Here is a 144179-nt window from a genome sequence, read left to right on the forward strand (position 1 = left end):
GATTAGGAACACAGCTGTGGTAATGGCTTCAAGCCAAAAACCAATAGGAAGATTAGCCTGTTGAAGAAGAGCAATGGCCGTTTCCACAATGTGACCATGCTTTCTTTCAACCAGACCATTCTGTTGAGGGGTGTGAGGACAAGTGGTTTCATGACAAATGCCAAACTGAGCAAAGAAAAATGTCATTACTTTGTTAAGAAACTCACCCCCTCTATCAGATCTAAAAGTCTTGATAGAGGAGTGAAAATGATTAGACACAAATACGTTAAAAGCTTTAACATGAGTTGAAACTTCAGCTTTAGACTTCAGAGGAAATAACCAGCAATATCTAGTAAAATCATCTACTAAGAGCAAGTAGTATTTATAGCCAAAGAAAGATAATACAGGAGAGGGTCCCCAGACATCAACATGTAAGAGATCAAAAGGAGCAGAGGTGTGGCTAGAGGAAACCGGAAAAGGAAGTTTATGACTTTTGGCTTTATTACAAGCATAACAGTCTACGCTAGGAAAAGAAGAAACAGACAAGTTGTATTTATTTGACAAATGCTGAAGCAAAGCACCATGAGGATGACCTAACTGCCTATGCCATAATTCTGCAGTAGAAGAATTGCTGAGAAGTGCAGTAGCTTGGGTAGGGGCTCTAGAAGAAGGCAGAAGGGGATAGAGACCCTGGTGGCAGGGGCCCTGATGTAACACTTGGTGGGTATGTTTGTCCAGAATGAGATAGCCAGAGGAGTCAAAAATGATTCTACAATGATTGTCCAAGGCAAAATGATATACAGAGAGTAAATTGTGTGATATTTGAGGAACATGAAGAATATGATTAAGATGAAAAGAGTGAGATGGAGTCGGAAGCAAACCTTTACCTGAATTAGTAACAGAGATTGTCTGACCATTGCCTACTGCCACAGTAGGAGGTGGTGGCGTAGTAGATGGGGCTGTGATATAAGTCCCATTATTAGTCACATGAGCAGTAGCACCTGAATCAAAAAACCAAGGACCAGAAGAAGAAGAACCCTGATCACCATAGATGTTTGGACCAGCTCCTATCTGTCCAAAAGAAGACATTGAAGTATATTCTGAACCAAAACCAGAAGGATAGCCTGAACCAAAATAAGGAGCTGCAGAATAACTTGTTCCAGAGTGAGAAGATGGAGCTGTACTGCCAGTGAGCATAAGTGCATGAGGTCTAGGTGATGAAAATCCCTGGGCATGAGAAGATGGATAACCGTGGCCTTGTGGAGATGGATAACCTTGGCCATGAGGGAAAGAATAACCTTGACCAGGTGATGATCCAAATTGACCAAATCCCTGTCCATGAGGTAAAAACTGAGAGTTGTATCCAAAAGAAGGTGGTCTATACCCCAAATTTTGTCTATAGTAACAGGTGGAAGCTTGATGATTAAATCTCCCACAAATTTGACAGCTACCAGTTGGGAATGGAAAATCCGTAGGTAAACTATTTTTGGAGAAATAAGGACCTCTTGGTCTATTCTGATTTCTGTTAAACCCAAAACTGTTCCTATGTCCACCAAAATTGTTTGGACCAAAACTGGAATTAAAGTTAGGCATCTGCATCTGTGAAGAAGAAGGTCCAAACTGTGGTGCCTGTGGTCCAAACTGCATAGGATATTGAAAAGAACTAGCAGATGATGCTATTGTAGGATTATGAGTCCCAGACGTGTGAACTGCAGTAGTAGAACCTTGACTAACAGATCCTTGATGTTGAGTAAGCAAGATAATAGATGAAGAGGATGCATCTAAAGAATGATCTAGGTATAAATCTTCTGACATAAGCATAGCAGAAACTGCACTAAACGATAAAGGTGTGGTAGCACATTGTGTTCTAATCGTTTGTTTGAGAGACAAGTAGTCCTCAGGCAACCCATTCACAGTATGAAAGACAATCTCTCCATCATCCATAGTAGATCCAGATGCTTCTAGTTTCTGGACAATTTCTTTAACAGAATCCAAGTATTTCTCCATAGTCGTTGTTTTCTTAAGGCTATATAGACGTTTTTTGAGATCAAGAAGATGTGTTTGTGAAAGAACATTGAACTTTACTTCCAGTTTAGTCCAAAGTTGAAATGTGTGATGAGAGCCGACAACATGAGGTAAAATTGAAGGTGAAAGAGTAGCCATAAGACAAGACAAAAGCATTCTATCAATGGTTTGCCAACGCTCAAAGCTAGGGTTAGGGATCTTGTTCCCAGTAGCATCTTGAGTTTCAGGTGTTGGTATGACAGAAGATCCATCGGCAAATTCAAAGAGTGAATTTGCCTTCAAGGCGTTTTCCACTTGTGACTTCCAGGCGAAGTAATTTGAGGAATCGAGTCGAATTGTGATGAAAGATTGAAAATTGGCAATGAGGAAAGTAAGAGAAGCAGGTAGATACTCATCTGATTGAGACGATGCTGAAGCTGAAGCTGTCATGATGGAGAATTGAAGAAGACGATGATCAATTGGAAGAAGAATCGAAGAGAGATCTGGATCGGACTTTCGCCTTTTATGGCTCTGATACCATAACAACTTTTACAGAAATGAAAAGCTTTTACTGAATTGGAACAAACGTTACAATACAATGAAAGGGGTCCCAGCTATTTATACCAAAAACCTTAATCAATCTCAACAGAAACTTACTTAGCGTAACAAACTTTCTAACTACTTTCCTAACAGAATTAGTGGAGCATTAGTGGAGCGGGGAAATGAGCTGTAACAGTTGGCTCATCTATTGACTCAGCTTGGACCTCAGCTTGAGCTGTGTTGAACTGAGTTGGTTATCAGAAGTAACCATGTTATTACAACGAATCCACTGGTTGAAAAGTGCATCTGTCATGGCTGGTTTGAGAATGGATCCATCGATGAGACCCACCTTATTTTTGGCACTTAATGCCATGACTATAGCACGACTCCATGTGGTATAGTTGTCGCCTGTCAATGGTTGGGATACCAACATGACCCTAGGTTGATCAGAAGGATGGAGATACAAAGGATGAGAGGGGCTCCCATACTCTTTGGGAACCAGAGGACGGGAGCCAGTGACTAGAGTTGTATCTCCCATCTTAATGCTATCGGAATGAAAAGAAACCTATCAGAATGGACAGCTTTTGATTTGAGCAGAAAATGGTCTGCAGGAGCGTTATTGCTCTGATACCATGACAAATATTGAATTGGTTTTGAATATCATCAGTTATGTATTGCCTTCACTGACTTATATACACAATAGTACATCAAGATCTCCTTCAATCAAGGAAGTTACAATCAAATCTCCTAATCCTAGAATACAATCAAAGTTACAATCAAATCTCCTAATTATAGGATACAATCAAGGAGAGATATGCAAGATTTATAGAGAGATATATGGTTCTTATCATTTTTGGTCCCCAACGTATTAGCGAGCTGCCAATTTCGTCATCAATGTGCACATTTAACCAATTTGGTCCCCAACATTTAAAATGTGTGTCTAAATGATCCCTAACACTAACGTTGTTTAGTTCAGCTCCTCGAACCTGGCCCGAGTAATAGTCGCGCAATAGTCAATCCCCTCGTATAACGCATCGATCTTGATCGTAGTTTCAGTTGTCGACAAAAGATTCCTCTCAACTCTTTCACAACTAGTCCTCAACCTTCTTAAAGTTCTTGGGTTTCCACTTATATCCTTTTTATTCTTCCTCGATCTTGAATTCCTAAACGAAATGGTACACCATCCTGTTATCAAAATCTTCACCCCCCAAATGCGTATCCCCACTAGTGGCTTTAACCTTGATTTTACCATCTTCAATGGTTAGTAGAGAGACGTCGAATGTTCCACCCCTGAGATCGAATACGAGCACGTTTTTCCAACCGGTGCTATCAGCTTTGTTGTCAAGACCATAAGCAATGGCGGCAGCCGTTGGCTCGTTGATTATCTGCACGACGTTGAGACCGGCAATGACTCTGGTGTCTTCGGTGGCTTGTCTCTATGAATTGTTGGAGTAGGCGGGGAAAGTGATGACAGCATTTTTTATTGTGGTGCCGAGGTGGCCTCTGCTATTTCTCTCATTTTTACGAGGACCATGGAGGAGATTTCTTCGGCAGAGAATTGTTTCTCTTTGTTCTTGTATACTACTCCTATCATGGGTTTGTCGTCTGAGCAGGGTGTGACCTTGAACGGTCATAGCATCATGCCGCTCTGAACAAGAGCGTCACTGTATCTTCTTCTGAATAGACGCTTAGCATCTGTTAAAGATCTAAAAAGGGTATAACAATGTAATATGCTTATATAGGACATGTATGAATCTATGCCGCTAGATTGGACATTGTTTCAAAAGGAATCACATTACCCTCTTCCTAAAAAACAAGCAGTAGTGTGATCTACGAAGGGTCTTCTGAGGCAACTCAGGCAAGGCAAGCAAGTTTGAGCTTTGAACGTCCAAATTTTACTTAAAATTAGGGGCTCCCAATTACTATCTACTATTAGCAGGAATAAAAAATAAAGTGGGAGTAAAATTGCTCCATCTATTTCCATATCCATATGATCAAAAAACTTTGATATTTCTTGAGTAAGGGATAAAATTGCAAAAGGGTATCAACCAGTTTTTTTTGGTGGGCCACTCAATACTTCTGCCTGGTAAAACGACATGCATAATTAATATGTGGTGGGTATTAAAGCGCGCGAGGCTCTGTTCGGCACACTGTAAAATAGAAGGCACTACAAGAAATTAAAGTTTAAGAGAGTTATTTGGGACTCCTAAAGTGTCTTTAGGAACAAAAATATCATGCTCTCTTTTCCAACCAAAATGTAATTTTAGTTTCTAAAGTTTTGTCCCAAGCAGCTCCTGTTTCTTATTTGATTATGCAGGCCCTTTAGAGAATACAACTAGAGAAACGTGTTATGTACATTTTAAGATTTAAAACGTGTTTATTTCGATTGGCAATTTTTCCTTTAGTTTTGAAGTATCAAGAGTCTGGAAAAGTACTTCTCTCCAACCTAAGCAAAACTCTTTCCTTGAGACCTCAAAAGCACTAGGCAATCGTCTCTAGACGACCACTTCTGAAGACGAATCCAAAATTTTGTTGCTAAAAGCCTCTTTTTAACTTTTACGGACAGGACTTTCTACACGACCTCATTAACGGTGGAATGTGGTCTCCAAATGTTTTCAGCCGCATAATTTTTACTTTTATGGACGAATAAATTTAGTCTCCAAAGGTGTTAATAATTAACCATTGCAGTGAGGCATGAAGCGTGCAGTAGAAGCATTGAAAGAGTATGCATGTGATTGGATAAAAATAGCTTGAATTTTTAGAGCTCAAAACATACCAAAAACAATGTTGGTAGGGTTTACGGCAACTTGATTCTTCGCAGCACCACTGATCAAACGCTGCGTATCGGTGAATGCAACATACGATGGCGTTTTCCTGTTTCCTTGATCATTCGGTATAATCTCAAAGCGATTGTGCTGCCAAACCCCCACGCATGAGTAAGTCGTTCCCAGATCGATCCCGATCGCCGGCCCTTCTCCTTTTCCGGCCATTTTTTCCTCGATAAACTAGCAGAAAAATCACAGAAATACAGTAGCTGATTAACAAATACCAGAATGCGATGGAGAGGAACTAGTTGCCTTTCAGCTTTATCTAAAGGGTATAGTACTGTAAAACGAGGGGTGTGTTACCAAAATTCTTGTTTTCTTTCCAATCGACGGAGAATCGACGGGAAACCGTATCGTAAAGCTTGCTGGAATGTGGGTGTGAAAAGTAGAGTTTGGTTCCTTGCCGTATTTCAGGACTTCTTTGGAAACAAACAATGAAGTGGATGAAGTATGGGAGAAGATTAACAAAATGGACTTTATTAACCCTCAAAGTAGAAGAACATCCAATCGAGATGATTGAGTGAACAATTACAAGTTAATTCTACTCCTAGAAAAGAAAAGATAAAGGCCTGATTGGCGTTGTTTGTGTGTCCTTGAAACTGCTACTAACTTGTACTTAAATAGGCCTCCTCACATTACATTTGAATTCAAAACTTTCCCCCCAGAGTGGCAGTTGAAAACTTCTTGAATTCTGATTATGAACTTCCTTCAACTGCCGATCATGCCCACGTTGAGAAAATTATCTCGTTGATTGCGGTTTCCATCCTCTTCAATCGTGGAATCATGGGATCCACGCTCATGTGACACCTGTCACTCGATCGACGGTCCAAAGTGCCATCAGGATACGCCACGTGTAGGTCAATCGATGGACCAGACTGTTTATAATTTCACCATCGATTCACCTCTATTCCGAATCATTAAGTCAAGTCCATTCTATCCTCACATTTGTTCATATTTACCCTTGCCACGTGTCACCTAATCGACGGGTAAAAATAGAAATCTTAATTGTGGTACAAACAATGCCCCCCTTATTTGTTTGAGTTAAAAAGACATCATTTAACTCGAATAAATAATTCCTTCGCCTCTTCCAAAAGGCGTGGTTAACACACGAGGCTCGTCCAACGTATACATATTCTCTCGTTTATAAAAATTAGGGCATCGTTTGAAACCATCAACTCCCGAATCGATGGCGCGTAAGAAAGCTCCTCAAGGCAAAGCCATGGCTTCCAAAGCTTTCTCCAAATCGTCGTTTCCTCAGACGACTCAGAAGAAAACACCGAGTTCTCAGAAAACGGAAACCCCAACAGAGTCATATCCCCCAAGGTATCCTCAATGTTTACGGGAGGCACCACAGTTTCCTCTTTATTTTATTTCTGTAGTTGGTTGCCCCTCTAAATTCATTCTGGGCCCTATTTATTCTCCAACCCCTCCTGATTCACTACCAACCTACTATCCGGTGAATTTTGATGAGCCCTTGCTCCTCTCGCTCCCAGGTCTCCATCGCACTGGCTGGAATACCAGAGGGACAATCCGATCATGGCCCTCTGTATTTCCATCTTGGACCAAGTGGGTAGACCGTATGAGGGGATACTTACACCTCTCGTGGCGTGCCATGGGAATTTACGAAACCATAGACCTATCCACACAGGCCTTTGAATTTAACCCTAATTTGATTGCTGCTGCCGCCTGTTTTTGGTCTGTTTCATCCAACACCTTTGTTTTTCCGTACGGCCCCATGAGTCCCACAGTTCTAGACATTGCTCATTTGACTGGCCTACCGTGTATAGGTGCAGAAGTTAACGCTGCTTTGGATCATCGTCCTTGTGATCCACCGTTTGAGGCCTCTACTGATAATTCGTGGAGTTATTCACACTTTATATCCCTTTTTTGCACTTCTGATCTCAGAGAACCATCATTTACTGAGAAAGTGGCCTTCTATTTGTATTGGCTCAACAAATACGTGCTGTGTGTGTCTGGCTTAAAGATCACCAAAGAATATGTCCGTTTGGCCATTTGCTTAGCTCAAGATGCACAGCTTGCTTTAGCTCCCTTTGTACTAGGGACATTATATAAAGGGTTATGGACATTCACAAATAATAAGATCACCAGTAACTGTGGTGGCCCTTTTTGGATTCTCCAGGCATGGTTGTATGCCTATTTTTCATTTCTTAAACCTCTAAGTTATTTTCCAAGAAGGAAAGATGGGGGTAAGTGTTTGAGCTATGCAGAATATTTTTTAGCTCATGATCCCAAGCATGAAGATTCATCTTTCAAAAGGTACTTCACAGCTTTCCATAGTCCTCCTCTCGAGGACTCTCCTACCTGGCTGCCTTTTAAGGACTGTCGGTACTCGTCATCACAAAGGATTGAACCTATCCTCAAATTTTTGGTGCCAGCCCAAACAGTTAATGAATTTTGGGCTAGCGTTTTGATATCAAGATTCCTGTCGATAGGATTCTCCCCCTCGACCACACGCTTTTCCAATTGCAGTTTTGAAGTCTACATGCCAAATCAGTGTGCTCGGCAATTTGGTCTGTCACAAGGGATCCCTGTCCCTCATACACATCCACGGATTAAGGACTTGGCCAAAACGAGGCCAATTGTGACCCAGACCTCTCTAATTACAGAACTGATTGGACAATTTCAAGGCATCAAGGCCAGCTTCCAACTAGCAAGTTTTGTAGCCGAACCCTCTCTTACTTCAGAATTTGAATTGTTTTGGGACTGCATCAAACCCACTATCTTCAATAAAGATTTGAGCAACTGCCTTTTGAGACTTGATCCTGAAGAATCCTCATCAGGTATCTTTCATAAAATCATCCCTCTTTATTTTGTAGACATAGAGTCCTAAACCTTATTAACTATTTCTCATTGTTTTAGTTCCTGAAGAAACTTATGTCCCAAGAGGCCCAAAAGGCCAAGACAAAGGGAAGCAACCCGAGGTTTCACTTCCTTCCAGGAAAAGAAGCAAGACTTCACAAGCTCGAAGTGCTTTGCAAGATCCCCCACTGATGGCGGATGCAATGAAAGGTCTTGATTTGCCAGCTCGACAAGCCAGTTCTCCAGAAATTGCTGAAGATTCTGAGACACTGGTGACATTTAAAAGGGTAATAATTTCATCCTTCTGTCAATTTGGACTATAGATATCATCTGTTACTCCTCCATTGATTTATTTCTTTCACATTTAGAAAACAAGAAGGAGACTGCAATTGGCACCTCCATCAGAGGATGAGAGCAGTAAAGATGAAGGTTTGACTACAAACCAATTAATTCCTGTCAATTTCTTCTTCTATTATTCAATTTGACCTTCCATTTAATATCCCTTTACCTTTAACATGTCCAGCACCAATTCCGGATGAACATGTCAAAATTTCTGAAATGGATCACGAATCAACCTTTCCAGAGGTTCAAACATTTGATCCAATTACTGAGCTTATCTTAAGCTCAATACCTAATTCCCCTGTGACTCTGGGAGTTGATTCCCCTGTGGAACAAGGAACCATTAGTGCTGAGCAACCAGGAATTCATTCTCCAAGTCAGGGAGACAGAGTACGGGAATCTCCTTTTAATCAATCAAAAATTCGTTCTCCTATCCAAGGAGAATGTATGTCAGAGCCCGTAGAACTATTGGTTGAGGCTACTGAACCCTCAGGGCAACAGCAAGTAGAAAGGGGAACCCTCACTCCAGAGTTGATCCTCATCCCTACTACTCCAATAACTTTTTCTCCACCTGCCCATGGGGCTGATGCTGAGTTACCAACTAATTCATCAAACTCTGACTTGGACCTCATGCTGACTAAGACCAAGCAATACTCTGAGTTTTATTCCAAGTCCATTTCTGAGTTTTCTGAATCTCTGACTTCTCCACCACCATCTGAACTTAGTGAGGAAACAAAAGATGAGATAAAAACTTTTTTCGGGCTACTTGAACTTCCACTGTTGGAACTTGCCACTAAACATTCTGTAGCTTTTTCTAGCTGTATCACTTGTTTGATATCCAAGAAAGTTTTCCCACTGTCTGAGCAAATCAAACTTGAAGAATTTGGCTCAATTGTAAAGGAGAGTTTGACAGTAGCGGCCTACTGTCAGAAAGAAATGAAGAGCAAACAAGATACCCTTAATCAATTTGCAGCCATCTCAGCTAATTTGGACACAATGGGGAGCAATATACATCAATTGAAAGATGAGTTGCAACAGATCGAGGATGAAAAGGCAGCCCTTCTTGTTCGTTTGAGTCAGCTTGACAATCAACAAAAGATCTTATTATCACGCAAAGAGTTGATCAGTCAAGAATTGTCCAAGATCTCCTGTGATGAGCAAAGCACTAAGGCCATCATTGCTATGGCCAACACTGATCTTCTGAAATATCAGGAAAAATACAATGCAACCAACAGCAAGTGGAGCTATTTCTCCCAATTGCTCTTAGAAACCAAACTCAGGAATCCATGATTAATTTGTATATTATAACTTATCATTTTGGCCTCTAATGTTTCAGGCATCTCATTAGTTGGACTCTGCATTTTCTTGCAATGTTTAGCCTTGTTTGCAGGCTTTTTACACTTCTTTTCTTGAAATATTGATATTAATTTCGAAGTTGGTTTGTCTTATTCCTGTATTTATCCAAAGTACCAGAATCTTTTAGCAACCCGTGTCCCTAATCGATAGAGGAAATCAACTATTCTTACTCATTTCTTTTGGAATTTGAAATAAACCCATCGAAAGGGTCAATTCATAGGAAATCACGAAACCAACTAACCAAAGTTACTCCTTTCCTTGGTAATTGATGTAAATTGTGGCTAACCATTTCCTTCTTAACCAATGGGATAAACCAATGACAAATCATGGAAAATACCAACCGTCACTTCCTCCATTTCCTGTTAGTGGGGCTGATCATGGGTAATAACTGCTTTTAATTAACTGCTTGGAAACTGAACCATTGTTCACATTTTCCTTATAAATTGGATCTTTGTGGAATGATTACACATCGATCCCTTTCTTTTCAATTGACTTCTCATCTTCATAGTCAAATTAGCACCATGGACATCGATCTAAACACTCCCTCGCCTTCTTTTGATACCATCGATCGGCCACTTTCTCCTACTACAGCCATTTCAGGCTGGGATGATCCTTTGCCTTCTAACCCCCCATCCATTTGGGGTAACAATCTACCCACTGAAAGGGTTGTCGTCAGAATGGAGGATCCTCCTCTATATCCTAATTCGAGTGTTCGACGTTCACACGTCAAAGTCAGTTATCAATTTCCCTGGGTCAGAGACGAACCTCAGGCAATGTTACTGGATTCACTACTTTCTATGCCATATAGGCCAATGCCATTTCAGCTGGCAGAGGCAGGTGGCAAACCTAGCTTGGAAAATCATGAATCCCTTTTCAAGAGGGCCAAAAATCAACAAGCTTATTGGAAGGAAATGGTTAGAAAGCCACTTTTCCCTGTTGGCTTTTCTGATGACCAACCTGACATCTCCCCCTTACCTGAGAACCCTGATTGGTTTCAAGAGTTGGAGAATCTGAGGTATAATCCTCCACTATCTCAAGCCCACGTTGGGTATTCGATTTATAGAGATTCTGATGAAACTACAGCCAAAGAGCTATTGGCTGCTTTTGCTTTTTTGGATATTCACATTCTGGAGGAACATGTCCCCTATTTGAACTTCTTATGGGCATGTGAAACTCTTCAATTTTATGAGAGTAGCCTCATTACTACCCATCTTCATGGGTTCAAATCTGCACTGCCTCTTATAAGGCTTTGGATGAAGACCAGCACTGCCGCTTTCTATGATCCCTTTTGGGTTGATTATGAAGTTCAACATGACAAAGTAGTTAAGCTTCATAACAAAGTGTTAGATTTAAATCACTCCAACTGGGAACTGCCACCAAACTCCTCAAAAGCTCTGTTCAAAAAGCATCAAAACTGGCTTCGGAAGAAAAACCACAAGAGAGCTCACCTCTTGGCTCAAGCTGAAAAGAGTGTAATGGCCATGAGGCCATTAGTAGATAAGAAGATAAAGATGGATGCAGAGGCAATGGCTAGGGACAAAGAGCATTCGTTCCTGACTTATGCTTGGGAAAAATTCCATGTTTTTGTTACTTGGAGTTTCCCACATTATTTTGAGATTATTCGGATTGATGCTGATGGAAATCCTATCAATGCCTGAATTTCCTTTCTAAAATAGGACATTTATGTTTATTTCCTTTTATGAGCAGGAAATGTGACTTGTTTTATTCTAATGAAAAGTTTAGCCTAAATTTATAGGCTTTCAGTGATGGTCTGTTCAAGTCTGAATCATTTGTCCATCCGTCGATTTCATGTTTTCATTCGTCAATTAACTCCCAAGGGGATGGAAAATATGCCTTTAAATACTTTCCATTGATTGTTCTTTCATGGACACTTCCAAGAATAGATTCTAACTGATAAGCACCACCTCTTAGAACTTTTAACACACGAAATGGTCCCTCCCAATTTGGAGACCATTTACCAAAGTACCCTTTCTTTTTCTTATCTAAAGGCAAAATTGCTTTCCAAACCAAATCACCTTCTGCAAATGATTTCTCATGGACTCTTTTATTGTAGACTCTTTCTAAATTCCTTTTCTGTGCTTGTATGTTGTTTAAAGCATCCATTCTGGATTCTTCCAGTCCATCTAATTCTTGATACATTGCTTCCTCAAAATCCATATTGTTTGGGCTATAATGCTTAGCCACTCTGTGAGATATAATATTAACTTCGACGGGTAAAACTGCGGCTTGGCCATATACTAGCTCATATGGTGTAGCCCTGGTGCTCTCCCTTTTTGAAGTCCTATAGGCCCACAACACTCTTTGCAGTAGATCATGCCAATCCCTTGGATTGTCAATTATCATTTTAGATAAAGTATTCTTAATAATTTTATTTGTAGATTCTACTTGCCCATTTGCTTGGGCATAATAAGGAGAAGAATTCAAGATCTTAACTCCATATGAGTTAACATAAGTCATTACTTCATGACCATTGAACACAGATGCTTGGTCAACTGTTATTGTCTCAGGAATACCAAATCGACAGAAAATATGCTCCTCAATGAAATCAATTACTTGTTTCTGTGCTACATTCTTCAATGGGATAGCTTCTGTCCATTTTGTAAAATAATCCGTCGCCACCATTACATACTCATGCTGTTGAGAAGAATGAGGAACTATTTCTCCAATCATATCAATTGCCCATCCCCTGAAAGGCCATGGTTTGACAATTGACTGTAAAGGAAAAGCTGGAACCCTTTGAATAGGTCCATATTGCTGACACTTTTGACACCCCTTAGCATATGAGATACAATCTTTTCTTATTGTTGGCCAATAATAGCCATATCTTTTGAGTAACCATTTCATTTTCTCTCCAGACTGGTGAGAACCACAAGTTCCCTCATGAACTTCACCCATAACTGTCATTGCTTGGGATTTACCAATGCACAGCAATAATACTTCATCTGAAGATTTTCTGAATAAATCATTGCCTACTATAACATAGTTTATGGCTCTTTGCTTTATATTTCTGTCTATTTTCTCCTTTGGGTTCTCTAGAAATTTCCTTATTGGAACCCTCCAATCATCAACCAGATTTATTTCCATAATATCAAAATCATTACTATCTCTTTCAATAGAGAAAGGCAAGAATCTCTTTTGGACCTTTATTAATTTTTCACTTTGCCCTTCTGGAATCCTAATCCCAGAAGCAATTTGTGCCATTTGATTAGCATCACTATTCTCCAATCTATAAACATGTTGTAAATGCACTTCATCAAAATATGTTATTAGAATTTTAACTTTCTGTAGTTGAAATTCTAATAAAGGATGATTGCACTTATATTCGCCTGTTATCTGTCGAATTACCAATTGCGAATCTCCTGCAACATTTAAATACCTAATATTCAATTCTTTTGCAATCTCTAATCCAATAATCAAAGCTTCATACTCAGCTTGATTGTTGGTTAAAATCCTGTTTTCATCTAACTGAAAAGAGAACTGCAAGAATTCTCCTTTTGGGGATGTAAAAACTACACCTGCTCCAACTCCTCTGTCAGTCTTGGAGCCATCAAATGACAACTTCCATGGTTTTATTTCAACCAAATGTATCTCAAATTCATCCTTTTCTATTAATATGTTAGGATGATTCGTTATGAAGTCAGCTAAAGCTTGCCCTTTTACTGCCTTTTGAGGCATGTACTGTAAATCATACTCTATTAAGGATAACAACCATTTCCCTTGTTTACCTCTTAATATGGGCCTTGTTAACATATATTTGATGATGTCCGTTTGTGCAATCACATATACCGTCGATGGTAACATGTAACATCTTAGCTTGGTGGCAGAAAAGTATAATGTCAAGCATAGCTTCTCAATAGGCTTGTATTTTATCTCACATTCATTTAATCTCCTACTAAGATAATATATGGCTTGTTCATGGCCATTTTCATTATCTTGAGCCAAAAGACAACCAATCGACTGGTGTCCTGCTGAGATGTATAATTTTAAAGGCTTTCCATTTATTGGTGGCATCAAAACAGGAGGCCTTACCAATGATTGCTTTAAAAACTCAAATGCCTTCTGATGTTCTCCCTCCCATTTAAAATCTTTCTGAGATTTTAACTTTAAGAGTGGGGAAAAAGCAAGAGTTTTTCCAGACAGATTAGAGATAAATCGCCTAAGAAAATTTACCTGTCCTAGAAACTGTTGGAGTTCCTGTTTATTTGTTGGAGGCTGTGCTTCTATTATAGCTTTTGCTTTATCTTTATCAACCTCAATCCCTTTTTTATGAACCAGAAATCCCAAAAAATTTCCAGCAGTAACCCCAAAAGCACATTTCATTGCATTCATTTTCAGCTTATATAGTCTCATTCTTACCAAGACTTGTCTTAAATAGTCTATATGCTCATCAAATGTATTTGATTTTACCACTATATCATCAATATAAACTTCCATAAACCTTCCAATTAGGTCATGAAAAATCACATTCATTGTTCTTTGATAAGTTGCTCCTGCATTCTTTAATCCAAACGCCATAACAATCCATTCGAATAGTCCAATATATCCTGGACATCTAAATGCAGTTTTGTGTGTATCTTCCTCTGCAATGAATATTTGGTTATATCCAGAATAACCATCCATAAAGGAAAGAAATCGATGGCCTGCGGTTGCATCCACTAGATGGTCTACAACAGGCATATGATACTCATCTTTTGGTGATGCCGTATTCAAATTCCTAAAATCAATGCATATTCTAACCTTGCCATTTTTCTTGATTACAGGAACAATATTTGAAATCCATTCAACATACTTAACAGGCCTAATAAATTTGGCCTTAAATAATCATTCCATTTCTTTCTTTACTTCTTTTTGAACTTCAGGTGTCATCTGTCTTGGAATCTGTTGATATGGGACAAAATCCTCTTTAATAGGAATTTTATGTTCAACTAGTGATCTATTCAAACCAGGCATATCAGGATAATCCCAAGCAAAGCAATCCTTGAATTCTAATAACAAGTACTTCAAACGATCCTTCATTTCATCAGGTAAAGCAGCACATACATGAAGAATTCTAGGATCTTCCTCTGTTCCTACATTAAAATCCTCTAATGGATCTTTTACTTCTGCTTTATAATCATCAAGTTTAGCAGGAGCAGCTTTAAGATCTTCCATAGCTAATTCCTTAACAGACAAAGGACTATCATCAACTACGCAGTCTGCCCAATTACAAGAAATAGGCTCATCAGCCTCTAATTTCCTAGATACAATGAAAGAAAATAATTTCTTAAAAGTAGCTTTTAAAGTAGCTAACTCTTCATTCACATGACTTAGATTGTCACTGATCATGGGAAACCTTTGATGTAAAACCACTAGACCTTAGTATCATGTTAGGTCTAACAAAATCTCCACTTATTTCTTTAAAACCATCAGTAATGTATTTAAGGAATTGGCTTTCAGTAACACTTATTCCCATCGATTTCACTTCTGAACCTTCCACCTTGATTGGCCATAAGTCTTCATCATAAAGACCTGCTTCCACATTGTTAGTATCTGCTTTAAATGGATGTTTGTCTGCCCAGAAAATTTCCATACCGTCGATATCTTTATCCTCTCCTTGTTTCAGAAATATTAATGCCTGATGTAAAGAAGAGGGAACACACCCATTTATATGAATCCAATCTCTGCCTAACAAGGCATTATAATTGGAAGAAGAATCAATAACAAAGAAAGTAGTATTCATCTTTCTGTTTCCAATCTGTAATTGTAAAGAAATCACACCTTTAGCAGGTGAACATCCTCCTGCAAAGTTTCCAACTGTCACTTCTGTTGGAATCAAGTCTGACTCATTTTTATTCAACATCTTCATCATTTTCGAAGGCAAAATGTTTACTATAGCTCCATTGTCAATCAAAACCTTATTAATAGGTTGCCCATTAATGTGAACCATAATATATAATGGCCTTAAATGCCTGACCAAGGCATTTTCGGGAGCCCTCAAGACAACCACGTCTTTTCCTTTTGTGTCTTTCTCAATTTGAATAGACTTCTTTTTTAAGTCTTCCTCTTGGTCACTTATTTTTACTATGGCATCTGCTTTGTCTTCAACATCCCCTTCTAAGCTTGTGGGTTGATTAGGTTTTGCCTGAAAAGTTTTAGGCAAAACTAAAATCATGTTGCAATGAATTCTAGTAGGGGAAACTGACCCGAATTGGATTGTATCCAATGCTTGACCAAAAGAGGTAGATTTTTGAGAATCTGCTTCATTCTTATCATCTTTGAAATCTTCTTTCATCATGTCTGAACTGTTAACTGACAGAAGATCATCATCTTCATCATCTTCTAACAATACTTGTTGAAATTCTGTCATTTTCTTTTTTAAACTCTTCTTGCATTCTGCCTTTTGCTCCTTAATTGATAGAACAGGAGAAGCACTTGAGCTTTGCCCCCCAAGCCTTTGGGTGACAGCTGGTTTGATTGTTTGCCCCCCAGGTTTTTCAGTTTCCTTTACCTGTTGTTTAGGCACTGTTCCAGTTGGTGCATTAGACTCTCTAGTCCATACCATGGGAGCTGCCCGATTTAGAACTGTTCTAGCCTTCATTTCAGGCCACTGTGTTGAGTCCATCATCACCTGTTGATCTCTCCTTTCTCTTTCTGAAATCTTCCTTTGTAACCTTCTTTTCTGAGTATTAGTAATGGGCTCAAATTCCCTTACACTTGGGAATTTAGGATGTCTTACTGTATCCCATCCATGATGCTCCATATTTGGTGGAATTACCATTCTCCCTTGATATCCACCTCTGACAAAAGGCATTCTTCCCCTTGATTTCATACCTCTTGGGTAGAAGCCTCTTCCCCTTCCATTCATAAATGAAGGTGGATATATTAGGTCTGTATCTGGTTTCCCTGGTAATGCTGGAATCACAGGATATCCTTTAAATAGGAATGGTCCATCATCTTCCCCATACCATTTGATTGATTCAGAGGGTATAAAAATTCCAGGGTCTTCACCTTCAAAAATTAACTTTGGTCCCACATAGATCTGCAAATCACTACTTCCCATGGTATTGAATCTAATGGAACCTTTAGCATAGGTACCATTGTACTCTTTTTCTGCAATAACCTCTTCCCCTTTCTTGATTTCCTCATCACATCTTAGGCAAAAATAATTCTCAAACTTCTGCCTCATCTGAACTTCCTCTTCTCCTTCCATAATTTATTTTTCTTCTTGAATCCTTCTTTCAATATGAGATGCCATTTTTCCTTTCTTCATCCTGGCAGTCACCATGTTGACCTCTACCAAGGGAAAAGGGTCAATATCGATCCCCATTACTTCTTTATTTCCCTTAGCGTATTGTAACAGACCTTTCTGGATCAGATCCTGCACACAATTCCGAAATGTAACACAGTTGTTAGTATTGTGTCTGAAAGAGCTATGCCACTTACAATAATCCTTTCCTTTTCTATCCTTTTCAGGAGGGATCATATGCCCTGGTGACAAAGTTAAGAACTTTTGATTAATTAGTTCATCAAATAATTGATCAGCTTTGGACAAATCAAATGAGTATTGTCTAAAATTAGCTTGATTTCTCCTGTTAGGATGAGATGAGGGCATATTTACAGGCTTCTCAGCCTTTGTCAAAGTATCACAAACAATTGGCGTTTTGCCAATTACTTGGGCGACATCAATTTCCACATCACCCTCTATATCTTGATAATAAGTTCCAAGTGATTTGCTTTTCCTGTACTCTCCTTCCATCAGAATAGCCTCATATCCAATGGCTTTGGAAGTAAAATCAAATAAATCTCTAAATTCAGTTCCAGTAAAATGTTTCTAAAAATCATAATCTAACCCTTCCTGGGCTATCTTTACTATTTCAGATTCAGGGATATAAAACTGACACTGATTCCTAATCTTTTTGAATCTGTTCATATATTGTTCGACAGACTCTGAAGGCTTTTGTTTGATTTTAGCCAAGTCTGCTACTGAAATTTCTGGTGCATGCCTAAAGAATTGAGTATGGAACTGTTCTTCCATTTCCCTCCATGAATGAACAGAATTTGGAGGCAAGTTAATAAACCAAGAAAAAGCAGTTCTAGTAAGAGAATGAGGAAACAATTTTAATTTCAGAGCCTCATCTAAATCCGCTTCGCCTATTTGCAGGCAAAATCTTCCAACATGCTCAATTGTTGATTGATTTTCTTCTCCATTAAAAAGAACTAAATCTGGGATTCTATAATGCCTAGGAAAAGGCACATTATCAACCCAATTTGGATATGGTTTTCTAAACATAGGTTTTTCGATTCTTCGTAATCCAAGGCCATACATGTCTTGCATAATATTCGTGAGCTGAGCCCTTAAATAAGGCTCTTGAATTCTTCCAATTTGATTTGGAGGAACAAGAGTTTCAGGCCTAATATCATATCCATATGGATAATCTTGTCTTCTTACGTTTGGTGGATCATACCCATAAAGATTTGGATCACCATTAGCCATACCTGGAATATTCCTATTATCATTCCTAAAAGCATGCGCACTTTGCCCTCCATGGGCATTATTTCCAATGTTCCCAGTCTCTATTCCCATAGGGACAGTAGTTGGTAAATTTTGATAAAAACTCTGGTTTTGACCATTGCTAACATTATTTGGAACTCTATTCATGCCGGAAAAAACAGTTTCAAAAGTTGGATTTTCCAATACCTGTGTAGTAGGTATTTCAGCACTACGGTTAGCATATCCACTGGTCTGTCCAGGGTTAACATTTACGTTAACTGGGACTTCCACCATTGGTTGATTTTGAACCACTGCTGCCTTAAACATAGCCATCAGAGTTTTGGCTACTTCACTTTCTGGATCATTTAAAATCCTCGCAAATTTTTGAACCAAATCACGTGACTCACTTTCTAGGCCAATTGGTTGGCCTACTTCTGGACTTCTCTGGTCTGGATTTCCAGTATTAACTCCATTTGCCTCACTTCCACCATTAATGTTGGCAGAATTATTGTCATGGTTGCCATCTGTTGGCAATTGATTCCTAGTCTTTGGTGCCATTACTCACTTCCAAATTAGTAAGTGCCCTCCTTCTAGCGCCAAAATTGTTACCAAAATTCTTGTTTTCTTTCCAATCGACGGAGAATCGACGGGAAACCGTATCGTAAAGCTTGCTGGAATGTGGGTGTGAAAAGTGGAGTTTGGTTCCTTGCCGTATTTCAGGACTTCTTTGGAAACAAACAATGAAGTGGATGAAGTATGGGAGAAGATTAACAAAATGGACTTTATTAACCCTCAAAGTAGAAGAACATCCAATCGAGATGATTGAGTGAACAATTACAAGTTAATTCTACTCCTAGAAAAGAAAAGATAAAGGCCTGATTGGCGTTGTTTGTGTGTCCTTGAAACTGCTACTAACTTGTACTTAAATAGGCCTCCTCACATTACATTTGAATTCAAAACTTTCCCCCCAGAGTGGCAGTTGAAAACTTCTTGAATTCTGATTATGAACTTCCTTCAACTGCCGATCATGCCCACGTTGAGAAAATTATCTCGTTGATTGCGGTTTCCATCCTCTTCAATCGTGGAATCATGGGATCCACGCTCATGTGACACCTGTCACTCGATCGACGGTCCAAAGTGCCATCAGGATACGCCACGTGTAGGTCAATCGATGGACCAGACTGTTTATAATTTCACCATCGATTCACCTCTATTCCGAATCATTAAGTCAAGTCCATTCTATCCTCACATTTGTTCATATTTACCCTTGCCACGTGTCACCTAATCGACGAGTAAAAATAGAAATCTTAATTGTGGTACAAACAGGGTGGAATAGGACGACTTTTTAAAGGAAGCCATTATTTCAAGAATGTTAGAAACGTGTTTAATTTGTAGCTGTTTTTGAAAATACTTTTGATAGTGAGAGATGGTTTCTGAGATTAATGTGTGTTTTAAGTTTTAACTCCCTCAAGTCGATGTCATTAATCATTGAAGTTTGTAGGTTCTGGGCGGGTACCACACACGTGGTACCCCGTCGGTGATCCCATCCGTCGGGTGAGGGCAGAGAGATTGAGGAATTAAACTTGGGCAAGATGGTTGGAATCATTAACGGGTACCACCACGTTGTACCTGCTCGCACGAAAACCAGTTTCACCAACATACACAATGTTGTTGCTGAAAACAAAAATTCGTCGACGGCGGCGCTGATGTCGAGAAATGTTTTTACCAACGCTAAATGAATGGCGTTGGCAAATGCATGAGGGTTTAGCGACTACCAAAAGTGTTGGCAAAAGAATTCTAGCCAACTTTTTTTACATACTTTTGCCTACCGGTAATTGCATTGGCAAAAAGAATTTTGGTTCTGCAAATTTATTACTGTATTATAATTAGAGAATAAATTCTTTACACCGCCGGTGTAAACATTTGTTTGTGTAAACATTTGTTTCCTCCAAATCAGTTGTATTGCGCCACGTTGCCATGTTTTATTAATTGGGACCACTATTTTGACACGTGTCGCAATGCAATTGATTTGGAGGAAACAAATGTTTACACCGCCGGTGTAAAGAATTTATTCTCTTATAATTACAAGGTCAGAGATAGTGGATTTCCACTAAAAAAAAAAGAAAAGGGACAGAGTTGGTGCAAGAAAAAAACAGACCAGAAACCTAAGCAACGTAGGAAACACAGAGCATACTCCACACCAAACAAAACACCTGCAGCTAACGAGAAAAAAATACAAGGAGCCTATGTTTCCATTAGAACCAGGGACGGATTCAAAAATGTTGTTTAGTGGGGGCACCTTGTTAATCATAGTGGCGAAAATTTACTTTTCAAGTTAACCACAATAAGATCGTTACATAATTAAGGTATACAATGCAAACTACAAAAATATATAACACATACTTTCACTTAAATTATGTAAAAATAAGCACAAAATCTCAGAAAAAATTTGAGAGTATGTTTTACATGTACATCGACAAGTTTTAGAATGATCGATATAGTTTTATTAATGATATTATTTTAAAATATTACTCTTAGACGGTTAAAAATAAGTACAATTAAGAAAGAATCAATCTAAGTATACAAATAGTTCGAAAATCAACAAGTATAAATGCACCGTATGACGAAATTGAAACATAAAACTAGTTTTATATGTATATTTTCAAGATATATGCACTTGTTTATGTATAATAGCACACTTAATTTCATAATTATGCAAAATATACGAAAATATAACAAAATTATTTTAGTTTCGAGCGGGGGCACGTGCCCCCCTTTCCCTCCGTCCTTGATTGGAACACAGAATCTGGTTTCTACAACTCCTTTTACTTAAATACCCAAAAAAAAAAAGTAAAACAAAAAAACAGAGCACCTTTTATTAATTTGACTGAGTTTTGTAGGGAGTAGCACGAAATTATTCTTATGGATATGTAAAATCATTTGTCATTAACCATCCTAGTTTTTTTTCCTAACGAGAGAGAGAGAGAGCAAACCGGTGGAGTTATCCGGGGATGAGCGGCGCGTTGAGCAAAGGAGAGCGCCGAACAAACCCAATCGATTGGGTTTGGGTTTATATGTGTTGTGTTGTGTTGTGTTACCCAATATGAGTCTCTCTAGAGTGGAAATTCACCCTTTGAATCTAGGGACCTCTTCTTTCCTTTTGAAGTAATGACCAGCCATATTTCATATACTCCATACATAAATGTTTCCTAATCAAAATCAAATTCTAGTTAGTCTTAATCTCCGAGTTCTACCCAATCAAATTGCCGACCCAAATAACTTGGGCTCCACCCGATATTGATCCACCCGATATTGATCTCCCTACATTGTCTGACTGCCTTTATTACACTTCTTTCCAAAAACCCAACACCTCTAGGATCGATCTCCCCAACTAGCTACTTAGCTCTATCTTACTTTGCACTTCTTAAATCAGATGGGCGCCAAAACATATCTGATTATGGTCCTGTCTTGCAAAGTCAATAATATTACGTAAAAAAATTATAGTAGAACCTAATAATAAGAACCAATTAAGCTCAACTAAGAACTAACAACATAAGATATTGACATTTCTATGTATCAATATTTTGTGCTTATCACCTTTTCTACAGCATAAGTCTTCGTATTTATGTCCGGTTATTTTTCTTCTACAGATAGAAGATTCAAGTTATCCAACTGGAGCCGACCAAAAAGCAATTGACCCGTTTCATTTGGTTGTAAAGTATAATTATCGAAGTCATGAATTGCGTAATCAATTACATAAATGTAGTAGAATCATTGGGTAATACGTTTTCTTGTGATAGAATAGGCATTGTACTATTGGAGCATTCACAATGTACTAACCAAAATTGGATAATCAAAAGTTTTCACATCACCTTTTGGTTAAAAATATGCATGTAATTTGATAAAATAGCAGTGTTCATGGGATTGAGCTTGTTCCATCACCCAATCTCATGGGTCTTGATGAGGAAGAGCAGAGCAAGTGGGTGGAACTTACGGGCAGGGATTTGAATTTCTCTCTCCCACCGGAAGCAAGGGACTATAGTTCTTGGAGGAACCTTTCCAACACTGATTTTGAGCTTGAGAAAGAGAGACTACTTCCTACATTGAAGAGGAATCCACACCCCCAGCCCAAGAAATTACTAAACAGGTCCGGATTAAACTTGTCAACTCAGCCATCGAACCATGTGAATGGTAATGGAATAGACATATTACCAGTTTATAACAAGAGTAGGATCGAAGGAGATGTTTCCACATGCTAATGACGATGATTACCGTTTGACCATAAATCTGCATTCCAATTGACATTAGTGGAGTAATGAGGAATATTGTGTACGAGCCTGTTATGGCTGCTAAAACTATCTATGAGGATGACGAAGGATATTTGATCGTCATCACCTTGCCCTTTGCGGACCCCGAAAGCGTGAAAGTTCACTGGTGGAACAATCTCACTCATGGTAATGTGAAAATATCTTCTGCGAGTACAGCTTGCATGCCTTTCGTCCACAGGAATGATAGAACATTCAAACTCACTGATCCATCTCCTGAACAATGTCCTCCGGGGGAATCCAAAAGGGAAATTCCTCTTGCTACTCGAATTCCAGATGATGCCAAGCTAGAAGCGTACTTTGACAAAAGTGGAACAGTGCCAAAACACCGGGTGGGACCTGAGGAACACGAGATTCCCGTTTGCCTTCGCCCTCCCAACGATTTTTTGTTGTCTTGATCGAGGCATTTGGTGGGAGAATTGTACGGATATATATTGTTGTCAAATTCTTTTTACTTACTATATCCCAAAAAACAAAACTCGGAAAAAAGTTTTATCCTCGCTAATTTAGGTAGTCCTTTTCAGTTTCTGGATAATAACTTATTGTTATGGTTTTGTATTTTGGCAATTGGATAGAGTAGTCTGGGATTGTACCCGAGCTTAGAAGTTTTAGTGCGAAGGTCAATGGTAAGGATTGCGTTACTTTGTTGCTAATCTTATACTACTATTTGCCAGTTTCTGGAAACAGCTTGATACCAAATTATCTTCTGGTGCTCCAGGTTTCTGGAAACATACAGTGCATGAATGTTGCCATGGCCTTCATATTTTGTGATGCATGAGGGAATTACGTAATAGATACTGGTGGGTTTGTATATCAATTTGCAGAGTTTGATTCCGTTAATTTATTTTCTCCCATGACAACAGTTGTGGATTTGGGAATGTTAATTTATACTGTACTTTTTTGACATAATTGGCAGCGTAAAAAGAATGGATGTCTGGTGTACAACACTGCTGGTATGAGTTATTTGCTCATGAATATATGATATCTAAGCATATTTTGTGCTCATGCTTCTACTATTGTGTTTGAGTACCGTACTCGTCAATCAACCGTCACCTACCACAAATAATTCATCTTGTACAGTAATCTTACTTCTGGGTTCACTCTTTTTTTTCTTCTGATTTGAGATGGCTTACAAGCATGAGTGATGGATCTTGACTAAAAATTTGGATGCAACCCGTAAGAATCCAATGATGCAACAATTTGTTGAAGGATTATATATTCGAACAGTCGAGTTTCTACAGAGTACTACTTCATATAATATCTTGACTAAAATTCTTATGGTTAGCCAAGAAAGAAACAACTAAACTACTCTATTTAAGAGTGCTACATAGGCTCATATACTAGGTTTGGAGGTTATATTTAACCAATGTGGCACAAACTCCAACACTCTACCGCACGTGCGAGTCATGTGCGACCCATGACTCGCACGTAGAGAAGTAAACAAAGAATCCATAATACTTGGATCATAACAAACAATTGTGCACTTATGACAAAAACAAGTGGAAACAAATTCTCTGAAATCCTAGCTCTGATATTATGTTAAAACATCCAACTCCAAACCAATTGACAAGATGTAGAGAGTCCGCCCATGCTCACATACTATGTTTAAAGGTTATCTTTAACCAACGTGGGACAAGTACTTCGATTACTTATTGCTACTTTGCTCATAGCAATCCCACCAGAGAACCATCACAGGCTCGTTTGAAAAATAAAGAGTAATCCGAACATTTTTACTGGCAAAAACAACCCTTTCACCATCTATTTGTAGGAAATGACATAGCTAGTAAAGATGCGAGAATAGTGTTTCTGAAGCAAAACCAAAAACCCAAAACAAAAAATACCTAAATAAAGAAAGGAAATACCCAAAAGGTACTACATTTAATTTGCAGAGGACAACTGAAATCCTCAAAGTGAAGATTCGAACATCGTAATCAACTTATTCATAGCAATTATAGGGTTGCAAATTCCCTCCAATTCCTGCAACTTATACTCAAACTCCTCCGTCTCCGCAAGCTCGTTCCCATCCAACCACTGAATTGCTTGCTCAAACGCAGCTTCAATCTTCTTCTTGTCAGCTGGAGGAATCTTCGCTCCATTCTCCTCATCCCTAATAATGTTCCTCATTGTATAAGCGTAATCCTCCAGCGCGTTCTTTGCCACCACTTTCTTCTTGTACTCCTTATCTTCCGACTTGTACTTCTCAGCCTCATGCACCATTTTCTCAATCTCCTCTTTTGACAACCTGCCCTTATTGTTCGTGATCGTGATCTTCTTCTTACGTCCGGTAGTTTCGTCCTCTGCAGACACATTAAGAATACCGTCCACATCGATATCAAAACAAACCTTGAGCTTACTGACACCCCTAGGAGCAGGAGGAATTCCAGTGAACTCGAATTCGCCCAATAAGTTGTTGTCTCTGGTTTGAGTTCTTTCCCCCTCATAGACTTTAATCAAAGCAGAGGTTTGGTTATCAGTGCAAGTAGTGACAACCCTCTCTTCCTTCGTCGGAATGCTGGTGTTTCTCGGAATCGATACCGTCATAACCTCACCTTGAGTTTCATAACCAAGGGAAAGCGGAGTGACATCCAACAACAAAACTAAATCCTGAACTTTCTCATTCCGCTCACCACTCAAAATAGCGGCTTGAATCGCAGCACCATAAGCTACAGCCTCATCAGCGTTAATGTTTTTGAATAGCTCCTTCCCATGGAAGAAATCCTGCAACAATTGCCGGACCTTGGGAATCCTAGTGGACCCACCAACAAGAACAACGTTGTCGACATTGCTCTTGTCCATTTTTGCATCCCTCAAACAACCTTCCACTGGCTCCATACACTTCCTGAACAAATCAATGTTGAGCTCCTCGAACCTGGCCCGAGTAATCGTCGAGGAAAAATCAATCCCCTCATATAATGCATCGATCTCGATCGTAGTTTCAGGTGTCGAGGAAAGAGTCCTCTTAGCTCTTTCACAAGAAGTCCTCAACCTCCTTAAAGCTCTTGGGTTCCCACTAATATCCTTCTTCAGCTTTCTCCTGAATTCCTGAACGAAATGGTTCACCATTCTGTTATCGAAGTCCTCACCCCCCAAATGGGTATCTCCGCCAGTAGCTTTAACCTCGAATTTACCTTCTTCGATGATTAATAGAGAGACATCAAATGTTCCGCCCCCAAGGTCAAAGATAAGCACATTTTTCTTACCGTTGCTACTAGCTTTGTTGTCGAGACCATAAGCGATGGCAGCTGCAGTGGGCTCGTTGATTATCCTCATGACGTTGAGACCGGCGATGACTCCGGCGTCTTTGGTGGCTTGTCGCTGAGAATCATTGAAGTAGGCGGGAACGGTGATGACGGCATTATTGACTGTGGTGCCGAGGTAATCCTCGGCGATTTCTTTCATTTTTCCGAGGACCATTGAGGAGATTTCTTCGGCGGAGAATTGTTTCTCTTCATACTTGTATGTTACTCCTATAATGGGTTTGTCGTCTTGATCGGGTGTGACCTTGAATGGCCATAGTTTTATATCGCTCTCAACAGTGGCGTCACTATATCTTCTTCCGATTAGACGCTTAGCATCTGGAAAATACAAAATTTCAACAACTAATGAGATACTAGAGATATGTGTTAAAGATCTAACAGGGTATAACAACGTAGAAAATGGATACAAAACATGAAATTATGCCGCTAGTTTAGATACTGTTTCAGAAAGGGAATCACATTCCCTACCGGCTACAGAGCTAGGCAAGGCAAACAAGGTGTGATTTTTGAACCTCTAAAATTTACTTCAGAATAGAGGCTCCTAATTATAATAGGTCAAAATTAGATCTGCGCTTAGGTTGAATAGGAGGATATTCTTGTATTTACCAACAAAATCTTTAATCGTTGTACAGAGAAATTGGGGCTGTGGAGATATTGATGGGTTCAAATAGAACACTTGTCAAAAATAGCACCAAAGTTGAAAAAAAAAATCATACTATAAGAGAAGACGATGAAAAAATATTTCTTTCAAACTTTTTCGCGTTTAGTGAATTTTTTTTTGCTTTTGATTTTAATTTTTTACATTTTAACTCTCTTCAATGATTAATTTAAAATTTTAATGTGAATTTAACCAAAATTTAAAAAAGACGTACAAAGATTTTGGCCAAATAATTTATTCGTATAGTGGGAGTTAAAGAATATCATCATTTATTTGGAGGGGGCCTCAATACTTCTACATGTATGGTTAAGATGTAGAAAGCACGTGAAAAAATTAAAAAAATAGTAGCACCGTAAGATAGAAGGCATAAAGCGTGCAAGAGAGAATAACAAAAGAATATGCATGTAATTGGATAAAAGTAGCTTGAATTTTTAGAGCTTAGAACATACCGAAAACAGTGTTGATAGGGTTGGCGGCGACTTGGTTCTTCGCAGCATCGCCAATCAAACGCTGCTTATCGGTGAACGCAACATAAGATGGCGTCGTTCGGTTTCCTTGATCATTTGCTATAATCTCAACACGATCGTGCTGCCAAACCCCCACGCAAGAGTAAGTCGTTCCAAGATCGATCCCGATTGCCGGCCCTTCTCCTTTTCCAGCCATTTTTTCGTCAATAACCACACAGAATTACAGACAATAGAATGCTAGGGAGTGAAAATAGTTACACTTGAGCTTTATCTGTAGAATGGGACACAAGAGTACGAGTGTCGATCAGCATTTTTCAATAACGGAATTAGAGTTGCACTTTATTCCAAAACCATAGGGAGACGAATTGGTCATTAGCAAAACTCAGGGAGGTCATATGCCAAATGGCCAAATCATAGGGATGACCGGCGAGTAATCCATACTTTGCCCTTTTAAGAATGCATCAATCATTCATCTTTTGGTTGGGCCAATATACTTATTTTCATGTATGAGCCTTCATGATTTCTATTCGATAAAAACTGCAAGCAGTTAAAATAATAGCATCGATAAAGTTCTGAAAATACAACTAATCCCTATTATATGCTTCGTTGAGGATAATACAAAGCAGACAAAATAATTGAAAGAAAGCCTACACACACACAATCCCTATATGCAAGTTTTTATTATCCAGTAATTTTCTTTAAAACAAAGGGCGAATTCATGTGCTTTCTTATAGTTATACTCAAATTCGCTATAAAATGAACAAAGCAATGGTCGGTGACACACAAATCGGCCCTCCATGATACATGAACAGTTACTCCATGAAAAACTTGTAAGTTGCTTCTAAAGCCTCTCATTCGCAGTTTTCACACAATGTTCGACGATAAATTGTAATTTTCTAAGATTGCAAATACCCAGATGGGTTTTAGTAACTCAGTGGATTATGCACACCCCTGACCCATTAATTCACTACCATGTGGCCGCCGAGCCACCTCGACCGGAATCTAATTCGACATTTTATTGACCAATGTGAAGGTATTTTTATTTTAGGGTAAAACTCAAAATGAAAAGAATCCAATCAAAATAGAACCTTAATTCCACAAAAAAGCAGGGTACATCATATGGAAAACAGGGTTGTACTGGTAAATTAAGGACTGAAAGAGTTGAGTCCACCCACTTCCATGATAAATACCACTAAACTGGACTGTTAACTATTCAAAATAGGACGACAAGAAATTCTCCAACTACTGTATTTAACAGATGGTTCAAATGTTGCTATAATTTGATATCGTCTTCCACATGGTGCACTAAGTAAAAAAAAAACTGTATCCTTTACTTTAAAGGCCATCCAAACAAAAACACTTCTCCAAAGTTTGGGTTCCTCTCTACAGGGGCGAGAGAGAGAGAGAGAGAGAGAGAGAGAGAGAGAGAGAGAGAGAGTGTGTGTGTGTTTTGATATTCACTCTCAATTATTTGGGAACAGAAAGTTTGTGTTCCTCTAATGCATTGCAGTACAGAAACATAAACCACATTTTAACATAACCCCAAAATAAAAAAGCAACGGTGGTTAAGAGAGAGAGAGAGAGAGAGAGAGAGGTAACACGATTAGAATGTTGCAAGTAAACTTGTAAAGAGCATTAGAGGGAGATATGGAAGTATGGGACTTACCTTGGAGAAGAAGAAGCGGTGGTGATCGGAGAGACACAGAGAGAGAGAGTGAGTATAGAGTGGAAAGTTTTACCTAAACAGACTACAGAGGATACATTTATGTGGGAGGGGCTCGTGGGCTGAGAGATGTACTACTACAATGGGTGGTTTTGCTTCAGGAGTAAGCAAAAAGGACTTTTTTTTATTATTCAATTTTTTTATATTTATTAATTTTCCGTTTTGTGATTTATTAATTTTTCTCTTTGAAAGAAATCGAAAAAGTAGAAAAAAATTGATCCAAACATAATGTTTTTTAAAAGACAAAAATGGTCTTTTTATCTATATTTGAAAATTTATGAATTTTAATCATAATTTTTTACTTTTTCGAATCTTCGCATTAAAACGAATCAATTATGTTATGTTTGGATTGATTTTTGAATTTTTTTTTGAAAAATAATAAGGGTAATAAGTAGAGAAAGATAGATAGAAAAATGTTAGAAGTAGGAAAAGTTTATAAGAAATCTAGACAGAATTTTTTGAAAAATTCTTTTTGAATTTTAAAAATAACAAGGCATAAGTCACCGGAGTTAAAACAAATAAATATCAAAAAATTTAAAAAAAGATTAAAAAAAGCTACTTAGGACAAAAATTGTGAAGTTATATGATACAAAAGTATAAAAATGGGACTCAATCAATTACAAATTGTGTGTGCTAATTTAAGTTTGGGTCCCTCTACTTTTCTCTCTCCTATTCACTTCTGGCACCACACACCCTTTCTCTCATAGCATTAGCAATGTAATAATCAAAATCAAAAAATTATTAAAGTTAGCAATATGTGTTTAAAAAAGTGCTCATGTTGTAATAATCAAAGTTAACAACCTCCTAACCAATAATCAAATTTGGACATTTAAGTAATTAAAAGTAACAATATGGGACTTCACATTGTTAACTTTAGCAACCCTCTAAATGAATAATCAAAAACTGACGTGACAAATTTTAATTATTCATTTTTAATTATTACATTGCGGATGCTCTCACCTCTCTCCTTTACTTTTCTCACAATATTTATCTTTACTTTTTCTCTCTCTTTGGTCAATTGGTCTCCCTCAATCTTTCTCCTTTCTCTCTCTTCTCTCCCTCTCTCTGGTTGCAATTTGATTCTTTTACTTTATATTCTCTCCTGATGACAATTGTTGATTTTTAGAGAGTGTCAAATTTTTTTTTTTTTTTGGGTCAAACGGAAATAGAGAGTGTCAATTTAAAGAGTGGTATCTAGATGTCAATATAAACCCAATTGCTGGTGAATAGAAGACATATCTGCCTATTATGAATATAAGATATATCCGCCTATTATGTGCTCATGCTTCTAATATTTTGAGGAGTGGGTGGGTGGGTAGTATTTTCAGGATGGGGTCGAGGTTGAGTTTTAATGATATTACTATTTCACCTTAAGGTTAATCAGGTTATTGTAAAATTGAATATAAAATTTGAATTTTGATTATGAACAAAATGGAAATCATTTTTGTGACATGGTTTAAAAAAAAGGTGACACCAAAAACTCCTCTCTTTATATATTAGAAGAATAGATTATCGCTGACCACTACCTAGCCGAACAATTCAGTTTGTACAGCAGTAGTATATATTTCTTTATATATTAGAAGAATAGATTATCGCTGACCACTACCTAGCCGAACAATTCAGTTTGTACAGCAGTAGTATATATTACATCTGGGTTCTCTCTTTTGAGAAGTTTTTCAGTGCCTGGTGGGCATGGCCATGTGGTGCCGAGCACCACCTCGGCTGTTCAACGTATTTTGGATGATTCAAATTTGTTTGGGTAATTTTTAATATAAAATTATCAAAGCACCCCCTCAAGTCCAAACAGATCTGAACCGTCTAAAATACGTTTGGACGGCCGAAATGCGTGCTCGGCACCATGTGGCCCGTGCCCACCCGGCACTGAAAAATTTCTCCTCTCTTTTTCCTTCTTTTGTGGACTTGGAAAGCATGAATGCAGTGCAACTAAGATCGCATCATCGTTGTTTAGCAAGAAAGAAAAGCTTTTTTATTTCTGGGGAATTATGATTAATTCACCATTTAGGACATGATAGTTTCTAGATAGCCATCGATGCCTACAGGTTACAACACCTGTTTGTTTTACCATACCAAATAAAAAATTGAATTACCAATCCCGCAAGAATCGAATAGCAAGATGCGTCAATTGACAGAAGAATTATGTATCCGTTTCTCTAACGGTTCCGTTCTAATATAGAGAGTTCAGTCCGCCCACTTCCATGATAATACAACACTAAACTGGACTGTTAACTATTCAAAATAGGACGACAAGAAATTCTCCAACTACTGTATTTAACAGATGGTTCAAATGTTGCTATAGTTTGATATCGTCTTCCACATGAGGCACTAATTAAAAAAAAAAAAAAATTGTATCCTTTACTTTAAAGGCCACCCAAACAAAAACACTTCTTCCTTTCTATTGGGGCGGCACAGAGAGAGAGAGAGAGTTCTGATAGTCACTCTCAATTATTTGGGAACAAATAAGTTTGTGCTCTAATGCATTGCAGTACAGAAACATAAACCACATACTAATATAACCCCTAAGTTTGAAATGAACCCAGCCATAAAAACCCCTAAACTGAGATTTCAAGCTCTATTTAATAACAGTGATAGATTGATGAGATTTGTAAGTAAATGAGATTAGGATTGAGATTGGTAATGAGAAGGAATTGATAATGAGATAGATTGGTAATGAGTATGTTTGTTTGAAATGAGATTAAATGGTGAAATTATTAATATTGTATTTGTTTCGCATGGGATAAGATTGGATTGATAGTATGAATTTCCATTTTTGCCCTTGTGCCATGCCTCCCTCCCTCCCCCCCCCCCCCCCCCCCCCCCGCGTTTAATCCTAGTCCTCCATCCCGTCCAATCACACGCCTAAATCTTACCACCAGATTTACATCTCCTCTTCGGTCCATAGCAGACTCTCTCTCTCTCTCTCTCTCTCTCAACCCTTAAATCCCCATCTCCTCCAACCTCCATAGCCGACTCTCTCTCTCTCTCTCAACCCATAAATCCCCATCTCCTCTTCAGTCCTAATTGGAAAAACAAAACCCAGTTCACAAACCCTTTTTTTTATTGGCAAAATCCAAAACCCAGTTCACAATCTAGAGATGGAGATGATTTCAGTCCAAAACCCAACAAGTGCAGTGGTGTGATTTCAGACAAGACACAGTTTTGCCAAGTCCAGTGGTGCAATTTCAAAGAAATTCACTCCAACTCCGGTGACGGGAATGGCTCTGGCGAGGGGGAGCTCAGATTAGCAGCGGTGAAATGCAGGTATTTTGGTCATTAGTTGGTTTAAGCAAGGATAGGATGGTAATTTCGTATGGCTTGGGTACGGACTGGACTATGAATACCAAGTGTGAGAGGGTATTGGGAATCCCCCTACTATCCACCTTGCTAGTTCTAAGGACTAATAATCTCAACCTATTTTGGATTACCAAACATAGTATTAAATAATCCCTTGAGATTGGTAATCTAATCCCGACCCCCTGTAGGTTTATCAAACGGGCCCTCAGTGATAACGGCAGCGATCGGCGGTGGATGGCGAATTGGCGACAAGAAGCAACGGTGGTTGCCGATAAAAAAAAAAGAAGAAGAAGCAATTGTGGTTAAGAGAGAGAGAGAAAAGGTTACACGATTAGAAAGTCGCAAGTAAACTTGTAAAGAGCATTAGAGGGAGATATGGAAGTATGGGAATTAAGGCTTCGTACCTGAAAGAAAAATCAATACTTATTTTTTAAGAATATAATTTCAAGTTCAAAAATTATGTATTTACGTAAATAATTTTTTTTATCAATATGGATCATAATTGATAAATCTCATTAAGATCTTTAATACGGTGCAAAAAAAAATTGAAAAGTTATTTTTCATTTATATTATTTTTTAGTTTAAAAATGTGAAATAAGTACTAACTCTCTCCGTCCCCTTTTTAAAGTCCAATATTTCATTTTGGAATATCCCTTAAAAAGTGTCCAATTTGTAAAATTAGTGGGTAAAAATTGATACATTTTTTATTTTGTCCCTAAAAGTATATTCTATTTTGAAAAGTTAGTGAGTAAAAGTGTAATGATGATGTCTCTATAAAGGGTAAGAAAAAAAAAATAGAGGTAAAAATTGATATGAAAGATATGATAATAATATTTTTTAATAAATTAGAATTACGAAGCAAAACACTTAAAATATGACAAATATAATATTTTTTAAAAAGATATTTTGAAATACGCCTTACTTGAGAAGAAGAAGCTGTTGTCATCGGAGAAAGGAGCAAGAGAGACTGAAAGAGTAAAGAGTGGGAAAGTTTTTAGTACAGAGGATACATTTATGTGGGAGGGACCCGGGGCCCGAGAGAAGTAGTACTACAATGGGTGGTTTTGCTTAATGACTAAGTAAAAACCCAGCTCAGCAGCGACATCAGTCATTGGCTCCGATTTTTTAGCCTTTGGCAGAAACAAGTTCAAGTTATTCTACTCATACGGATCTATCTCAAGAGTTGTTCTACTCAGTGTTATTAATACCGTTCCGTACCGGCCGGTACGTACTATTTTTGACCAAATCCGGTACCCTACATCTCTAATTTCGTTCCGGCTCAAATACCGGTCGGAACCGGCCGGTATCGGACATACCGGTTGGTACCGGACAGTACCGGGCAGTACCGGACTATTTTTAAATTTATATAATTTTTCAAGTACCGGACAATACCGGACGGTACCGGGCAAATACCGGATAGTACCGGGAAAATACCAGGCAAATACCGGACGGTACCAGACAAATATCGGATTTTTTATTTTTTTATTTTAAAAAAGTGTATATTATATTATAAATTTTTTTTAAAGTAGGAAAATAACACTAATAGCGATCAATCCGAAACGGTACCCGGTATTTGACTGGTACCGGTACGTACCGTACCAGTAGAAAAACCGGTACCCTGACCGGTACGGTATTCAGAACATTGGTTCTACTCATACCTATCCTCTCCACTTGGCCACTCTACCCTCCCTTATGAGTGTGATTGATGGGTTCAACTCCAGTATTTTGGTTCCAGACGGCTTTTTGTTTTTTGTTAACAGTTTTGGTTTTTTTTTTTTTTTACATTTTTGTATTTTTGGACGGGTAGCATCCTTTTATACTTTGCTTTCTTATATTGTATATGATATGTTTATGTTCCTAAAAAAAAGGACTTTTTTTTTTTAAATTTGTAACTTTTGCATCAAACTTTTGCGACTTATTAATTCGTTTCATTGAGAGAAATTGGAAAAGTAAAAAAAATTAATCGAAACATAATTTTTTTAAAAAGACAAATAAGTTTTTTTTGTCTATATTTTAAAAATTATGAGTTTCGATCATAATTTTTTATTTTTCCAATTCCTCTCGTTAAGATGAATTAATATAAGTCACAAAAGTTTGATGCAAAACAAACAAATGCAAAAAAAAAAATTGAATAAAGACAAGAAAATAAGTTACTTAATTTCTTGCCAAAACCATCCTATATTATTGCCAGCAAAGTATGCTTGGAAATCACAATTTTTTAAACTAGCGTTGTGTCCGTTTGATTAACAGAAAAAAAAAATTAAATTGGTATTTTTTTCGACCTCATGTATTGAATAGATACAACGCAAGTTGATGAAAGAGATAGTTGAATTTTTCTCCGAACTCTGTATTCAATGCATACTAGCGTTGTTCCCATTTTATATAAACAGAAAGACATGTATCTACTGTTATGAGTTCAAATTTTGAAGTGTGAAAAAAATAAATTCCAATTAATTTGCAATTATGAGAAATGCAAGAAAAACATAGCTAATTTAGATAATTATAGCCACAAATAGCATTCTATTTAGAGAGAGTGGGGCGACCAGCAAGATGGCTGAGAAAAGAGAAAAAGTAATCAGAAAAGACAGACGTTAGGTTTAGGAATTTTCCGTCATGATCGATGGTCCGGGCGGCTGGATTTAGGTGTGTGGATCTGTTGTTCCTTGTAGGTTTTGGATTCGTTATTGTTTGCTATTTTTTGTTGGTATTTGTGTGGGTCTTTCTCCCCTTCATGGAACTTTTTTTACCACTTGTGAGTGTTGTTGTGGCAGGTTTTCTATGTCGTCTTGTTGGCTTTTCGAGATTGTAGACGAATCTTATCTATGTGAGATTTTGATTGTTCTTATATGAGTTTAGGCCTCTTTTGTGATTGTTTTTCTCCCTTCTTGAGGGTGGCTACACATTCCCGGTGTATAATTTTTGTATTAATTAAAGTACCCTCTAAAGATTAAAAAAAAAGAAAAGAAAAAAGGCAACGTTATAAAAGTCAAATGACTAAAAGTGGCAAAAGCCGCAAAAAAACAAAACAAAACAAATGAAATAGTACAATCACGAATTGCTCCATAAAAAGATTCGATCGATCACCAAGGAAATGCTTCCCAAACAAACTAAGGTCCCTTCCACTTTCTCCAAAAAAATTTTTTTTAAAAGATAATTTTAAATTCAAATATAATGAAAATAAAAAATAATTTTTCGATTTTTTTTTGCACCGATTAAAAGATTTCAATGAGTTCTATCAAATAAGATCCATATTGGTATTATTTGCGTAAATATATAATTTTTAGACTTGAAATTACCTTCTTTTTGATAAATAAGATTAAGTAAGAAAGTGGAACGGAACCTAAAGCTATATGTATCACTAGCAATTCGATACCCCAAAAGCTCCTCTCCCTTTATATATTAGTCGAAAGAATAGATTATAGCTGACCTCCACGGAGGCGGCTCTACGTAGATGGTTGCATGGTCAACTGAACACCCAAAGAATTTTTTTTTTTAGAATAAATGTAAAAATTATGTGTTAGTTTTTGTTGACCACCCAATTCAAGTATCATTAAACACCCAATTCTAATAGTCTTGAACATCTAACCCAAAAAAAATTAAATACCCAACCAAAAACTAGTTGAACACTCAATCACATCCAAATTACATGCAATACATTAATCCAAATAATTTGAACACCAAACACATTATCTCAAATAAAGCTCCTAATCATAATTAAAACATTGAAAAAAGTAAGAGAAAATAAAGAATCTATTGGTGTAAATATTACACTCTGTCGTCTCTCTCCATTTTTATTGTCAATAGTCTAAATGTGTTAATTTCGTGTAACATCCATTAATTTTAGTATTTATAGCCCTTTTTGCCGTTTGGAACAAAATGGAAAAAAAGAAAAGAGATGGTCCCACATTACCATGTCTTGGACGTGTGGCTGGAGAGAAGGTGACTAAAGTAAATTGCCTGGACTTTATTTTGACACCTAATATCCACTATTGACATCTCATGCTTTAGGAAGCCAATATTACCCAAGAGGCAAGAGTCTTCTTGTTCTATTTTGCTGTGTTGTACCGATAAAATCAAGAGAGATGTTAGTAAATATATTCATCTAATTGGTGTGAGAGGTGGAAGAAAACAGTAGACTCTTAAGAGTTGAAAAATTAAAAAGTTCAGATCATTTGGGCTCCATAAGGATCTGATGGTAAGATGGAGTTTGGTGACAATGGAATTTCGGTATATAGTTCACAGTGCTAAGATTGTGTATTCAATGGCCATGATCATGATTTGAGATACCGAAAAATGTGCATTACATTCTAAGCTAAATCTCTTTGTAAAGTGTGTTATTTGATTCTCTCATATTTGTATTCATTTGATGTCCAAGTTTCTTGATTCGATTATTGTCACTTCTTGTATCATGACATAAAGAAAATATTTTGCTGAAAGCCATGGAATAGATTGGTACATGTACAAGTCCACCGAGTCAAAGAGTTATGAAAGATGTACGATAAACTATCCTACGGGGAGTCTAGAATGTTTATGGGGCCCAAGTGCCCAATACAGATGTTGACCTGAGTGGTGCATGGCATGTTACCGAGATGAGCCAGGTAAGAGGCTACAAATGAAAACGTTTTGAATGATCCTACTTGATTTGTTATCTCGTTTATTGAGCATATTCTTATTGCTAGTCATGTTAATTGTCCTTGTATTGCATATACTACCCGGGGGTTTTATATTTGAGAAATGCTAAGTACAAAGAAAATGGGCAAAGAATTGACCCTTAAAGTGTACATGAACGGCTCAGATGCACTGCACACTGAATCTGAGCCGTTTATGTACACTTTAAGGGTAAATTCTTTGCCTATTTTCTTTGTCCCTAGCACTCCTCTTTAGAAATCTGTATCATTTTGGAGGTTTTAGGCCCACCATGAATACTTCTGCTGGAGACTTGTAATTGTTGGAGATGTATTTATTTGAGGCAATGTAAAAAATTCGGGTCATCATATTTCGCACAATAACTATATTTTTTTTGTTTAGTTAGCTTATAAAATTACGGACAAAGCTTTAAAAAAAACTCAACTACGTTGCAAATCCCGTTAACTTGAATAATATTCTTCGAATTTAAGACCACGATAGAACGACATATTTTCGAGAAGGTCGGCCCCAATATACTCGCTACAATTTCTTTCAAAAGGCTTTTAATAGATTAATACGTCAATTAAACGTTGGCACAAAATATAAAAACTCGTCTAGGACAACTGTAAAATTTTACCATCTTCATTCTCGAAACACTGTCTACTATGCAACTTTCAAAAAAAAAATTTGTTAAAAAAATAGTATATATATTTAAGTTCTCATTTCGCTTGGTCGTTAATTTTTTTAGAATAGAGGTTATATTTTTTTACTGCATTATTTATACAACTATATGAGATTTTGTACATATATCATTGGTTAATAGATCAGCTAGTAGAGCTAAGGTAAATCATGAACACCCTACTTCAAATTCCTAGAGCCGCCACTACGGCTAGCTGAACAATCCAGTTTGTACAACAATATTACGGGTGGGTTTGGATTAAAAAATTGAGTGACTTATTTTTTTTGTTATTATTCAAATTTTTTTTGCATCAAATTTTTGTGACTTATTGATTCGTCTTGACGAAAGGAATTGAAAAAATAAAAATTTTTGATCGAAACTCATAATTTTTTTAATAAAAACAAAAATAAGTCGATAAGTCGAAACATATTTTGACTTTCTGCACACCCCTAGGAGCCGGAGAAATTCCAGTCAATGTGAATTCGCCCAACAAGTTGTTGTCTGTGGTTCGGGTTCTTTCTCCCTCAAAGACTTCAAATAAAGCATAGGTTTGGTAATCTTGGGTCGTACTCCAATTACTTTGCTCTTAATTTCTTCACCGGAATTTTGGTGTTTCTCGAAATGAAAACCACCACAACTCCACCAAGCTTTCACAAACCAAAGGAAAGTGGAGTGACATCCAACACCAGTACTAAATCCAGAACCTTCTCATTCCGCTCACCACTCAAAATAGCGGCCTGAACTGTGGCACCATAAGCCACAGTCTCATCAGGGTTAATGCTTTTGCAAAGCTCCTTCCCATTGAAGAAATCCTGCAACAGTTGCTGGACATTGGGAATCCTAGTGGATCCACCACCAAGAACGAGTTCGTCGACATTGCTCTTGTCCAATTTTTGCATCCCTCGAACACTCCTCTACTGGCTCCATACACTTCCTAAACAGCTCGATGTTCAGCTCCTCGAACCTGGCCCAAATAATCTTTGCGCAAGAATCAATCCCCTCCTATAACACAGAGATCTCGATCGTAGTTTCAGGTGTCGAGGACAAAGTCCTCTTTGCTCTTTCACAAGAAGTCCTCAACCTCCTTACAGCTCTAGGGTTCCCACTAATATCCTTCTTAAACTTCCTCTTGAATTTCTGAATGAAATGGTTCACCAGTCTACTATCAAAGTCCTTACCCCCCCAAATGTGTATCCCCACGCGTAGCAATAACCTCAATTTTACCCCCTTCGATGGTTAATAGAGACACGTCGAATGTTCCACCCCCGAGATCGAATATGAGCACCTTTTTCTCACCGGTGCTACTGGCTTTGTTGTCGAGACCATAAGCAATGGCGGCCACAGTTGGCTAATTGATTATCCGCATGACGTTGAGACCTCGATGACCCCAGCGTCTATGGTGGCTTGTCTCTGAGAATCGTTGAAGTAGGCAGGAATAGTTACAACAGCATTTTTTTATGGTGGTGCTAAGGTAATCTGCATCAATTGCTTTCATTTTTACAAGGACCATTGAAGAGATTTCTTCGGCGGAGAATTGTTTCTCTTCGTACTTGTATGTTACTCTTATCATGGGTTTGTCGTCTAGACCAAGTGTGACCTTGAATGGTCATAGGCCATAGCTTCATGTCTCTCTAAACAGTGGCGTCGCTGTATCTTCTTCCGATTAGATGCTTAGCATCTGAAAAAAACAAAATATCAACCACCATGCAACGAGAACTAGGAAGTGCCATCTGAGGCAACTAGGCAAGGCAAGTAAGGTTTGAGCTCTGAACCTCCAAATTTTATTTAAAATTAGGGGCTGCTCCTAATTTAATATGGTGATATAATAGGTAAAAAAAGAAGAAGTCTATTTAACCCAAAATGAAGAGCGCTCATTTTTTTCAAATTAACAGAGAATCAAAATCTTTGTCAACTATGAAAGAATTTATTGCCTTCCCTAAATTGAATAAAAAATAATATTAAGGAGCTTTTCGAATTGATCGGATTTTTGTAGAGCAGTACTACTAGTTTTATTAGGTGATCCGGACCAAAGGTAAGAGGACCCAAGAAACGTTTTTTTTTGGGGTTTTTTGGTGTGCTAACTTGCTTGGACTATAAAAGCAAAGTTAGGGTTGCCTCCCATTGTAACGTTGTTCATCTTTGGGTGCTGTTAAATACAACTGCGAATTTTTTTTTTTGATCCGCAACAACTGCGAATTTGTTACATATAGCTAATTCATAAAAGGAAATTTTTATATTCCTTCTTATGAAGTGGCTACATATAACAAATTCGCAGTTGCAAATAGCCTGGCCCTCATCTTTTCATCATAGTGAAACCACTCAACATCCCGTGGAGTACGATTAGGCAAATTGTTTAAGTCGGAACCACGTATATCGCGTGTCTTGTCCTTTCGATTGCTTGTTTCTTTTGCCTGTGTGTTTGTTCTCTTGCCCTAACAATTAGTATCAGAGCCAGGTTGAGTGGGAGCATCGATGGCAGGAGAAGAAGGAAAAGTAAACGGAATCGAAAAGTTTGATGGTTCAGACTACGGATATTGGAAGATGCAAATAAAGGATTATCTGTATGAAAAAAGCTTGAACGCACCGTTGGAAGGGAAGAAACCGGAAGGGATGAAAGATGAAGACTGGAAAACCCTAGACAGGAGAGTATTGGAGATTATTCGTTTGACGTTGACGCGAAGGAGAAAACCGTTGCGGATATGATGGCGGTCTTATCAAGTATGTATGAGAAACCCTCGGCGAACAATAAGGTACATCTCATGAAGAAGTTATTTAATCTTAAGATGTCGGAAGGCGCTGCAGTTGCCAACCATCTTAATGAGTTTAATACTATTACAAATCAATTGTCTGTTGTTTCAATTGAGTTTGATGATGAGATACGTGCCTCGATTGTTTTGGCTTCCTTACCCAATAGCTGGGAGGGTATGAGAATGGTTATTAGCAACTCCGCTGGCAAGGTGAAACTCAAATACGATGACATTCGAGATTTAATCTTAAGTGAGGAGGTTCGTAGGAGAGATGCAGGAGAATCTTATCCATCTAGTTTGGGTTCCGCTTTGAATACCGAGACTAGGGGTAGGAGCCAGAATAGAGATTCTAATAGAGGAATGTCGACGTCACGGAAGGGAAGGAGTGGGTCAAAGACCCTTCTACATGAGGTTCAGTGTTGGAACTGTAACAAGATGGGCCACTATAGGAGAAACTGTAAGCAGCCAAAAAAGCAAAATAACGATTCTGCTAATGTGTTGCTACTAAAAATCAGGATGCTTTGCTTCTTTCAGTTGATAGTCCGATAGACTCTTGGGTGTTGGACTCAGGAGCTTCGTTTCATACCACTGCACACCAAAAAATTATCGAGAACTATGTTGCTGGTAATTTTGGGAAGGTGTATTTGGCTGACGGTGAGGCGTTGGATATTGTGGGTATGGGAGATGTTTGAATCAGACTACCGATTAGGTCTTTATGGTCACTACAGAAAGTCAGACATGTTCCGAATTTGATGAGAAATTTGATTTCTATGGGACAGCTAGATACAGAGGGTCATTCAATCTCATTCTTCAATGATCAGTGGAAGATTACAAAGGGAGCATTGGTTGTGGCTTGTGGGGTCAAGATAGGGACGTTGTACATGACGCAGAGCACAAGGGATATAGTTGCAGTTGCTACTGCAAGTTGTGATGTAGACCTTTGGCACCAAAGATTGGGTCACATGAGTGAAAAGGGCATGAAGGTACTTCTTTCCAAGGGTAAACTTCCAGGGTTGAAATCGGTTTAGTTTGACTTGTGCGAGAGTTGTGTTTTTGGGAAGCAGAAGAAGGTTAACTTTCTCAAAAACTGCAAGACTCCAAGGTCAAGGAAGTTGGAGTTGGTCCACACAGATTTGTGGGGTCCCGCTCCTGTTAAATTGTTTGGTAGGTTAAGATACTATATTCGTCGATGACTCAAGCAAGAAGGTATGGGTTTATTTTTTGAGAAATAAATCTGATGCCTTTGAAACTTTTATGAAGTGGAGAGCTTTGGTGGAGAATAAAGCCGGCCTAACACTGAAATGTCTAAGGTCAAATAATGGAGGTGAGTATGAGTACAAAAAGTTCAAGGAATATTGCGCTGTTAACGGGATTAGGATGGAGAAAACCATTCCGGAGACACTACAGCAGAATGGTGTGGCCGAACGCATGAACAGGACTTTAAATGAGCGAGCAAAAAACATGAGGCTGCATGCTGGGTTGCCAGAAACTTTTTGGGCTGGGCTTACTTGATAAATCGAGGACCATCGGTTCCTTTGAATTTCAGATTGCCCGAGGAGGTTTGGAGAGGAAAGGAGGTAAACCTTTCATTTCTTAAAGTTTTTGGCTGTGTTTCATATGTTCATGTTGATTCTAATGCTCGTAATAAATTGGAAGCTAAGTCTAATAAGTATTTTTTTATTGGCTATGGCGATGAGGAATTCGGCTATCAATTTTGGGATGTGCAAAATCGAAAGATTGTAAGAAGTCGAAATGTGATATTCAATGAGCAAGTTATGTACAAGGATCATGATAGGACAGAATAGGTTGATTCTGTGCTAGAGGTTGAAAGAAAGGATGTGATCGATTTGAATGAGCTATCTGAGGGTTTTGTTCCAGACAGCAGCCAGGAAGATGAAGAGATTGTTATTCCGCAAGAGAGATGAGTACGCCAACTAGTGCTGTCAGAAGGTTGTCTTCCAGGGTTAGCAAACTACCACGGCATTTTTCATCGTCTTTGTACTACATATTGCTCACTGATGCTGGCGAACCAGAGTATTATGACAAGGCTTTGCAGAATGAGAGTTCAATCAAGTGGGAGTTGGCCATGAAAGACGAGATGAACTCTTTGTTGACAAACTAGACGTGGGAGTTGACAGAATTGCCAGCCGGTAAGAAAGCTTTTCATAATAAGTGGGTTTACAGATTGAAGGAAGAGCACGATGGTAGCAAGCACTATAAGACTCGACTAGTAGTCAAAGGCTTTCAGTAGAAGGAAGGGATTGATTACACCGATATTTTTTCTCCAGTTGTGAAGTTGACGACAATACGGTTGGTATTAGGGATTGTTGTTGCTAAGGATTTGCATTTGGAGTAGTTGGATATGAAGACTGCGTTTCTCCATGGGGATTTGGAGGAGAACATCTACATGCATCAGTCACAAGGCTTCGCAGTTAAAGGGAATGAGAAGATGATTTGCAAACTGAGCAAGAGCCTGTATGGGTTGAAGCAAGCTCCGAGGCAATGGTACAAGAAGTTTGACAGCTTCATGTGCAACAATGGGTTCAAACAGCTGGAGGCGGATCATTGCTGTTATACCAAGGGGTTTAGCAAGTCTTATGTGATTTTGTTGCTATATGTTGATGACATGCTTATCGCATGGTCTAATATTGGGGAGATTAACAAAGTGAAGAAGGCGTTGTCGAAACAGTTTGCAATGAAGAATTTGAGAGCGGCTAAGCAAATCCTTGGGATGAGAATAATCCGAGATAGAGCAAAGGGGACTTTAAAGCTATCACAGGCCGAATATATCAAAAAGGTGCTCAAGAGGTTTAGCATGGGTGATGCAAAACCTGTTGGAACACCTTTGGCTAGTCATTTTAGACTAACCAAGGATCAGTCACCGAAGACAAACGAGGAGCGGAACTACATGGGTAAAGTTCCGTATACATCAGCGATAGGGAGTCTTATGTACGCTATGGTTTGCACACGTTCTGACATTGCGCATGCAGTGGGATTAGTGAGTAGGTACATGAGTAATTCAGGGAAGTAGCATTGGGAAGCAGTGAAATGGATTATGAGATATTTGAGGGGTTCTACATATGGAAAGTCTACCCTTACCGACCCAAAATCCCGATCGAAATCCCGACGCCCCGCCGGGCACACTCCGGCCACCAGATGTCCGATCCGAGCCGTCCAAAAATTCTATAAAAAAAATCGAGTGGGTGTATGCGGGAATAAACGGCTCCGACGGGTGTAGATAGCCGATTCAAATAATCTATTTTTGTGTTTGGATCGGCCAAAAATAAAGTACTTGGATCAGCCACCTACACACGTCGGATGCCGTTTATTCTTGCGTGGGCCCACTCGATTTTTTTTTATAGAATTTTTGGACGGCTCAGATCGGCCATCCAGTGGCCGGAATGTACTCGGCGGGGCATCGGGATTCTGATCAGGATTTTGGCCGTCGGGAAATGTAGAACTACTGTAGCTTTACTGTTCTACATTTGTCTCATTGTGTTTCACACGGGCTGGCCTGAAGTTGCAAGGTTATGTTGATGTAGACTTGGCAGGTGACATGGATAATCGGAAGAGTACTACCGGGTTTGTGTATACTTTGGGTGGTACAACTGTGTGTTGGGGCTCTAAGTTGCAGAAAATTGTTGCTCTCTCAACTCTAGAAGCTGAATATGTGGCAGTCACGGAACCTGAAAAGGAGATGATATTGTTGCAACGATTTCTGGATGAGTTGGGGAAGATGGCTGAGAAAGGAGTGTTGCACATTGACAGTCAGAGTGCCATCTTCCTCTCTAAGAATCCGGCCTTTCATTCTAGAACAAAGCACATACAATTGAGGTATCACTTTATCCGTTCTTTGATTGATAATGGATAGTTGATACTTGACAAGATCCGTGGTGCGGAGAATCTAGCGGATATGTTGACAACGGTTGTGATTGCTGATAAACTAAAGCTGTGCTAAGCTTCAGTTGGTCTCCAAGCTTAAGGTTGTGGAGATGGGTGTTGTGGGCATTGATGATAGATGGTGTTTGTTGACGACCATTGAAGTTTGGGGAGCGCCGTTGATCAGTCTTCAAGTGGGAGAATTGTTAGAATGTGAAGACGATCAGTTTTTGTGACCCTGGTTCAGACCACCATGAGACTGGTCCAGACCACCGCAAACAGAATTCAGTTTTGAAGCTGCTGAAATTTTGGTCCGGACCAAAGGTAAAGCTAATCTGCTGAAATTTTGGTCCGAACCAAAGGTAAAGCTGGTCTAGACCAGCGGGACCCAAGAAACGTTTTTTTTTTTTTTTTGGGTTTTTTGGTGTGCTAACTTGCTTGGACTATAAAAGCAAAGTTAGGGTTGCCTCTCATTGTAACGTTGTTCATCTTTACATCATAGTAAAACCCCTCAACATCCCGTGGAGTACGATTAGGCAAATTGCTTAAGTTGGAACCACGTATATCGCGTGTCTTGTTCTTTCGATTGCTTGTTTCTTTTGCTTGTGTGTTTGTTCTCTTGCCCTAACAAGGTGACATGTAGAAAGTAATGTTATGCAATATATAACAAATGGTTGGAAAGTAAATTTAAAGAAAGTAAATGGCATATGTCGTCTTGACTGGATGTGACCTTGAATGGCCATGGTTTTATGTCACTCTGGACAGTAGCATCACTGTGTCTTCTTCCAATTAGACGCTTTGTATCTTGAAAAATCAAAATTTCAACAACTTAGGAGATACCAGAGAAATGTGTTATTAAAGATCTAAAAGGGTATAACAACGCAGAAAATGGATACAAAACATGAAATTTTGCCGCTAGTTTAGATACTGTTTCAGAAGGGAATCACATTCCCTACGGACTACAAAGCTAGGCAAACCCCACGCATGAGTAAGTCGTTACGAGATCAATCCCGATCACCGGCCCTTCTCCTTTTCCAGACAATTTTTCCTCGATAACCACACAGAAAGAATTCACAAAATTACAGAAAATAGAATGCTAGAGAGTGAAGATAGTTACACTTGAGCTTTATCTAATGGGTGCTGCTCTGTAGAATGGGACACTTTTAAAGGGAAGCTATGGAGTATTTCGAGTATGTTTAATTCCCGCCGGTTTATTATCATCAGTTTTCGTTGTACCGTGTGTATGGAGAAGAGAATAATTCGTATATACGGATGGTGAACAATTATATTCTCTATGTTCACTATTACTATCTTAAATGTTTCTCTTTTCCCACCAATATTGTCCAGCCCAAGAAAACTTATTACCTTCTGTGATTTCACACACAACTACTCGACCTCCCTTTTAAGACAACGGGGAACGACGATAATGCTGCAAAATCGGTTTTTCGGCATCAATACCTTGGATGATCTGAACCCCCCGATCTTAAACTGGACATCCTGACCGTCAATCGATAATGGACTCATTTGGTCTACCTTTGAGCACACTTTCAGAGTCAAAACTCAAACACCAGTTTTCTTTCCTCACTCTGTCCCTCTTGAAAAAGTCTCTCTTCCTCTCCTCTCACTCTGCTCTTAGGTTAGCTCTTCGTGGAACTGATAAAAACTCTTGCTTTGGAATACTTCACAACCGATATCTACATGATTATTTCTCATTACTCTTATTTAGACTCAAGCTCCCTGAAAATCTCAACATTGTTGGATATTTAGTGTGAATAGCCTTAACAGTTCCCTTCAATTCACTATTTACTAGATAAGTATCTTGACTACAATTCGTGATTAGCCTGAAAGGAATTAGCTTCTGGAGATTAGTTGTTTTCATATTGTTTGTAGCAATCCCACCAGAACATTTACAGAGATTGGTTTGAGAGAAGAGTAGTAATCCCAAAATTTTACTGCTACAACAAACGAAGATAAGATCTTCACAACACTTTCATGGTTTCACCATCTAGTTGCAAGCAATGACAGAAAAATGAATGAAATCCTCAAAATGAAGATTGGAACATCATAATAACCTTGGTCAATCATAGGTCAAGCCCCGCTTCCACCACCGAAAGAATGGCCATCCTCCACCAGCGCCCTTGCACATCTTAGCAACTATAGGGTTGCAAAGCCCCACCAATTCCTTCATCTTGAACTCAAACTCATTCGTCTCCGCAAGCTGGTTCCCATCCAACCACTGAATCGCCTGCTCAAACGCAGCTTCAAACTTCTTCATGTCAGCCAGAGGAATCTTCGCGACATTGTTCTCATTCTTAATGGTGTTCCTCATGTCATAAGCGTAATTCTCCAATGCGTTCTTCGCTTCCACTTTCTTCTTGTGCTCCTCGTCTTCCAACTTGTACTTCTCGGCCTCCAGCACCATTTTCTCAATCTCCTCCTTCGACAGCGTACCCCTTGTGATCGTGATCTTCTTCTTCTGTCCAGTAGTTTTGTCCTCTACAGATGCATTCAGAATACCATTTGCATCGATATCGAAACAGATATTGATAACCGGGACACCCCTAAGAGCCGGAGGAAATCCGTCCAACGTGAATTCGCCCAAGAAGTTGGTGTCTTTGGCTCGAGTTCTTTCTCCCTCCAAGACGTAAATGCCAACACCGGTTTGGTTATCTTGGAAAGTAGTTACCTCCGGCTCTTTCTTTGTCAGAATGGTGGTGTTTTTTGGAATCATCACACTCATATCCCCATTCATATTTTCATAACCGAGGGAAAGCGGAGTGACATCAACCATCAGTAATAAATCTTGAACCTTCTCATTTTGCTCACCACTCAAAATTGCGGCCTGAACTGTGGCAAGCCACAGCCTCATCAGGGTTAATGCTTTTGCAAAGCTCCTTCCCATTGAAGAAATCCTGCAACAACTGCCGGACCTTGGGAATCCAAGTGGACCCACCAACAAGAACGACTTCATTGACATTGGTCTTGTCCATTTTTGCATCCCTCAAACACTCCTCCACTGGCTTCATACACTTCTTGAACAAGTCAATGTTCAGCTCCTCGAACCTGGCCCGAGTAATAGTCGCGCAATAGTCAATCCCCTCATATAACGCATCGATCTCGATCGTAGTTTCAGTTGTCGACGAAAGATTCCTCTTAGCTCTTTCACAACTAGTCCTCAACCTCCTTAAAGTTCTTGGGTTTCCACTGATATCCTTTTATTCTTCCTCCTGAATTCCTGAACGAAATGGTACACCATCCTGTTATCAAAATCTTCACCCCCCAAATGCGTATCCCCACCAGTAGCTTTAACCTCGATTTTACCCTCTTCAATGGTTAGTAGAGAGACGTCGAATGTTCCACCCCCGAGATCGAATATGAGCACGTTTTTCCAACTGGTGCTATCGGCTTTGTTGTCAAGACCATAAGCAACGGTGGCAGCAGTTGGCTCGTTGATTATCTGCACGACGTTGAGACTGCCAATGACTCCGGCGTCTTTGGTGGCTTGTCTCTGTGAATTGTTGAAGTAGGCGGGGACAGTGATGACAGCATTTTTTATTGTGGTGCCGAGGTAATCCTCTGCTATTTCTCTCATTTTTACGAGGACCATGGAGGAGATTTTTTCGGCACGCGGAGAATTGTTTCTCTTTGTTCTTGTATACTACTCCTATCATGGGTTTGTCGTCTGAGCCGGGTGTGACCTTGAACGGTCATAGCATCATGTTGCTTTGGACAAGAGCGTCACTGTACCTTCTTATGATTAGATGCTTAGCATCTGTTAAAGATCTAAAAAGGGTATAACATTGTAATATGCTGATATAGGACATGTATGAATCTATGCCGCTAGATTGGACATTGTTTCAAAAGGAATCGCATTACCCTCTTCCTAAATTCGAGCAGTAGTGTGATCTAGGAAGGGTCCTCTGAGGCAACTCAGGCAAGGCAAGCAAGTTTGAGCTTTGAACCTCCAAATTTTACTTAAAATTAGGGGCTCCCAATTATCTACTATTAGCATGAATAAAAAATAAAGTGGGAGTAAAATTTCTCCATCTATTTCCATATGAACAAAAAACTTTGATATTTCTTGAGTAAGGGATAAAATTGCAAAAGGGTATCAACCAGTTTTTTTTGGAGGACCACTCAATACTTCTGCCTGGTAAAACGACATGCATAATTAATATGTGGTGGGTATTAAAGCGCCCAAGGCTCTGTTCGGCACACTGTAAAATAGAAGGCACTACAAGAAATTAAAGTTTAAGAGACAGTTATTTGGGACTCCTAAAGTGTCTTTAGGAGCAAAAATATCATGCTCTCTTTTCCAACCAAAATGTGATTTTAGTTTCTAAAGTTTTGTCCCAATAAGAGGGAGAGTACTTACTATGGAAAGTCAATCCTAATCAAATCGTGATAAGCTCCTAATTACAATCAATCCAAAATATTCTACAATATTCTACATTATTCTAACATCCCCCTCAAACTCAAGGAGGTAATGCAGAGACCAACTTGAGTTTGGAAGCTAAGTCATGGAAATAGGCTGAAGGATGAGCTTTGGTGAAGATGTAAACTGTTTGATTAGAAGAGGAAATTGAGACAAGGCGAATGGTGCCTCGGGCAACATGTTGTCGTATGAAGTGGCAATCAATCTCAATGTGTTTGGTACGATCATGGAATATATCATTGTGAGAATCTGAATAGCACTCTGATTGTCACAATAGAGCATAGTGGAAGATGAATGAACAACACCCATATCTGCAAGACGCCAACGAAGCTATAATAACTCTTGAGCAGTGTCAGCAAGAGCACAAGAGTTTGCTTCTTACTACGCCAAGATATAAGAGAATCACCAAGAAAAAAACAATAGCCTGTTGTGGAACGACGATCTGTAGGGTCACCAGCCCAATCTGCATCAGAGTAAGCACGCAACTCTAGAGAAGAATGGATTGAGTAATGTAAACCATGAAATAAGGTGCCCTTAATATAGCGAAGTATACGAAGAACAGCAGTATAATGAGGTGACCGTGGAGCAGACATGAATTGACTGACAATATGAATTGCATAGGCGATATCTGGTCGAGTAACTATGAGATATACAAACTGCCAACGAGTTGCCAATAAAGAGTAGCATCAGGAAGTAGGTTACCATCTAGAGGAGTGAGGTGAGTAGTAGGATCGAGAGGAGTGCATGCAGTCATGCTATCAGCAATGCCAGCACGTGTGAGAAGATCAGATGCATACTTAGCTTGGGAGAGAAAATAACCATCTGAATTAGAGGAAATCTCAAGACCCAAGAAATAGCTTAGAGTGCCCAAATATTTCATCTCAAATTGCTCACGGAGAAAGGCTTTGAGGTCAGAAATACCATTGATATCATCTCCAGTAATAATCATATCATCGACAAAGAGAAGAACAAAAATAATCCCATGAGCCGCCTTTCGAACAAAGAGTGCAGAATCATATGAACTTGAAGAGAATCCAAATGTCTGAAGAGTAGTACTGAACTTGGAAAACCAGGCTCAAGGAGCTTGCTTGAGACCATATAGAGCACGGTTTAGTTTATACACCTTATTTGGAGGATGGATCACCCCAGGAGGAGGTTGCAGGTAAACTTCTTCTGTTAGACCACCATTAAGAAAGGCATTTTTAACATCCATTTGATACAACTCCCACTTGCGTACTGCAGTAACCGCAATTAAACTCCGAACAGAGGCGAAACAAGCAACAGGGGCAAATGTCTCCTCATAATCAATACCATACTCTTGAGTGAAACCCTTTGCAACCAAACAAGCTTTATAGCGCTCGATAGAGCCATCAAAGCGAGTCTTAATTTTATAGACCCATTTGGAGCCTATCGCAATCTTGCCAAGAGGAAGATCAACAAAATCCCAAGTATGAGTCTTATCCAAAGCCTGTAATTCTTCTTCCATTGCTTTCTGCCAAAGAGGGTTAGAACTGGCCTCACGGTAGGAGTGAGGTTCATGCTGAGAGAGGATAGTAGAAAAGCAATGATAATCAAGAAGACAGACAGGTATTTCTTTTGCTCGAGTAGAGCGACGAAGTGGTGAATCAAGAGATAGAACTTGTTCAGAAGGCTCTGTAGGGGGAGAGCTGGATGATGCAAGGGGCTCACTTGGATTAGAGCCAAGGTTTGAAGGCTCAGGGAGAGAAGAGCCAAGTGCAGGAGCAAGATCGTTGGACAAAGCAAGTACATCGGGAGAGGCTGTATCAGTTAGCTCAGAAGAAGTTGCATCAATCTCATCAAATAGCAACTCTACAGAAGGATCAGTAAAGAATGATGAGTGGAAACAGACGGTAAATAAAACTTTGACATGGAGGAAAACATCTTATGTCCCCAAAATATGACATGATGAGAAATACGAAGACGCTTAGAAAGTGGATCCCAGCATCTGTATCCTTTGTGCTCAATTCCATAACCTAAGAAGCAACAAAGACGAGCTCGAGGTTCTTACTTTATACGCTCATGAGGTTGAAGTAGGACAAAACAAGCACACCCAAAGACTTTGAGGAGATCATATGCAAGCAAAATACCATAAAGACGTTCATAATGTGATTGATTCCCAATAATGGGAGAGGGGACACGGTTGATAGTATACACTGCGGTTATAGATGTTTCTCCCCAAAAACGTTCTGGACATGAGGAAGATATAAGAAGTGCACGAGTGGTGTCTAAAATATGTCGGTGTTTACGCTCAGCACGCTCATTTTGTTGAGACGTGCTAGGACAGGATCGGTGAGGTAGAGTTCCATTTTGACAAAGAAAGTTCAAAAATGATGTTTCTCTGTATTCCGTGGCATTATCAGCCCGAAAAACTTTAATAGTACGAGAAAATTGAGTTTGAACCATTTTTGCAAAATCAAAGTAAATTTGTGGTAGCTCGGATGGTCTACGTAAAAGGTAAATCCATTTAAAACGGGAGTAGTCATCAACAAATATCACAAAGTATTTTGATCCACCCATGGTGGTGTTGGGAGAAGGTCCCTGTCACGACCCCATCCCAATAGTTGGATAATAAGAAAGTCATGACCGGTCAGTGATCTCACTTCCACCCAAGGCCTCATAACTACTCAGTCCAAAAATAAAAGAAATTTACAACAATTTAAAAAAAAAAACTGCGGAAGCATTATTACATTTATTAAAACACCATCAGAGCCTTAGCGAATTTACAACCTTTTCAAAACGTAGGTGATCTTACACAAAATGGGGAACAGTCAATTACCGGTTTGGTTTTCAAAATTTAGCTATACAATATCTACATGTCCACCGGGCAGCAGCATACTTCATTCCTACTCGCCATTAGGGCTGTAAATGAACTGAGTCGTTCGTGAACTGTTCGAGGCTCGACTCGGTAAAGGCTCGTTCGAGTTCGATTCGTCTACTAAATGAACCGAACCTGAACCTCAATTTTAGGCTCGTTTCATAAATGAGCCGAACATGAACGCAACAGTATTCGGCTCGATTAGGCTCGCGAACCTGAACTATATGTGTATCATGGGGATTTTATATAGTTATATAGTAAAAATTTTAAAACTTGTACAAGTCTAAACGTTTACAATTACTAAAAATTTACTTATGTATATGTTTTTATCTTTTTATATGTATATGAACATATTTATGTACATAATGAAAATTTTATTTGCAGTTTTAGACCTGTATAAGAACATAAAAATATGATATTATTGAATCGTTAAGGCTCGTAAACAAGCTCGAGTTCGACCCAAACCTGGGCAAGCTCGGTTCGAGTTCGGCTCGTCATAATTTTCATTGAGTTCGGCTCGAGCTCGAGTTCGCTAAAAAACTTAACGAACGAATCTGAGTATTCTAATATTCGGCTCGGTTCGGCTCGTTTACAGCCCTACTCGCCATAACCTGTAGGAAAATAGTAAATTTTCATAAGCCGATAGCTCGTGTGAGATACAACACCAGAGTTATACGTTTTACCATGGAAATAACTTTCATAAACCTTATTGACATAGCAATCTAGCATATCATAGCTTTATCATAAATTTCATAAGAAGAATTGCATATCAACAACTTTGCATATGTAAATGATGCACATCCAACAGCTTAACATGCATAGGGGAGCGACCCCACGTGGTGTGAAATGATCAAATCACTGGCAACTGGTGCCATATAACAATCCTTCCTTATAACCCCTTCGTTGGTCACGGTATCTTTAAAATCCGTCCCCCTGACCCGGGACACCGCTGTCTAGATGCATCAATGAACTTTAAGCTCATAGAATTGTCATGTCAATTCTTTTTCACCTTTAGATGGCAAGGTGTTCATAGAGTCATCACCTCTCAAACATAATCATCCTTATAAAATCATCATCTTGAATACACAACTCGTAACATATTTCCATGGCATAAGGTATAAGATATAAAAACATTTCATCAAATCATGCTTCCTTATAACATATCATAACTATTGAGCATAAGAAACGCAGAACATAATTTGCTTGAAAAAGCAATATAACCAAGGTTAGCGTATCTCACCTTTAACTTCTTTACAGCTAAGCTAAAGACTTGGATCGTTCTCGTTCTTATCCCTTGAACCAACCTATTGCCAATTACTTTGTGTCATAATACATTCAAAACTGTAATCGAAATACGATTGTGAGTCGGCCTACTGGACTTTAGAAAAGGTTCGAGGTTGATACACGGCTACCATTCTTAAAAGTTAACTAGGGAACGAGACTTTGTTTAGCACTTGAGCTATTTCGCATGGGCACGCATATGCTTATACAATCAGTGAGCTACTTAGAATAGCAATTGTATAGGGATTTCTCATTCTTTCAATCTACTGACCTAATTTAACTCAACTAAAGGAACTGTAATCTAGTCTAGTTTAGTTATTAGGTGATTTACCTAGGTATACGTATATATATGCTCATTACCAGAAATTTACTAGAACTCAAATTGATTATGCTTTTCCTTTAGTCTAAGCAAAACAAGATTTGATTAAGGACTAATTAATAAGTGCACTTATATGCATGCCTAGATGTTCCAGCACCTAATACATATATCACACACATTCTAATTTTATACTAGATGCAAAGACACACAGCATACTTCTCGCACAGCAGCGGCGGTGCTGCTGCTACTCCTACATCTGATTTAGGTCGAAGGAAAGGGGGAAAAAGGTATGGGAAGATCCGCCATGGCCGCCACCATGTGCGGTGCCTGCGTAGGGAATACAGAAAGAGAGGGAAGAGGAAATTACCCATTGAAGTTTTCCGGCGGTAATCGAAGGATCTCGGAAGTCGGATCTAACCAGAGGGGTTCGAGAGTTGCTCCTCTCTCTCTTTTCCTTCACCGTTTTCTTTTTCTTCTAGCGGTTTCTTTTCTTCTTCTTTTTTAACCCCTTTTTACTCACTATTCTACTATATACATATATTAGATATTTTAGAGGTAAAACATCCCTGAGTCATTCAGAACTTAAGAAACGTGGACACATGTGCCAACCAATTCTTCTAGCTATGATACGTGTAGCTCTATGGAAATTGGAAAGTCAAAAAATTTAATTCTACTTCCTAATAACCAATTCTTCTAGCTATGATACGTGTAGCTCTACGTGTAGCTCCGGGTTCCGAACTCAAAAAGATTACAACGTAGACTAATTAAAATATGTAGCTTCTTAGAGTGTCGTTCGCTTCCTAAAGAAAGTATTAAACCCCTACAATTATATCGTGCTATGCTCGTATCCTAAAAATATTTACTAAAGTGCATTTTTTTTTAAATCTCGTAACCTAATTAGGATCACCCAAGTATACTTTTAGATGTCGGGCCTGACAGTCCCCAAATATCAGAGTGAATTAAATCAAATGGGGCAGATGAAACAGAATCACTTTGGGTAAAAGATAATGCTGTTTGTTTAGCGAGTTGACACGAAGGACAATCAATATGTTCATCTTTAACTGATCCTAGATGACCACTTAAACTAAAGTACGTAGTCGACCAAAAGAAACATGACCAAAGACCTATAGAAGTGGAGGCATTGGAGGTTACAAAACATTGTAAAGAACTCACAGATTGAACGGGAGGAACAGAAAGACAAGACTGGGCTATAGCAGAGAGCTGAGATGGAATGTGAAGATTGATGAGCTCATACAGACGTCCAACTTTACGGCCTATCCCAATCTTCTTTCCTGTCCGAGGATCCTGCACCTGGCAACCAGTAGAAGAAAAGGTGATCGTGAGACCGAGTTCACATAATTGACCTATAGAAATTAGGTTCAAGGTAAGGGTAGGAACCAAGTAAGCATCAGAAAGGAACATGCTAGGAGTAGAAACAGTACTGACATGAGTAACAGGCATCATAGAACCATCAGCAGTATGAATAGATGGAGTCCGAGAATTAGCAGCTTTTGTGTAAAAAACATGTGGATCAAATGTCATGTGATTGCAACACGCAGAATCAAAGAACCATGAGGATTTACCTGAGGTGGCAGACAAAGCAGTGGAAGAATGCTTACCGGAATAGGAGAGCAATCCAGATTTAGAGAGAATCTGTGTAAATACAGATGGGAGATCGCTTTTGAGGAAGTGTGTGGAAGATGGGTACTGTTTGAGGCCTTCCAAGATGGCGTGAGCATATAGTGATATGTCAAATTGTTCCATAGTAGCAAAGCCAAGTTGCAGCAGCTCTGTAAAGAAAAATAAATAACAATACAGTGGGTAGGAAGTAAAAAATTAATGATGGTGAGGACTAGTTTGGTGTGGGACGTAGGTTAACAGTTGACTGAATGAAAAATTGGTTTTGGGTTGGGCCTGACTGTTTTGGGTCTCCCCCTTTTGTTTTTTGATTGTTGTAGAGTTTACTGCGCTTAAAAAATTGGGCTAGGGAGTTGGGCCTGTTTGGTCTAGGTACAGCCGGAACCCGGAAGCATATTGGGATTTTAGAGAGAAAGGTATGGCGATCTGTATTGCGGCAGTGGTTGACGCCTTGACGGCGATGAACAATGTGAAGGGACAGTGGTTGAAGGTGGTCGACGACGTGGAGTGTGGGCGAGTGGCAACGGCCAGGAAGGTTTATGGGTCACAGAACTGATGGTGCAAGTGAGCTGCAAGTCGCGGCAAAACAGAACCGGTAGTGCGACGGTGGATACTGGGTGGGTTTGGGATATGGAACGCAAACTTATTCTGGTTTTGCTATGAGAGAGATGATTCAATGGAGGTTGTGGGTAAGAATTGGTTACTGGTTGCTGATTTTCCCATTATTCAGGCAAAGGTAATGGGTTCAGATGATGAAGGCGATGATTGAAGCCGTAGCTCTGATACCATGTTAAGAGAATATAGGAAAACAGAGAATATGGAGAAAGTGAATATTGTATTGAATTAAATAATCATGTACATAAGCCCTACTATTAATACAAGAGGGAGAGTACTATGGAAAGTCAATCCTAATCAAATCGTGATAAGCTCCTAATTACAATCAATCCAAAATATGTTACAATATTCTAAATTATTCTAACAGTCTTGATGAGGAAGAGCAGAGCAAGTGGGTGGAACTTACGGGCAGGGATTTGAATTTCTTTCTCCCACCGGAAGCAAGGGACTATAGTTCTTGGAGGAACCTTTCCAACACTGATTTTGAGCTTGAGAAAGAGAGACCACTTCCTACATTGAAGAGTAATCCACACCCCCAGCCCAAGAAATTGCTAAACGGGTCCGGATTAAACTTGTCAACTCAGCCATCGAACCATGTGAATGGTAATGGAATAGACATATTACCAGTTTATAACAAGAGTAGGATCGAAGGAGATGTTTCCACATGGTAATGACGATGATTACCGTTTGACCATAAATCTGCATTCCGATCGACATCAAGATATTGATATCCATCATGCAATGGAGCCGTCTTGGATGAACGAGTTTAGTGGAGTAATGAGGAATGTGAATGGGCCTGTATGTTATGGCTGCTAAAACTATCTATGAGGATGAACAAGGATATTTGATCGTCATCACCTTGCCCTTTGCGGACCCCGAAAGCGTGAAAGTTCACTAGTGGAACAATCTCACTCATGGTGTTGTGAAAATATCTTCTGCGAGTACAGCTCGCATGCCTTTCGTCCACAGGAATGATAGAACATTCAAACTCACTGATCCATCTCCTGAACATTGTCCTCCGGGGGAATTCAAAAGGGAAATTCCTCTTGCTACTCGAAAGGGAATCCAAAGTTGCACAGTAATCTTACTTCCGGGTTCACTCTTTTATTCTTCTGATTTGAGATGGCTTACAAGCATGAGTGATGTGCACCTAAGGGAGTTCACATCTTGTCTAAAAGTTTGGATGTATGTACAAACCTGAAAGAATCGCATGATGCAACAATTGGTTTTAGGATTATATATTTGTTTCTTTTCCTTTCTAACCGTTTAGTTCTACCGACTACTTCCCAGAATTATATCTTAACTGTAATTCTTAGTTAGCCAAGAAAGAAGCAACTACGTACTCTAAGAATGTAGATAACACCTTCACACAACACTGGCGAAAATAGTTTTGCATGAAAGAAAACCAAAAATCCCAAAAAAAAATAAAATAAAAGGAAATACTTAAAAGGTACTCCACATTAGTTTGCAGAGGACAAATTAAGTCATCAAACTGAAGATTGGAACGTCATAATCAACTTAATCTCAGGTCCAGCACCGCTTCCACCACCAAAAGAAGGACCATCCACATTCATTACTCCACCCATACCACCACTAGCACCCTAGGACATCTTACCAATTATAGGTTTGCAAATTCCCTCCAATTCCTTCATCTTATACTCAAACTCCTCCGTATCCGCGAGCTTGTTCCCATCCAACCACTGAATCACCTGGTTAAATGCAGCTTCAATCTTCTCCTTGTCAGTTGATGAAATCTTCACTCCATTCTTCTCTATCCTAACACTGTTCCTCATTTTATAAGCGTAATTCTCCAGCTCGTTCTTTGCCTCCACTTTCCTCTTGTTCTCCTCATCTTCCAACTTGTACTTCTCAGCCTCCTGCACCATTTTCTCAATCTCCTCTTTCGAAAACCTACCCTTACTGTTTGTGATCGTGATCTTCCTCTTATGTCTAGTAGTTTCGTCCTGTGCAAACACATTCAGAATACCATTAGCATCAATATCAAAACAGATCTTGATCTCCGGGACACTCCTAGGAGCAGGAGGAATTCCTTCCAACGTGAATTTGCCCAAGAAGTTGTTGTCACTAGCTAGAGTTCTTTCCCCCTCATACACTTTAATCAAAACATTGGGTTGGTTATCCTCGTTAGTAGTGGTTAAGCGCTCTTTCTTTGTCGGAATGGTGGTGTTTTTCGGAATCACAACGGTCATAACCCCACCAACAGTTTCCCAACCAAGGGAAAGCGGAGTGACATCCAACAACAATACTAAATCCTGAACTTTCTCACTCCGCTCACCACTCAAAATAGCGGCCTGAACCGCAGCACCATAAGCCACAGCCTCATCAGGGTTAATGCTTTTGCAAAGCTCCTTACCATGGAAAAAATCCTGCAACAATTGCCGGACTTTGGGAATCCTAGTGGACCCACCCACAAGAACGATTTCGTCAACATTTCTCTTCTCCATTTTCGCATCCCTCAAACACTCCTCCACTGGCTCCATACACTTCATGAACAAATCCATGTTCAACTCCTCAAACCTGGCCCGAGTAATTGTCGCACAATAATCAATCCCCTCATATAACGCATCGATCTCGATTGTAGTTTCAGCTGTCGACGAAAGATTCCTCTTAGCTCTTTCACAACAAGTCCTCAACCTCCTTAAAGCTCTTGGGTTCCCACTAATATCCTTCTTAAGCTTCCTCTTGAATTCCTGGACGAAATGGTTCACCATTCTGTTATCAAAGTCCTCACCCCCCAAATGTGTATCCCCACCCGTAGCTTTAACCTCGATTTTACCCTCTTCGATGGTTAATAGAGAGACGTCAAATGTTCCACCCCCAAGATCGAATACGAGCACATTTTTCTCACCGGTGCTACTGGTTTTGTTGTCAAGACCATAAGCTATGGCGGCAGCAGTTGGCTCGTTTATTATCCTCATGACGTTGAGACCAGCAATGACTCCAGCGTCTTTAGTGGCTTGTCTCTGAGAATCGTTGAAGTAGGCAGGGACAGTGACAACGGCGTTTTTTATGGTGGTGCCGAGGTAATCCTCTGCAATTTCTTTCATTTTTACGAGGACCATTGAGGAGATTTCTTCAGCAGAGAATTGTTTTTCTTTGTTCTTGTATGTTACTCCTATCATGGGTTTGTCGTCTGGACTAGGTGTGACCATAAATGGCCAGAGCTTCATGTCACTCTGAATAAGGGCATCACTATATCTTCTTCCGATTAGACGCTTAGCATCTGCATAAACCAAAATTTCACGAACCAATAAGAAACTAGATATATGTGTAAAGATCTAAAAGGGTATAACAATGTAGAAACTGGATACAAAATATGCCGCTAGGTTAGACTGCTTCAAAGGAAATCACATTCCCGACGGCCTACAAAACAAGCAGTAGTGATGTAGGAACTAGAATTCTAGGAAAGGGCTGAGGCAACTAGGCAAGGCAAATAAGGTTTGAGCTTTGAACCTCCAAAATTTATTAGAAATTAGGGGCTGCTCCTAATTTAATATGGTATTATAATAGGTAAAAATTAAGTCTATTACGAGTTTCCCCAAAACGAAGAGCACTCATTCTTTTTTCCAAATTAGCCCAAAATCAAAGTCTTTTGTTAATCTGTGAATGAATTTATTGCCTTTCCTCTTAAAAAAAAAAAAGCGGTAAGGAGGTTTTCGAATTGATGGTCGGAGCATTATCACAAGTTTTAATAGGTGATAGGTTAGTAGAGAGTAATGTTATGCAATAAATAACAAATGGAGGGAAAAATAAAGGGCACATTTTAGTTCGGCCCCTGTACTCTGAGGGAGTTTCAGATACACCCCATGCTCTTCATTTTTAAAAATTTACATCCCTTCAACTATAGGGCAAAGCGAAACTGTTAACATGTCCGTTAAAATTAACCATAAAGTGCTATTTTCTCCTCTGGCAGCAATTTTTGATTTACATCAATAAAAGCACTTGTAATATGACCATATAGTCCTTATGACAAGCTGTATAACTCTGATGTAAGGCAAAAACATTACCACATGCACAACCCCCCTCCCTGGCTGGATTTTCCCATTTAGAACCCACATGCTCAAAAATATCGCCAATTAATTTCAATTAGAGTAATTTAATAGCAATTTACCAATTAATTTATGTGTCTGCAGCTCTATTCAAATCAAAACTTTCACTATTTGAAAGAATCATGCAAAATATTTATACACATGTGCATGGGTGACGAATTCAATCTTCTCAAATATAGTAACTCAATCCCGTAAAAGAAATTGAAAGTGGCTCAGATACCACATTAATGATAGCTTTCGTTTTGTTTTTAGTATAATATTCTATATATACTTTCTTGGTAATCAACCAACATTTGGAATTGCATTGTTTGGGTCCCTCACCATGAGCCCAGATGGGCAATAAAAGAGTGTATGGCTGACCAAAACTGATTAACTATGAAAGAATGCAGAAGTGGGGGATGACCTCTGATGGCATATGTGTTCTCTGCAATCTGGATCTTGAGACCCACCATCGCTTGTTTTTTGAATGCTCATACTCTGCCTATGTGTGGGGCTACCTTCTTCAGAAAAATGGGTTATCTAGGGGTGCTTTTAATCTAGCTCAGGAGATTATATGGGCATTGCCATGCAGCAGAAGCAAGAACTTCAGTGATTCCATTTTCAAACTGTCTAAGGCAGCCTCCCTTTATCACCTTTGGTGTGAGCATAACAGACGAATTTTTCAGTATCAATGTCTACGACCTGAGGAAATCATCCCTAGGATTGTTTGAGATTAAAGAACCAGCATTGCATCTTGGAGACATGTCAAGAGAACTGATGAGCGTAGGCTTATATGTGCATAATGAAATATTTCTCCTATTATCTTTTCTTGCTGTTAGGTGTAGACACCCCAATTTGGTCCTATTAATTGTCCTTAATTTGTGCCCTTGAGGCTCCTCGATGATGAAACGGAATCAAAATGAGACTCGGTTAAAGCTTGAACAATACTTCTTGGTCTTTTTCAAAACTAAAACGCATTTTTTTCTCAACACCCTAAGAGTAAAATTGACACATATTTCAGTGTATAAAATATATTTAAATAAAACCAATTGGGTTAGAAAGAGGACTCAACCAGCTTTCCAACACTTCGAAAAACACCCAAATTCGAGTTTAGGAGTGTCCGTGGCGCCCTTCTGAAGGTGGGCTGACACTCCTGAGCGCTCGGGACCATTCTTGAGCGCTCGGGAGCTCTGTCATAGCATATGATGAGCTTGACCATTGACCATGGCTTTTCAGACTCTTTTCCATTTAACGTTCAACCCTGATCCAAGTCAATACTCAAACTGAATATTCAGAATACCAGCTGACATTTCCCCCCCAAAACATATTTCACCTTATTTTTTATTAATTTTTCAAAATTTAAAACTATTTTCTCCTCCCCTATAAATACTCCCATATTCTACCTTTCAAAAGGGCACAAAAAATCAGTCTCTCCCTCCCCCTTTTGCTGCCAAAAATCAGCCTCATAAACTCTCTCTCAAACTCTTTCAAAACAACCTCCATTTTCTATGAAAAATCACTAATTCTCAAGGAAAATCTTTAAGAGAAATGAAGGCTCAAATTTCCTCTTCTCAAACTATTTTCTAATCATTTTCAAGTAAACAAATCAGTCCAAGAAGCCAAGTTCAAGTCAAGCAAAGGTATAAAGGCTCACTTTATACTTCAAAATCTACTGTTTTTCTACTTTTGAGGGGGATCTAGGGCCCATACCAGTTCCTTGAACTGATTATGAGCCACATGATCTTGGTTGAACAACAAGAGCAAAAGGGTATAAAAAGTTTTCAGTACTCTGGAATCAGTCCTAAGCGCTAGAGTGCTCCTGAGCGCTCAGGAGTATTGTTATTTTGTTGCAGCTTATTTTTTCCTCTATATTGCTATTTATGTAAGCTTTGAGTATTGGGTGTACACTGGTCCTTCTAGAACCTAGTAGGTTTTATTTTCAGTTGCAAGGAAGCAAGGCTCGAATGGTTAGGATCAGTTCTTAGCTGTTTAAGTCCTCTGCTGAGCACTGGTGCATATTAGTAGTTATGTGTTTTTGTTTTGAGTATCATATTGCATCTGTTCTAACCAATGTTTGCAGGGTTGCTTAGCAGAGCTCCTGAGCGCTCAGGAGTGCAGTCCCGAGCACTCGGGAGTGCTTCCAGTAGTATTATCCTAATTTACATATTCCTTCATTTCGTATCATAGCATCTCTACATCATGTACACACGCACATGTATCCACTTTTACTTGTTGTACCTATGAATATGTGCTAATTGTTTTCATGAAACAAAATGTTTTCGACAAATCCCACAAACGTTGAGTAGAGACCGACCCCGCGTCGGGCAAGAGGGGTGCCGTAAAATCTTTTCCCTCTAGTAACGTGGCTTCCGAACCCAAAACAATCTATGATTTTTCAATTTCAAGCAATGGTTTTCAATCAAAACGGTTTCTCGAGTAGCGAACCTCAAATCCGGGTGGCGACTCTTTCTATTTTTTCAAAATGGAAGCCTTCTGGGCGGGTAGCCCACAGTGGCGACTCTGCTGGGGACTGTTTAATTAATGCTTAAAGAACTTGGTACATTGGTGAACGGTCCTTTAAAAGCCTGTCAAAAACGACTGTGGGCTGCCCGATCAGCGCACCCTAAGAGAGTCGCCACCCGGATTTTTGAGATGGATGATCCGAGAAACCGAGAACTCGTTTGAAAAAGGCTTTTGGTCTAGCAATAACGTCGAGACTTCGGGTACAGAAGCCACGTTACGAACGGAAAAAGTTTTGTTAAAAAGCACCCCATTCGCCCGGTAAAAATCGGTCTCTACTAAACATTTTCAAAGGAGAAAATTTCGTAAATCTTTTGGAGAATAGAACCCTTTTAATAAACGAGTAAAAAGGGTAGGGGCATTGGAAAATATATCACGTTGACGTGCGTGTGGTGCCGCCTGTACAGAAGTGGTAAAGATGATGCAGTAAGGAAAAAAAAAGAGAAACTTCTCAACAAACTGTCTAGACTACAGCGATCTCCTGCACGGCATACTGTAATGCCGCGCACGGCTTTATAATACGCCGTGCGGGATATCTATTCTGTTATCAAATTGTTATCAGCTTCTAGAACATCGTCTAGCACATTATAAACCATGTGCGCCATTTTTCAGAAATATCAGAAGGTGTGCAAACACTGCATCGTCTTGGGACAATACCGTATCTTCAAGCCTTGAACGTAAAACAACTTTTAAAGCGTTTAATCACTCGAGATGATCAAGAAAACCTTTGTTTATAAAACGAAAACATGGCTCGTAGATATGGTTTTATTCTGAAAGTACTGATAACTGATATCTTAACAACAAAAACAGGTCTTGTGAAGGATAGCTATGATCCAGACAATTTGAACAAGAAAACGGTAGCTAACGAAAGACCGTGCGCCTGAACACACTACGCCGTGCGACGCATCGAAGCGCCGCGCGGCGTGGTGCCTTTAGCACAGTGGCTGCTTTGTTTTCTAGAAATGATTTTTAAGTCAACTTAACCCAAAAGGGATTAAGCCTGACGACAGAAAAGCCCCCTCAGGATTAGGACAGAGCCTAACCCAAGGAAACTTAGTCTTTACCTTTGATCTTGAGCTTGAATGGGGACGGACGATGATAAATGATAGCGGATGATGAATGATGTGGGTAGACGAGGTCGGGTGAGAAAAGACAAGTATGGGTGTGAGTTATGGTTGGTCTTTTGGTGGATATGGTCTCAAAGTTAGGAAGAGACTAACTTTGATGGTGATGAGATAAATGGAGTAAAGTGCTTAGAGAATGTCTTTTGAAAAAAACATTCTCAAGGCTTGGAAATGGAAAATGAATGTAAAGGCAAAGAGAGAGAAAGGTTGTGAAGCCAGGCCGGGGCTCTTTCTTTTGGAGAACTTGGGACCCTTTTCTCTTGAGTGGAGGGGTATATTTATAAGCAAAAACCAAGGATTTTGAATTCAAATGGTGGAGGTATTTTCTAGGCGGGCCAGAAGTGCTTTTTCAGCTAAGCCACTTTTGTAGCTGTGGTTCAAGTGAGCATGGCCGACAGCTTTCTGAGTTAGCCGAAACTTTACCCGAAATATCGTGCAGCTAACCTCATGACCTCGTGCGGCATAATAATTTTTTTTACGCCGTGCGTTGTAAAGGTGTTCCATGCGGTATTATAGGTTCTGTTCAGGACTTTTCTGGGCTCTTTTGGGCTGAGGTAATCCTTTATTCAAGCTCGCCAAGGTACCGTTTCCTTTATTTCATCATCGGAGTGTTCAAAGATCCTCCGAGGTCCGGATTGGGGTGTCTACAACAACGTTGCTTTATGCTCGTCAAAGGAAGGAAATGGCGATTCTAACTGGATTTCTATCCGACCGTTACGACCTGGGGCTTTCCGACTATTCGTTTGTGTGTCTTTTTCTTCAAATATTAATTAAATTGGCGAGCTAGGCTTGAAAAATGTCTGTGGGATTTTCAAAATATTTTGTTTCATTGTCTATCTCTTGTATATATATTATGTTCAACCTCGCTGTTGTATTCTAGCAATCCTGCCCGGCTTGCTGGTGACAGGGCATCCCAGAATACTCAGCAACCCTCGACAATGATGAGTCATACCTGCCGTTTGTACCATTATCGGGTGTATGCTCAATAATCGGGAGGCATACCTTGACTCTACTCCGGGGAACCCATTTAAACCAAAACCGGCCTTCATACATGTGTAAAAAGCAATAGAACCTTCCAAATTAGGACAGGAGCCCGCGGGGTAGGATTATGTGATATATCCTGCTTACATGTTACTGCTTTCTGTATCGCATCTTGCATATCGTCCATGTCATGCTTTGTACTATCCATTTAAAGCCATGTTTTCTTAGGCTCGCTCGCGCGGTCTATAGAAGGTTGCCGAGACCTGATGAAAAGTCACATACCTTGATACGTGTTACTTTGAGCTATGAAACTCGGAGAAATCAAAATCTTATGAAGTCCTTGACTAACGTTTAATCAAAGTCTTAACTAAAAGGAGGAATGGCGAAGAAACGAACGTCGTGACACCAATACCACCCTGGCTAACAGCATCATATCGCTCACGCCACTTCGGTTATGGTGTCACACCATCCACTCCAAGTCATTCCAAATTAAGGTTAAGGTTTCAATAAAGCATTAGTCGGATACTTAGTTCATTTTGGCATCTTTTGGAGTCAATGGTTTTGAACAAGGGATACACCATTAAAAAGAAATCTGAGGCCCAATGAAGTGTCTTGCACCCCAGTGTATGTTGTCTAAACTATATGAATCTTCAGAGTAATGAGACTTTGGGAAATCAAAACATACTAAGTCCTTGACTAGCGCCTAATCGAAGATTCAATGGAGAATAAGGAATAACAAGGAAACGATGCCGTGACACCAACACTATCCAGGTTATAGTGCCACGTCACTTACACCACTTCGGCTAATGGCACCATGCCATTGACGCCACTCTGGTTATAGTATCACGTCGTCTATACTAAGCTATTCCAAGTTCAAAATTGAAACTTTGAATGAGAACTAGTTGAATACTTAGTTCATTTTGACATCTCTTAGAATCTGTCGTTCTAAATAAAGGATACATCTTAAAAGAAACTCCAAGGATCAAGGCAACCTTCGAAAAGCTATAACTATTAATTTGAGAGTTGAGACGATGACTTTGGCAACGGGGGCATTTCTTTCATTATGCACGTTTTTCATAAAGCAAGAAAGGGAAAACATGTCTGAGTACTTCTTGCTTTGCTATCAGCCCAAGAATAATTGGGCCGAAAAAGAAAAGCATACCCTTATAGACTCGACCTTGACTTAGGTTGATTCGGCTCGGAGCATAACCATCTCAATTCGAATCTACCACGAAAGCTCAGAATTTGTGGAAGATATGGAGCAGCCGGTGGAAAATTTGAACGGCGAACAGCCAGCAGGAAATCCGAATGAGGTGGATCAAATCCTAACCTCTATCCGACAAATGGGGGAACAAATTGACAATCAGATCGCCCAGTTATTGCTCATAATAACTAGGATTGCCAGACGACTTCCACCTCCACAAAATCCAGAAACACCCCTCGAAGATAACCACGAATCACCCCCTGAACCAAACCCTCAAAGCCCAAAAATGATTGTCATCAAAGCTAACAAAAGGCCAAGAAGAGGCCTTTGAAGGGGCAGTGGTAACAAAGGACCATGATTGTAATGAAGTCAATCTATGAATGGAATCTATCACGAGTTAGGGAAGTTTTCGAGTTTCAAGTTGAGTCTTTGTCTTTCAATTTCGAGTCAGTTTGTACCTCGAGTCTTTCATACTTTCGAGTCTGTATGTTTTCAAATTCAAGTAAAAAGCGAAAAAAAGTTAGTTTCGTAGTCCTGAACTACGTTATTACCTGATTCCTTTGCAAGAAGGATACGTAGCCTCATCCTAAGGCTCGGCCATGTTCATTCGAGTCGATTTCAAAATTCGATCACGATCTTTTTAGTCAATCCTTCGTCGGTCCTTCCTGTCTTTCAACATCAAACCTCTTGTGTCAAAATTGTGATAATAGCTTGCGTTTTGTGATAATAAACAGCTGAGCAACTATCCCCCACACCGAAGTGAAATGAGGAAAGACAAAAATGCCAAATTCATCGGCACATCAGAAATCAAAGCATGAAGGTGCTAAAATACATGAGCACAATGAGAAGCAAAACATCGAAGAAAAATCAGAGAAGACTCAAAATCAATAAAAGTGTGAAGTAAGAAGGCGTCCACCAAAAGCAACAAGGGCACAAAAAATGTCCAAGATGGCTACTAGCTCTCAAAACCCAAAGAGAATGAAAATTCTTGAGCCTATTATCCTTTCTTTGTTAAGCCAAACCTTGGCCACGTTACAACTCGGATAAAGTCCTTTCAGATTGGAAAGCGCAACTTGATGACAAGAATCCTAGGCACTGGGAGAAAACGAGAAAGAACGACAAGACATTTTATGAATCCTGCAAAATCCAAGCTGGGGCATTTTTGAAATCCATGGGTTGTTATCAGCAACCTGGGGCACGAGAACGGTTCGTGGTAAAAATCCTTGTGTTTTGACAAGACAAGATCAAAGAAAATCATGAATGAGCATCACTTGATGAAGCAAAAACAATTTCAAAACCCCGAATGGGAGAATCATCAAAACTTGATTGTGGGGCATGCTTGCCATTTTTTTTCGAATCCTCAAGTAATCAAGCTCCTCGTTCGGTCAAATCAAACTCTTCGTCCAATCAAATCAAACTCTTCGTCCAGTCAAAGCCATCATTAAGAGTTAGTCCTCTGATAAAGGGTCTTTCTTGTCTTTTGAGTCATCTAGGCCTTATCCAAATTCACAAGTCATATTGATCTTAAGGCCCTAACTTGTGGAAGAAGCTCCAATACATGGAAGAACTCATGCTTGTACTCATGATAAAATTGATTGCCGAAACTATCAGTGGAATCAAGGAAAAGAATCAGAACTGAGGTCTGTCACTCGCTGGGGCACATCAGAGCCAACATCAAAACTTGATTGTGGGGCATGAATGCTCAAAACTCAAGCCCTAATCAAAGTCAAATTCAAACCAACTCCAGCTCAAGTCAAACTCAAGCTCAAATCCAAACCCCAACCAAAGATAAACTCCAGCCCAAATCCATAAAACCTGACGATACCGGTCCACCGGCCAAAAGACAGTAAAGCAAAAAGGATACCTAGGCGTGTCCCTTATTTTTACAAAAATAAAACAAAAATAAAAAAATGTTATCGTCATTGTTGTCAAGTGTCTAAACACGACATATACGTCAATTCAAATTCTTTCAATCGCATTTTATCCCTTCAAGACAAACTAACTTGTCTCGTTGGATGGCACCTCTCGAGGTTCAATCGCATTTTATCCCTTCGAGACAAACTAACTTGTCTCGTTGGTTTATATCTTTCGCCTCCAGAGCATGGCGTCCATTACAACCTTTTCGCCTATTTAATTATTCCATCCACTAAGACAGAGCAATCAGTGGGCGCTCCTCAATCAATCTGTCTTGTCTAATTATTTGCTTACATGTCTTTATGCCTTCTACAGCATGCATGTTTGCATTTGCCCCAAAGAACTACGCTGGTCTGATCCCTACAAACAGGGTACGTAGGTAGCTCTAAAGAGCACGACCTCATGTTTCGAATGCTTGTACATCTTTTCTTGCATTTAATTTTGAATTAAGGATTTAGTAGGGCTCAAATTGGGTTGTCTCAATCTTTGGACGTCACTCATATCCAGACATGATGTCGAGCGCCATCCAAAGAGGGGCAACTGTAGACACCCCAATTTGGACCTATTAATTATCCTTAATTTGTGCCCTTGAGGCTCCTCGATGATGAAACGGAATCAAAATGAGACTCGGCTAAAGCTTGAACGATACTTCTTGGTCTTTTTCAAAACTAAAACGCATTTTTTTCTCGACACCCTAAGAGTAAAATTGACACATATTTCAATGTATAAAATATATTTGAATGAAACCAATTGGGTTAGAAAGAGGACTCAACCAGCTTTTCAACGCTTCAAAAAATACCCAAATCCGAGTTTGAGAGTGTCTGTGGCACCCTTCTGAAGTTGGGCAGACACTCCTACGCGCTCGGGACCATTCTTGAGCGTTCGGGACCACTTCTGAGCGCTCGGGAGCTCTGTCACAGCATATGATGAGCTTGACCATTGACCATGGCTTTTCAAACTCTATTCAGTCCATTCAACGTTCAACCCTGATCCAGGTCAATACTCAGACTGAATATTCAGAAGACCAGCTCACATTTCCCCCCTGAGCCAGAGCATGGCGTCCATTTCAACCTTTTCGCCTATTTAATTATTCGATCCACTGAGACAGAGCAATCAGTGGGCTCTCCTCAATCAATCTATCTTGTCGAATTATTTGCTTACATGTCTTTATGCCTTCTACAGCATGCATGTTTGCATTTGCCCCAAAGAACTACGCTGGTCTGATCCCTACAAACAGGGTACGTAGGTAGCTCTAAAGAGCACGACCTCATGTTTCGAATGCATGTACATCTTTTCTTGCATTTAATTTTGAATTAAGGATTTAGTAGGGCTCAAATTGGGCTGTCTCAATCTTTGGACGTCACTCGTATCTAGACATGATGTCGAGCGCCATCCAAAGAGGGGCAACTGTAGACACCCCAATTTGGACCTATTAATTATCCTTAATTTGTGCCCTTGAGGCTCCTCGATGATGAAACGGAATCAAAATGAGACTCGGCTAAAGCTTGAACGATACTTCTTGGTCTTTTTCAAAACTAAAACGCATTTTTTTCTCGACACCCTAAGAGTAAAATTGACACATATTTCAATGTATAAAATATATTTGAATGAAACCAATTGGGTTAGAAAGAGGACTCAACCAGCTTCTCAACGCTTCAAAAAATACCCAAATCCGAGTTTGAGAGTGTCTGTGGCGCCCTTCTGAAGTTGGGCAGACACTTCTAAGCGCTCGGGACCATTCTTGAGCGTTCGGGACCACTTCTGAGCGCTCGGGAGCTCTGTCACAGCATATGATGAGCTTGACCATTGACCATGGCTTTTCAAACTCTTTTCAGTCCATTCAACGTTCAACCCTGATCCAGGTCAATACTCAGACTAAATATTCAGAAGACCAGCTCACATTTCCCCCCTGAGCCAGAGCATGGCGTCCATTACAACCTTTTCGCCTATTTAATTATTCGATCCACTGAGACAGAGCAATCAGTGGGCTCTCCTCAATCAATCTATCTTGTCGAATTATTTGCTTACATGTCTTTATGCCTTCTACAGCATGCATGTTTGCATTTGCCCCAAAGAACTACGCTGGTCTGATCCCTACAAACAGGGTACGTAGGTAGCTCTAAAGAGCATGACCTCATGTTTCGAATGCCTACACATCTTTTCTTGCATTTAATTTTGAATTAAGGATTTAGTAGGGCTCAAATTGGGTTGTCTCAATCTTTGGACGTCACTCATATCCAGACATGATGTCGAGCGCCATCCAAAGAGGGGCAACTGTAGACACCCCAATTTGGACCTATTAATTATCCTTAATTTGTGCCTTGAGGCTCCTCGATGATGAAACGGAATCAAAATGAGACTCGGCTAAAGCTTGAACGATACTTCTTGGTCTTTTTCAAAACTAAAACGCATTTTTTTCTTGACACCCTAAGAGTAAAATTGACACATATTTCAATGTATAAAATATATTTGAATGAAACCAATTGGGTTAGAAAGAGGACTCAACCAGCTTTCCAACGCTTCAAAAAACACCCAAATCCGAGTTCGAGAGTGTCTGTGGCGCCCTTCTGAAATTGGCAGACACTCCTAAGCGCTCGGGACCATTCCTGAGCGCTCGGTACCATTCTTGAGTGTTCGGGACCACTTCTGAGCGCTCTGGAGCTCTGTCACGACATATGATGAGCTTGACCATTGACCATGGCTTTTCACACTCTTTTCAGTCCATTCAACGTTCAACCCTGATCCAGGTCAATACTCAAACTGAATATTCAGAAGACCAGCTCACATTCTTCCCCCCCCCCCCCCCCCCCCCCCCCCACCCAAATATAAATATATATATTTATTTATATTTATATATATATATATATATATTTATTTATATTTATATATATATATATATATATTTATATTTATTTATATTTATATATATTTATATTTATATATATTTCACCTTATTTTTTTATTTATTTTTCAAAATTCAAAACTATTTTCTCCTCCCCTATAAATACCCCCATGTTCTACCTTTCAAAAGGGCACGAAAAATCAGTCTCTCCCTCCCCCTTTTGTTGCCAAAAATCAGCATCATAAACTCTCTCTCAAACTCTTTCAAAATAACCTCCATTTTCTAAGAAAAATCACTAATTCTCAAGGAAAATCTTTAAGAGAAATGATGGCTCAAATTTCCTCTTCTCAAACTGTTTTCTAATCATTTTCAAGCAAACAAATCAGTCCAAGAAACCAAGTTCAAGTCAAGCAAAGGTATAAAGGCTCACTTTATACTTCAAAATCTATTGTTTTTCTACTTCTGAGGGGGATCTAGAGCTCATACCAGTTCAAGTTGAACTGGTTATGAGCCACATGATCTTGGTTTAACAAAAAGAGCAAAAGGGAATAAAAAGTTTTTCAATACTCTGGAATCACTCTTAAGCGCTCAGGAGTATTGTTATTTTGTAGCAACTTGTTTTTCCCTCTATGTTGCTATTTATGTAAGCTTTGAGTATTGGGTGTGCACTGGTCCTTCTAGAACCAAGTAGGTTTTATTTTCAGTTGTAAGGAAGTAAGACTCGGATGGTTAAGACCAGTTCTTAGCTGTTTAAGCCCTCTGCTGAGCACTGGTGCATATTAATAGTTATGTGTTTCTGTTTTGAGGATCATGTTGCATCTGTTTTAACCAATGTTTGCAGGGTGGCTCAGCAGAGCTCCTGAGTGCTCAGGAGTGCAGTCCCAAGCGCTCGGGAGTGCAATCCTGAGCACTCATGAGTGATTCCAGTAGTATTATCCTAATTTACGTATTCCTTCATTTCATATCATAGCATCTCTACATCATGTACACACGCACATGTATCCACTTTTACTTGTTGTACCTATGAATATGTGCTGATTGTTTTCATGAAACAAAATGTTTTCGACAAATCCCATAAACGTTGAGTAGAGACCGACCCCGCGTCGGGCGAGAGGGGTGCCATAAAACCCTTCTCCTTTCGTAACGTGGCTTCCGAACCCAAAACAATCTCTGGTTTTTCAATTTCAAGCAATGGTTTTCAATCAAAACGGTTTCTCGGGTGGCAAACCTCAAATCCGGGTGGCGACTCTTTCAATTTTTTCAAAATGGAAGCCTTTCGGGCGGGTAGCCCACATTAGGCATAGTGATCCTGGGTCTTACTTAGTGTGCCAGTTGTTTGTTTGTGTTTTCTATGCCTCCTAAAGGCTTTGCTTGTAGCTAGATAGCTGTTTGTTTGGTGTTCAGGGGTATGGTGTGTATACGAAGCACTAAGGAGTTCACCAAAAGTGTAAAAGTGAGGTGTGGTTAGTCCTCCCAGCATGTAATTGTGCGTACTTGAGTCTCGTTTAAGTGGGAGGTGTTTTAGTTTTATACTTGAGAAAATTTCTTTTATATCCCTTCGACTTTGACCAAAAATTTATTTTGGTCCTTCACCTTTCAATTTCAGCATAAAAATACTTCAACTTTCCAATTTTTTTCAATGTCATCCTTTAGGGGTATATACATATATACACGAAAATAGAGTGTTTGGATCAAGCACCCTACACACATCGGATGCCGTTGATTCCCGAGTTGGTCCCTCGATTTTTTTTTTTTAGAATTTTTGGACTGCTCGAATCGGTCGTCTAGTGGCTAGAGATGGCCCATAGCAGCCGTCGGTCCCTATAGCAAGACTCAAAGAAAACGGATTCTTTCTAAATTCTGATATTGAAAAAAATTGGAAAGTCGAAGTATTTTTTTGCCAAAATTCAAAAGTGAATGACCAAAATGAATTTTTAGTCAAAGTTGAAAGGATATAAAAGAAATTTTCCCTTTATACTTTTATACCTATGTACACCATTATCGTGTACATATGGTAATTATTTTTACTAACGAATATTTATTTATTCCCAAACTCAAAACTGTATTGGTTAGTTCATTTGTTTCATAAACATCAAATCGAATTATTTTGCTAAGTCCATGCAACCCCCCACATTTTTTGGACAAGTCAATTACCTTGCCTTGTTAGATTTAGTTTGATATACATTGTTGGGCCCATTTCCTAATAGCTTAAGCCTTTTGGGACAACTGGCTCCGTTTGCAATATGTTTCTCCCATTTGCATTTATTCGGTGTATGTATCAATATTTTCATCTCCACGTGCAAGACTAGGTTGCACATGAAAGAGGGTGTTAGATTTACCTTAATATACATTATTGGACTCATTTCCTAAAAGCTTAAGCTTTTGGGACAACTGACAACTTAACATGCCTTACATTGGAGTTATAAAAGCTTGTCAAAAACTTTTAAGGACTATATGGTCAAATTAAAAGTAATTTGAAGGAAAAATTATTGCCAATAGAGAAAATATCTCTTTCTGGTTAGATTCTACGGCAAGGTTAACATTTTTCACTTTGCTCTATAGTTCGAGGGGTGTAAATTTGTAAAAATAAAGCTCAAAGGGTGCATCTGAAACTCGCTCAAAGTACAAGCGGGTCAAGCCAAAATTTGCCCAAAAGAAAATTTTTAACTTATTGAATGGCCAATCCAAATCGGTCCAACTTCAGACTAAAAATTCTAACCAGGTTCTTACATACAAGGCAATATCCAATTTGCGATATTGGTATTACACATGAGGGATGCAGTGAGCAATGATGATCAAATTCTAAAGAGATGGGCTAAATTGAGATAAAAGAAAGGAAGAATAAAGTAACTTTGATAATTGAGGGGAAAACGAAAAAATGAATTGTCTACTCATAGCACATATGTGTCAGCTACCACTCAAACTAACTCAGAATGAGAAAACTAACCATTACATCTGCGTAATTATCAAGACATTAGTAGCTCGGTAAAGACCTTAACACTTCTACAATTTTGAAAATCAAGCGATTGTATAACTCTTTAGTAAAACCAAGGTGGAGCCAGAATTAACCAAAAAAAGGTTCAAATAAGGCAACACTAAAGATAAAAAAGACAACTATTTCAAACTTTTTCGTCTTCGGAGAACATTTATTTTGCTTTCAGTCATAGTTTTGTTACTTTTTAGACTTGTCTCATCAAAACGAATGAATAATCTAAAATATTTAAGTTGAATCTTACAAAAAATCAGAAAATACAAACAAAAGTCCCAAAACAAAAAGGTAGGCCAAATTATCTCTGACGTAACAACATCTATAATTAAGATGTAGTGGGCTTTAAAGCGCGTGAAGGCACTGTTTGGCATAGATTAATGAAGAAATAACACCACCATACAGTAGAAGGCACTACAAGAAATTAACTTTTCGGAGACAATTTTAAGGTCAATTATTTTGGACTCCAAAAGTGTCTTTAGTATCCAAAAATATCACTCTCTTTTCAACCAAAATGTGATTTAGTGTCAAAAGCCCTAGACGATCGTCTCAAAGATCTCTTACTCTCCACTCGATCTTTCGACAACCTCTCTCCTTGATTGGATACAGATACGTTCCCAAAACATCTTTTTGAGGTTCTATTAATGTAATTAATGCATGTTCTTGAAAGCCCTAACCTCAGATGACGATTTGATCTTCTTTTGTTTGCATGCTGAAAGAACTTGCGAAATGTAGTTCCGTCTCTAGAAGACCACTTCTGGAGATGATTACAAAATTTTGTTGCTAAAAGCCTCTTTTTATCTTTTTCGGACGGCGCTTTCTACATGACTGCCTTGACGGTGGAATGCGGTCTCCAAATGTATTTAGCCACCAAATTTTTAACAAATAATTGTGGTCCCCAAAAGTGTTAACCATTGTAGTGAGGCACAAAGCGTGCGATAGAAGCAACAAAAGACTATGCATTAATTTAATTGGATGAAAATAGCTGGAATATTTAGAGCTTAGAACATACCGAAAACAGTGTTGGTAGGATTCACAGCGACTTGATTCTTCGCAGCGTCGCCGAGCAAACGCTGCGTATCGGTGAATGCAACATAAGATGGTGTCGTCCTGTTTCCTTGATCATTTGCTATAATCTCAACACGATCGTGCTGCCAAACCCCCACACACGAGTAAGTCGTTCCGAGATCAATCCCGATCGCCGGCCCTCCTCCATTTCCGGCCATTTTTACCTCGGTAAACTAACAGAGAAAACAAACACTAGAATGTGACAGAATATATAATTGCACCTGAGCTTTATCGAAAGGGTATAGTACGACTTTTTAAAGGAAGCTATTATTTTAAGAATGTTTGAATCGTGGGCTTCTTAGCCAATTGATGGAAATATTTTTGACGGTGACGGATAGTTTCTGAGATTACTGTGTATTTAATTCAAGCCAGTTGTTGTCTCTAATCATTGATACATGAGAATGGGGAACAGAATAAATCAGTATACATCTATTCTTTCTCTTCTCTATCTTAAAGTAGTGCATGACCTATCCGTAAAGGCACTCCAAACAAAAACAAACCGTAAAATGAACCAATTAGGCTAACATAATTGAACAAAAAAGTATTTGAATTATCTTTGTCAATTTTACTTTCTTATTCAAGGAGATACAGAGAGAATAGATAGAGAAGTAACTTATCCCAAAAAAGTACAAGAGTGTCAATCAGCATTTTCCATTAACGGAATTAGAGTTGCACTTAACTACAAAACCATAGGGAGACGAATTGGTCATTCGTAAAACTCAGGGAGGTCATATGCCACATGGCCAAATCATAGGGAGGTAATCCATACTTTGCCCTTTTAAGAATAATAATGGAGCATGAATCATTCATCTTATGGTTGGGCCAATATACTTATTTTCACGTATGAGCGCCTTCATGACTTCTATTCGATAAAAACTGCAAGGAGTTAAAATAATAGCATCGATAAAGTTCTGAAAATACAACTAATCCCTATTATATGCTTCATTGGGGATAAGAAAATGAATACAAATTAAGCAGACAAAACAATTGAAAGAAAGCCTACACAAACACAATCCCTATATGCAAGTTTATATTATCCAGTAATTTTCTTAGAAACAAACGCCTAATTCATGTGCTTTCTTATAGTTATACTCAAATTCTCTGTAAAATGAACAAAGCAATGGTTGGTGATACACAAATCGGTCCTCCATGATACATGAACAGTTACACCGTGAAAAACTTGTAAGTTGCTTCTAAAGCCTCTCATTCGCAATTTTCGCACAATGTTCAACGATTAATTGTAATTTTCTAAGATTGCAAATACCCAGATGAAGTTTTAGCAAATCGATGGATTATGCACACCCCTGACCCATTGATTCACTACCACGTGGCCGCCGAGCCGCCGCGACCGGAATCTAATTCGATATTTTATTGACCAATGTGATGGTATTTTAGGGTATAAAACTCAAAGTGAAGAGAATCCAATCAAAATAGAACCTTAATTCCACAAAAAGCAGGGTACATCATAAGGAAAACAGGGTTGTACTGGTAAATTAAGGACTGAAAGAGTTGAGTCCGCCCACTTCCATGATAATACCACTAAACTGGACTGCTAACTATTTAAAATAGGACGACAAGAAATTCTCCAACTACTGTAGTTAACAGATGGTTCAAATGTTGCTATAGTTTGATATCGTCTTCCACACAGAGCTCTAAGTTAAAAAAAATAAAACTGTATCCTTTACTTTTAAGGCCACCCAAACAAAAACACTTCTCCAAAGTTTGGGTTCCTTTCTACAGGGGCGGCAGAGAGAGAGAGAGACTTTTGATAGTCACTCTCAATTATTTGGGAACAGATAAGTTTGTGCTCCTCTAATGCATTGCAGTACAGAAACATAAACCACATTTTAACATAACCCCTAAGTTTGAAATGAACCCAGCCATAAAAACCCCTTTTACTGAGATTTCGGTGGTAACGGCAGCGATCGGCGGCGGATGGTGATAGGAAGCAACGGTGGTTGCCGATCAAAATAAAAAAGCAACGGGGGTAGAGAGAGAGGGGTAACGATTAGAAAGTTGCAGGTGAACTTGTAAAGAGCATTAGAGGGAGTATGGGACTTACCTTGGAGAAGAAGAAGCGGTAGTGATCGGAGAGAGAGAGAGAGAGAGTAAAGAGTGGAATGTTTTAGACTTTTAGTACAGAGGATACATTTACGAGGGAGGGGCTCGTGGGCCGAGAGAAGTACTACTATGGGTATGGGTGGTTTTGCTTAAGAAGTAAGTAAAAAGGACTTTTTCATTATTCAATTTTTTTTATATTTATTAATTTTGCGTCAAATTTTTGTAATTTATCTTGCTGAAAGAAATCGAAAAAGAAAAAAAATTAATCTAAACATAATGTTTTTTAGAAGGCAAAAATAAAGTCTTTTTATGTATATTTGAAAATTTATGAATTTCAATCATAATTTTTTACTTTTTTGAATTTTTTCATTAAAACCAATCAATAAGTAACCAGAGTTAAAACAAATAAATGTCAAAAAAAGTTTAAAATACCAAAAAAAAAAAAGTTACTTAGTCAATCTCCAATCATTGAACTAAAATTGTGAAGTTATATGACATAAAAGTATAAAAATGGGTCCCAATCAATTACAAATTGTGTGTGCTAATTTAGTTTGGGTCCCTCTACTTTTCTCTCTCCTATTCACTTCCGCACGATGCACCCTTTCTCTCACCTCTCTCCTTTACTTTTCTGACAACATTTATCTTTCCTGTTTCTCTCTCTTTGGTCAATTGGTCTCCCTCAATCTTTCTCCTTTCTCTCTCTTTTCTCCCTCTCTCTGGTTGCAATTTGATTCTGTTACTTTATTTTCTTTTCTGATGACAATCGTTGATTTTTAATTTCCATTTGGTCGGAAAAAAATTTTGATTTTCAGAGTGTCATTTTTTTTTTAAAGAGTAGTATCTGGACGTCTAAATATAAACCCAACTGCTGGTGAATAGAAGACATACCTGCCAGAAGATATATCCGCCTATTATGTGCTCATGCTTCTAATATTTGGGGTGTGAGTGGTTGGGTTGTTTTTTCGAGAAGGGGTGGGTGGTTGAGTGGTGGTGTTTTGATTTCTCTTCTTAAAAAACACTAAGTATTTATTTACAATTTTTTAACTTAAAAATAAGAAAATTTTAAATAATCATCCTCTTTATCTATGCCATGTAAGAATTCATCCCGCCCATTTTTCATATTTATGTTTTCATCCTTGAGTAATGTAAATTACCATTAATACCCTTTATTCTATTTTATATACAGATATAATAGAATATATACATTTTTACGTTTATATATACACACACACATGGGGGGGGGGGGGGGGGGGGGGGGGGGGGCGCATGAGAACTATTTCCTAAATTTATGGGAAACAGATGGGATTAATATGGAAGCACCTATGGAATTAAATGAGACATAACAAGGGAAGAGATGAGGATTTTCGAAATTTCAAATTACCAACGAAAATCCCTCTGATTTCTCCTTCCACTTATCACAGATGAAAACGTAAGTATCTCCCGGTATTTAAGGTACCCACGTATGGAAGTTTATTCTTACCTTACTCCAAACGATCGTCTTTTTGCATTCTACAGTGTCTTCGTCCTTCTCCATCCTTTTGTCCTTATCCATCCCTTTATTTGAAGTATTTTTGTAGATATAATTGATTTTGTTAATTGATAAATCTAAACCTAGACTTTCTAGGAAACTTTGGCCCTACTTCATAATCCTAAAAATCTAGGATAAGATTAGATTGGATTTTAATAGATATGATTAGATTGGATTTTATTAGATAGTATTAGATTGGATTTATTAGATTTTGCTAGATATTATAAGATTATATAAGATATGATTGGATATTCTAAGATATGCTTAGATACATTAAGATTTGTTTGGATTTTACTAGATATTATAAGATTTTGTTTAGATATTATAAATTATGATCTTATCCTCTAGAATCCACCGAATTTTGTAGGATTGTTAGTATAAATAGGCCTCCCCTCCACACACCACATCGCTTCACTTGTGTGCTTCCAATTGTAGAGTTTTAGAGGGAGGGAAAGGAGATAGAGGAAATTCGGCAAGGGAGGGAGAAAGAGAAGAGGGAAAAAAAATAGCTTGAGAGTTTATTTTATAAATAGAGATATTAATGTCTTGGATGGTGGATATTGGTGGGCTAGTGATGCATTTGGTCCAAAGGTGAAAAAAAAATGTTTTAAGGCATTGATTCATAGACAAAACGGCCGATCATATTGGAGGTAATCCGGGGAGTATACGATATGCTTCTCACTTCTGGAATCCTTTCTTCACTTTCATTTTTGTACTCCTTTTGATTGTCTAGTGGTTTTTGTTCAATCCTGTGGAATATTGTTGAAAAGTGGAATAATTGGTTTCGAATATGATATTGTTGGCTGAGTACTATAGAACTATTTAGTACAGGGATCGAGTGAACTCATGCACCAATAGCCTGTCCAATATCCAGGATGGGTCGAGGATGACTCGGTGAGGAAGGTACTGGGGGAGGGTCACTGGTCATATACTGAGGAGGACATGGTACAAGGTCCCTTGTGATTATTGCTTCGACATGATGGTCGATTATCGTTTATTGATTCCACTTATAAGCTTTGTTATTCTATTGTATCGTATACTTCCCGAATAATTTCTTTTTCAAGTGTGGAGCCGGATTAGTGAAAATTGAATCGGAGCATATAAGGACTAATTTGGAGAAGTCTTGAAAGAGTTGATAATTTTGGAGCATCTAGAAGATTATTTAGAAGGCGGCTTAAATTTATTTTGGTGATGTAATTTATTTATGGAGAGAATAGGAGCCTAGAATTGTTTGAAATACTATGTATTTTGGAGTTTATTTTTAGAAAATCGGTCTTGCTATTGTCAGCCCAGTGGGCTGACAATGACAATAAACACACTAGAAGACAAGGAAAACACGTATTTCTATATACTTTTTATACTATTTAATACACATTCACACACTCACTATTGTCAACCCATTGGGCTGATTTTAGAATTTTTCTTAAAAAATAGTGGGGTGTTACACTATTAAAGTGACCATACAAAACTGGATACTTTTTTAAACATGGCTTATTTACCATCAACACTAGTATTGTCCAAACTCATATCATGGAACATGGATTATTTTGCATCAAAACTAGTATTGGCCATTCTTTCATGGTCAGTTGACAATAGTTTGTTAAAATTGATGATAAAGTGACCATGATTAATAAAATATTTACCATTACATATTTGCCAACTTTCAAGTAAACTGGTCTTGGCCAATATAAAATAATTAATTGACCAGCAATTTTCATCACTTGACAATGAATTCTAGTTCGCATACTTATTTCATGCAACATGGATTATTTTGCACCAAAACTGTAATTGGTGATTATGACATGATAAGTTGACCACAGTTTTGCATTTTTTATGCTGATATTCATCAATTCATGATTTTATCTTCTAGTTGTGTCATGTCATGATCATTGGACCATTAATTTGCAACCTTATTTCATGAACCATAAAGTATATTCCACCAAAACAGGCGTGGGCCGATATAACATGATAAGTTGACCATATTGTTGCATTGTACTAATCATGTTCATTTGTTCATATATTATCTACAAAGGTCCTATATCTGCGTGAACTTATTCCATGAAAGATGATTAAATTACCATCAAAACAAGTTGTAGCATGGTCACCATTTCGCGTTTAGATTGCTGCCATGATTTCAGTGTTTCAAGACCATTCCTAATCTATATTGAATCTGATTTAATGAACATGATCTACTCCAAAAAACCATTGTCAAATCAAGGAACATAACCCACACAATTGAGGAATCGTATTCATTAGGGAAACACGATATATCTATATCATGCCGCGCTTCCAAACAATAAACCTAACAAGTTTTTCCTTATAACATGACATAAAAACACGAAATCATGAAATCATGCAAACCGGATACTATTTTCATGAATTAACTCACTTAATCATGCTGGATTGCAGCACACAACAACAAACTTAGTGGACTGGCCACAAACATATACGCGTAACCCAACTTCAACAGGCAAACCCAAACAATGAAGCCAAGTTTAACGGATAGACTTACGAAATCTGGGCATGTCGGTTTCATCCCCTTCTTCTACGTCGGTGGCTTCAACTATGAGCGACTGGATGGATTTGTTGCGTTTTTGAAGTTTCCTGAAAATACCCCATTCGGAAAGAATAGGGAAATGCATGCGCCTTTATTCTCCACTAGAATACGCAAAAAAGGACGACGAAATGGATTTGGCTCTCCGGTTGGTATGAGTTTCGACTGGTCTAGGGTTTTACGAAAAAATGGAGGACGAAATTCGAATGGGGGATTCCGTTACAGTTTGATGTTGACGATTAAGATCTATGACAACAATTTCGGGATTGAAAGGCGAGACTTATGGGGGACCGACAGCAAAGAATTGTCAGATTCTCGCGAGGACAGAAAGATTTAAGAAATCGTCCCAAAATTCTACGATAAAAGGGCATTACCGGTATAAAAATTAGTGAAAGGATGAAAACATAAGTGGCTTTCCAGTATAGGATGAAAACATAAGTGAGGAAGGCTTTAAAGATGGATTTTTAAGTCTCCCTAAAAATAATAGGCTTACTAAAATAAAATAAAAATATGCAATATGGATCTTATTTGAGAGATCTATCAAACCCTACAAACAAAAATTTAAAAATTATTTTCATAAACCTATTATTTTTAAGTTTGAAAATAGGTCTTTATTTTTTTTTAAGTACTTATTTGAGAATTTGGAATAGGACTGGTTAATCAGGTTACAGTAAAATTGGATATAAAACTTGGATTTTGATTATGGACAAAATGGAAATCATTTTATTGACACGGCTTAAAAAAAAGGTGACATCAAAAGCTCCTTTCACTTTATATATTATTAGAATAATAGATTATCGCTAACCACCACCTAGCCGAACAATTCAGTTTGTACAACAGTAGTATTATGACCGTGTCGTTCCCATATCAAAATAATAATAATACAAAGTAATTACTACTACCAAAAAGACAGCGGTACGTACTCCGAGTATCGTCTTCAGGGATTACGAACGATGAATTGCGATTGCTCCAATTAATTTCTAACTTAATTCGGAAAATGATTTGATTGTTTGATTTCCTGAATTACGCAAACAAAAGTAGTAGTATAAACCAATTAAAAGTAAAGAGAGTTTATGAGATAAAAGACCTAGGGTTTTGAATTCACCCGATCCCTTGCGATACAATTTATATTAATGTTCAGGGTTAACTATTCGAATCAAATCGGACACCACAGGGTTCGCGGGCCCATAGGATATCACCTAAAGATAATCGTGAATCATCGAATAACATGGGATATCGCCGCCAAGCACGAACCGTCTTACTAGTACGATCCATCTCTATGGCACGGACCGTCTAATAGCATGGCGCGTCTTACGGAGTATAGCCCATCTCACCCAATTATCACGAACTAGTAAAACCGTCGTGTGAAGTGCTTGAAATCTAGAAAATCAAACACAAAAGATTGAATGGAAAGAATTATCAATATGTGAAATTCTTAATCATACAACCATTGTTCAAATAGAAAAACCCTTAAACAAAACATAAATTAAATTATTCGGAGATTGTGCTTCATCTACGTTCTAAGAGAGGGGCTTAGCCAGTCAGAAAAGATAAAATCACGCTGGTTTTCTTCTGTTCAGCCGTGATGCACAACACAGTGGTACCAAATGTGCGCAACTCTGCTCCCCGTTGCAGAAGAAACCCTGGAGCAGCGCAGCTCCCTTCTCTTCATAAGCAATTAAGCAGCCAAAACCAACCCTACTTTCTTTCTTTTCTTTAAACCTTGGACCCCACAAAATAGGAGTAGTAATATTTGTGCAGTGTCCTTCTTTGCTTTCTCCCCTGTACTGCGTGTCTGCGTGTATTTCTCCTTTACTCCTCAAAGGTGTACGTCGGCCACCACTGCCGAAGAATGGTTGGCTTAATAGTTCTTTTCCTTGATCAAGAGAGCACAAATAATTAAGTAGCTTTTGGGCCCACCTAGAAGACCAATTCTTATTTGTTTACTTCCAGTGGACCTCAATTCCTCGGCCAATCTTGACACCATATTGCATTCCACGCTATCTCCGTTCTAGAACACTTTCTTAAAAAATAAATATTTATTTTATATTTAAAAATAATATAAATAAAAAATAATTTTTTAATTGTTTTTACACCGTTTAAAAGATCTCATCTTTCAAACAAAATCTATATTGCATATTTTTTAATTTCATTAAACCCATTATTTTTTAACTTGAAATTGTCTTCTTAAAAATTAAGTACTAAAACCCCGTTTTGGTTCCGCGGAGTCCCATTCCAGAAACGTAAATAAATACTTATTTTTTAAGAAGACAATTCTAAGTTCAAAAATCATGTATTTACACAAATAATTTTTCTAGCAATTTGGATCTTATTTGATAAATCTCATCGAGATTTTTTAAACGGTGCAAAAAAATATGAAAATTTTATTTTTTATTTACATTATTTTTGAGTTTGAAAATATGAAATAAGCTACTTATTTTTTAAGAAGGTTTCTGGAACGCTTGTTCCGATTTACCTCTTAAAAAATAAGTACTTATTTACAATTTTCAAGCCTAAAAATAATAGGTTTACTGAAAAAAAAATATTCAATATGGATCTTATTTAATAGATTTCAATGAGATCTATCAAACTCTACAAAAAAAAATTTAAAAATTATTTTCGTAAACTCATTATTTTTAAGTTTGAAAATAGGTCCTTATTTTTTAACTACTTTTTTGAGAAAGTGGAACGGGTAACTCGAACAGCCTCAACTTCGAGCACCATTCACTATTTCAACTTCGCACTTTTTTTACCAAATCTTTCAAATACCTACAACACAAAAATAAAGCGCAAAACTCTAAGTAATATTATAAATTGATTTTGCAATGATAAATTAGGGGCGCTTATGTGAATAAAAAATTGGCCTAGGGTCCACTATAGCATGTTTCTAACCCACTAAGTCCATTGATCAAGTTTCTAATCTACTAAGTCCACTAATATGTATTTGATAAGGCATAAAGTCCACTACATTTAAAAAGGAAAATAGTGCCCAACAAAATTACCCTTCCATTCAAATCCCATCTGTTTAGCCCATTATCCCCCAATTATCCCTCCTACTTTTGAAATCACGGCAGTGACGTTGGAATTTTGCGACAGAGAGAAAGAGAGAAGATCACATATAACGTTATATATTTGTTCAACAGTTCACATTTAGATACTTACATTTTACGTTATATACTCTTTTATCAGCTTACATTTAACGTTATATACTCATTCCCACATGACAGAAGATCACATATAACGATATTAAGGATGCAAACCTAAAATGATTTTGGTTGTTTAAGTTTAACCTTATATAATGTCATATGTTCATTTTTTGAAGGGATACACATGACAGAAACATACATTTAACGTTAGATACTCATTCATCAGAAAAAATGAAATTTTGACCTAGCCTCATATAACAATGTTAAATGTGAAATCGACATTTGATTAGTGGTTCAGTTGAATATATAACGTTATCAAAAATGAGTCAATAAAGCATCTGTGCGGACCAGTTCAATAATGTAAAATATATAATGTTATATGTGAGTTTCTGTATAGTGAAACTCCAAAAAAAAAAAAAAACATATACCATTATTTGGGTATTATTCAGAACATGAATAACAAATCAATTTCATTGATTTATGAGGCTTACATAGTTATAAATTTGATCGACAGATCTACAAAATGGATTTAAAATCTTCTGAATAACAATATGAAAACAAGATAAATAAATTACACCAAAAGACTTTAAACAAATTAAAATTCTAAATCTAATGGCATTGGCTGTCTTTTCAGGCTCAACGATCCTGATGTGGCTCTTCAACTTCATTATGTATCTTTGGTAGAAGGATTTGATGTGGAGGGCTCTTCTGAAGTTGGAGTTCATCATTAACTCCATCACCACAGTGTCATTATGGTTATCTGTGAAGAACTGAACTCTGTTATAGACATATATGGTTATTAGAAACACACATATAATGTTATATGGTTTACTTTATTGAATTGGTCCGCGCAGCGGCATCAATGATGTAGAGACTCGGAATTTCTTTTAAATTTTTGAAATGTTATAAGTTAATGCAAAATTTGTGGAGTTATTTTGGTTTGGGGTTTGATCGATAGAATCGTAATTGGAGGGAGTGTTAGTGTGATTTGGTGTGTGTGAGAGTATATATAGAGGGGTGTGTGTGTAGGGGATTAAAAACCCCCAAATATCTCTCTCTCTCTCCTCACGTCCCTCTCTCTCTCGGCTCTCCCTCTCTCTCTCCAGCTCTCTCATCCTCTCACCCAAAAACTTCACCAATCATTTGAAATCCATGAAATCTAACCTTCAATCCGTCTCCTACGCGTGATTTGAGCCTTGGAATCGCGTGGGTTTGTGCTAGAACTCGTTCTTGGAAGATTTCGGAGCTTTGGAAGCTAGGGCTCGTTCGTTGATCTCGTGTTTGAAGCTTCTAACCTTGAGGTAGGGATTTCTTACTCATTCTATGTGTTTATGAGTTGATTTCGTGCTTTAATCGAGCTTTGATCGTCCTACTTCGTTCATTGGAAAGGCTGTCAAAATCTGCAGAAAATCGCCCAAAATCGCCTAGGGATCGATCCCCAAGCATAAGGGATCGATCCCTCATTCAAATCTGGAAAACATCTGACTTTTGCCCTTGGGGATTGATCCCCAAGAGAGGAGGGATCGATCCCTCCCTTCTCTGGAATTTCTGCTCGTTTTCTGGGTTTCAGCCCAACTTCAAACGGCCATAACTTTCTCGTCCGATGTCGGATTCATGCAAACTTTATATCGATTCGAAGGTCTTGAAGTTAGCTTTCATTTGCCACTGAAATCACTTTAAGAATCTTAGTACACAAAAAGTTATGACCATTTGAGTAAAGATGTGTCAATCTGCCGATGTCCGTGGTTAATCCTAAGGTTGTTCTCGTTCCGTGTTGTGATTCCGTTTATGATTAGAACATGTTTAAGTCACTCTTGAGTATGATTGCTTACGTCCCAATAACTCATTGTTCGACCTTGTTTCTTGGCACTCATTAGAGCTAAATATTAACGAAGTTGGTTAGGGATCGTACCATGAGGTTGATAGGAATATCGTGGACCATAAGAGGTAATATGGTAAGTGTTGTGGGTAGACATGAGTTTGTCTAGTGATTAGATGGGTAGTATTGTGACTCGTATCCTCATGCTTCGTCCTGTTGAGCTCCCTAGGTTCCTTTGGCACCCGTTTTATAAGATTCTCGTATAGAACCTAGAGGGTGGTTTGTTGTGGAGTCGTTATGGGTTCGATACGTGACGTAGAGCATTGGGATAGACTTAGAGTAATAATGTGAACTTAATGTATTTATCAACGTACGATGTGACATGTTTACGAGTTTGCATTGCAAGGTGGATTTGAGAAATGTTGCCTGTTTGTACGTTGAACGATGGTTTGTGTGTGTGTATGCTTGAATTGAGAATTTGAATAAAGGGCCCGCAACGCAAGGTGTGGTAATGCGAGGACTCTAGAGGGCCCGCAACGCAAGGTGTGGTAATGCGGAAACCCAGGTGGAGAGAATTCACTGTGACGCAAGTGGTGGTAACACAGTTGAATGTCTCACATGATGAAGGAAGTTATGATTGATTACGGAAGTTCATGTTATTGATTGAGCTGTGTATTATTGGGGATTGTAACCGTTGAAAAAGAGAATAAATGATTGAATTTATCAAAGTTTTTGAAAAGGAAAGAATTTGGTTTTAGAAAAAGGGATTTCTATAAAAATCCTCCGGCTATTCTTGAGCGAATCGACAGTTTCCGATATTCATGCGCAGAATCAACGGACTCCGGCTATTCAGACTCGAACCAACGGAGCTTGACCCGTAACGGTCGAGAGTTTTCCTGAAAGTATTTTTGGCAACCAAGAAAGGAACGTTTTTATGAAAAGGGGCTTAATGATGAGTGGTAAGAAATGAGGAAGCTAGTTGTGGTGTTCGTTGAGAAATTGACGTAGGTTATTTGGATGGATGTGTGTGTTGAATGCCACTTCTGACTCGATATATGAATGGTTAGGGATAACTATAAGATGTATAGGATCCCGTAGTCGTAGTCTGTCGGTTCATTGTGGTGCTCCTGTATACTTCTTGTTCGTCTCATTGGAATTCATTCACTCTTGTTGCATGTTTCATCACATTTACTTATAGCTTGTGTATAGAATTCTCTACTGGGCTAGTGTAGCTCAACCTATCATTTTCAGGTAAAAAGCAAAGATTTGAAGCGGAGCGCATGGTGTGCATGCTTGACTTCACATCTTTTGAAAGCTGTCATCGAGGAATGATTTTATCATCCATTGTTTGATTTCTTGAAAAGGTGTAACTATAAATCATTTGAATTCTCTTAACTTTGGATATTCTGAAATCTCTAAACTTTACTATCTTTGTCTAATTATGGAATTTGGGCCGTAGTGCCAATGTTGTAAAATCTCTAAACTCTGGGACTTGGTTTGTGAGTGATCTTTTGGGAACTCTCTTTTGGGTATTATCTATATTAAGCGGAGATTGATTATTGAAATGGATTATTATTTATGTTGAAAATCGAGGGCGTGACAAAAGACTTGCTTCTAATAACCATAGACAAATTCTGCCATATAACATTATATGTTTAGAAAAACTGGCATATGACAATATATACTCACAGAGATTGACACATAAACAATCCACATATAATCACACTACAATTTATTGACATTTAACCTTATATGTCTGAATCTGTCCTAAATAACCAATTGACGATATAAAGAATCGAAATAGATTGACGAATAAAAAGTCCACATATAACCACACAACAGTGTATTGCCATATAACCTTATATTCACACATATTTCCACGAAACACAGTGAATACTGACTACATATAACCATATATTCGAGCAGAAACCAAACAATAACGTTAGATACACAAAAAACCATCATTTGGGTTAATGGTAGAGAACATACCATATCTTTTTATAATATGGTTGTGTACAAATAAAAATAACATATATTTATACACAAAAATTAATAAACTACTAAATTTATGTTATTGAATAGGTCCACGCAACGGCTTATAAACCTGAATATATAACCATATATATAGTCACAGAGCAAAATGCCAACCGAACAAAATGATAAAATATCATACATCTTCACAGAACAAAATGATATTTATAAACAACTAATAGGAGAATATATAATGTCATATAATGTAACGCAATAACATATAACATTACAATGTTAGATGTTATAACCTAATGTTAGATGTTTACATCCGGGGGTGTGGGGGCGGAGCCCCCATGACACAAAGTGCCGAAATTCAGGGTGCGAGCAGCGAAAACGATATTTTCAAGAACTTGTGGTGTAATTTCGGCCATAGAACCCGACCTAATTATAATGCAGTCGGTATGTAATTAGGGTTATATGTTAAAGACTCAGATGTAAACATATAGCATCATATGTTCTTCCACTGTAATGAAAATGATTTCAAAAGCTCATATATAACATTATATGATCCCATAAGCTCATCCAAAACCCTAACCAAACCAAATCCGAACAAATAGTAACAAATAACCTTATATGTTCAACCCTAAATTAAACTCGACTTACCTGTTTGTGTTGAAAACAACGGCAGTGGTGGGAATGAAGCCGACGGTGGGAAAAGACGGCGATCTCATGGAGATTTGTGCAGATCTTGTTTGGTGACGCGCTGGCAACCTATACTTTTGTCGAACACGAAGGTGACGCAAAGGTGAGATGCGATGGAGACGGCGAGGCTGGGAAGGGATGCGACGGCGACAGGAGGTGGGTGGCGATGGCGACGGGAATGGGAGGCTGGGATGGGATGTGACGGCGACTGGAGGTGGGCGGCGACGACAGGAGGTTGAGTCGAGATGCTTGTCCCGGCTCTCTCTCTCTCTCTCTCTCTCTCTCTCTCTCTCTCTCTCTCTCTCTCTCTCTCTCTCGTTTGAAGGAAATGAAAAAGAAACTGCTATAGTGGGATATATATAGTGATTAGGACTACATGGTTATATTAGTATTTTTGTGAGCTAATGGACTTAGTGGGTTATGAAGTTTAAAAGTGGACTTAGTGGGTTATGAAACTGCTATAGTGGACTTATGAAAAATTCTCCCGTGAACTATTGCGCATCTATCATATTACATCTAGGTTCTCTCTTTTTCCTTCTTGTGTGGACTTGGAAAGCATGAATGACGTGCAACTAAGATCACATCAACGCTGTTTAGCAAGAAAGGAAAGCTTTTTTTTTTTCTGGGGAATAATAATGATTAATTCACCATTTAGGACATGGTAGTTTCTAGATAGCCGTCGATGCCTACAGGTTACAACACCTGTTTGTTTCACGGATACCGAATATAGAATTGGATTACCAATCCCGCAAGAATCGAATCGCAATATGCATCAATTGACAGAAGGATTATTATGTATCCATTTCTAACACTTCCGCTCTACTATAATTCGTTGTTAGCCAAAAAGAAACACTCCTGTAGAGTTTTACTTCTCTCTTTTCTATATCAGTACTTGTTTACGTATTGTTCATAGCAATCCCACTAAAAAGAACCAAAACAGTGAAGAAACACTTTCAAACAACACTTTGACCATCTAGTTGCAGGCCATGACATACTATACAAAGACCCGAAAATAGTTTTGAATGAGGCAAATCCAAAACAAAAAAACTACGGAGAGAAAATACCCAAAAGGCACTACATGTACATAATTTGCAGAGGACACGGAGGAATGACTGAAATCCAATAACTAAAGATTGGAACATCATAATCAACTTACTCAATCTTAGGTCTACCACCGCTCCCACCACCAAAAGACGGATCATCCTCATCCATTCGTCCACCTAGGTCTGTCAATGGACCAGATTGGATTCGAATCCAATCCAAAAAATTCGATCCAAATCCGGTAATCTAAATACGGATCAGATCAGATTCGGGTTGTGTTGGATTAAATCCATTATGAATCCGATCCGAAATTTATTTTGAAAAAGTCATATTTTCTATCTCATGGATAACAAAAAACAAATATACCACCACTGTCAAAAGGGTAGACGAAAGGGAAGCTTCGTTGCCGTCCATCTTATCCGACGACTCTAACGTTGACTCCATCGCCATAGCCGTCACTGGTGGTTTGGATTTGATTTTTACTTCTTTTCCATGACGTTTCGCCATCTTAAATTATTTTGGATTGGATTCGGATTTTCAGAACGGATATCCAATTTTACAGATTCGGATTACCACTACCGGATTTATGAAATTCGGATCGGATTCAAGCAATTTCGGATTCGGATTGGATCCGGTTCATTGACAGACCTACCTCCAGCCATACCACCACCAGTAGGAGTACATCTTAGCAATTATGGGGCTGCAAATTCCCACCAATTCCTTCATCTTATACTCAAACGACTCAAACTCCTCCATCACTGCTAGCGGTTTCTCATCCAAACAGTGAATAACCTGTTAAAATGCAGCTTCAATCTTCTTCGTCTTTGCTCCTTGCTTCTCATCCCTAACAGTGTGTTCCTCATGTCATAAGCACAAGTATCCAACGCGTTCTTGGCATCCACTTTCTTCTTGTGCGCCATGTCTTCCAACTTCGTCTTTGCTCCTTGCTTCTCATCCCTAGCCTCCTGCACCATTTTCTCAATCTGCTCCTTTGACAACCTACCCTTGTCGTTCGTGATCGTGACCATGTTCTTTCGTCCGGTAGTTTGGTCCTCTGCAGACACAAAGAGAATACCATTAGCAATTTAGCATCAATACCAAAACATATTTTGAATTTCTGGACACCCCTAGGAGCCGGAGGAATTCCAGTCAATGTGAATTCGCCCAACAAGTAGTTGTCTGTGGTTCGGGTTCTTTCCCCCTCATAGACTTCAATTAAAACAGAGCTTTGGTAATCTTCGGTCGTACTCCAATTACTTTGCTCTTTCTCACCGGAATTTTGGTGTTTCGAATGAAAACCACCACAACCTCACCAAGCTTTCCCAAACCAAAGGAAAGTGGAGTGACATCCAACAGCAGTATTAAATCCAGAACCTTCTCATAATCATGTGGCTTAAGTACAGTAAGGGTTGTAAAAAAACGCAAAGTACAACGAAATAGTAGCACCTTAGACCAAAAACTGCAACTCTTCAACCCAATAGCATACTCTTCTTGTACTTTCGAAAATCTTCTTTCAAATCTTTGCTATCTCCTCCTTAAATAAACAACAATGCCAAATTTATCTTTAATTAGTATGCAGTTTTCTTAATATATCCAAGTCCCTATAATAAACGAATCTGAGAGTGTGAACATATACACTAATGAGATAAAGCCCAAAAAGATTTTCTGAGCTTTATCTTGGATATTTTCAAAAATGTTTGGCTAAAAATCACAAGTTTTTACTTTTCGGATTCCTCTCGTCGAAACGAATCAATAGGGGTAAAAAGTTTGTAGCATACAAACACGAACAAGGACAAAAAGAAAAAAGCCCAAAAAACCCAAACCCATAGGAATCGCATGATGCAGCAATTGGTTGAAGGATTATATATCCACTTCTTTTCTACTAAATTAGTTACATTGAGTACTTCCTAGAATAATATCTTGACAATAATTCGTAGTTAGCCAATAAAGAAACAACCTCTACAGAGTTCTTGTTTACTTACTGCTCATTTGCTCGTAGCAAATCCCACCAAAAAACCATCACAGACTCCTTCGCGAAAAGAATAGTTAATCCGAGGGTAAAACTTTCACACAAGGCTTTCACCATCTAGTTGCAGGCAATAACATAGTAAAGAAGCCAAACAAACAAATACGGAAAGGAAATATCCAAACAGTACTAATTAAGGTTTGTTGGCAGAGAACATTTTAATCAACCTCCTCAATCTTGGGTCCAGCACGGCTTCCACCACCAAAAGGACAATCCTCATCCATTCCTCCACCCATACTACCGGCCTGATACAATTTGGAAATTATAGGGTTGCAAATTCCCTCCATTTCCTTCATCTTATACTTAAACTCTTCCGTCACCGCTAGCTGGTTCTCATCCAACCAGTGAATCACCTGCACAAACGCATCTTCAATCTTCTTCTTGTCAGCCGGAGGAATCTTTGCTCCTTTCTTCTCATCCCTAATAGTGTTCCTCATGTCGTAAGCATAAGTCTCCAACGCGTTCTTGGCCTCCACTTTCTTCTTGTGCTCCTTGTCTTCCAACTTGTACTTCTCAGCCTCCTGCACCATTTTCTCAATCTCCTCCTTTGACAACCTACCCTTGGCGTTCGTGATCGTGACCATGTTCATTCGTCCAGTAGTTTGGTCCTCTGCAGACACAGTGAGAATACCATTAGCATCGATATCAAAACAGATTTTGAATTTTGGGACACCCCTAGGAGCCGGAGGAATTCCGGTCAATGTGAATTCGCCCAACAAGATGTTGTCTATGGCTTGGATTCTTTCCCCCTGATAGACTCTAAAACAAACAGAGGTTTCGTTATCATTGGCAGTAGTCCAATCACTTTGCTCTTTCTTCGCCGGAATTTTGGTGTTTCTCGGAATGAAAACCACCACAACACCACCATGCTTTCGCAAACCAAAGGAAAGTGGAGTGACATCCAACAACAGTACTAAATCCAGAACCTTCTCATTCCGCTCACCGCTCAAAATAGCGGCCTGAACTGTGGCACCATAAGCCACAGCCTCATCAGGGTTAATGCTTTTGCAAAGATCCTTCCCATTGAAGAAATTCTGCAACAGTTGCCGGACTTTGGGAATCCTAGTGGATCCACCAACAAGAACAAGTTCATCGACGTTGCCCTTGTCCATTTTTGCATCCCTCAAACACTCCTCCACTGGCTCCATACACTTCCTAAACAACTCAATGTTCAGCTCCTCGAACCTGGCCCGAGTAATTGTTGCGCAAAAATCAATTCCCTCGTATAACGCATCGATCTCGATCGTAGTTTCAGGAGTCGAGGAAAGAGTCCTCTTTGCTCTATCACAAGATGTCTTCAACCTCCTTAAAGCTCTAGGGTTCCCACTAATATCCTTCTTAAACTTCCTCTTGAATTCCTGAACGAAATGGTTCACCATTCTATTATCAAAGTCCTCACCCCCCAAATGTGTATCCCCACCTGTAGCTATAACCTCAATTTTACCCCCTTCGATGGTTAACAGAGAGACGTCGAATGTTCCACCACCGAGATCGAATATGAGCACTTTTTTCTCACCGGTGCTACCGGCTTTGTTTTCGAGACCATAAGCAATGGCGGCCGCAGTTGGCTCATTGATTATCCGCATGACGTTGAGACCGGCAATGACTCCAGCGTCTTTGGTGGCTTGTCTTTGAGAATCGTTGAAGTATGCAGGAACAGTGACAACAGCGTTTTTTATGGTGGTGCCAAGGTAATCCTCTGCAATTTCTTTCATTTTTACAAGGACCATTGAAGAGATTTCTTCGGCGGAGAATTGTTTCTCTTCGTACTTGTACGTTACTCCTATCATGGGTTTGTTGTCTACACCAGGTGTGACCTTAAATGGCCATAGCTTCATGTCACTCTGAACAGCAGTGTCACTATATCTTCTTCCGATTAGACGCTTAGCATCTGGAAAAACAAAATATCAACAACCATTGAGAAACTAGAGAGAGATATGTGTTAAAGATCTAAAAGGGTATAACAATGTAGAAAATGGATGCTACAAAGCATGAAATGGTTTTGTTTGAATGATTGAATCTATGCCGCTAGTTTAGACGCTGTTTCAAAATGAATCACATTCCCTTGCTACAAACAAGCAGTAGTGATGTAGGAAGTGCCATATGAGGCAACTAGGCAAGTAAGTTTGAGCTCTGGACCTCCAAAATTTATTTAAAGCTGCTCCTTATTTAGTATGGTGTTATAATAAGTGTTGAGCTCAGAGTGCCCCCATGGATTTGGTTGCATAATGCCACTTCCTGCGACCGCTCTAAAAACAAACTTGCGGGTGCGATGTCGAATGCCATAAAAGACTTAATTGAAACCCTTCCGACCACCAATTGATTTTAGGAGAGATTGTGGAAAAGCGGTCCGACAATAGGTAAAAAAAAGTAAGTCTATTTAACCCAAAAAGAAGAGGGCTCATTCTTTTCAAATTAACAAAGAATCAAAGTCTTTGTCAACTATGAATGAATTTATTGCCTTCCTTAAATTGAAAAAAAAAATTATTACGCAGCTTTTCAAATTGATCGGATTTTTGTAGAACAGTTTTACTAGTTTTATTAGGTGATAGGTGACATGTAGAAAATGTTATGCAATCTATAACAAATGGTTGGAAAAGTAAATTTAAAGAAAGTAAATGGCCGATTCAAATTGGTCCCAACTTCGGACTAAAAATTCCATCCAAGGTTTTTACCTGCAAGACAATATCCAATTTGCGATATTGGTGGAATACTTCCAAAATGCAGCTAACAATTAATGATGATCAAAAATTTCTCAAGAGATTGGTTAAATTGAGATAAAGGAAAGACAAATTAAGTAACTATGATAATCGAAGGAGAATGAATAAATGAATTGTCTTCTCACATGAATTGTCTTCTCACATTAGCTAAAAATTAACTCAGAAAATTAAGCATCACATATGTGTAATTATCAGGACATTAGTAGAGCTGTGAGGACCTTCATACTTCTACAATTTTCAAAATCAAGCAATCTAGAAACTCTTTAGTAAAACCAGGGCAATAGAAAAAAGTCCATATAAGACAATGCTAAAGATTTTAAAAAAAAAGACTGCTATTTCAAAAAAAAATATCATCTTTAGTGAACCCTCTTTTTTTTTTTTGCTTCTAGTCATAATTTTTTACTTTTTAGACTTTTCTCTTTGAGAACTCTGCATCTCTGCAGATTAAGGGGAAAGAATAGAGGTATTGTCACCTCAATTGCACGAACGGGGGGGGGGGGGGGTGTGGTGCGCGGGGGAATGGAAGGTGAAGGATAAGAAAAATGGGCCCGTGCTAAGGCTTTGAGAACTCTGCATCTCTGCAGATTGAGGGGAAAGAATAGAGGTATTGTCACCTCAATTGCACGAACGGGGGGGGGGGGGGGGGGGGGGGTGTGGGGCGCGGGGGAATGGAAGGTGAAGGATAAGAAAAATGGGCCCGTGCTAGGGAAGAAACCAGGATTTCTAATACAAGAGGCCAATAGTGACTTCTCAAGTTGAAAAACGTACATTATAATATTATGCCTTCTCAAGTTGAACAATGGACATTATTTCTTTCACAAAAGCCCTCAATTGTATACGCCATTTCATATTTTTACTTGAAACTACAAATAAAAACCAATCATAGTCATTAACAAGAGGGAAAAAATCAAGAGAGAAATTGTGGTGTGGTGTGGTCCCATAAAATTAGGACGGAGAGAAGCGTTTTTGTTTGCCCCACTGATGTAGAACTTGGAATTGATTTGTGTTCCCAAATGAGAAAAAATCTTGTGTTTGTGTGATAAATTTTTTGTAGTATAAGTTTTCAACTATTTTTAAAATTATGGAGAGGCCGACAAGTTATTTTTTCTGCGTAAGAGTATTAGGGCTCTTGATTTGTTTCTATTTTAATTTATGAAATGTCAATTTGGTGTTTATGATCTTGGATTAGGTACTATTTTAAATTGCATCTTTCGGGTTTGTTTGGAACATATAGAAAAGAAACGAACTGAAAGGAAAAGTAATACATCTTCCCTCCCCTTGTTTGGTTTAGAAAGAAAGTGGGAGGAAAATAAGAAACTAAGTTTTGAGCACAGTATATTTTCCTTTATATTTTCATCACACTTCCTTCTTACCCATTCTTATAGTTCCAACTGGACGCTTAGATTGTTAAAGGAGGGCCTTTTTAACCTTCTTTGATAAATAACTTAGGATTTTTTGTTCATTTTTTGTACATAAATTAGGATGAATTAACAGTAGTCGAGGATAACTTCGTCATCGAATCCAAAAAAAGAGGATAACTTTGTCATATATTTAGGGTGAATGTTTTTTTTTTAATCAAAATGATACCTTCATGAAAGCTAATGTGTGAAAAGGTATGTGGAAGGAAGAGAAAACTACTAAAAAAAGAAAGTGTGAAAATGTAGACAAAACTGTTAGACAAATATGTGCCCCCGGCCCCCCAGTGTATGATATTTCTGAATCCGCCATTGCCCCCAGTTTTGGCCCAAAAGTAGGGCCCCCAAATCTGTAGTAGTAAAATATATCATGACGAATGATTAATCCAAAAAAAAAATTAACGTGAATCTAACAGAAATTTAAAAATGGCGAACAAAAAGGCCAAAACATAAAGTTAGTCCAAATTATCCATTAGTAAGGTGAGAATAAAATTGCTCCATCTATTTCCATAATAAAAATTTCTATATTTTTTAGTAACTTAAGAATTTGCAAAAATATATCATTTTTTTGGAGGGTCCCTCAATATTTCTGCCCCTGCAAAATGACATGCATTATTAAGATTGTAGTGGCCATTAAAGCACTTGAAGGCTATCTTTGGCACAAATTAATTAAGAAATAACACCATACAAGAGAAGGCACTACAAGAAATTAATGTTTCGAAGACAAAAATATTAAGCACGGTTGTTATGGACTCCAAAATTGTGTCAAAGTTGTGTCCCCAAAAGGGTTAATTGTTGTAGGGAGGCATGAAGCATGCAAAAGAAGCAACAAAAGAATATGCACGTAATTGGATAAAAATAACTTGAATTTTAGAGCTTAGAACATACCGAAAACAGTGTTGATAGGGTTCACGGCGACTTGATTCTTCGCACCATCGCCGATTAAACGGTGCGTATCGGTGAATGCAACATAAGATGGTGTCGTCCTGTTTCCTTGATCATTTGCAATAATCTCAACATGATCGTGCTGCCAAACCCCCACGCATGAGTAAGTCGTTCCAAGATCTATCCCAATTGCCGGCCCTTCTCCTTTTCCAGCCATTTATTTCTCGGAAAACTAACAAGGATAATCACAGAATAACATAAACCGATTCAACAAATAATAGAACAAGACAGGGAGGAAATAATTTCACTTGACATTTATCTAACGGGTATGGTACTGTAGGATGAAGGGTGGAATAGGACAACATTTCAAAGGAAGACATTATTTCGAGAATGCCGTAACTGTGGGCTTCTAAGAAAATTGTGCGTGTTTAATTCCCGCCACTTGATGTCATTATACATTGGCATATATGCATGGGGAACAAAATTAGTCACTATACATCTATTCTTTCTCTTCTCTTTATCTTAAACCAATGCATGATCCGCGCCTAAAGGCACTCCAAAGAAAATCCAGCTGTAAAAGTGAACCAATAAAAATCCAGCCAATATTCAATATAGGTGAGTCCAATTAGGACCGGCCACAAACAACTGAATTGGGCGAAGCGGTGATGCTTGAAGAGAAGCATTTTAAGAACAAACGGAGCATCAATCTTTTGGTTGGGGTAATATATTACTTGTTTTTGATGTATGAGCCTTCAGGACTTCTATTCCACAACAACTGCGAAATAGCAGTAGCACCGATACAATTCTAAAAGTACCACTAATCCCTATATGCTTCACTGATGAAGAGAAAACGAATACAAAGCGGACAAAACAATTGAAAGAAAGCCTACACACACAGAATCCCTATATGCAAGTTTTTATTATCCAGTAATTTTCTTTAAAACAAAGGGCTAATTTATAGAATTTCATAAAACCAAACCAGAGAAAGAGGAGAGAGAGAGAGAGAGAGAGAGAGAGAGGAAAGTAAACTTGGATCTTGATTTTCTCAACTGAATGAAAAGAGTGGTGGGTCTTCCCACTTATACAGATAACAACTAAGACTAACCGAATGCCAGCTCATCTTTTACACGATAATTATCAACTAATCCTGCTTAACAACTCTCTAACAAACTAACTAATTAATGACCCTTGCTTACACACCCCTGCAAACTAATGGGTGTGTTAACAACCATTAGTTTGTCTTTAAGAAAAATAAAACGAGCTAGAGAAAGGGACTTTGTAAAAATGTCTGCTACTTGGTCCAAAGTTCCAACATGTTGAATGACAATCTGCTTGTTCGGGACCTTTTCTCTGATAAAATGATAGTCAATTTCTACATGCTTGGTCCTAGCATGGAAAATGGGATTAGAAGCCAGGGCTATTGCAGAAAGATTATCACACCAGATGATAGGAGGCAATGTAGAAGGCAAACAAAGCTCCACAAGCAATTGTTGAACCCATGTAACATCTGCTGCCGTTTGTGCCAATGATTTGTATTCAGCCTCTGTGGATGACCTTGCAACAGTATGCTGCTTCTTGGCACACCATGATATGAGATTAGATCCAAGAAACAAACAGAAACCTGTAGTTGATCTTCTGTCTACTGGATTACCAGCCCAGTCAGCATCCGAGAAGGCAGTTAAATGCAATGGACCAGGAGTGAAAGCAAGGCCTTGAGTAAGACTACCTTTAATGTACCATAGTATACGTTTTACAGCAACAAAATGACTATGTTTTGGGTTATGCATGTGCTGACAAGCAAGGTTAACAACAAAGGATATCTCAGGTTTGGTAAGAGTGAGATATTGAAGGGACCCCACTATAGTTCTAAACCAACGCACATCATCAAAATCAGCATCAGGAGTAAACTGAGCAGGCTTGGTAGAAGAAGGAGAATTACTTGGTTTACAGTCAAACATTCCTGCCTTAAGTAAGAGATCAGTTGCATACTTAGTTTGAGAAAGGATAATAGAAGATCCATGATACAATACTTCAATACCCAGAAAGCAGCTCAAAGAACCAAGGTCTTTCATCACAAATTTGGAACTTAGAACAGAAATCAAGTCTGCAATGTAGGAAGAGCTGCTACCAGTAATTAAAATGTCATCCACATAGACTAATACCAAAGTAATATCTGCAGCAGTTTTCTTGATAAACAGAGAAGAATCAGCTATGCTTTGAACAAACTCTTGTTGAAGCAGAAACCCAGAAAATACAGAAAACCATGCCCTGGGGGCTTGCCGTAACCCATAAAGAGCTTTAGTCAGTTTACACACAAAAGAAGGATGAACAGGGTCTTTATAACCTTGTGGCTGTCTCATGTAAACCTCTTCATCAATTACCCCATGTAAAAACGCATTGGACACATCCAATTGTTTGATGGACCATCCATGATGAACAGCCAAACTAAGCACTACTCGAACCGTGGGTTGTTTAATGACAGGACTGAAAGTTTCTGTAAAATCCAACCCCTCAGTCTGTTGATTTCCATTTGCAACTAAACGAGCTTTATATCTGGCCACACTTCCATCAGAATTACGTTTGATTTTATAGATCCACTAACAACCAATAACATTGGCTCCCAGAGGAGGTGGAACAAGTGTCCATGTCCCTTGTTTAACTAAGGCTTGATATTCTTCATTCATGGCTTGATGCCACACTGGATACTTAATGGCTTCAGAGTAATAAACAGGTTCTTTTTCTGGCAAAGTTAAGTCCGAACCAACAACATTCAAACCAAAAACAATTTTAGGTTTGACAATCCCATGCTTGGCTCTAGTAACCATGGAATGTGTGTTCAGAGAAGAGGAAGAATTGGAAGTTTGAACAAGAGGAAGAGAAGAGGAATGAGGAATATGAGAAGAGGAATGAGGAATATTAGGAACAAAAGTTTCAGTGGGAGCATCATGAGTGACAGGAGGAGAGGGAGAAGAGACAGGGAAAGGAAAAGAACTGAGATCAGAAACAGAAGGAGACACTGGTGTGACAATAGTTTGATTGGAATCAGCAGAATTAGGAATAACAGACAGAGAGGAAGAGTGAATAGGTATGGCAGAAATCTCATTCATGGTATTATGACCAGAAGGGTGATGATTTGTGAAGACAGAAGATTCAGAAAAGGGAATAGAATAGCAAGATCCTCAAATGTAGTTAAAGGTACACTAAAAGAAGTAGGAGAAGAAGATGACAAAATTGAAACAGAATGAACTAAGTCAGGATAAGGAAATTCTGTTTCAACAAACTTAACATGTCTAGAAATGAAAACTTTATTGGTACTGGGATCATAACATCTGTACCCCTTTGTTTGAGGACAATAACCCAAGAAAACACAAGGAGAAGATTTTGGAGACAATTTATTTGAGGTATACGGTTTCAGCCAAGGATAACAACTACAACCAAAAGGCTTGAGAAACAAATAATCAGGTGAAGTCTGAAACAACAAGGTATAAGGAACTTGGAACTTGAGACTAGTATGAGGTAGTCTGTTTGTAAGATACACTGCAGTACTCAGGGCTTCAAGCCAGAAATTGGTAGATAATCGAGATTGCAAGAGAAGTGTAATAATAGTTTCAATAAGATGTCTGTGTTTCCTTTCAGCTAGACCATTTTGTTCTGGTGTGTGAGGACATGAGGTTTGATGAATCATACCATTAGTGAGAAAAAGAGTTAAAAGAAAATGATTTATGAACTCACCCCCATTGTCACTTCTCATAGTTTGAATGGTGGTGTGAAACTGAGTTGACACATAGGCTTTAAACTGACTTATAACATGCTTAACTTCTGACTTATAATGAAGTGGAAATAGCCAAGTAAATCTAGAGAAATCATCAATCATCAACAAGTAGTATCTAAAACCCTTATGAGATGGGATAGGAGAGGGTCCCCACACATCCATATGAATCAATTGAAAAGGAGCAGTAGTAGTAGTTTGAGAAACAGGAAATGGAAGTTTATGACTTTTAGCCATATTACAGCATTTACACTCAAGCAAATGAGGCTTAGTTATAGGTAATCCATACTGTTTTATTAATGCTTGAAACAGAGGAAGACTAGGGTGTCCCAGTTTTTGATGCCAAAGCTCAGCAGAAGGGGAAGAAGTGCTTACAAAAGCAGAAGATGAACTAGGACCAGAGTGATGCTCAGAGGAGGTCAGAATGGGATATAGACCCTTGTGACATGGGCCCTTGTACAGGATTCTGTGGGTATTCTTGTCCTGGATTTCAAGTCCAGAAGAATCAAAGATCAGAGAGCAATGATTATCTTTAGCAAATTGATAAACTGAAATTAAATTGTGAGTGATTTGAGGTGTATGAAGAACATGAGACAACTGAAATTGAATTGGAGGTGTTGGTAACAAACCTTTGCCAGTATGGGACACCTGTAAATGTGAACCATTTCCAACCATTATGCCATCAGTCACTTGAGCAGGTTGAGGATGTGAAAGGTTCTGAAGATTGTTAGTGATGTGATTTGTTGCCCCACTGTCAAAATACCACGGTTGACTAGGGAATGAAGAGGATGAGCTTGCAACAAAAGGAGAAGCATGAAACTGAGATGCTTGTTGAGAAACAGAAGGTGGTGCTGAGCCTGTGTAAAAACTAGTGTATTGAGGCATATTGGGCATAGTATAAGCTTCAGTAAATCCAGCAAAGGTTGACTGTGAGGGAATGCCAGGTCTAGGATGCTGAAAAGAAGACTGCAGATTGGGTGCACCAGCAAAATTGGAGTGTGAGGTGATAACAGGTGCATTAGTTTGTAAGTGAGGTTGAAACATAGGTACACCAGCAGGATAGGCATAGTTATTCATCCAAGGTGCAGGAGGTGTCATCCAAGGGGCAGATTGAATAGGTGGTCTCCATGGAGCAGGAGGAAATTGAGGAGATGGGGACTGGTAGTAGCAATAGTTTGTTGAATGATTACTACGTCCACAAATCTCACATGGCATACGAGGACTTCTGCCCCTACCTCTACCAAAACCTCTGAACTGAGAAGAATGGAACTGTGGTGACATATTCTGCATATGTTGAGGAGGCATGTACTGTGATAACACAGGCTGCATAGGCATAAGCTGTGATGTAGACGGACCAGAAAACTGCACAGGAGAAGACTGAAGCTGCCCAGAAGAAGTTGTTGAACCAAACTGTTGTGAAGATTGAAAAGGTGTAGAAATACCAAGTTGAGCAAATGACTGAGGCAAACTATTAGCCATTGGAGTAAGATTCATAGAAGAAGAAGCTTCCGGCAACTGTCCTTGTCTATGAGTGGCAACTAAGACAGAACTAGTCTCAACCTCTGAGTTAGATTCCTGAAGAAGCTGAATATCCTCTCCATTCAGCATATTTACCACTTCAGTGAAAGTGATAATAGTACCACTGGTTTGTAAAGCACGAACAGTAGTCTTAAAACCATTGAAAACTTTAGGTAAACCCCTGAGTGTATGAAAAATGAGATCGTCGTCGTCCACTGGGCTTCCAGCAGCGACTAACTTCTGTGCATACTCTTTTATTGTATCAACATAACACTCTATGGTGGAAGTCTTCGTAACATTGTACAATTTACTCTTGAGCTCTTGAACATGACTCTTTGAAAGTGAATTATACCGATTAGACAAAGATCCCCAAACTTCATGCGCATGACGTAACCCTAGAATGTAGGGTAACGTTGTTGGAGACAAAGATGCAGTTAAGCATGATAAAAGCTGAGTATCAATGAGTTTCCATAGTGTAAATGCAGGATTAGGAGTTAGGGTTCCTTCAGTTGTTCGAATTTGGGAAATAGGACAAGGAATCGAACCATCTAGATACTCAAAGAAGCCATTTGCTTGCATAATATTCTCCACTTGTATACGCCACAACAAGTAATTGGTACTATCGAGCTTTATATTGACAAACGAGTGAAAATTTGTGACCAGAAACACAAGAGAAGGAGGTAGTGTTACCGCCGTCGAAGTCGTCGAAGATGTCGAACTCGCTGCTGAAGCCATTGATGCTGTTCGTTGTTGAAAAACAGAAGAAGAAAAGAGAAATTTTGTCACAAGAACTTGTGCGTGATCCTCAGAATCAGAAGACTGTCGTCGACGGGCTTTGATACCATATAGAATTTCATAAAACCAAACCAGAGAAAGAGAGAGAGAGAGAGAGAGAGAGAGAGGAAAGTAAACTTGGATCTTGATTTTCTCAACTGAATGAAAAGAGTGGTGGGTCTTCCCACTTATACAGATAACAACTAAGACTAACCGAATGCCAGCTCATCTTTTACACGATAACTATCAACTAATCCTGCTTAACAACTCTCTAACAAACTAACTAATTAATGACCCTTGCTTACATAATTCATGTGCTTTCTTATAGTTATATACTCAAATTCTCTGTAAAATGAACAAATCAATGATTGGTGATACACAAATCGGCCCTCCACGATACATAAACAGTTACTCCATGAAAAACTTGTTAGTTGCTTTTAAAGCCTCTCATTCTCAGTTTTCACACCATGCTCAACGATAAATTGTAATTTTCTAAGATTGCAAATACCCAGATGAAGTTTTAGTAAATCGATGGATTATGCACACCCCTGACCCATTAATTCACTACCACGTGGCGGCCGAGCCGCCGCGACCGGAATCTAATTCGATATTTTATTGACCAATGTGAAGGTATTTTAGGGTATAAAACTCAAAGTGAAGAGAATCCAATCAAAATAGAACCTTAATTCCACAAAAAGCAGGGTACATCATATGGAAAACAGGGTTGAGACCGCCCACTTACTGGTAAATTAAGGACTGAAAGAGTTGAGTCTGCCCACTTCAATGATAATACCACTAAACTGGACTGCTAACTGTTTAAAATAGGACGACAAGAAATTCTCCAACTACTGTATTTAACAGAGGGTTCAAATGTTGCTATAGTTTGATATCGTCTTCCACACGAGGCTCTAAGTAAACAAAAAAAAAACTGTGTCCTTTACTTTAAAGGCCACCCAAACAAAAACACTTCTCCAAAGTTTGGGTTCCTTTCCACAGAGGCGGCAGAGAGAGAGAGAGACTTTTGATAGTCACTCTCAATTATTTGGGAACAGATAAGTTTGTGCTCCTCTAATGCATTGCAGTACAGAAACATAAACCACATTTTTACATAACCCCTAAGTTTGAAATGAACCCAGCCATAAAAACCCCTTTTACTAAGATTTCGGTGGTAACGGCAGCGATCGGCGGCGGATGGCGATAGGAAGCAACGGTGGTTGCCGATCAAAATCAAAAAGCAACGGTGTTTAAGAGAGAGAGAGAGAGAGAGAGAGAGAGAGAGAGAGGTAACGATTAGAAAGTTGCAGGTGAACTTGTAAAGAGCATTAGAGGGAGATATGGAAGTACGGGACTTACCTTGGAGAAGAAGAAGCGGTGGTGATCGGAGAGAGAGAGAGTAAAGAGATGGAAGTTTTGACGTTTTAGTACAGATACGCCAAAGAAGTAGACTTATGGCATGGGGCTCATCAAACTGGCTTCTTTTTTCCTCCGTCTTTGACAAACAATTTTGCTTTATTTCGAGGTTATGGTCCCATATTGACAAGATCTCATCCACACAAGCTCGTCAAACTCAAACCCAAGTCACATGAAATGCGGGTGGATACAGGTTCGGAAGCGCAAGCGTAAAAATGTTTCTTAAAAACCTTCTCAACAATTAGAATTCGTCAGTGCGAGAATTGAAAACGCGAGTGCAAAGCGATGATTAAGAGCGCGAGCATAGTCCATTACTAAAATGTCAAAAGCATAGTTATTGGTGGTGGAACAAGCTCACAGGAGTGCAACTGGTGAGTGTACAATTTAGAACCCGTTTCGCTTTCTTTTTAAACCTTATTTTTCAAAAAGAATGTAATTTCGAACTCACATATTATGAAAATGAAAAATAATTTTTTTATTTCTTTTGCATTGTTTAAAAGATATTAATGAGATCTATCAAATAAGATTCATATTGGTAGAAAAATTATTTGCGTAAATACATAATTTTTTAAGTTTAAAATTACTTTTTTTTTCTTAAATTCATTTTACTTGTCATCTGGAACGGAGCCTCGGTCCTTGGGGGAAATCGTTGAGTGGTCCTGTGTCCCAACAATACCTCAACAACGTACCACACGTTAATATTACACACGGGGCTTTCCTTGATTGAGTATTCACTATTTCATTAGTTAATATTGATCCAAACAGGAAACGGTTTCACACATGCTCTTTAGAAGCAAATGAGCGGCAAGAATCATTTTTTTAAAATTTCATATTGGTTCAAAATATTTATGTACACAAGGTATGTATCTACGTGTATGTACTCATAGTTTTTTCACATTTTATATTGCAGAAAGCTTAAAAGTAGATATCTATAGTTATAAAAGTATGATATCTGTACTAAGCTTACAATTATGAGGGAGGGGCTCGTGGGCCGAGAGAAGTACTCCTATGGGTGGTTTTTCTCAAGGAGGAAGTAAAAATGACTTTTTATTATTATTCATTCTTTTTTATTCATTCCGTCCGGATTTAACTGTTCATAATTTTATTCTAACCTATTAAAAAATGGGTTATATCTTTGAATTCGTAATAAATTTCATATCGAATATAGATTTTATTTGATAGATCTTGATTAGTTCTAAAATACATTGTTTTCGAAATCACGTAAAACATTATAAATTAGAAGATATAATCGATTGAAAAATAACACGAACTTCAAAAAATGACTACTAAATCCGGAAGGATTGAGTATTTATTAATTTTGCGTCAAATTTTTGTGACTTATTATCTTGAAAGAAATCAAAAAAGTAAAAAAATAATTGATCCAAACATAATGTTTTTTAAAAGATAAAAATAAAGTCTTTTTGTCTATATTTAAAAATTATGAATTTCAATTTTTTTTTTTTACTTTTTAGAATCTTTTTGTTAAGACCAATCAATAAAGTACTAGAGTTAAAACAAACAAATGCCAAAAAAAAAATTAAATAAAGACAAAAAAAGAAGAAGTTAATTAGGCCATCTCCAATCGTTGAACTAAAATTGTGGACTCCGTTCGTTTTGGAATTTTGAATTTTAATTATTATTTTATGTCTCTTCAATTATTACTTTCATTTTTTTTCTATCTCTCCAATTACTACTTCTATAAATCTAAATTCAAAATCTCAAAACGAACGGAGCCATAAAGTTATATGACATAAAAGTACAAAAGTGGGTTCCAATTAATTACAAATTGTGTGCGTTAGACTGTTAGTTTGAGTGAAAATGCTCCATCAATATCGTGTATGACCTCTACTTTTCTCTCTCCAATTCACTTCCGGTGTTAGACCGTTAGTTTGTGTGAAAATGCTCCAGCAAAAGTACATATATGTACGTATGCACGCACGCACGCACACATATATATGGAGAGAGAGAGAGAGGAGAGTATACATACGAGATCCAAATCGACGAGAGAGAAGCCCTTCGAACCCGATCAAGGTGAGAGAGAGAGAGGAGAGAACTGCTTGATCTTTCTTTTTCTGTAGTTGTGAGAGGCGAGAGACATGAAGCGTGGGTTTCCCGACAAAACGACAAAATGTAGAAAGCACTAGAATAACAATTCCCTTCTCTTTTTAATGGAATTCCTATTCTCTCATTTGGGGGAATAGTTATTCATTTTGGAATACATATTTCTTCATTTATTTGTGAACCAAACACAGGAATAGACAATCCGTTGGAATAATAATTCCATTCCAAAGCTTATTCCATCTAACCAAACGCATCCTTAGTTTCATAACCAAGGGAAAACAGAGTAACATCCAACGTTAGTACTAAATCCTGAACCTTCTCTTTTTTCTCACCACTCAAAATTGCGGCCTGAACTGCGGCACCATAAGAAGCCACAGCCTCATCAGGGTTAATGCTTTAGCAAAGCTCCTTTCCATAGAAGGACTGCAACAACTGCCGGACCTTGAGAATCCGAGTGGACCCACCAACAAGAACGACTTCATCGACATTGCTAGCCCCATTTGGTTACATTTTGTTATATGTTGAAAGTGTGATTCTGTTACTTTATTTTCTCTCATGATGACAATTGTTGATTTAGAGAGCGTCAATTTAAAGAGTAGTAGATGTCTAATATACCCCGCTGCTGGTGCGAGGACTTTGCTCATGAATAGACGATATATCTGTCTACTATGTGCTCGTGAAGTAATATTTAACTAGTGGTGGGGCGCACCTTTCGGGTGTGCATGTGGAAATGCAAGTGAAAATATTTGGGGAGTGAGAGTGTGGGTGGATAATTTTTTTTTGGAATGGGCTAGGTGACTGAGTTTTAGTGATTTTACTATTTCGTCCTAAAGTTCATCATGTTACAGTAACATAGGATGTAAAACTTGAATTTTGATTAAGACAAAGGTGGAAATCCTTTTTGTGAGACAGCTTAAAAAACAGGTGACACCAAAAACCCTTCTCCTTCTATATGGGTTCTCTTTTATGACCACCACCTAGCCGAACAATTCAGTTTGTACATCTGGGATCTCTCTTTTTTCTTCTTGTGTGGACTTGGAAGCATGAATGACGTGCAACTAAGATCACATCATCGTTGTTTTAGCAAGAAAGAAAAGCTTTTTTTCTGGCGAATAAGTCACCATTTAGGACATGGTAGTTTTTGTAGATAGCCATCAATTACCAATCCCGTAAGAATTGAATCGCAAGATGCGTCAATTGACGGAAGGATTATTATGTATCCATTTCTAACACTTCCGCTCAACAATAATTCAATGTTAGCCAAAAAGAAACACTTTGTAGAGTACTTGTTTACTTCTCTCTTTTCTATCTCAGTACTTGTTTACTAATTGTTCATAGCAAATCCCACCAAAGAACCAACAAAGACTCGTTGAAGAAGAACAGTAATCCCAAAATTTTACAGGCCAAAACAACGAAGATAACACTTTCACCATCTAGTTGCAGGCCATGACATAGTAAAGACCAGAAAATAGTTTGCATGAAGCAAAACCAAAAATCCAAAACAAAAAAAATACTAAAGAGAAAATACCCAAAAGGTACTAAATGTACATTGTTTGCAGAGGACACGGAGGAATAACTGAAACCCAAAAACTAAAGATTGGAACATCATAATCAACTTACTCAATCTTGTCTAGCACCGCTTCCACCACCAAAATGACAATCCTCATCCATTCCTCCACCCATACCACCACCAGCACCCTAGTACATCTTCGCAATTATAGGGTTGCAAATTCCCTCCAATTCCTTCTTCTTATACTCAAACTCCTCCGTCACCGCTAGCTGGTTCTCATCCAACCAGTGAATCACCTGCTCAAATGCAGCTTCAATTTTCTTCTTGTCAGCCAGAGGAATCTTAGCTCCTTTCTTCTCATCCCTAATAGTGTTCCTCATGTCATAAGCGTAAGTCTCCAACGCGTTCTTGGCCTCCACTTTCTTCTTGTGCTCCTTGTCTTCCAACTTGTACTTCTCAGCCTCCTGCACCATTTTCTCAATCTCCTCCTCTGACAACCTACCCTTAGCGTTTGTGATCGTGACCATCATCTTTTGTCCGGTAGTTTGGTCCTCTTCAGACACATTGACAATACCATTAGCATCAATATCAAAACAGATTTTGAATTTCGGGACACCCCTAGGAGCCGGAGGAATTCCAGTCAATGTGAATTCGCCAAGCAAGTTGTTGTCTGTGGTTCGGGTTCTTTCCCCCTCATAGACTTTACAACAAACAGAGGTTTGGTTATCTCTGACAGTAGTCCAATCACTTTGCTCTTTCTTCACCGGAATTTTAGTGTTTCTCGGAATGAAAACAGCCATAACCCCACCAACCTCTTCCAAACCAAGGGACAGCGGAGTGACATCTAACAGCAGTACTAAATCCCGAACCTTCTCATTTCGCTCACCACTCAAAATCGCGGCTTGAACTGTAGCACCATAAGCCACAGCCTCATCAGGGTTAATGCTTTTGCAAAGCTCCTTCCCATTGAAGAAATCCTGCAACAGTTGCCGGACTTTGGGAATCCTAGTTGATCCACCAACAAGAATGAGTTCGTCGACATTGCTCTTGTCTATTTTTGCATCCCTCAAACAATCCTCCACTGGCTCCATACATTTCCTAAACAACTCGATGTTCAGCTCCTCGAACTTGGCCCGAGTAACCGTTGCGCAAAAATCAATCCCCTCGTATAATGCATCGATCTCGATCGTAGTTTCAGGTGTCGAGGAAAGAGTCCTCTTTGCTCTTTCACAACAAGTCCTCAACCTCCTTAAAGCTCTAGGGTTCCCACTAATATCCTTTTTAAGCTTCCTCTTGAATTCCTGAACGAAATGGTTCACCATTCTATTATCAAAGTCCTCACCCCCCAAATGTGTATCCCCACCCGTAGCTATAACCTCAATTTTACCCTCTTCGATGGATAATAGAGAAACGTCGAATGTTCCACCCCCGAGATCGAATATGAGCACTTTTTTCTCACCGGTGCTACTGGCTTTGTTGTCGAGACCATAAGCGATGGCGGCCGCAGTTGGCTCATTGATTATCCGCATGATGTTGAGACCGGCGATGACACCGGCGTCTTTGGTGGCTCGTCTCTGAGAATCGTTGAAGTAGGCAGGAACAGTGACGACAGCGTTTTTTATGGTGGTGCCAAGGTAATCCTCTGCAATTTCTTTCATTTTTACGAGGACCATTGAAGAGATTTCTTCTGCGGCGAATTGTTTTTCTTTTTTCTTGTATGTTAATCCTATCATGGGTTTGTCGTCTGGACCAGGTGTGACCTTGAATGGCCATAGCTTCATGTCACTCTGAACAAGGGTGTCGCAGTATCTTCTTCCGATTAGACGCTTAGCATCTGCATAAACCAAAATTTCAAGACCCAATGAGAAACTAGAGATATGTTTTAAATACCTACAAGGGTATAACAATATAGAAAATGGACGCTACAAAACATGAAATGGTATTGTTTAAATCTATGCCGCTAGTTTGGACGCTGTTTCAAAAGGAATCACATTCCATTGCTACAAACAAACAGTAGTGATGTAGGAAGTGCCATATGAGGCAACTAGGCAAGGCAAGTAAGGTTTGAGCTCTGAACCATATTAAATTAGGGGCTGCTCCTAATTTAATATGGTGATATAATAGGTAAAAAAGTAAGACTATTTAACCCAAAACGAAGAGGGCTCATTTTTTTCAAATTAACCGAGAATCAAAGTCTTTGTCAACTATGAATGAATTTATTGCCTTCCCTAAATTGAAAAAAAAAAAATATTAAGGAGCTTTTCAAATTGATCGGATTTTTGTGGAGCAGTACTTTTTATTAGGTGATAGGTGACATTTAGAAAGTAATCTTATGCAATATATAACAAATGGTTGGAAAAGTAAATTTAAACAAAGTAAATGGAGGATTCAAATTGGTCCAACTTCGGACTAAAAATTCCATCCAGGGTTTTTACCTAAAAGACTATCCAATTTGCAATATTGGTGGAATACATCCAAAATGCAGTTAACAATGATGATCAAAAATTTCTCAAGAGATTGGCTAAATTGAGATAACGGAAAGACGAATGAAGTAACTATGATAATTGAAGGAGAATGAATAATGAATTGTCTTCTACATTAAGCATCACATTTGTGTAATTATCAGGACATTAGTAGAGCTGTGAGGACTTTCATACTTCTACAATTTTCAAAATCAAGCGATCTAGATACTCTTTAGTAAAACCAAAAGGATAGAAAAAAGTCGTATATGGTCCATATAAGACGGAGCTAAAGATTAAAAAAAAAGATGGCTATTTCAACAACAACAAAAAAAGGTCTTTCGTGAACCTTTTTTTGACTTTTCTCATCGAGAGCTCTGCATCTCTACACATTAAGGGGAAAGAAAAGAGCGGTATTGTCACCTCAGGCGCACATAGAGAGGAGAGGGGGGGATGAGAGGTTGAGGATAAGAAAAATGGGCCACTGCAGGAGGCCAATAGTGACTTCTCAAGTTGAGAAATGTACAATATATTGTCTTCTCAAGTTGAACAATGTATATTTCTTTGAAATACCCCTCAATTGTATACGCCATTTCCATATTTTTACATGAATCTATGAATAAAAACCAATCTTATTCATTAAAAAGAGGGAAGAGAGAGAGAGAGGTATGGTATGGTATGGTATGGTATGGAATAGTCCCATAAATTAGGACAGAGAAGCAATTTTTTTTGGTCCCACCGATGGAGAACATGGAGTTTATTTGTGTTCCCAAATAAGAAAAGATCTTGTGTTTGTATGTGATAAACTTTTTTTAGTCTAAGGTTTCAACTCTTTTTGAAATTATGGAGAAGCTGACAAGTTATTTTTTACACACAAGAGTATTAGGGCTCTTGATTTGTTTCTATTTTAATTTTTGAAATGTCAATTTGGTGTTTATGATCTTGGATTAGGTACTATTTTAAATTGCATCTTTAGGATTTGTTTGGAACATATGGAAAAGAAAAGAAATGAAAGGAAGAGTAATAAATTTTCCCTCCCCTTGTTTGGTTAGGAAAGAAAGTGGAAGGAAAATAAGAAACTAAGTTTTGAGCACAGTATATTTTACTTTATATTTTCATCACACTTTCTTCTTAACCACTTTTCTTTCTTTTCTTTTCTTTTTCCAAGTTCCAGATAGATGCTTAGACGGATAAAGGAGGGCCTTTTTAACCTTCTTTGATAAATAATTTAAGGTTTTTTGTTTTTTTTTTTTACACATAAATTAGGGTGAATTATCAGTAGTCGAGGATAAATTCGTCTATCGGATCCAAAAAGAGAGAGGATAACTTCGTCACATGCTTAGGGACTTACGGTGAATGTTTTTATTTTTAATCGAAATGATATCTTCATGAAAGCTAATGTGAAAAGGTATGTGGAGAAACATGTGGAAGGAGAAGGAAGGGAATATTGCTAAAAAAAGAAAGTGTGAAAATGTAGACAAAATTGTTCGAGAAATATGTGTCCCCACTATGTGATATTTCTGAATCCGCCACTGCCTCAAACTTTGGCCCAAAAATAGAGGCCCCAAATCTTTAGTAGTAAAATATGTCGAGACGAATGATTAATCAAAAAAATTTAATGCGAATCTAATAGAAATTTAGAAATGACGAACAAAAATGCTAAAACAAAAGTTAACCCAAATTATCTATTAGTAAAGTGGGGGTAAAATTGCTCCATCTATTTCCATAGTAAAAATTTCTATATTTTTTGAGTAACTTATAAAATTGTAAAGAAATATCAATCATTTTTTTGAGAGGCCCTCAATATTTCTGCCCCTGCAAAATAACATGCATAATTAAGATGTAGCGGCCATTAAAGCACTTGAAGGCTTTGTTTGACACAGATCAATGAAAAATAACACCACCATACAAGAGAGCACTACAAGATATTAATGTTTCAAAGACAAAATATTAAGCACGGTTGTTATGGACTCCAAAATTGTGTCAAAGTTGTGTCCCCAAAAGTTTTAACTGTTGTAGGAAGTCATGAAGCATGCAAAAGAAGCAACAAAAGAATATGCACGTAATTGAATAAAAACAGCTTGACTTTTCGAGCTTAGAACATACCGAAAACAGTGTTGATAGGGTTTACGGCAACTTGATTCTTCGCACCATCGCCGATCAAACGGTGCGTATCAGTGAATGCAACATAAGATGGCGTCGTCCTGTTTCCTTGATCATTTGCGATAATCTCAACACGATCGTGCTGCCAAACACCCACGCATGAGTAAGTCGTTCCGAGATCGATCCCAATCGCCGGCCCTTCTCCTTTTGCAGCCATTTTTTTCTCGGAAAACTAAAAAGAAGAATCACAGAATAACATAAACCGATTCAACAAATAATAGAACAAGACGGAGGAAATAGTTGCACTTGACATTTATCTAGCGGGTATAGTACTGTAGAATGAAGGGTGGAATAGGACAACATTTCAAAGGAAGACGTTATTTCAAGAATGCTCAAACCGTGGGCTTCTGAGAAAATTGTGTGTGTTTAATTCCCGCCACTTGATGTCATTATACATTGGCATATATGCATGGGGAACATAATTAGTCACTATACATCTATTCTTTCTCTCTTAAACTAGTGCATGACCCATGCCTAAAGGCACTCTAAAGAAAATCCAGTCGTACAGTAACCAATAAAATCCAGCCAATATTCAATATAGGTGAGTCCAATTAGTACCGACAAAGAACAACTGAATTGGGCGAAGCGATGATGCTTGAAGAGAAGCATTTTAAGAATAAACGGAGCATCAATCTTTTGGTTGGGGTAACATATTACTTGTTTTAATGTATGAGCCTTCGGGACTTCTATTCCACAACAACTGCGAAGGCGTTAAAATAGCAGCAGCACCGATGCAATTCTAAAAAGTACCACTAATCCCTATATGCTTCACTGATGAAGAGAAAACGATACAAAGCAGACAAAACAATCGAAAGAAAGCCTACACTTTTCACACGCAATCCCCATATGCAAGTTTTTTTCCCTCCATAATTTGGCGATCGTTAGAGAAATAAAAATCAAGTGACAAAAAGAGGCAAAAGGAAAACAAATGAGTTAACATGTTTTTCTCTCCAAAGAGTCCAATATGGATGCTTAAAAAAAATAATAATAAATATTCCAACCCAACAAATAAACAATGGAAGGTCATATTGCTAAAATTGAAATGACTTTAAATTAAGGGCAACGTATGGATTACCTGTCTATGATTTGGCCATATGACAGATGTCCTCCCTGAGTTTTACTAATGACCAATTCGCCTCCCTATAGTTTCAGAGTAAAGTGCGACTCTAACTCCGTTAATAGAAAATGCTAAATGACACTCGTACCCTTGTACTTTTTTGGGATAAGTTACTTCTCTATATGTCTTCTCTTTGTATCTCCTTCTTGCATAAGAAAGTAAAATTGACACACACACAAAAATTCAAATACTCTTTTGTTCAATCATGTTAGCCTAATTCATTTGCAGTTTTCTGTATTTAGGTCTTCCAAATATTCACACGCACCCCAATTGAAACCCACCAATTTCAATTATTGATTAGATGCGTAAGAAAAATCCACAAGTTTGGGACAGATTCCAAAACTAGGAATTTCTAAACACATTGAGGCTTGAAACTTAATGAGCGGAGAGAGGAGAGAGAGGCGCACAATTGAGCCATTAGCAGCAGAAAAACAGTAGCAAAACGCAGCAGTAGCTGCCCCCCAAAACAGCAGCAAAGTGCAACTGAAATATCCACCGCGCTGCGGTTTTTGCACGGGAAAGAAAGGGAAAATAGAGAGAAAGAGGGGAAAGAGAGGGAGAGAAAAGGGGAGGAAGAGAGGGACGACGGCACGCTGTGGACAACCATGACTGCCGCTGGTTTCTTTCTTGGCAAAAACAAGGTAATATGGGGGGAAGAGAGAGAGAGAGAGAGAGAGAGAGAGAGAGAGAGAGAGAGAAATATATACATATCAAGAGGGAAAGAAATATACCTGCTAACACCATCCCCGAGACCTGATTATTGAGAAAAGATCCGAAGAGCATACTTTTAATTCTATTTTGATAAAGAGAGAAATGGGCAAATAAAGTTCCAGATCTATACAATGGGGGCAGAGACCAGAGAAGATAGTGTTTATTGGGAGGATAGTGTTGGAGAAGATGATGGATAAGGGTAGTGCAGTTATCTTACACCAAAATATACTTAGTTTTTTTTTTTCATTCCTAGTCTCACAATAGGCATGTGCTTTACACCTTCCATCAATTTAGATGGAAAATGTGACGGTAGCACTTTACTCCAAAACCGTAGGAAGGCGAATTGATCATTAGTGAAACTCAAGGAGGTCATCTATCAAATAGTTAAACCATAGGGAGGTAATCCGTACTTTTTTTTTTTTATCAGCAGGTAATCCGTACTTTGCCCTACTTATTTTCATGTATGAGCCTTTATGACTTAAAATAATAATAGCATCAATAAAGTTTTGAAAATACAACTAATCTATGCTTCATAAATGATAAGAAAATGAATACAAAGCAGACAAAACAATTGAAAGAAAGCCTACACACACAGAATCCCTATATGCAAGTTTTTATTATCCAGTAATTTTCTTAAAAACAATGGGCTAATTCATGTGCTTTCTTATATTTATACTCAAATTCGCTATAAATATTTGGGAACAGACAAGTTTGAAATAAACCACATTTATTTGGGAACAGACAAGTTTGTGCTCCTCTAATGCATTGCAGTACAGAAACATAAACCACATTTTAACATAACCCCTAAGTTTGAAATGAACCCAGCCATAAAAACCCCTAAACTGAGATTTCGGTGATAACGGCAGCGATCGGCGGTGGATGGCAATAGGAAGCAACGGTGGTTGACGATCCAAAAACAAACGATGGTTAAGAGAGAGAGAGAGAGAGAGGTAACACGATTAGAAAGTTGTAAGTAAACTTGTAAAGAGCATTAGATGGAGATATGGAAGTATGGGACTTACCTTGAGAAGAAGAAGCTGTTGTGATCGGAGAGAGAGAGATTGAGAGAGTAAAGAGTGGGAAAGATTTTAGTACAGAAGGATACATTTATGAGGGAGGCCGGGGCCTGGGGGCCGGGAGGAGTAGTACTACTACTATGGGTGGTTTTGCTTAATGACTAAGTAAACAGAAAGTCTACGGTTCCGACCAAGGGATCCCGACGTCCCTCTAGGCATATATATACAAAACTATAGAGTGTTTGGATCGTGCATTTATATATATCGGATGCCGTTGATTCTCGAGTGGATTTTTTTTTAAAGAGGGCAAAAAGATAATTTCACCTACCAAATTCACCTAGACAATTGCTGACTAGGGAGAGGTAGAGTGAACTCACCTAGGCAATTGCGTGGGTTCACTCATTTTTTTTTTTAGAATTTTTAGACAGCTCGAAACAGCCGTCAGCCGTCCAGTTGGGATCCGATCGGGATCCCTTGGTCGTCAGAACTGTAGCACCACTGCTAAGTAAAACCAGTGCGGATAAAAAAAAATAAAAGACTAGTAAAACCAGCTCAGCAACGACATTGGCGGCATTAGTCAATGGATTTGGTCTTTTAGCCTGGGTGGGAATGAGCTCAAGTTAGTGAGGCAGGTCTATCTCGAGAGTTGTTCTATCCATACTTAGCCTCTCCACTTGGCCACTCCACCCACCTTTACGAGTGTGATCGTTGGGTCTGACTTCAGTGTTTTGGTTCCAGATGGCTTTTTGTTTTTTGTATTTTGTTAACAGTTTTTTTTTGTTTTTGTTTTTTTTTTGTATTTTCGGACCAGTAGCATCCTTTTGTACTTTGCTTTCTTATATATATGATATGTTTGTGTTCCTAAAAAAAGGACCTTTTTTTTTTATTCAAATTTGTTACCTTTGCATCAAACTTTTGTCACTTATTGATTCGTCTCATTGAGATAAATTGAAAAAGTAAAAAAAATTAATCGAAACATAATTTTTTTAAAAAGACAAATAAGTCTTTTTGTCTATATTTTAAAATTTATGAGTTTCGATTGTAATTTTTTTTTATTTTTCCGATTTCTCTCGTAAAGATGAATTAATAAGTCACAAAAGTTTGACGCAAAACAAACAAATGCAAAAAAAAAATTGAATAAAGACAAGAAAATAAGTTACTTAACTTCTTGCCAAAACCATCCTATATGCCTGCAAAGTATGCTTGGAAATCACAATTTTTTAACTAGCATCGTGTCCGTTTGATGAACAGGAAAAATAAATTAAATTGGTATTTTTTTCGACATCATGTATTGAACGGGCACAAGAAGTTGATGAAAGAGATAGTTGAATTTTTCTCCAAACTCTGTATTCAATGCACACTAGCGTTGGTCCTATTCTTTATAAACAGAAAGACATGTATCTACAGTTATGAGTTAAAATTTTGAAGTGTGAAAAAAATAAATTCCAATTAATTTGCAATTATGAGAAATGCAAGATAAACAAAGCTAATTTAGAATTATAGCCACAAATCGAGTTCTATTTAGAGAGAGAGGGGCGACTGGTAAGATGGTTGAGAAAAGAGAGAAAGTAACCAAAAAAGACAGACGTTAGGTTTAGGAATTTTCCGTTGTGATCAATGGTCAGGGCGGTTGGATTTAGGTGTGTGGATCTGTTGTTACCTTTAGGTTTTGGTTTCGTTATTGTTTGTTGTTTTTTGTTGGTGTTTGTGTGGGTCTTTCTCCCTTGCATGGGACTTTCTTACCCCTTGTGGGTGTTGTTGTAGTAGGTTTTCTACGTCGTCTTGTTGGCTTTTTGAGGTTGTAGACGAGTCTTATCTGTATGAGGTTTTGAATGTTCTTATATGAGTCTAACCTCCTTTGTGATTGTTTTCCTCCCTCCATGGGGGTGGCTGCCCGTTCTCAGAGTAAGATTTTCGTATCAATTAAAGTACCCTTTAAAGATTGAAAAAGAAAAAGGAAAAAAAGGCAATGTTATAAAAGTCAAATGGCAAAATGAGGCAAAAGCCACAAAAAGAAAACAAATGAAATAGTACAATCACGAATTGCTCCATAAAAGATTGGATCACCAAAGGAAATGCTTCCCAAACAAATTAAAGCTATATCCATCACCACTCACCAGCAATTCGATGTACCACATTTTGCTATATGTTGAAAGTGTGATTCTGTTACTTTATTTTCTCTCATGATGACAATTGCTGATCTAGAGAGTGTCAATTTAAAGAGTAGTATCTGGGTGTCTAATATAAACCCAACTCCTGGTGAATACAATTCAGTTTGTACAGCGGTAGTATTACATCTGGGTTCTCTCTTTCTCCTTTTTGTGTGGACTTGGAAAGCATGAATGACGTACAACTAAGATCACATCATTGTTGTTTAGTGTTGGGTCCAGAATACCCCATAAATTTGATTATACAATGTCACTTTCTTCGACCGTTTTAAAAATAGACTTGCGGGTGCAATATCAAATGTCATAAAAATTTTAATTGAAACCATTTCTACCACTGATTGGTTGTAGGAGAAATGGTGGAAAAGCGGTACGACATTTAACAAGAAAGAAAAGCTTTTTTGGGGGGAATAATCATTAATTCACCATTTAGGACATGGTAGTTTGTACGTAGATAGCCATCAATGCCTACAGGCTTCAAGTTACAACACCTGTTTGTTTCACGGAATACCAAATATCGGAATATAGAATCAGTCCTGCTACGAGCAGGGACAGTCCGCAGGGACAGTTCGCAGGGACAAACGCGTTTGGCCCCATTTGGATCTCGAAAAAATCTAAAAAAATATTCATAAATTTTTGAATATTATTTTATGGGGCCCTGTAAAAAATCAGCTCCAGTGGATATCGGTAAGTATTACTTTGGATAAATAGGGGCGAAACTGTCAATTCGCCTCTACTTATCCAAAAGTAATACTTACCGATATCCACTGGAGCTGGTTTTTTACAGGGCCCCAGAAAATAATATTCAAAATTTTATGGATATTTTTTTAGATTTTTTCGGGATCCAAATGGGGCCAAACGCGTTTGTCCCTGCGAATTGTCCATGCTCTTAGTTTTTTTGATATAGAATTAATTGGATTACTGTAGTGGGCCGAAATAACCGCGATCAGAAAGGCCAAAGAGATCAGGGTCAAAACTAGCACATGTTCTGGACACGTCATCCCCAAGGGCTCTCAATTTGTCTGTAACGTCATTACTCGTCACGGGAAGGCACTCCATTATTCGGCCGAATGATATCCGACCCCCAACAGTTCCGCCGAGGGTACTTTTTCTAACGTCTTCACAGGATGATCGCTCGGCATACCCTTCAGTAATTCAGTAACATGAGCTTTTGATCGAGAGGTCTATGATCGCTCAGTAAGACCTTAGCTCGTTCGGAAAGTATGTTATCATTCGGGAAAAGATCTCAGGAATAGTGCTTGCAAGTAGAGGTGAGCAAAAAATCTTTCAAACCAATAATCCAGTCCAAACCAATCCAAACCGAAATGTTTGATTCAGTTTTTTAGTAGTATGATTTGGTCATGGTTTAAAAAAATTTAAAACCGCGTTATATGGTTTAGTTTGTGGATTCACGATTACGGTTTTGTTTTCAAACAGATCCGAACTGTATAATACATAATACGTGTGTGTGTGTGTGTGTGTGTGTATATATATATATATATATATATATATATAATTTAATATTTTGATCCTATTAAATCCACCGCATTATTTAGTTTTACTTTTCTGCCAAGATAATTTAGACTAAACTTTTATATCTCACAACTCATTCCTAATTTCCTATGATTATTAATCTTAATAATCATATTGTGGAGTGATTATCACAAATTGGTTGATACCATACTACTGTTACTGCCCTTTTGCTACCTCATTTCAATTCAATAGTTTTTTAAATTATCTTTGACATTTCATTTGGTTAAACTATCTTAAGATATTTAGTACGTAGTTGGTAGTGGCTTATCGGTATTTCATTTTCTTAGTTTAAGACTTGAGGCAATTGTTCGTATTCTACTATTAATTAGTTGATTGAAAATGATAGCTTAGTTCAAAGCAAACCGTGGTTTAAAACCAAAATCGATCCGTATTTTAATGGTTTTGTTTGGTTTGGTTCTATGCCTTTTGTGGGTTGATTTGGTTCTCTAAATTCATAATCTGTAGATATTGATTTGGTTCTTAATTTACCATAAAACCGAATCAATCCGGACCATGCTCACCCTTACTTGTAAGTGGGAATCAAAGGGTCATCTAGAAACTTTCTACTTATTGCCGAATCTAGAAGTTTTCAACATATGGCCGAAAGTGACATGACCTAGAAGCTTTCTACTTGTAGCCGAATGTGACATCATCTACTTGACCAACACTCAAAGCATTGCTTATAAATAAGAGGTGCTACCACAAGGTAAGTGATCTAATCTTTCTTATTCTTACAAACTTCACGAAAAGCATATTTTCCTCACCTCTCATGCTCTTACTAACTTGCTCGTCGGAGCGTCTTTCTGGAGGTACACCCCCCTTCGATTTTCAAGTATCCAGTTCACCGTTCAACCCTTTCACCGTACAATAGCAAAACAAGAAGAGGTTCAAGGATTCTTTCAGCCCCCACAATTGCCAATCCCGCAAGAATCGAATAGCAAGATGCGTCAATTGACCGAAGGATTATGTATCCATTTCTAACGGTTCCGTTGGAGTACTATAATTCGTTGTTAGCCAAAAAGAAAAAAAAAAACACTTATGTAGAGTAGTTGTTAACTTCTCTCTTTTCTATCTCAGTACTTGTTTACTTATTGTTCATAGCAAATCCCACCAAAGAACCAACAAAGACTCGCTGACGAACAGTAATCCCAAAATTTTACAGGCCAAAACAATGAAGATAGCACTTTCAAACACCTCTTTCACCATCTAGTTGCAGGCCATGACATAGTAAAGACCAGAAAATAGTTTTGCATGAAGCAAAACCAAAAATCCAAAACAAAAAAAATACCAGAGAGAAAATACCCAAAAGGTACTACATGTGCATAGTTTGCAGAGGACACGGAGGAATTACTGAAATCCAAAAACTAAAGACAGGAACATCATAATCAACTTACTCAATCTTTGGTCTAGCACCGCTTCCACCACCAAAATGACAATCCTCATCCATTCCTCCACCCATACCACCACCAGCACCCTAGTACATCTTCGCAATTATAGGGTTGCAAATTCCCTCCAATTCCTTCTTCTTATACTCAAACTCCTCCATCACCGCTAGCTGGTTCTCATCCAACCAGTGAATCACCTGCTCAAACGCAGCTTCAATCCTCTTCTTGTCAGCTGGAGGAATCTTTGCTCCTTTCTTCTCATCCCTAATGGTGTTCCTCATGTCATAGGCATAAGTCTCCAACGCGTTCTTGGCCTCCACTTTCTTCCTGCGCTCCTTGTCTTCCCACTTGTACTTCTCAGCCTCCTTCACCATTTTCTCAATCTCCTCCTTTGACAACCTACCCTTAGCGTTCGTGATCGTGACCATGTTCTTTCGTCCGGTAGTTTGGTCCTCTGCAGACACAGTGAGAATACCATTAGCATCGATATCAAAACAGACTTTGAATTGCGGGACACCCCTAGGAGCCAGAGTTATTCCAGTCAATGTGAATTCGCCCAACAAGTTGTTGTCTGTGGTTCGGGTTTTTTCCCCCTCATAGACTTTAAATAAAACAGAGGATTGGTTATCTACGGTCGTAGTCCAATAACTTTGCTCTTTCTTCACCGGAATTTTCGTGTTTCGCGGAATGAAAACCACCACAACCTCACCAAGCTTTCCCAAACCAAAGGAAAGTGGAGTGACATCCAACAGCAGTACTAAATCCAGAAGCTTCTCATCCCACTCACCACTCAAAATAGCGGCCTGAACTGTGGCACCATAAGCCACAGCCTCATCAGGGTTAATGCTTTTGCAAAGCTCCTTCCCATTGAAGAAATCCCGCAACAGTTGCTGGACTTTGGGAATCCTAGTGGATCCACCAACAAGAACGAGTTCGTCGACATTGCTCTTGTCAATTTTTGCATCCCTCAAACACTCCTCCACTGGCTCCATACACTTCCTAAACAGCTCGATGTTCAGCTCCTCGAACCTGGCCTGAGTAATTGTCGCGCAAAAATCAATCCCCTCGTATAACGCATCGACCTCAATCGTAGTTTCAGGTGTTGAGGAAAGAGTCCTCTTTGCTCTTTCACAAGAAGTCCTCAACCTCCTTAAAGCTCTAGGGTTCCCGCTAATATCCTTTTTAAGCTTCCTCTTGAATTCCTGAACGAAATGGTTCACCAGTCTATTATCAAAGTCCTCACCCCCCAAATGTGTATCCCCACCCGTAGCTATAACCTCAATTTTACCCCCTTCGATGGTTAATAGAGAGACGTCGAATGTTCCACCCCCGAGATCAAATATGAGCACTTTTTTCTCACTGGTGCTACTGGCTTTGTTGTCAAGACCATAAGCGATGGCGGCAGCAGTTGGCTCATTGATTATCCGCATGACGTTAAGACCAGCGATGACTCCGGCGTCTTTGGTTGCTTGTCTCTGAGAATCGTTGAAGTAGGCGGGAACAGTGACGACAGCGTTTTTTATGGTGGTGCCAAGGTAATTCTCTGCAATTTCTTTCATTTTTACAAGGACCATTGAAGAGATTTCTTCGGCGGAGAATTGTTTCTCTTCAGACTTGTATGTTATTCCTATCATGGGTTTGTCATCTACACCAGGTGTGACCTTAAATGGTCATAGCTTCATGTCACTCTGAACAGTGGTGTCGCTGTATCTTCTTCCGATTAGACGCTTAGCATCTGGAAAAACAAAATATCAACAACCAATGAGAAACTAGAGGGAGATATGTGTTAAAGATCTAAGAGGGTATAACAATGTAGAAAATGGATGCTACAAAGCATGAAATGGTTTTGTTTGAATATATGCCCACAAGTTTAGACGCCGTTTCAAAAGGAATCACATTCCCTTGCTACAAACAAGCAGTAGTGATGTAGGCATGTAGGAAGTGCCATCTGAGGCAACTAGGCAAGGCAAGTAAGTTTTGAGCTCTGAACCTCCAAAATTTATTTAAAGCTGCTCCTAATTTAGTAGGGTGTTATAATAGGTAAAAAAAAGTAAGTATATTTAACCCAAAAAGAAGAGGGCTCATTTTTTTCAAATTAACCGAGAATCAAAGTCTTTGTCAACTACGAATGAATTTATTGCCTTCCCTAAATTGAAAAAAAAAAGTATTACGGAGCTTTTCGAATTGATCTGATTTTTGTAGAACAGTTTTACTAATTTTATTAGGTGATAGGTGACAAGTAGAAAGTAATGTTATGCAATATATAACAAATGGTTGGAACAGTAAATGGCCAATTCAGATTGGTCCCAACTTCGGACTACAAATTCCATCCAGGGTTTCACCTACAAGACAAATCCAATTTGCGATATTGGTGGAATACATCCAAAATGCAGCTAACAATGATGATCAAAAATTTCTCAAGAGATAGGCTAAATTGAGATAAAGGAAAGACAAATTAAGTAACTATGATAATCGAAGGAGAATGAATAAATGATGTCTTCTCAAATTGCATATCAATTAGCTACAAATTAACTCAGAAAATTAAGCATCACATTTGTGTAATTATCAGGACATTGGTAGAGCTGTGAGGACCTTCATACTTCTACAATTTTCAAAATCAAGCGATCTAGATACTCTTTAGTAAAACCAGGGCGATAGAAAAAAGTCCATATAAGACGGGGCTAAAGATAATAACAAATGAAAAAAAAGATGGCTATTTCAAAAAAATAAATAATCATCTTTAGTGAACCCTTTTTTTTTTTTTTTGCTTCTGGTCATAATTTTTTACTTTTTAGACTTTTCTCATCTAGAGCTTTGCATCTTTGCAGATTGAGGGGAAAGAATAGAGGTATTGTCACCCCAACCGCATGTAAAGGGGGGGTTGGGGGGTGATGGGAGGTCAAGGATAAGAAAAAATGGGCCACTGCCAGGGATGGAACCAGAATTTCTAATACAGGAGGCCAATAGTGACTTCTCAAGTTGAAAAATGTACATTATAATATTATATTGTCTTCTCAAGTTGAACAATGGACATCATTTCTTTGACAACAGCCCTCAATTGTATACGCCATTTCATATTTTTACATGAAACTACAAATAAAAACCAATCATATTCATTAAAAAGAGGGGGAAAATCAAGAGAGAGAAATTGTGGTGTGGTGTGGTGTGGTATGGTCCCATAAAATTAGGACAAAGAGAAGCGGGTTTTTTTTTTTGTCCCACAAATGGAGAACTTGGAATTGATTTATGCTCCCAAATGAGAAAAAATCTTGTGTTTGTGTGTGATAAATTTTTTGTAGTATAAGTTTAATTTGAACTATTTTTAAAATTATGGATAGGCCAACAAGTTATTTTTTCTATGTAAGAGTATTAGGGCTCTTGATTTGTTTCTATTTTAATTTATGAAATGTCAATTAGGTGTTTGTGATCTTGGATTAGGTACTATTTTAAATTGCATCTTTAGGGTTTGTTTGGAACATATAGAAAAGAAAGGAACTGAAAGGTAAAGTAATAAATCTTCCCTCCCCTTGTTTGGTTTAGAAAGAAAGTGGGAGGAAAATAAGAAACTAAGTTTTGAGCACAGTATATTTTTCTTTATATTTTCATCACACTTCCTTCTTAACCATTTTCCTTTCTTTTACTTAGTTCCAAATGGACGCTTAGATTGTTAAAGGAGGGCCTTTTTAGCCTTCTTTGATAAATAACTTAAGGTTTTTTGTTCATTTTTTGTACATAAGTTAGGATAAATTATCAGTAGTTGAGGATAACTTCGTCATATACTTAGGGTGAATGTTTTTTTTTAATCAAAATGATACCTTCATGAAAGCTAATGTGAAAAGGTATGTGGAAGGAAGAGAAAACTACTAAAAAAAGAAAAGTGTGAAAATGTAGACAAAACTGTTGGACAAATATGTTGCCCCGGCCCCCCACTTTATGATATTTTTGAATCTGCCATTGCCCCCAGTTTTGGCCTAAAAATAGGGCCCCCTAGTATGTAGTAGTAAAATATATCACGACAAACGATCAATTCAAAAAAAAATTAACGTGACTTTAACAGAAATTTAGAAATGGCGAACAAAAAGGCCAAAACATAAAGTTAGTCCAAATTATCCATTAGTAAGGTGAGAGTAAAATTGCTCCATCTATTTCCATAATAAAAATTTCTATATTTTTAGTAACTTAAGAATTTGTAAAAAAAATATCAATCATTTTTTTGAAGGCTCTGTTTGGCGCAGATTAATTAAGAAATAACACCATACAAGAGAAGGCACTACAAGAAATTAATGTTTCAAAGACAAAATATTAAGCACGGTTGTTATGGACTCCAAAATTGTGTCAAAGTTGTGTCCCCAAAAGTGTTAACCGTTGTAGGGAGGCATGAAATGTGCAAAAGAATATGCACGTAATTGGATTAAAATAGCTTGAATTTTAGAGGTTAGAACATACCGAAAACAGTGTTGATAGGGTTCACAGCGACTTGATTCTTCGCACCATCACCAATCAAACGGTGTGTATCGGTGAATGCAACATAAGATGGCGTCGTCCTATTTCCTTGATCATTGGCGATAATCTCAATACGATTGTGCTGCCAAACCCCTACACATGAGTAAGTCGTTCCAAGATCGATCCCAATCGTAGGCCCTTCTCCTTTTGCAAACATTTTTTACTCGGAAAACTAAGAAGAAAAATCACAAAATAACATAAACCAATTCAACAAATACTAGAACAAGACAGGGAGGAAATAGTTGCACTTGACATTTATCTAGCGGGTATAGTACTGTAGGATGAAGGGTGGAATAGGACAACATTTCAAAGGAAGACATTATTTCGAGAATTCTCTAACCGTGGGCTTTTGAGAAAATTGTGCGTGTTTAATCCCCGCCACTTGATGTCATTATACATTGGCATACATGCATGGGGAACAGAATTAGTCACTATACATCTATTCTTTCTCTTCTCCTTATCTTAAACCAGTGCATGGCCCGTGCCTAAAGGCACTTCAAAAAAAATCTAGCCGTAAAGTGAACCAATAAAAATCCAGCCAATATTCAATATAGGTGAGTCCAATTAGTACCGACCGCAAACAACTGAATTGGGCCAAGCGATGATGCTTGAAGAGAAGCATTTTAAGAATAAACGGAGCATCAATCTTTTGGTTGGGGTAATATACTACTTGTTTTGATGTATGAGCCTTCAGGACTTCTATTCCACAACAACTGCGAAGGAGTTAAAATAGCAGTAGCACCGATGCTATTCTAATAGTACCACTAATCCCTATATGCTTCACTGATGAAGAGAAAATGAATACAAAGCAGACAAAACAATTGAAAGAAAGCCTACACATCCCTATATGCAAGTTTTTACTATCCAGTAATTTTCTTAAAAACAAAGGGCTAATTCATGTGCTTTCTTATAGTTATACTCAAATTCTCTGTAAAATGAACAAAGCAATGGTCGGTGATACACAAATCGGCCCTCCCTGATACATAAACAGTTACTCCATGAAAAACTTGTAGGGTTGCTTCTAGAGCCTCTCATTCTCAGTTTTCACACCATGTTTAACGATAAATTGTAATTTTCTAAGATTGCAAATACCCAGATGAAGTTTTAGTAAATTGGTGGATTATGCACACCCTTGACCCATTAATTCACTACCACGTGGCCGCCGCGACCAGAATCTAATTCGACATTTTATTGACCAATGTGAAGGTATTTAAGGGTATAAAACTCAAAATGAAAAGAATCCAATCAAAATAGAACCTTAATTCCATAAAAAAAAAAAAGCAGGGTACATCATATGGAAAACAGGGTTGTACTGGTAAATTAAGGACTGAAAGAGTTGAGTCCGCCCACTTCCATGATAATACCGCTAAACTGGATTGTTAACTATTCAAAATAGGACAACAAGAAATTCTCCAACTATTTAACAGATGTTTCATATCGTCTTCCACATGGGGCAATAAGTAAAAAAAAAAAACTGCATCCTTTACTTTTAAGGCCACCCAAACAAAAACACTTTTCCAAAGTTTGGGTTCCTTTCTACAGGGGAGGCACAGAGAGAGAGAGAGAGAGAGAGAGAGAGAGAGAGACTTTTGATAGTCACTCTCATTTATTTGGGAACAGATAAGTTTGTGCTCCTCTAATGCATTGCAGTACAGAAACAAAAACCAAATTTTAACATAACCCCTAAGTTTGAAATGAACCCAGCCCTAAACTGAGATTTCGGTGACCAGCGATCGGCGGTGGATGGCGATAGGAAGCAACGGTGGTTGCCGATCAAAATAAAAAAAGCAACGGTGGTTAAGAGAGAGAGAGTTAACACGCTTAGAAAGTTGCAAGTAAACTTGTAAAGAGCATTAGAGGGAGATATGGAAGTATGGGACTTACCTTGGAGAAGAAGAAGCGGTGATGATCGGAGAGACACAGAGAGAGAGAGAGAGAGAGAGTCAGGAGTGGAAAGTTTTATTAGTACAGAGGATACATTTATAAGGGAGGGGCTCGTGGGCCGAGAGAAGTACTACCGGGTATGGGTGGTTTTGCTTAAGGAGTAAGTAAAGGGAAATAATTTGGAAAACGTCGAGAAGGAAATGTTTTAATAATTAATATCCGTTAAGGACATTTTTAATATAAATAATTATTTTTAGCATGTCTTTGGAAGATATTAATTATCAAAAAAATACATCATGGGCCGTTATTTTTTCAAATAATTTTCTCACTACTTTTTGTGTTAACATCATTTCTCTATAAAGATATTTTTGCAATGGAATGACGTTAACAAAAAAAAAAGTGGCAAATCAACAGCCTAAGTAAAAAGGACTCTTTTTTATTATTTATTTTTTTTATATTTATTAATTTTGTGTCAAATTTTTATAATTTATTGATTTGTCTCGTTGAAGAAAATCGAAAAAGTAAAAAAAAAATTGATCTAAACATAATGTTTTTTAAAAAAAAAAAGTCTTTTTATCTATATTTGAAAATTTATGAATTTCAATCATAATTTTTTATTTTTTCTGATCTTATCATTTAAACGAATCAATAAGTAACCAGAGTTGAAACAAACAAATGGCAAAAAATTTAAAAAATGACAAAAATACAAAAAGAGTTACTTTTCTGACAACATTTATCTTTCTTTTCTTTCTCTTTTGGTCAATTGCAAGTGGTCTCCCTCAATCTTCCCCTTTCTCTCTCTTCTCTCCCTCTCTGGTTGCAATTTGATTCTGTTACTTTATTTTCTTTCCTGATGGCAATTGTTGATTTTCAGAGAGCGGTTTTTTGTTTTTTTGGTCAAACGGAAATAGAGTGTCAATTTAAAGAGTAGTATCTGGATGTCTAAATATTATAGATGGCAATCTCAATCTATATTTTTTAATCCATCCAAATTCGGCCACTTATAACCCAACTAATTCACCCATATTATATAATGGATTGATATAGGTTGAACCCATCTCAACTCTCATATTTACATGAATTCAAATGGGTTGAAAATGAGTTTAATATGGGTTGAAATTAAAAGATTCTTTCACTATTGTTAAGCTAAAAATTCCGTTTTTTTTAATCCTAAAACAACCGTAGATTTCCCTAGCTTCGGTCTTACCTAGTAATTAAGCTAAAACAGACAAATTATAAATCCTATCCTACGTAATTGGACAATTCTGCCCCTACAATTCAACGAAACATAGACAAGCGAGCAATGGCAACTACCGTAAATTAAACGAGCTTATGAAGGCTCCAGCAGTCATCGCATCCCTCCCGGCTCACAACCTTGTTCTTGTCCTCTCTCTCCTCGCAAAACCCTAACAACCAAACCCATGGGGAAGAGGAAAAAGGGGTGGAAGAGAGAGAGTTAGTGGGACAAAAGAGAGAGAGTGGGATAAGAGGGGGAGAGAGAGAGAGAGTTCATGATTTGCTCTTTTCTAAAGAACAGTTGTCAGAAGAAACTTTTCGGGGATTTCCACCCTGTTATTTACACGGCAGCTTCTCTTAAATTTGTTGAGATTCGTTTTCAATTATGATCGATCTTAATTAATTGTTATCGATTATAATTGATTTTCAATATAAACCGTCCAACAACACTTTTGACCAATGCGATTGGCCTCCGTAAAACCTTCTTTATGGAACAATCTGCAAATAAGATTTTCTGTTAAAGGATATAGAAAAAGACTTCTGGTGGGATGGGTTTTGCCTATTTGTGAACATGTTTCAACCCATATCGGAGAAAGACAATAAAGAAAGAAAAGAAGGAAGGGAAAACAGGGACGGAGGAGAAGCGAGGGGGGGTGGGGGGGGGGGAACGGGTCGAGTCGGGTTTGGGCTTGTTGACTCATATTCGACCCGACCCGTTTCAACCCGTTTACTATTTAACCGGTCTTTGACCCGCAATTCATTCAACCCGTCCAAACCCACCCATTTGCCACATCTACTAAATATATACCCAACTGCTGGTGAATAGAAGACATATCTGCCGAATAGAAGATATATCCGCCTATTATGTGCTCATGCTTTTAATATATGGGGAGTCAGTGGGTGGGTAGTTTTTTCGGGATGGGATGGGTGGTTGACTGGTGGTGTTCCACTTTCCTTCCTTGAAAAATACTACAGTAAATATTTATTTATAATTTTTAAGCTTAAAAATAATAGGCTTACTAAAATAAAAAAATATACAATATAAATCTTATTTTTAATCTTATTTGTGTGTGTTTCTAACTAGTCGATGTCATGCATTGGTATATGCATGGGGAAGAGAATAAGTCAGTATATCTTCCATTTTATCTTAAACTAGGGCATGACCCGTGCCTTAAGGCACTTCAAACAAAATCCAACCAGCAAGTGAACCGATAACGATCCGGGCAATTTCAATACAGGTGAATCTAGTACATACCGACCACGAACAACTCATTTGGGCCAAACGATGATGCTTGAAATTAAGGTTGATGTTGGTCAAATCCCATTTCAGCAACTTAAAGGGGATTAAAAGGTGGAAAAAATACATACCTACTGGAAAATTAACTTGGTGGGTTCCTTCTTTTGTGGACAAGCAAAACAGCATAATATTATTGCTCCCAAATCAATCCACTAAAATAAGCTTCACATAGTTTCAATTTTAGCTTTCACATAGTTTCAAGATTTTGATTATGAACAAATGAATACTTAAACAACATCCAATCCTCAAGGAGAATATACTACTAAACACTAAGCAATTTAAGAATAATAGAGCATCAATCTTTTGGTTGAGCTCCTATACTTATTTTCACGTATGCTCCTTCAAGACTTCTATTCGATTACAACTGCAAGGAGTTAAAATAATAGCATTGACACAATTCCGAAAATACCACTAACCCTGTGTGCTTCATTGATGATAAGAAAATGAATACAAAGCATACAAAACAATTGAAAGAAATCCTACACACACAATCCCTATATGCAAGTTTTTTTCCTCCTTGAGTTGACAACGTTAGAGTCATAAAAATCAAGTGACAAAAAGAGGCAAAAGGAAAACAAATTAAATTTTACAATCATGATTGGTGCATAAAACTTTCAATCACCAAGCAAATGCTTACTTAACAAATTAGAACTATAAGTATCCCCAGCATTTCGATACACCACATTTTGCTATGAGCTAACAAGTTTTTTTCTCCAACACATGCAACATGTGATGCTTAAACAAACAAATTCCAACCCAACCAATGAGCAATGGCAGGTCATATTGCTGATAGGGAAATTACATTAAATTAAAGACAGCTAATGGCAATAAAATGAGTGGCTTTACGAAGAATGCCTTGCTGCACCACATAGTACATCGTACTTCCCTGAAATGGATCTTTCATGCTAGGTCTTACTTCAGGCTTCAACATGAAAGTCGATCTAGTACGACCAGCGTGGTTGTTCTTATTTCATTTCCTTCTTCCAAGCCATTCTTAGAAAGCACTCACTAGGTTACTTATAGTTTTATTTTCATGTTTACCATTTATCGTAGGAACTTCCTACACCAATTATGTATAATGCGATAAAGGACGAAGTCAGTGGACAAAGAGTTGGTGCCCATGAGTCTAGTGGTGGAACTAGGATTTTAATTTGGGGGTAGCTCTGCTTTAATGGAAGTCTACTTGTATTGTCATATTTTGTTATAAAAATATGTATAGAGAGAAAAGTTAAGTGTAAAGTGAGTGCAACACCGATCTTCATTTTTTATTAAAAACAAGCAGAGGTTTGATTCAACCCTCCCTTGGTCCTTAATTGAAAGCCGTTAGATATTTTTTTATGATTCGAACACTCTACATTTACATCTTTGATTTTTCATCAGTTGAGCGAAAAACCAAGTTGTTTGAATACAGATAAATGCCTAATCCATAAGCATAAATTAACACTAATCAAAATCAGGGGTGGCCTGTGCCAAGACTAACCTTTCGTTTCATATTATGCAATGAGCTACTTTTGTGAGTTCCCTGGGAAAAAAAATGAACTTTAGAAATGGATCATGGCACCCGTAAAAAAGAAAAAGTTTCTCACGGCGATTGTCCATCAAATGCACAAGTTGTTTTGTAAGATACTACTAGTCTAAGTAAATGTAGCAAATAAAGACCACATACCAAAACTCACATTTAGGTAATAATAGGAGTAGCTTTTCCCGTTCTCTAAAACGGTTCAAGCAAAAATCCGAATTTGAAGCCTTCAATGACAACTCTTAATGCCAAAAAATATAAACTGCTAAAATCCCCACTTTATGTTGCACTATCGAATTTTGACAGTTCATTTTTTTTTTTTTTTGGGGTAAATTATGACAGTTCATATTGCTAAAAACAACATAAGAAAAACTGCAAGCAGAACTTGTTCCAGTGAGAAGGGATACAAAATACAAAATGTGGTAAATCAGAGTAAATAAGATAAAAGATAAAAGCATTAGGTTTTCAAACCATTGGGAAGTTGCAAGAAAATTGTAAAAAAGAAAATACTTGAACAATAGGCCGGCCCTTGGGCAAGGCCCAAGAGGCCCGGGCCTTGGGCCTCCAAAAAAAGGTCGAAAATGGGAGACCTTTTTAGGATTAAGTTTGTATATATAAATATAGTTAGTGAGATTTGTACAGCACAATCTGAATGGTCTAGTAGCAATTCTTTTATCATTAAGTGTTTGAGGTCCATGGTTCAAACCTCCATACGTGCATTTTAAAATTTCGCCCAAACCTTTTTTTTCTTGTGAATGTGAATTGATTTCTCTCGCGTGATATTATTTTTTTTTATTTCAAACCTTAATTATTTTTCCTTCTAACTCTACAAAAGTTTCCCTTTGTCCTACTGTTAACTTGAATTACATCAAGAAAATTAATTTTTTGAGCTTTCAAAAAATTCTTTTCGTTGCCAAGAACAATTATATTTTTTTTGGAGCTTTCAAACAATACTTTTTGTCAGTAAGTATGTTATTTATTTGAAAGTACAATAGATATTTGATTTAGTTTTTTTTTTTTTTTTTGATCCGCAATATTTTTAATCATTTTTTTATTACCCATTTAATCAGTAATTTTTAGTTAAATAACAGAAATGACAACCTCTTTGTCAGATATATTTCATGTGATGGGTTTATATTTTTCCACCATGATAAATTAAATCAAAAAACACAGCAAATCATTGTTTAAAATTGTCCCCTTTCATAAATCGGAAAAAAGATTGTACAATTATTTTCAAAATTCCTGTATGTAATACCTCTTAAGAAAATTACAACAAAATTATAAAGTGCTCCAAAATCTGAGCCGGCCTAGGGCCCGAAAAGTGTAGGGCCGGCCCTGCTCGAACATACCAAAATGTTAGGACCGTTTCATTTGGCCTGTGAAAAAAACTGGAGAATTATTTAAAATACATGGAAAAAAAAAACCTAGAATAAGCTAGAACAGAGAGTTCGGAAGACCAAGAATCCGATTACCTGCAGATTTGGGTTGTCTCCGTCTTGGTGGACTTTGATCGTGAGGAGTTGATGCGTGGGTCTGGGTGTCGCCAGAGAGAGAGAGAGAAAGAGGAGTGGGCTTTACAGAAGACGAGTAAAGTACGCACAACTACTCATCCCCAAAAACTGGACCGGATCCGAACCCCAAAAACTGACCCTTCATTTCAACACTCAAGAAGCCCTGAATCAGTGATAGGCCGACAGCTTTCCGACTTGACAGTTTTTGGCGGGAAGTTTACAGCCTGAGAAGTTTAGGGGACGCTGGAGGCTGGACCCTGCTCGTCCAACACGCATTCATAATTCTTGTCAATATGGAATTGAGTTGTTGTAATTTTTTTATGAATCAATAGTTTGAAGAATAATGAGCAGTTTAAATCGTTATTATATCCAACACTCTGATTTTTGATTAATGAAATTTTAATTTTTTTGGAGTTCATTTTGGATCCCACAAAAATGATTTAAACTGTTGCAAAAAAATTAATAAATCATTAATCTAGAGTAGCCAAACACTGTAATTTTAGATTAATGATATTTTGATTTTTGGGAGCCCATTTCAGATCTCACAAAGATGATTCAAGCCACAAAAAATCAATAAATCAATAATCTAGAGTTGCAAAACACTCTGATATTTTATTTTTTGGAGGGCCCATTTTGGATCTTACAAGATTATTTAAATCGCTCATTATTCTTGAAATATTTTTTAGAATTCATAGGAGCCAAACACTCAATAATGGGTATAAAATATTTATAAATAAATAGCTATATATATATATATATAGACACACACACACTAGGGGTATAATGGGCCAAGAATACATTTTGAGGATGTGAACATAAGTATTCAAACTCCTACGGATGAGCACTTAAATAAGTCTTCTATTTAGGATGCCTATTTAATTTCCTCTATGTAAATTTAGTGACTTCTAAATTAGACTCACAAAAATGATTCAAGCCGATCATTATTGTTAAAAAATAGACATTAACAGAAATTGGGATTAGCCTTCGCCACAGGATCTTGAACAGATCCATAATGATTTAACGCCCTTTTTTCTGCTTCTTCCATCAATTTTCTCATCAGTTTCTCTTCACCATCCCTCAAGATCCTGAATTTGGGATGAGGCGAAGATCACCTCCTTAATCTCTGCCTCTGAAAAAGATTCGAATAGAGGATTGAATCCAATACAAGACGCAAATGGGAAATTCCCCTTCAATGTTGGTGGGGCCAAAGGGGTAAGAACAGGGGTCTCAATTGAAACAAGAAAACCACTGAGGCTTCTAGTTCTAGACCCTTTTCTTGATCTCCCATCAATGGACTCCAAATCTTGCTTTGTTTCTCCATTGATTGTGAAAAAGAAACCTAGGTGGCCAACACAATTTACACAGGTTGTGCAGCCTAGTCAGCTCTGCTTCCACACCTTCTTCACCAAAGCCTTTGCGTTGCAGCAAATCCTCAGCTGGCCCGACTCAAACTCTGGTTCAGGGCCACTGTTGGCATCTGGGTTTATCATTGAAATGGGGACTGCTTGAGTTTTGGAACCAGGTTATTTCCAGCAAAACAGATGGGGGATCTGTTTGATATGGTTTGCATAGAACAGAGTTAAATCCCTCTGCTGCTGGTGTTTAATTCTCTTCTTCTTCCACCACAAGTAGTAAACTTCGGCAACAAGGCCTAAGAAGATGCACACAAGACAAAACTCAGGCTACTTCCTAAACTACGTACATATGTACATATGCATATTTTGTTTTCAAGCTTCTACGTGGTAATATTTTGTTGGAATTTCGTACTTGTCAACCACCGCCTTGTGCAACAAATTTAGCTTGTAATCTTACGTACGGCTTCACTCTTTTTTCTCCTGATTTGAGCTAGCTTACAAGCATGAATGATGTGCAAGATATTATATACTCGGAATAAAAGAATCAGATTACAAACCTATAACAACCACATGATGCAGCAATTGACAGATGATTAGATATCCGTTTCTTTTCTAACAGTTTAGTTCTACAGTTCTACACTCGGTACTTCCTAGAATAATATGTGGATTATAATTCGTAGTTAGACAAGAAAGGTACACCTTATGGAGAGTAGTTGTTTACTTATTGCTGGTAGCAATCCCACCAGACCAACACATACTCGTTTGAGAAAAGAGTAGTAATCGCAAAATCTTACTAGCAAAAACAAACGAAGATAACTTTCTCACATAACACTTTCACCATCTAGTTGTAGGCAATGACACAGCAAAGAAGCAAAAATAATTTTGCATGAAGCCTCGCATAATTCCAAACACTCTAATTTACGCCGAGTGATTTTGATTGGGAACTAATGAAATACTTAACAACATCCAATCCTCACTGAGCATATACTACTAAACTCTACAGGGAGAAGAGAGAACCATTTTAAGAACAATGGAGCATCAACCTTTTGTTTTCATGTATGAGCTTTCAGGACTTCGTTTTCAATAACATGAAGGATTTAAAATAATAGCATCAATACAGTTTTGAAAGATGAGTGATGACAATAAAATGAATACAAAGCATACAATTAGAAGAAAGCCTACACACACAATTCCCATATGCAAGTTTTTTCCCTCCTTAATTTGGCGAAGTTAGAGAAATAAAAGTTAAGTGACGTAAAGAGGCAAAAGCCTCGAAAGGAAAACAGATGAAATAGTACAATCACGGATTGATCCATAAAATATTCGATCACCTAGGAAACGCTTCCCAAACAAATTAAAGCTACATGCATCACCTGCAATTCGATGCACCGCATTTTGCTATGAGCTAACTTCTTTTTTCTCAAACCTAAACAATATGTGATGCTTAAACAAACAAACTCCAACCCAACATATTAGCAATGGCAGTTCACATTGCTAAAAAAGAAACGACATTAAATTAAAGACAGCCAATGACAATAAAATTGGTAGCTTTATGAAGAATGCTTTGCTGCACCACATCGGATTTTTTTTTCTTCATGTTATCAACTTATCATTTATCCTAGAACATCCAATACCAATTATGTACTTATATGTATAATGCGATAAAGGACAGAATAAGTGGACAAAGAGTTGGTGCCCATAAAACTAACCTTACGCTTCATCCTATGCAAGGAAACAATGTTGCTGAGCTACTTTTGTGAGTACCCTGCAAAGAAAATAAAAAATCACTTTACCATAGCACCCATATGGATCACAGCGATTGTTTGTCAAATGCGCAATTCTTTGTGTAAGACATCTACCAGTCTAAGGACATTGTAGTAAACAAAGGCTATATACCAGAACTCGCTTTTACCAACAACAAAAAAAATGCGACGATTTTCCGGTTCTCCAACACAATTCAAGCAAAAATCAAAATCTCAAAACATTCCTCTCTATATACTCCATCAAAAAAAGTTTTGGTTGTTAGCTTTGAGATATATTTTTGAGATAAGATAAAAAGGTTTTGTAGGTTTGCATATTTTTTTCATTTGTAGTGAATTTTTAAACATTTTAACAAGCTCTTTTACTTTTTGAATAGAAGTACACCATATACATCCAAAAAGTAAAAAATAGATTAAAAAAGATTTGATAAAAAATCACTAAAGACAAAAAAAAAAAAACACACAAATGAAGAAACTGTCAAAAATAAGAAAATATTTCTTAGAGGAGAACCAAACAAAGGCTGTCTTTTTCATGAATATACTTTGGCAGGCAATATTGTGCCTCTTCAAAACAATCTACCGAAGGCCCTCTTCAAGAATATGAATAACAGAGCTATTTCTAAAATACCGAACATATCCAAGTATCCAATGAAGCCTTCAATGACAACTCATATTGCAAAAAAAAAGCTAAAAATCCCCACTTCAAGTTGCACTTTCGATTTATGACAGTTCATATTGCCAAAATACAACATAAAAAACTGCAAGCAGAATGATTGTTCAATGAGAAGGGATACAAAATGTGGCAAATCAGGGAAAATAAGATAAAAGATGAGCATAAGGTTTTCAAACCATTGGGGAAGTTGCAATAAAATAAAAAAATTAGTATATATTTAGAATGCGGGTTAAATATCTACTTCCCCCTCCAATTATTCCAATTTTAGTTACTTTCCCCTCCAACTACCAATTGAAGCTACTTTCCCCTCCAACTTTCAAAACGTCAGCCACTCCATCCAATCCTTACTTCCCATCCAATTCATGGACGGAAAACAAGCAGCTCTAACCCCCTCATCCAATTGAAGGGATTTATGTCTTTAACCTCCCAATATGCCAATATATATGTATGTATATCCCTTTCCAGTCAAAACCCCCTCATCCTCGTCTGCATCTCAAGTCCCCATTCCAATCCACGAACAGAGACTTTGTTCCTCTCTCTCTCTCTCTCTCTCTCTCTCTCAATCAATACCTTAGGAGTGAGCAAACCATTAAGTGTTAGGCCAACACCACTTGGCCAATTCCTTGGGGTTAACTAGTAGAAAGAACAGTTTAATCTTTGCAACGCAAAAGCCTATTTTGGCTTAATAATTAATTTGCATTTTTTAATTTTTATTCATGAAAATTTTGCATTTGGTAGTTTTGCGTCAATTTTTTATGCATTATTAGCTCAACTCGACAAGAAGAATTTAAAAAGTAAAAAAATTATGAACCAAACTATAATATTTTTTAATAAAGAAAAAATAATAATTCAAAACATTTGTCTATTTTGAAATGCAAATTTTTGTGGCTCAACGTACAAAAAATGCATACACTATACCTCAACAATATTCCATCTATACTACTCGATTTTGACGTGTTAAAAATTCTTAACCAAAATTTAAATCGGGACCCACTAAATAGTTGCAAAACATAGCTGGAGTGTTAGTGTGATTCCCATAGCATTATTTAGCTAAATAAACCAAATGGCTTATTTTTTTGTCCTTATTCAAATTTTTCTCGCATTTGTTAATTTTTCCTCAATTTTTTAGAAATTATTGCTTCATCATGACGAGAGGAATCTAAAAAGTTAAAAATTACGATCGAAACCTAATTCTTTGAATAAAGACAAAAATAAGCCAATAAGCTAATTTTTTCGTCTTTATTCAAAAAAATTGATTTTCGATCATAATTTTTACTTTTTAGATTCCTTTCGTCATAACGAAACAATAATCTCCAAAAAATTGAAGAAAAACTAACAAATACGAAAAAAATTTGAATATGGATAAAAAAAATAAGCCACTTGGCTTATTTAGCCCAACAACCCTTTAATGCCTCTTCCATTTCTCCCTGTGGAAGAGCATCCATTTCATGACGTGGCTTAGGTGAATTGGACATCCGGACACAATGGTGAAATCACGTTTGGGGTTTGAGTTAGAATGTCCAGATTACCCTTCTTTTGGCACTTTTGGGGCACCAAAACCATTCTTGGGGTTAGTGCTATTGGGTTTTCCGTCCATGAATTGGATGGGATGGATGGGAGTTAAGGATTGGATGGAGTGGCTGACGTTTTGAAAGTTGAAGGGAGAAGTAGCTTCAATTGGTAGTTGGAGGGGGAAGTAACTACAATTGGGACGCGGGGGCTCTGCTGCCCACCATGGGCAGCAGCCCCTGCCCACACCTCACACGGCACCGTTTTGGGAAGGAAAGAAAAACCAAACTTTTCGTTTGCTATCCTATAGAGTAGAAACGTGATTATGAGAGCCCTAAAGTTAAATTTTAATTATGTCTCTTTAGAATAATATGATCAGAATAATAAGATCTTCGTGTCAATTCAAACTGATTGAAAATTGAAGCACTTAATTTTTTAATCATATTTTTTAATATATAAACGGTCTAAAAAAATTAAGTACGCTAAGTTTTAATTCGTTTGAACAAATACGAAGATCTTATTATTCTAATCATATTATTCTAAAGTATCATAATTAATTTTGTCTTTAGAGCTCTCATAATTAAGTGAATGCTCTTTATTTAGGATCCTGTAGATCAGAAAAGTGATTATGAGAGCCCTATAGACAAAAATTAATTATATCTCTGTAGAATAATATGATCAGAATAATAAGATTTTCGTATTTGTTCAAACGAATTAAAAATTAGCGCACTTAATTTTTTTAGACCGTTTATATATTAAAAAATATGATTAAAAATTTAAGTGCTCCAATTTTCAATCCGTTTGAATTGACGCGAAGATCTTATTATTCTGATCATATTATTCTAAAGAAACATAATTAAATTTTAATTCTATGACTTTCATAATCACATTTCTGCTTCATAGGATTGCAAACGGAGAGTTTTGTTTTCTATTTCCTTCCCAAAATGCCGCGTGAGGTGTGTGTGAGGTGTGGGCAGGGGCTGCTGCCCATGGTGGGCAGCAGAGCCCCGTGTCCCTAAAATTGGAATAGTTGGAAGGGAAAGTAGATATTTAACACTTTAGAATGCACCAAAAAGTTAGGACCTTTTATTCGGCCTATAAACAGTGTTAATCCGGTTTGGATTTTGAAGGAGATTTTTCAGAGTATTGAGCGGAGAAGCATAAAACCCTAAAACATAACGAGGTAAGAGGGGGGTAGATTTCCATTACCTGTAGATTTGAGCTGTCTTGGTCGACTTTGCTTGTGAGGAGTTGATGCGTGAGTCGGTGGGTGTGGCGAGATAGATATATATATATATATATATATATATATATATATATATATATATATATATATATATATATATATATACAGAGAGAGAGAGAGAGAGCGCTTTGGAGTGTCGAGAAGCGGAGGGAGAGATTAAAGTAAGCAAATGTTGAGGATTGTACATGAATTTGAGCCATTGGATCAAAATCCCCAAAAACTGACCCTTCAACACCCAAGAAGCCCTGAATCAGTCATGGGCCGATCGATGGCTCTCCGGCATGACAATTTTCGGCGGGAAGTTTACAATCTGAGAAGTTTACCATCCTATCCTTGCTCAATTTACCCAGTCCCAAATTTTCCTTTACTCGTACCATTCTTCGAAAGAAAAGAGAGAAAATTATGAATACCGAAATTTTCCTCCTATTTCCCTTTGAATTTTCTTCCACTTTCTTTTCTTTTCTTTTTTCCCTTCTTTTTCCTTAATGATCCATTTGATTAGCAAGAAAAAAAACAATGGAAAGTGGAAAAAGTTTTTTCCCCTCAAATTTGTTTGATTAGGATGAAAGTTTGCAAAAAATTAAGAAAGTCAAAGTTAATTATTATTGATTCTCAAAAAAAGAATATTACAACCCCCAAAAATTCACTCGAGACTCAAACCCATATTAAATTGAGTTCCACTCAAGTATTTAACCAAATCAAGAGAGAGTCAAATTTTTTAAGACCTCCCTCTCCCTCTCTCTCTCTAAATGCTTTTTTATCTGATCGTATTTAACGAAGGAATTATAGACTTCGAATAAAACACATAAGTTGTAGCCTGTAGGTAACATAATTCTAAGCAATTTCCATATAAACTTTGTCTCGATTAGATATCGATGGATTTAGTTATGATTTTTCGAAGATGGTTGCGCTATGCAGTTATGGAAGATTCGTTGCTGTTTTGTAAAACTCATTTTTACCTCGTTTAACGTGAGAATTAGGATTTTCACAAAAAATAAAAGTTTATCCAAATTTGATAATATTTACTACGCTGGAATTTCAGAATTTTAGAATTAGTCTATTCATTTTAGGTATTAAAATTGTCAATTGTCAATTTGTCATGAAATTTACTGATTGTCATTTATTCTACGTGAACTAAGTGGTTGTACTTATTTTGACTCATTGGCCACGAACCCTGAATTATTGTGATCAATCATGCAAATGATTAAATAGTAATGTGGTTGTCGTGAAACTTAGAGTTCGAGATGTTTCTATCCGGCATGGATCTTAAGCCAATGCACAAATATTCCCAGAGGTCTTGAAGTCATGCCATAGGCGTAGTAGTTAGGCATGATGGCGTAAGCCTAATAGATTGTTTATTTGACGATGTGAACTGAGGTCAGATAGTGTGGTGGCTTGAGTTGAGATAAGAAAGTTACACCTTATGAAGAGAACTTGTTTACTTATTGCTGGTAGCAATCCCACCTGACCAACACATACTCGTTTGAGAAAAGAGTAGTAATCCCATAATCTTACTGGCAAAAACAAATGAAGATAACTTTCTCACATAACACTTTCACCATCTAGTTGTAGGCAATGACACAGCAAAGAAGCAAAAATAATTTTGCATGAAGCAAAACCAAAAATCAAAAACAGAAAAGAATACGAGGAAATACCCAAAACATACCACATGCATACAGTTTGCACACGACACAGATAAATGACTGAAATCCTCAAACTGAAGATTGTAGCATCTTAATTAACCTAATCTTAGGTCCAGCTCTGCTTCCACCAGTACCACCACCAAGACAAGGACCATCCTCATCCACTCCTCCACCCATAGGGCCACCTCCAGCACCCTAGTACATCCTAGCAATTATAGGGTTGCAAATCCCTTCCAACTCCTTCAACTTATACTCGAACTCCTTCTTCTCCGCGAGCTGGTTCCCATCCAACCACTGAATCACCCGATCTAACGCAGCTTCAATCGTCTTCTTGTCAGCCGAAGGAATTTTGGCGCCCTTCTTCTCATCCATAATGGTGTTCTTCATGTTATAAGCGTAATTCTCCAACGCAATCTTTGCCCCCACTTTCTTCTTGTGCTCCTCATCTTCAAATTTGTACTTCTCGGCCTCCTGCACCATTTTCTCAATCTCCTCCTTCGACAACCTACCCTTGTAATTTGTGATCGTGATCTTGTTCTTTTGTCCGGTACCTTTATCCACTGCAGATACATTCAGAATACCATTCGCATCAATGTCAAAACAGACACCAATTTTTTGGACACCCCTAGGAGCTGGAGGAATTCCAGACAACGTGAATTTGCCCAAGATGTTGTTGTCTCCGGCTTGAGTTCTTTCTCCCTCATAGACATTAAACAAAGCAGCGGTTTGGTTATCTTCAAAAGTAGTTACCTCCCGCTCTTTCTTTGTCGGAATTGTGGTGTTTTTTGGAATCATAACACTCATAACCCCAGTATAAGCTTCATAACCGAGGGAAAGCGGAGTGACATCCAAGAGCAGCACTAAATCCCGAACCTTCTCATTCCACTCACCACTCAAAATTGCGGCCTGAACCGCAGCACCATAAGCCACAGCCTCATCAGCGTTAATGTTTTTGCAAAGCTCCTTCCCATAAAAGAAATCCTGCAACAGTTGCCTGACCTTGGGAATCCTAGTGGACCCACCAACAAGAACAATGTCGTCGACATTGCTCTTGTCCATTTTTGCATCCCTCAAACACTCCTCCACTGGCTCCATACACTTCCTGAACAAATCAATATTCAGCTCCTCGAACCTGGGCCGAGTAACAGTCGTGCAAAAATCAATCCCCTCATATAACGCATCGATCTCTATCATAGTTTCAGGTGTCGACGAAAGAGTCCTCTTAGCCCTTTCACAAGAAGTCCTCAACCTCCTTAAAGCTCTTGGATTCCCACTAATATCCTTCTTGTGCTTCCTCTTGAATTCCTGAACCAAATGGATCACCATTCTATTATCAAAGTCCTCACCCCCTAAATGAGTATTCCCACCCGTAGCTTTAACCTCGATTTTACCCTCTTCGATGGTTAGTAGAGAGACGTCGAATGTTCCACCCCCGAGATCAAATATGAGCACGTTTATCTTACCGGTGCTACTGGCTTTGTTGCCGAGACCATAAGCTAAGGCGGCCGCAGTTGGCTCGTTGATTATCCGCATGACATGAAGACCGGCGATGACTCCGGCATCTTTGGTGGCTTGTCTCTGAGAATCGTTGAAGTAGGTGGGGACAGTGACAACAGCATTTTTTACAGTGGTGCCGAGGTAATCCTCTGCAATTTCTTTTATTTTTACGAGGACCATTGAGGAGATTTCTTCGGCAGAGAATTGTTTCTCTGTGGACTTGTATGTTACTCCAATCATGGGTTTGTCGTCTGGACCGGGTGTGACCATGAATGGCCATAGCTTCATGTCGCTCTGAACAAAAGCGTCACTGTATGTTCTTCCAATTAGACGCTTAGCATCTAGAAAAACACACCAAAATTTCAACAACCAATGAGAAACTCGATACAGATATTAAAGATCTAAAAGGCTATAACAATGTACATAGAAAATGGATACAACGAAACATGTATTATATTGTATGTGAATCTAAAGGCCGCTAGTTTAGACATTGTTTCAAAAGGAATCACATTCCTTACAGGGCACAGGCTACAATCAAGCAGTAGTGATGTAGGAAGGGCCGTTTGAGGCAACTGATAAGCCAAATAAGGTTTGAGCTTTGAACCTCTAAATTTATTTATAATTAGGAGCTGCTCCTAATTTAATACGGAGTTATAGCATGTACAAAAGCAGTCTACTATGAGTTAACCCCGAAAAGAAGAGGGCTCATTTTTTTCCACATAAACCCAAACCGGGTAGTGATAATGCCAAAACTGTTTTTGTTGATGCCAAAACTCCAACGCATAAAAGTTTTATACACTGCACATGGTACAAGCTTTTTGTGCACTAGAGTTTTGGCACCAACAAAAACTGTTTTGAAAATCAAAGTCATTTTTAGTAGCCCTGTGAGGACTTTAAGCTTCTACAATTTTCAAAATCAAGCTATCGAGATAACTCTTTAGTAAAACCAAATGAAGCCAAAGTTTAAAGAAAAAAAGTTCATATAAGACAACACTAAAGACAAACAAGTTAACTATTTCAAACTCTTTTCATCTTTAGCTAACTTTTTTTTTTCCTTGTTCGTAATTTCTTACATTTTAGACTTCTCTCGTCAAGAGACTCAAGACAAATGATCAATAAAAAAAAGTAAATGTGAATCTACCAAAAATACATAAAAGATGAAAACATTACCAAAACAAAAGTTGGGCCAAATTATATAGTGCGAGTAAAATTGCTCCATCTTTCTATATTTTTTGAGTAAGTGATAAAATTGTAAAAGATTATCAACCAATTTTTCAGAGGGCCCCTCATTCTTCTGCCCATGTAAAACGACATGCATAATTAAGATATAGCAAGCATTAAAGCAAGTGAAGGTTCTATTTCCACAGATTAACATATAAATAACAACACAATACAACTAGAGACGGAATTCTAAAATGTTTACAAGTCTCGAATGTACATCTTAGGATTTAAAAGTTGTTTATTTTCCCTTTAGTTTTAAAATATCCAAGAGTCTGGAAAAGCACTCTGTCTCTCCAACCCAAGCAAAAATCTTTCTCAGAGACCTCAAAAGCCCTAGACGATTGTCTCGGAGATCTCTTACTCTCAATTTGATCTTTCGACAACCTCTCTCCTTGATCGGATACAAATAGGTTCCCATAACATGGATTTGATCTTCTGCTAAGGTAATTGATGCATGTTTTCGAAAGCCCTAACCTCACATGACAGTTTCGATCTTCCTTTGTTCACTAACAAAAATCACGAAATGCAGTTCCGTCTCTAGAGGACCACTTCCGGAGACAATTTCAAAATTTTGTAGCTAGAAGCCTCTTTTTAACTTCCATTGACTGGGCTTTCTACTCAATTGCCTTGACGGTGGAATGTGGTCTCCAAATGTTTTTAGCCACCAAAATTTTACATTTTGGGACGAACAGTTTTTTTTTTTGTTACGTTAGGGACAAACAGTTGTGGTCCCCAAATATGTTAACCATTGTGATAAGGCATGAAGCGTGCAATAGAAGCAAGAAAGAATATGCATGTAATTGGATAAAAATAGCTCAAAAATCAGAGCTTAGAACATACCGAAAACAGTGTTTGTAGGGTTCGCAGCGACTTGATTTTTCGCGGCATCGCCGATTAGACGATGTGTATTGGTGAATGCAACATAAGATGGCGTCGTTCTGTTTCCTTGATCATTTGCAATAATCTCAACATGATCGTGCTCCCAAACCCCCACGCATGAATAGGTTGTTCCGAGATCGATCCCGATTGCCTTCCCTTCTCCTTTTCCAGCCATTTTTTCCTCAGTAAGCTAAGAGGAAAATTCGCAGAATCATATAAACTGATTATACGAGTACTAGAATACAACAGACTGACAGAGGAAACAGTTGCACTTGAGCTTTATCCAACGGGTATGGTATTGTAGAATGAGGGGTGGAATAGGATGACTTTTTAAAGTAAGTTATTACCACGAGAATGTTCGAATCATGGGCTTCATAGGTATTTAATGCAAATATTTTGGACGATGAGAGATGGTTTCTAAGACTATTGTGTGTGTTCAATTCCTGTCAGTCGATGTCGTTCTACGTTGCTATATAGGCATGGAGAACAGCATAAGTCATTATACATGGATTCTTTTTCTTCCCTTTATCTTAAAATAGTGCATGACCTGTGCCTAAAGGCACTCCAAAGAAAATCAAACCATAAAGTGAACCAATGTCAATCCGAATCATTTCAATATAGGTTACCTCAATCAGTACTGACCACGAACAACTCAATTGATGATGCTTGAAATTACGCTTGATGTTGGTCACATCTCGTTTCAGCAACAGGAAGTTGATTTAAGGGATTAAAACAATATAGATCAACTGGAAAATCAACGTAGTGGGTTCTCTATTTACAACCAAAACAGCATAATGTTATGCTCCCAAATCAATCTGCTAAAATAAGCCTCACATAATTCCAAACACTCTAATTCACGCCGAGTGATTTTGATTATGAACAAATGAAATAATACTACTTTACAACATCCAATCCTCACAGAGCATATACTACTAAACTCTACAGGGAGAAGAGAGAAGCATTTCAAGAATAATGGATCAATCTTTTGTTTCCATGTATGAGCCTTCAGGACTTCGTTTTCAATAACAACGTCAAGGAGTTAAAATAATAGCATCGATAAAGTTTTGAAAATACTTTTAATCCCTATATGCTTCATTGATGACAGTAAAATGAATACAAAGCATACAAAACAATTAGAAAAAAGCCTA

General features: G+C 38.1%; 5 protein-coding genes, 1 long non-coding RNA gene and 7 pseudogenes across 7 annotated transcripts in view; 2 read left to right on the forward strand and 11 right to left on the reverse strand.

The window, feature by feature from the left end:
• Positions 1-3490: 3490 nt before the first annotated feature.
• On the reverse strand, positions 3491-4162 carry LOC131314763 (heat shock cognate 70 kDa protein 2-like; annotated as a pseudogene).
• Positions 4163-19946: 15784 nt separating this feature from the next.
• LOC131313854 (uncharacterized) lies at positions 19947-23303 on the forward strand (annotated as a pseudogene).
• A 1103-nt stretch (positions 23304-24406) lies between these two features.
• Positions 24407-28833, reverse strand: LOC131314757 (heat shock cognate 70 kDa protein 2-like). Its single transcript, XM_058343602.1, has 3 exons — positions 28728-28833; positions 27044-27332; positions 24407-26254 (listed from the first exon to the last, which is right to left on the reverse strand). Exons 2-3 carry the CDS (start codon positions 27255-27257, stop codon positions 24585-24587), a joined length of 1884 nt encoding a protein of 627 aa, XP_058199585.1. The 5' UTR covers positions 27258-27332; positions 28728-28833; the 3' UTR covers positions 24407-24584.
• A 9183-nt stretch (positions 28834-38016) lies between these two features.
• On the reverse strand, positions 38017-39004 carry LOC131314762 (heat shock cognate 70 kDa protein-like; annotated as a pseudogene).
• Positions 39005-45963: 6959 nt separating this feature from the next.
• LOC131314761 (heat shock 70 kDa protein 1-like) lies at positions 45964-47713 on the reverse strand (annotated as a pseudogene).
• A 3425-nt stretch (positions 47714-51138) lies between these two features.
• On the reverse strand, positions 51139-53397 carry LOC131314764 (uncharacterized). Its single transcript, XR_009196512.1, has 2 exons — positions 53266-53397; positions 51139-52602 (listed from the first exon to the last, which is right to left on the reverse strand). It is a non-coding gene; the product is annotated as an uncharacterized LOC131314764 (long non-coding RNA).
• A 1694-nt stretch (positions 53398-55091) lies between these two features.
• On the forward strand, positions 55092-56842 carry LOC131313855 (uncharacterized; annotated as a pseudogene).
• LOC131314760 (heat shock cognate 70 kDa protein 2-like) lies at positions 56492-76022 on the reverse strand. Its single transcript, XM_058343607.1, has 3 exons — positions 75902-76022; positions 73784-74012; positions 56492-58395 (listed from the first exon to the last, which is right to left on the reverse strand). The coding sequence occupies exons 2-3, from the start codon at positions 73995-73997 to the stop codon at positions 56753-56755; spliced, it is 1857 nt and encodes a 618-aa protein (XP_058199590.1). The 5' UTR covers positions 73998-74012; positions 75902-76022; the 3' UTR covers positions 56492-56752.
• Positions 76023-89309: 13287 nt separating this feature from the next.
• Positions 89310-90650, reverse strand: LOC131313856 (heat shock 70 kDa protein 4-like; annotated as a pseudogene).
• LOC131314753 (heat shock cognate 70 kDa protein 2-like) lies at positions 90582-103196 on the reverse strand. Of its 2 annotated transcripts, none has more exons than XM_058343600.1 (3): positions 103122-103196; positions 95711-95939; positions 90582-92578 (listed from the first exon to the last, which is right to left on the reverse strand). In XM_058343600.1, exons 2-3 carry the CDS (start codon positions 95922-95924, stop codon positions 90846-90848), a joined length of 1947 nt encoding a protein of 648 aa, XP_058199583.1. In that variant the 5' UTR covers positions 95925-95939; positions 103122-103196; the 3' UTR covers positions 90582-90845. The 2 variants fall into 2 exon arrangements, with proteins under 2 accessions (XP_058199583.1, XP_058199582.1); XM_058343599.1 differs by lacking the exon at positions 103122-103196 and adding an exon at positions 102511-103048.
• A 3386-nt stretch (positions 103197-106582) lies between these two features.
• LOC131314755 (heat shock cognate 70 kDa protein-like) lies at positions 106583-134389 on the reverse strand. Its single transcript, XM_058343601.1, has 3 exons — positions 134313-134389; positions 111315-111543; positions 106583-108583 (listed from the first exon to the last, which is right to left on the reverse strand). Exons 1-3 carry the CDS (start codon positions 134322-134324, stop codon positions 106938-106940), a joined length of 1887 nt encoding a protein of 628 aa, XP_058199584.1. The 5' UTR covers positions 134325-134389; the 3' UTR covers positions 106583-106937.
• LOC131314754 (heat shock cognate 70 kDa protein 2-like) lies at positions 119092-134344 on the reverse strand (annotated as a pseudogene).
• Positions 134390-139310: 4921 nt separating the features above from the next.
• LOC131314416 (heat shock cognate 70 kDa protein 2-like) overlaps positions 139311-144179 on the reverse strand; it is a 6496-nt gene continuing 1627 nt past the window's right edge. Inside the window, exons 3-4 of the mRNA XM_058343017.1 lie at positions 142993-143221; positions 139311-141272 (exon numbers count right to left, since the gene is read on the reverse strand). Coding sequence (XP_058199000.1) covers positions 139630-141272; positions 142993-143221 — 1872 coding nt within the window. The 3' untranslated portion in view covers positions 139311-139629. The remainder of the gene's footprint in view (positions 141273-142992; positions 143222-144179) is intronic.

This window comes from Rhododendron vialii, chromosome 13a (assembly GCF_030253575.1).
Source record: "Rhododendron vialii isolate Sample 1 chromosome 13a, ASM3025357v1".
Lineage (NCBI taxonomy): Eukaryota > Viridiplantae > Streptophyta > Magnoliopsida > Ericales > Ericaceae > Rhododendron > Rhododendron vialii.

Coding starts and splice junctions, on each gene's coding strand:
- LOC131314757 (XM_058343602.1), bottom strand. CDS start 27,257: ATGGCTGGAAAAGGAGAAGGGCCGGCAATCGGGATCGATCTTGGAACG. Junction 26,255..27,043: donor CCCTATCAACACTGTTTTCG/GTATGTTCTAAG, acceptor TGTATTTTCCAG/ATGCTAAGCGTCTAATCGGA.
- LOC131314760 (XM_058343607.1), bottom strand. CDS start 73,997: ATGGCCGGAAATGGAGGAGGGCCGGCGATCGGGATTGATCTCGGAACG. Junction 58,396..73,783: donor TCCTACCAACACTGTTTTCG/GTATGTTCTAAG, acceptor TGGTTTATGCAG/ATGCTAAGCGTCTAATCGGA.
- LOC131314753 (XM_058343600.1), bottom strand. CDS start 95,924: ATGGCTGGAAAAGGAGAAGGGCCGGCAATTGGGATAGATCTTGGAACG. Junction 92,579..95,710: donor CCCTATCAACACTGTTTTCG/GTATGTTCTAAG, acceptor TTGTTTTTCCAG/ATGCTAAGCGTCTAATCGGA.
- LOC131314755 (XM_058343601.1), bottom strand. Junction 108,584..111,314: donor CCCTATCAACACTGTTTTCG/GTATGTTCTAAG, acceptor TGGTTTATGCAG/ATGCTAAGCGTCTAATCGGA.